The following is a 135,994-nucleotide window of genomic DNA, read 5'->3' on the forward strand; positions in this document are numbered from 1 at the left end:
AGTTGGGTCAAATGGCCTGCATCTGTGGCTCTAATTTCGATGTAGGTAGGCAGTCTTGGTGATGGAGTGGATATATGGTCGGAAGCTCATAACAGGTTCAAATAGGACACCACAGTTGTGATCGGTCTCGTTAAGCCTCAGGCATTGGCCAAAGGAGTTTCTTTGAAAGCTACGGATAACTGGCTCATATAAATAATCTCCCAATCAACAACAACTTTCATTTATATAGCACCTTTAACATAGTAAAAATACACCTAGGCGCTTCACAGGAGTGATATCAGACAAAATTTGAGACAGGCGGCCAAACACTTGATCAAAGAGGTAGGTTTTAAAGAGGACAGAGAAGTGGGGAGATTTAGGAATTCCAGAGCTCAAGACCCTGGCAGCTGAAGGCACGGCCGCCAATGGTGGAGCAATTAAAATCGGGATGAGCAATAGGCCAGAATTGGAAGAGCGCAGGGGGTGGGAGGGGTAGGGCTTGGGATAAGAAGGGGCGAGGCCATGGAGGGGTTTGAACACAAGGATGAGAATTTTAAAAATCGAGGCGTTCCCAGACCGGTAGTCAATGCAGGTCAGTGAGCACAGGGGCAATGGGCGAACGGGACCTGGTGCGAGTTAGGATACGGACAGCAGAATTTTGGATGAGCTCAACTTTACGGACGGTAAAAGGTGGGAGGCCGGACGGCCAGGAGGAACAGTCGAGCCTAGAGGTAACAAAGGCATTCAGCAGCAGATGAGCTGAGGCAGAGGCGGTCTATATTAGAGGTGAAAGCAGGCGGTCTTGGTGATGGAGAGGAAATCCTGCCAAAGCTCTATTCCACCGCCCCACGTCAGCCGACGCGAGAGCCTATTGCATTGGACAGCAGACCACACGTCACCTAGAAACTGGATCAGGTTACGGCTCAGCAGGAACAGCCCAACTGCAGTCTGCTCAACCTGCCCATGTGCAAAGCAACAACCAGGAAAGGCCAGGATCAACCTCTCACCAACCAATATTTTCACTATAATTGCAGTTTTGGATTGATGGTAGAAATCGATATTGCAATTCTGCCAATTTAAGCACTACACTCTTTCTTTAAGAACTCTACAGCATGGAACTGTAGAAAGCTAGAAATATATAAATGAGGTGAATTGTTGTAAAATAAAAATCATCCATGCCTAATTTCAATTGAATAGAATAATAAGCAATTAGTACTCTCGACCAAAGTGCAGATTTTGTTGGAATATTACAACACCCAGTGTCCAAGTTTGACCTCATTATGGGTTGTGAATTTATTCACCCTCAATTTAGAGTTTGAATCTGAAAAGATTCTTTCAGGATCTCTTCTGGTGATGTGATTAAGTTCCCCAATGCCAACAGAGAATGTACAGAACAGAAGCAGGCCATTCAGCCCAACTAGTCCATGCCGGTGTTTATGCTCCACACGAGCCTCCCGCTTCAACTAATCCTATCAGCATAAACTTCTATTGCTATATCCCCCATGTTTATCTAGCTTCCCCTTAAATGCAGCAATGTATTCATCTCAACTACTCCTTGTGGTAGCGAGATCCACATTCTAACCGCTCTCTGGGTAAAGAGGTTTCTCCTGAATTCCCTGGCATCGCACGTTCTTCACATGTCAGATAAAAACATTCTTAGACAAAATTGCTCCAGGTTCAGTCAACAGGACATTGGAGGTTAACTAGATTCAGAAGATTCTTGAGGATTAGAAGATGCCAAACATAATTCCATTATTTTTTTTAAAATGACCCGATGGCTCAGCACTTTCTCCCCCCACCCCCCCCCCCCCCCCCCCCAAGTAACTGATCCAAACAGACCAAGAACTAGATTCAATCCCAGTATGGGCGAGTAAGCTGATCTATCACAGAAGCAACATGTGCGCCACAGTTCACCCCAGCTCCGTGGATTTGCATGAAACAAAATGCTCCTGATTATCATCAAGTGAAGTCTTCTGGTAGTGCACATGTATAGATTTTGGAGTGACGACAGGACGAGGATCCTTGCATTTAAACAGCCCGCCAACATTCACCATCAAGGCTCAGAATGAATAATGGCCATTTGGATGGGGTACCCGTTGGCAAATGTACCCCCACAAGGAAACAACAATTTCAGGAGGCAAGAGAAAATCGATTAAAAAAAGTCAAAGCTAACTTCTTCTGGAAAATATATATCCATCACCTTAATATCAATTTGTAGCAAAAATTTTCCAAAATGTCTTTGATGTATTCTCTCACTAAATTCGCCAAAGATCGTGGTCAACACTTAAACAGGAGGTACTGGATATTTTTTTTAAAAAAGATATTACTACCTTTGCGGTTGTACAAGGAATATGCAGTGGACATTTTTATTTAGTTTTTAAAAAAAGGATTCAACAAGGATCCACATTAAAGATGTGATGGCACAGTTTTAAAAAATGGGAGGGGGGGAGCAAAATACTGTATAGAAAACAGGGTAGTCATAAATAAGTATTCAAAGTGGAAACTGACGAGTGAGGTACAGCAGAGGACAGTCCTGGGACCCCTTATTTGTTTATTTTGAACGAAGGTATCAAAAACAAGATCTCCTAGTCTGCAGATGATACTAAAATTGGAAGCAAAGCAGCTAATGAGAAATGAACCAAATTCAGGAGGATTTGCCTCCTTTATGAAATTCGGCCAGTAAATAATGAGGTGATATTATTGCTACATAGGGCACTGGCGAGATCCCATTTGGAGTACACTGTGCATTACTGGTCACAAGGGATGTTATGATCCTTGAAAAGGTACAGTGTAAGTTTTGAGGAAAGGGTTAAAGAAGTTGGACTTGTTCTTGCTGGGGGAAAAAAAAGATAGGAGGTGACCCAATTGAAGTTATGAAAGCGACTGATAAAGCTGATCCAGATAAATTGTGCACACGGACAAAAAAGTTTAAACGCTGGGAAAGTAGCAGTAAATAGGAGATTGCGGCGAAGCTATTTCACAAAAACATAATTGATTAAGTTACTAGGGAAGATGATTGTAGTAAATAATTCAAAAGCTGGCCAGATTCTGTTTCTTCAGAAAACACACAAACTTGAAGCTTTGGTTCTACCCCAGTGTGTTCAGAAACAAATTACAGGTATTGAGATTATCAACAAAACCGCTTTGTTTTTTTTTAAATCAATTTTTTTTATATAATATATTTAACAACCAATCCAACTTTCTAACATCATTATTTCTGGAACTTAGTCATCCTAAAAAGAAAAAAGTAAGACGTTCCGTATCCAAAAAATGTTTTTAAAAAAGAAAAATATATACTTGCAACTAAAAACACAAGCAAGTATTGTACAAAGAAAATTTTTTAAAAAACACATTCCAGCAAGACATCACTTCTTGCGCATCTAACAACTCAGAACACTGGTCCAGCGAGTAATTCAACTTCAATCCACAATCATCTAAAATATCTTCCAGGCCTAGTTGGCATAAATGCCAGTCTTAAAATACTGTATTTCAAAGCAGTCTTCAAAAGGGTTAATTTGTCACTAAGTCCTTTCTAGCTCTGGAGTTTCATATCTTCAGGTGCCAAAAGAAGTTCCCGAAGAGAAATGGAGGTTTGCTTATGGCAGCTTTTCAAATGCAAAAACTAAGTATATGCCTGGGAAGAAAATATACAAAAAGGATGGTTACTGTGGTTCCAATGTCAATGCACATTTTCAGATACAATGAAATGCCATACATAGCGATTGATTTCCATATTTTCACAAATCACTTACTTTATTATTGTTATTCAAACTTTAGTGGCAGTTCATGACAAAATATCTGAACCACGGTAAAGGTGGGGGGGGGTTTAAGAGTGTGAGATCAACAAGAAAGGAGAGCATGATGTGCAGATCTGGTCAGCAGCAGCTTAAAACATTTTACTCGATTAGTAACTTATTGATCTTCCACAAGTGGCCATTGAGGCACAGCCAATCGAAGCTTTTAAGACAGAGCTAGGTAAAACAGTGACTTTTTTCCCCTCCCATAAAGTACGAGGAAAGAGCAAGAAAGTGGGATTAGAGCTTGCTACTGATTAGCTTCACAATGAAGCTATTCAGTTAGCCAAATGTGTATTTCTGTCTAACCTCTTTCCCCACACCTCGACTCGAGGGTCGGTGTGTGGAGAAAGAGGAAGAAGAGACACACAACGACTGCATTTTGGAAACAAAGCCATAAAAATATTGTAAACAATTTTACAACACCAAGTTATAGTCCAGCAATTTTATTTTAAATTCACAAGCTTTCGGAGATTTTCTCCTTCCTCAGGCAAATGTTTCAAGATCTCCTTGAAGCCTACGCATTTATACATATTGAACAATACATGGTGTTTACAGACTGCCCCTGCAACTGCCCGTTGCCAAGGCAATCACCGTGTTCAGACAGAGAGGTGTTACCTGCAGAACCCCCGAATACACATTCAACAAAAAAACAAACAGGGAAAAAAAAGAGAAAAAAAACACAGAGAGAGGCAGAAACATCCGGAAGGCAGAGTACCCTTTGTCGTCCAAACATCCAACAGAGTACCCTTTGTCGTCCAGTACTTCCCCGGAGCGGAGAAACTACGCCATGTTCTCCGCAGCCTTCAACGTGTCATCAATGAGGACAAACACCTCGCTATGGCCATCCCCACACCTCCACTACTCGCCTTTAAACAGCCACCCAACCTCAAACAGACCATCGTTCGCAGCAAACTACCTAGCTTTCAAGAGAACAGCGTCCACGACGCCACACAACCCTGCCACGGTAACCTCTGCAAGACATGCCAGATCATCGACACAGATACCACCATCACACGAGATGACACCACCCACCAGGTGCATGGTTCATACTCCTGTGACTCAGCCAACGTTGTCTACCTCATACGTTGCAGGAAAGGATGCCCCAGAGCATGGTACATTGGCGAGACCATGCAGACGCTGCGACAACGGATGAACGGACACCGCGCAACAATCGCCAAACAGGAGGGTTCCCTCCCAGTCGGGGAACACTTCAGCAGTCATGGACATTCATCCACCGACCTTCGGGTAAGCGTACTCCAAGGCGGCCTTCGAGACACACGACAACGCAAAATCGTCGAGCAGAAATTGATAGCCAAGTTCCGCACCCATGAGGACGGCCTCAACCGGGATCTTGGGTTCATGTCACGCTACACGTTACCCCACCAGCGAACAAATGTTATCTGTTTTTAATATAATGGGTCATTTGCTGGCTCTCTCTGCCTTCCGGATGTTTCTGCCTCTCTCTGTGTTTTTTTTCTCTGTTTTTTTTCCCTGTTTGTTTTTTTGTTGAATGTGTATTCGGGGGTTCTGCAGGTAACACCTCTCTGTCTGAACACGGTGATTGCCTTGGCAACGGGCAGTTGCAGGGGCAGTCTGTAAACACCATGTATTGTTCAATATGTATAAATGCGTAGGCTTCAAGGAGATCTTGAAACATTTGCCTGAGGAAGGAGAAAATCTCCGAAAGCTTGTGAATTTAAAATAAAATTGCTGGACTATAACTTGGTGTTGTAAAATTGTTTACAATTGTCAACCCCAGTCCATCACCGGCATCTCCACATCATAAAAATATTGAAAAGCTCTGAAAGCACTGCACAGAATATATCGAAGTGCAAAAATACACTCCTTGTGTGAGGCAGAGCAGCTTTCTGTTCTTGCATGTGCATTGTACCGTCACCATCTATTGGCAGCAGTAGCAAACTACAAGGGTTTTACTGTAATTTTATTCACACAAACAGATTAAAAAACAGAATTACTAATCACAAGTCCATTATAGTGATTTCCTAAATTTAAGGATCAACAAAATGTTCAGTCTATAATTTATCTATTTTGGTTAAACATAAACTCAGTTAGATGATGACAAATCAACAATTTCCTTTTATAACAAAAATTATAAAAAAGGTTTTAATATACAGAAGGTCAACAGTGTTACATAGAATCATACAGCACAGAAGGAGGCTATTCAGCCCATCGTGCTTGTGCCAGCTTAATGGTAGAGCTATCCTATTAGTCCTACTCCCCTGCTCTTTCCCCATAGCCCTGTAATTTTTTTCCCTTTCAAGTATTTATCCAATTCCCCTTTGAAAGTCACTGCTGAACTGCCTCTACCACCCTTTCAGGCAGTGCATTCCAAATCATAACTCTGCATAATTTTTTTTCCCTCATGTCGCCTCTGGTCCTTTTGCCAATCACCTTAAATCTGTGTCCTCTGGTTGTCGACCCTCCTGCCACTCTCCTTAGTTACTCTATCAAAACCATTCACGATTCTGAACACCTGTTACAAGATCATTCTCTTTACTGCCAAGTATTTGTGGAGGAGGAATATAATATCAACACTGATCAGGCCTCATTTACCTCCATATGTTGAAGAAAAGGTCATTTACAATTTGATAAGAGTTCTGTTTTAAATAGTTATACTTACTTGTAGCCTCCCATTCAGATTTGCTTAATGTTCCCTGTAAAAGAAATGTCACAAGAAGACTATTTTTTGTAGTAACTTATAAACTGTCAAATTAAAAATTCATAAATGCAAAGTCCAGTAATTGTTGAATACCATCCCTCAACATTTCAAAAAAAAAAGGTAAATTTTCTGCTTCCCACAGGTTTAAATATAAATGCATTTCTTTGCAGGTAATTTCAACAACTTTTTAAAAAAAATATAAAATGGCTATTAACTCTAAAGTAATGCAACACTTTCACAGGACTCATTTTGACTGTTACTGCACAACATAACTAAATTTCAAGATGCTGGTGTCACTCTGATCTAGAGTCAAATTTCAGTGAGAAGGGGAGGCAGAAGTTAAACTAACTATCCCAGCATTTAAACACATTCAGCATGTGGAATGACCTTAAGAAGTCTGAATGGCAAAAGCACCTTGTCCCAAACTATTAGTACACAAAACAAGTCACCACACACAACTGTGGCAATTCTCCATGGCACTTTACATAATTGGTTAGGTTGCCATTCATACAATGGATCTGAAATCTTAGCTAATGTCTTACATTAAATAAGCTTGCAGACCCAATAGATCATTCATCACTTGTGTATGATGTCAGTTCCAGTTACGTTAGTGTCTTGCCACGCTAGGCTCTTGGTACCTTCAAAAAGTTACTACGCTATGCTACAAAAATCACCAGGCAATTTCATTTAGTCAAAACTATGGCAGATGGATTTCAATGCAGGTAAGTGTGAGGTCATCCATTTTGGACCAAAAAAGGATAGATCAGAGTATTTTTTCTTAAAATGGTGAAAAGCTAGGAATAGTGGAGGTCCAAAGAGATTTATGGGTCCATGTACACAGATCAATAAAATGTAGTGGTCAGGTACAAAAAACAATCAAAAGGGCTAACGGTCTGCTAGCTTTTATATCCAGAAGGCTAGAATATAAAGGGGAGGAAGTATATGAAAATATATAGGCAAGGGCTTGACAGGATAGATGCTGAAAGGCTGTTTCCCCTGGCTGGAGAGTCTAGAACTAGAGGTCATAGTCTCAGAATAAGGAATTGGCCATTTAGGACAGAGATAAGGAAAAATTTCTTCACTCAGAGGGCTGTGAATCTTTGGAATTCTCTCCCCAGAGGGCTGTGGATGCTCAGTCGGTGAGTATATTCAAGACTGAGATCGATAGATTTTTGGACACTAAGGGATATGGGGTTAGGGCATGAAAGTGGAGTTGAGGTCGAAGATCAGCCACGATCTTATTGAATGACAGAACAGGCGTGAGGGGCTGAATGGCCTACTCCTGTTCCTATTTGATAGAAGTGCTATATTTGACCCAACACTTTTTTGTTTAATTCTTAGTGTGCCTTTACTCCTCCAGATCTGCTCTACCTCTTGGGATGGCCAACAAGTTAATTTGCCGGCAAACTTTCCTGTTGATATCTTATTACACATTATAGATTGACCTAGTTACATTTAGGATAGCTCTGTCACTCTCCATTACTTGGGCTTTGACTGACAGGAAAAAAAATGGGTCTCTGGAAAAATGCAAGTGACTTTGCAGCACAAAGGAAAGACTGGGTCAATTAACTAGAACTCATTAAAGTAGCAACATGTTCATTTAATTGCTCAAGATAAAAATAAGAAAATTCAAATTTACAAGTGGCGCTCTTGCTTGTGGATTCTTCAGGTAATCTTCCGCATGTTCATAATCGTCTTTATTAGAACCAAGAGTATCGCTATTCTCTGGAATGGGATATTGCTGCAAAATACACAAAAAAATATTACAAGGTTGCTTAAATAATAATGAAAAAGTTTTAACATATAATATTACAATTTAAACACACAGGATCCAGGAGAATTGGACTACCAGGTTGAAAATCTACTCTAATGGCCATTGCATTCAGGCTTCCTCCTGACAAGATTTTTTTTTAAAATAAACAATTTAAAAGCTGGGTTCAGAAAACAAACATTAGTGAACCCAGTGTGACTTTTTAAACTGCTCAGCACTGATAGAAAGTTTCCTCACTTTCTAATCGGTGCACATCTCATATCACTAACCTTTTAAACATTGCTTCAAACACAACATGCAGCTTACAAGCAAGACCTAGCAACTGATTTAATTTCCATCAAGAAGAGAAAAGTTGAGTGCTTTTTCTTAATCTTCAACATTACAAATGAGCAACAAGACCATACTACTGACTGGACATATAATTGAAGTAAAAACAGAAAATGCTGAGGCAGCATCTGTGGAGAAAGAAACAAGAGTTAACATTTCAGGTCGAAGACCTTTCGTCAGAACTGGAAGATGTTAAAAGAGTTAAAGTTTTTGAGCAAGTACAGAGCCAGGGAAGGGGGGAGGGGGGAGGAAAGAACAAAAGGGATGATCTGTGATAGGGTAGAGGGCATGAGTGATTAAATGACAAAAGGGATGATGGTGTACAGCAAGGAAGGTGGTAATGGGACAGGTTAAGAAACAAAAGATTGATCAGAAGTAGCTGTAAATGGCAGCAGCAGAACCATTACCAGCACTAGCTGACCGAAAAAAACGGAAGCAGTGGTTATGATCTGAAGTTATTGAAATCAATGTTGAGTCCAGAAGGTTGTAAAGTTTACAACCACTTTAAACACTTCCCTTTTGTTCTTTCCTCCCCTCCCTCCCCCCAGCTCTGTACTTGCTTAAAAATTGTTAACTAACATCTTCCAGTTCTGACGAGAGGTCTTCGACTTGAAACGTTAACTCTGTCTCTTTCTCCACAGATGCTGCCTGACTTGCTAAGCTTCTCCAGCATTTTCTGTTTTTATTTCAGATTTCCAGCATCCGCAGTATTTTGTTTTTGATATAATTGAGGAGTCTATACCAACCTACATAAACTGTTACATACGAATTAAGAGCAGGAGTAGGCCATTCGGCCCCTCGAGCCTGCTCTGCCATTTGATAAGATCATGGCTGATCTGATTGTGACCTCAACCCTACTTTTCCGTCTACCTACTATAACCTTTGACTCCCTTGTTAATCAGGAATCTATTAACTCAGCCTTAAAAATATTCAATGACCCTGCCTCCACCACTCTCTGGGGAAGGGAGTTCCACAGACTCACGACCCTCTGAGAAAAAAATCCTCCTCATCTCCTTCTTAAATGGGAGACCCCTTATTTTTAAACTGTGGCCCCCTAGTTCTAGTCTCTCCCACAAGAGGAAACATCCTGTCAGCATCTACCCCTTCTGGTCCCCTCAGGTTCTTATATGTTTCTTATTACAGAGTAAAACATCACATACACCATACTTGGGAGAGGTGCAAAAGTACAGGACTACAATGGATAGTGTGGTGGGAGAAAATAAAAAAGGGGAAAAATACTAGAAACCATCTAAAGAGGACAGTCCATCTAGTTCAGTCATCAAAAATTAAGTATATTTTACATGCACCAACTGTTTGTATTCCTCTACAAACTGGGCTTTGCAGCCCTCAAAACTGTGTTACATAGGAACTGGAGTGGGCCATTCAGCCCCTCAAGCCTGTTGAAGATGCTGCTACATCAAAACTGTAACATCCCACAAGGGGAGTTATGAAACTCAGCCACGCATTTATAAAGAGGTTCCAGAACACTCACATTTCCCCACTGGGAGTGGTGGTGGGAAAGGAAAAAAAGAGATAAGAAATTACCCTCGACCTCTCACTCCTAGAATCACTGGCAGATGCCTGGAAACAGGTTGTCCACTTGGATTCTACCAGGGATGGATAGAGGAAAGGGGAGATCCCGAAGAAAAGAAAAAGCTGAAAATTAAACATAAGCAGTCTCGCCCTCAAAAATTAGTACTCAATTTATAGCATTCATAAAGTGAATGTTCACAAATGGAACTCCAGCCCTATATCCACAGAAAAGCAAAAGCTGGAGAAGATTTTTGAACTTTGCAGTAGATACACAAACTGTTTTCAATGAAAATCTAAAAAGGTCTACAAGGCATAAGAAACCCCATCAAAAAACTTAATCAACTGAAATAAATTCACTTCTTTATACAACAAATGAACAGAGGTTCACAAACTAAAATACCTAATGACTTTTACAGCTAAACATCAAAATATGAAGTGCAAATATCAGTACTAAAATATAACACACGCAACACACGTTTGATAAAGTTCTGGTTTCTGCCAAATTGAGACTGTTTTGTCATTTAAAGCTTTCTGTATTAACTCATCGTATCCCCCAAACAAGCAGTGAAAATTAAACCTTTAATTCACCACAGATGCTGGAAAAAATTCTCCAATTTCAACCACTCCCAAACACTTATGCTGAATGCTTTGATGCGCCACAAACTTAATATTGGATATATTTACCGTTAATAATAGAACTAAGAGTTCTATATACAAATGCATGGAGTATAAGGAATAAATTAAATGAACTACAGGTTCAAATTCAAATTGGAGGGTATGACATGATAGCTATTACTGAGACTTGGCTGCAGGATGGTCAGGATTGGGAACTAATTATACCAGGTTATAAGGTCAACAGGAGAGATAGGGAAAATGGAAGAGGGGGAGGAGTAGCCTTAATGATTAGAGATGAAATCACTTCAATGATAAAGGGGGATATAACGAGAGGTAAGCAGCCAACAGAGACCTTATGGGTTGAATTGAGAAATAGGAAAGGATCCAAGACTATAGTGGGAGTTGTATATAGGAGCCCTGGCAGCAGCTCTGAAGTGCTAGACTGTATAAAAGCAGAGATTAGACAAGCGTGTAAGAAAGGCATAGTGGTCTTAATGGGGGACTTTAACCTTCACATAGATTGGGAAAAGCAGACTAGCAACTGTCAGAAAGGTAGTGAATTTCTTGTGTCCGGGATAGTTTTCTACAGCAGTATGTCCTAGAGGCAACAAGGGGGCAAGCCATACTATATTTAGTAATGAGTAATGAACCAGATTTAGTTAACGGCTTAACTGTGCGTGAACATCTATCCAATAGTGATCATAACATGATCGAGTTCAATGTAGTGTTTGAAAGGGAAAAAAGTGAATCAGCTGATCAGATTCTAGACTTGGGCAAGGCCGACTTCAATGGGATGATGTGGAGATGCCGGTGATGGACTGGGGTTGACAAATCAATGGGATGAGACAGAGACTGTCCACAGTAAACTGGGCAAATCTGTTAATGGGTAAAACGACTGATGATCAGTGGGAAATGTTTAAAGAAACATTTAACGTGATACAGAATCGGTGTATACCCCTGAAGGACAAGAACTCTACTTGCCAAAAAAAGCAGCCATGGACAACTAAAGAGGTAAGGGACAGTAAAGGGCATAAGGAAAGGGCATACAAAAAGGCAAAAAATGGCACAGATCATGGCGAATGGGAAAGATACAAAGAGCAACAAAGGGTCACAAAACAGATAGTAAGGGCTACAAAAAGAGAGCATGAAAAGAAATTCGCAAGGGATATCAAAACCAATACGAAGAACTTTTATAGTTATATTAGGATAAAGAGGGTGGTCAGGAGCAGTGTTGGCCCCTTAAAAACTGAAAGTGGGGATATTGTCATTGACAATGGGGAAATGGCGGACATGTTGAACAATTACTTTGCATCAGTATTTACAGTCGAAAAAGAGGACAGCATGCCGGAAATCCCAAGAAAACTTATATTGGATCGGGGACAGGGACTCGATAAAATTAACATAAGTAAAGCAACAGTAATGAAGAAAATAATAGCACTAAAGAGTGACAAATCCCCAGGACCAGATGATTTCCATCCCAGGGTTTTAAAGGAAGTGGGTGAGCACATTGCAGATGCCCTAACTATAATCTTTCAAAGTTCTATAGATTCAGGAACTGTCCCTCTAGATTGGAAAATTGCACATATCACTCCGCTTTTTAAGAAAGGAGAGAGAGGGAAACCGGGGAATTATAGACCAGTTAGCCTAAAATCTGTTGTGGGGAAATTGCTGGAGTCTATAATTACGGATTGGGTGACTGAACACCTCGAGAATTTTCAGTTAATCAGAGAGAGCCGGCATGGATTTGTGAATGGTAGGTCGTGCCTGACAAACCTGATTGAATTTTTTGAAGAGGTGACTAAAGTAGTGGGCAGGGGAATGTCAATGGATGTTATTTATATCGACTTCCAGAAGGCATTTGATAAGGTCCCACATAAGAGACTGTTTGCTAAGATAGAAGCCCATGGAATCGAGGAAAAAAATACAGACTTGGTTAGGAAGTTGGCTGAGCGAAAGGCGACAGAGAGTAGGGATAATGGGAAGGTACTCATATTGGCAGGATGTGACGCGTGGAGTCCCGCAGGGATCTGTCTTGGGGCCTCAATTATTCACAATATTTATTAACGACTTAGATGAAGGCATAGAAAGTCTCATATCTAAGTTTGCCGATGACACAAAGATTGGTGGCATTGTAAGCAGTGTGGATGAAAACATAAAATTACAAAGCGATATTGATAGATTAGGTGAATGGGCAAAACTGTGGCAAATGGAATTCAATGTAGACAAATATGAGGTCATCCACTTTGGATCAAAAAAGGATAGAACAGGGTACTTTCTAAATGGTTAGAAGTTAAAAACAGTGGATGTCCAAAGGGACTTAGGGGTTCAGGTACATAGATCATTGAAGTGTCATGAACAGGTGCAGAAAATAATCAAGAAGGCTAATGGAATGCTGGCCTTTATATCCAGAGGACTAGAGTACAAGGGGGCAGAAGTTAAGCTGCAGCTATACAAAACCCTGGTTAGACCGCACCTGGAGTACTGAGAGCAGTTCTGGGCACCGCACCTTCGGAAGGACATATTGGCCTTGGAGGGAGTGCAGCGTAGGTTTACTAAAATGATACCTGGACTTCAAGGGTTAAGTTACAAGGAGAGATTACACAAATTGGGGTTGTGTTCTCTAGAGTTTAGAAGGTTAAGGGGTGATCTGATCGAAGTTTATAAGATATTAAGGGGAACGGATAGGGTGGATAGAGAGAAACTACTTCTGCTAGTTGGGGATTTTAGGAGTAGGGGGCACAGTCTAAAAATTAGAGCCAAACCTTTCAGGAGCGAGATTAGAAAACATTTCTACACACAAAGGGTGGTAGAAGTTTGGAACTCTCTTCCGCAAACGGCAATTGATACTAGCTCAATTGCTAAATTTAAATCTGAGATAGATAGCTTTTTGACAACCAAAGGTATTAAGGGATATGGGCCAAAGGCAGGTTTATGGAGCTAGATCACAGATCAGCCATGATCTTATCAAATGGCGGAGCAGGCACGAGGGGCTGAATGGCCTACTCCTGTTCCTATGTCAGTGTCACAAAGGCAACAATGCTCATCCAGGGCGATATGGCCAATTCACATGTGCACAAGAAACAGGAGTAAGCCATTCAGCCCCTCGAGCCTGTTCCGCCGTTCAATTAGATTATGGCTGATCTGTATCGTAACTCCATCTCCCCGCCTTGGTTCCGTAACCCTTAATACCCTTGCCTAACAAAAAATCTATCAATCTTGATTTTGTGTAATTAATTTCAAAACTAAGTACAATGGAACAAAACCTCCTCCAGATCAAAAGGAACAACGCTGCTTATTAAAGATCAAGGAAACTATTTGTTGTGACTTATCTTTGAAGCAAATGAAATAGGCAATTTAAACTTTTGCCACATAGACTTATCTGGACAACTTTACTAAAATAGTTCCAGCACTGTACTAATCACTGTAGCCATTATCTTCGTTAGTGACCGTTTCACATTACCTCTAATGACCTCATCTTTTTCAACAGCAGTTTATGTTCCAAATTCTGGACTTTGTCTTTGAAAAATTCTGCAAAAGTCTTTTTCAAGACTAGCTTCATCTTGTACTTTTTAGCCATCCTAGAAGGACAAAGAATAGTTATATAGACTCTTACAGCATTACACTGAACGCCATACTAGGAGAAATTATCTTAAAAAAAGGAGCTGACAAACTGGCTGAGAGAGCAGGCAATAATGCATGGTACAGGCCTAATTCCCACAATGAGCTCAACTGTTACAGCTCAGTTACCTCACCGTTTAATCTGATTTACGAATACATTGAAATGTTCACTTCTGTATGTTTGTTGCTGGAATGGATGACTGTGAGCCACTACAATTCTCTTTTTCACATCTTTAATCCAGCCTGAAACAAGTTGGAACATTATAACCCCATTATAGTTCCTAATGTTCAAACAATTTCTTCAAAAGAACAGCTCTGCTAAATTTTAAAAATTTAAGTCGTTTGCATAAAATGAAAATAATCCACTGTTGGCCCAGCAGAGCAGGAATTTCCTTGGACCTCGTGGTCTAAGGATTAAAGCTTACTATTTGTGATTGTCCACTTTCAAATGAAATGTTTTACTGATATGGCTCACATAATAAAAAAAATTATAATTAAAACACTATGGGTGAAACATCAGCTAGCTTAAGATCAAATTCTACCAATTAAGACAATATAAATGCCTAAAGCTTCTACTTAATTTTTTGGAGATATTAATTTTAGGGTATTTTTGGGCACCAGGTTGTTCTTCGAGCCGGCGCGGACACGATGGTCTAAATGGTCCTCTTTTGTGCTGTATCTTTTCTATGGTTCTATGGTATTGTGGTACCTATACCTCCTTGAACTATTTGTATCTAAATTTCCAAAGCATTAAATCCAGTGAGCTAACATTGGTAGGCTAGGGTTACTAATTTTGAATTGGAATTGCTTTATTAACATTACAATCTAATCAGAGAACTTACTCTTCAAACAGTGGGAAATAAACAAGGAATTCTGGGACATTAACTACTCCTTCCAAGTTAAAGTCATACTGGCAGCCAAACAGTGGGTATTCACCCTTCTTTTGAAAAGTTACGCTGTACAAGTCGTTCCCGAAGAAGTTGTTTTCTGATGCTTCCAGGCGTTTTCTAAGAGGAAAAAAAGAAAATGATGTAATGCTGATGCATGACCACAAACTGTCATTTAAAAAACAGCATGCGAATAATGATTATAAAATGGCCAGATCCTCTTAAACTGGACAACGTACCTGGTCTACACAACTTGCATCTTAAAAGGAGATTGGGACTGATGCAATAACGCTTTGACTGAAATGTTAAATTTGCTAAATTCAGGATTGGTAAGTAGCTAACATAACTCCAAGGATCAAGAATCATAGTTGGAAACTAGAAACAGCTGTTGCCGGAGGGAATTTTGAGCAATCAAATGGGAAAGCAGTTGGAAAAGTATGATGTGTAAGGAAAGGGTGCTCGTGTCTAAGTTGCTGGAGAATCATTTTTATAAATGAGGCAGAAAAAGGAGAATTTTTTTTCTTTAAAAACACTGCGAGTTGTTATGATCTAGAATGCATTGCCCGAAAGGGGGATAGAAGCAGATTCAATAATAACTTTCAAAAAGGAATTGGATAAATACTTGATGGGGAAAAATTAGCAGGACTGTGGGGAAAGGGCGGGGGTGGGTCTAATTGTATAGCTTTTTCAAGGAGCCAGCACACTCACGATGGACCAAATGGCCTCCTTCTGTGCTGTGTTATTCATGATAACATCACCAACATGATGAACAGGACAATTCAGTTCCTATCCACTCAAAGCTAACAACAAGATTCCATGTCAGCAATTAATGGGCAAGGTAGGGAATTCAGGATTAAGAGATAAAATGTGGTGCTTGGCATAAAACTGACTTAAGGTGCACGTAGAAACCAACGACATAGGTAGAACTAAGAACGAGGCTCTGCTGAGACAGTTTGAGGAGCTAGGGTCTAAATTAATAAGCAGAACCTCAAAAGGTAATAATCTCTGGATTACTACCTGAGCGATGTGCAAATTGGCATAGGTTCAAAAAGATCAGAGAGTTAAATGCATGGCTCAAAGAGTGGTGTGGGAGGAAAGGGTTTTGATTCATGGGGCACTGACACCAGTACTGGGGAAAGAGGGAGCTGTTCCGCGGGATGGGCTCCACTTAAACCTGGCTGGGACCAGCGTCCTGGCGAATCAAATAACTAGGGCTGTAGATAGGGCTTTAAAATAAAAAGGGGGAAATTTAGAAATCTAAGGAGAAAAGTTAAGACAATAGAACAGTGCAGTGACTTGGGTAAAGATAAGCAGAGAGTGGCAGGAAGAGACAGAGTTTATCTATAATAGTGCAACAAGTAAAGTCAAAGGAGGAAAAAATGGTAAAAAAAAGTCAAAATGAAAGGCTCTTTATCTGAATGCACACAGCATTCGTAACAAGACAGATGAATTAATTGCACAAATAGAGATAAATGGGTTTGACCTAATAGCCATTACAGAGACATGGTTGCAAAATGACCAATGTTGGGAACTAAATATTCCAGGGTACATGACACTTAGAAAAGACAAGGAGAATGGAAAAGGAGGGGTTATCCTAATAATGAAGGATGACATTAATAAGCAGAATCTCAGAAGGTAATAATAGAAAGGATCTTGGCCCGGAAGATCAGGAAGTAGAATCAGTATGGGTGGAAATTAGAAAAAACAAGGGGCAGAAAACACTGGTGGGAGTAGTTTATAGTAGCAATACCATCAGAGAGAGTATTATCATGAAATAATGGGAGCTTGTAACAAAGGAAATGCAGACATCATGGGGGATTTTAATCTGCATATAGATGGGGCAAATGAAATTGGCAAAGGTAGTTTGGAAGATGAGTTCATGGAATGTATTCGAGATGGTGTCCTAGAGCAATACGTCATAGAACCAACCAGAGAACAGGCTATTTTAGATCCTGTATTATGTAATGAGACAGGGTTAATTAGTAACCTCAACAGTAAAATAACCTCTGGGGAAGAGTGATCATAATATAATGAATTTCACATTGAGTTTGAAAGTAATGTAAAGTCAGAAACTAGAGTCTTAAACTTAAATAAAGCCAATTACATTGGTATGAGGCGCGATTTGTCAGAGGTAGATTGGGAAATTAAATTAAAGGGTTTGACAGTTGAAAAGCAATGGCAACCATTTAAAGAAATATTTCAATATTCTCAACAAATATACATTTCATTGAGAAATAAAAACTCCACGGGAAAAGTGATCCACCCGTGGCTAACTAAAGAAGTTAAGAAGAATATTAGATTGAAAGAGGCCTATAATGTTGCCAAGAAGAGTAATAAGCTTGGAAATTGGGAGAGTTTTAGAAACCAACAAAGGACAACCAAAAAATTGATTAAGGGAGAAAATTGAATATGAAAGTAAACCAGCAAGAAATATAAAAACAGACTAAGAGCTTCTACAAGTATGTAAAAAGGAAGTGAGAGAGTAGCAAAAGTAAACATTGGTCCCTTAGAGACAGAGACAGGAGAAATTATAATGGGGAAATCAGGAAATGGCAGATGAGTTAAACAACTATTTTGTATCTGTCTTCACAGTAGAAGACACAAAAAGCATACCAAAAAGAGTGGGGAACCAAAGGGTAAATGAGTGAGGAATGTAAAACAATTAATATCACTAGAGAAAAAGTACTAGACAAACTAATGGCCGACAAATCCCCTGGATCTGATGGCCTACATCCGAGGGTTCTAAAAGAGGTGGCTGCAGAGATTGTGGATACATTGGTTACGATCTTCCAAAATTGTCTAGATTCTGGAACGGTCCCAGTGGACTGTAAGGTAGTAAATGTTACCCCACTATTCAAGAAGGGAGGGAGGGAGAGAAAACAGGGAACTACAGACCAGTTGGCCTGACATCGGTTGTCGGGAACATGCTGGAATCCATTATTAAGGAAGATGTAACAGGGCACTTAGAAAATCATAATGTGATTAGGCAGAGTCAACATGGTTTTATGAAAAACGAAAGTGTTTAACAAGCCTATTAGAGTTTTCTGAGGATGTTTCTAGCAGGGTAGACGAAGGGGAACCAGTGGATGTAGTATATTTGGAGAAGATGCCACAAAAAGATAGCTACACAAGGTAAGGGCTCATGGGGTTGGGGGTAATATAGTAGAATGGATAGAGGATTGGTTAAAGGACAGAAAACAGAGAGTAGGGATAAAATGGTCATTTTCAAATAAGCAGGCTGTAACTAGCGGAGTGCCGCAAGGATCGGTGCTTGGGCCCCAGCTATTTACAATCTATATTAATGGCTCAGATGAAGGGACCGAATGTAATGTATCCAAGTTTGCTGACAATACAAAAGGTAGGTGGGAAAGTAAGCTGTGAGGAGGAACAAAGAGTCTGCAACGGGATATAGACAGGTTAAGTGAGTGGGCAAGAAGAGTATAATGTGGGGAAATGAGATTATTAGGAAGAATAGAAAAGCAGAATATTTTTTAAATGGTGAGAAACTATTAAATGTTCGTGTTGAGAGAAATTTGGGTGTCCTTGTACACGAAACACAAAGTGAGTATGCAGGTACAGTAGGCAATTAGGAAAGCAAATGGCATGGTGGCCTTTATTGCAAGGGGGTTGGAGTACAAGAGTAAGGAAGTCTTACTACCATTGTACAGGGCTTCAGTGAGACCTCACCAGGAGTACTGCGTACAGTTTTGGTCTCCTTATTTAAGGAAAGGTATACTTGCCTTGGAAGCAGAGCAATGAAAGTTCATTAGATTAATTCCTGGGATGAGAGGGTTGTCCTATGAAGAGAGGTTGAGTAGAATGGGCCGATACTCTCGAGTTTAGAAGAATGAGAGGTAATCTAATTGAAACATAAGATTCTGAGGGGGCTTGACAGGGTAGATGCCAAGAGATTGTTTCTCCTGGCTGGAGAGTCTAGAACTATGGGGCATAGTCGCAGGATAAGGGGTCAGCCATTCAAGACTGAGATGAGGAGGAATTTCTTCACACAGAGGGTTGTGAATCTTTGGAATTCTCGACCCACAGGACTGTGGATGCTGAGTCATTGAATATATTCAAGGCTGAGATAGATAGATTTTGAGACTCTAGGGGAATCAAGGGATATGGGGATCGAGTGAGAAAGTGGAGTTGAGGTCAAAGATCAGCCATGATCTTATTGAATGGTGGAGCAGGCTCAAGGGGCCATACGGCCTATTCCTGCTTCTATTTTTTACGTTCTTAGGAATACGGAGGTAGAACATAAATGGGAACTTTTCAGGCTGGCAACAGTTACAAGTAGGCTCCATTGGGGTCAGTCTTGGGACCACAGCTACTTTTAAAAATACAGCACCAACTTGGAAGGGGTATCATAAGCAAGATCTCAAAATTTGCAGATACATAAATAGGAAGGAAGGCCAATAACGATAAGCCAAATTCAGCAAGATTAAGATTTTGCAAGTAACTTAGCAAATAGGTGGCAGATGCAATTAAATGTGTAAAATACACATTTTTATAATTCATTCACAGGATGTGGACATCACTGGCAAGGCTGGCATTCATTGCCCATTCCCTAGTTGACCTTGAGAAAATGGTGGTCGACCTTCTTCTTGAACGGCAGTGAAGGTGCTCCCACAATGCTGTTAAGTAGGGAATTTCAGGATTTTGACCAACCAACGATGAAGGAACAATAATATGTCCGAGTCAGGATGGTGTGCGACTTGGAGGGGAACTTAGAGGTGATGGTGCTCCCATGCACCTGCTGCCCCAGTCCTTCTAGGTGGTGGAGGTCACTGGTTTGGGAGGTGCTGAAGAAACTTTGGCAAGTTGCTGCAGTGCATCCTGTAGACAGTACACACTGCAGCTAAGGTATGCTGGTGAAGGGAGTGGATGCGTAAGGTGCCAATCAAGCTGACTGCTTTATTCTGGATGTTGCGAGATCCTGGAGTGCTGCTGCAGCTGCATGCATCCAGGCAAGTGGAGTGTGTTCCATCACACACCAGTAGGTGATGGAGAGGCTTTGAGCAGTCAGGTGAGCCACTCGCCGCAGAATACCCAGCCTCTAATATGGGAACTAGGAATCAAAAGGGCGAATTCAGTACGTAGAATCAGGAAGGTATCCGAGGATTACAGTTGGTAAATCAATCAACCCATCAGAACAGTGCTTGGCTGCAGCGTAGAAGACAAACAAGGTACTGAGCGTTATATTAGCAGAGGAATCAAGTACAAGTTAAAAGACATTGCATTATTATTGTACAAGAAACTGGTCACACTCCACCTGGAGTGTTCAGATCACCTAATCTATGGAAAGATATTATGACAGGAGGAGGGTACAGAGGTGTGCAACAAAAGATTCCATGATAGGAAAGGGCAAGGTAGTTGAGCTTGTTGTCTTTGGAAAAGAAGTAACTTCGAGGTGGTATAATTGAAGTTTTTACAGTTGTTAAGGAAACTATTCAAAAAAAAATTGTTCACCACAGTGAAATATTGAAATACCAACAGACACAAGGGGAAGCAAGGCGTAACTTCTTCACCCAAAAAGGTACAGCTGTGGAATAAGTTACCAGGGAAGGCCATTGATGCATGTTGCATAAATAGGTTAGACACACAATTGAATGCATTTCTGGAAGTTTGGGTCTAATGTAGGGCTTCATCATTAATTCTTTTTGCCATCACTGTCCTCCCACACACATGTTACAATATTTGGCAAGGACAAAATGGTTTACACCAAGATAAATTCAGACTCACACAAGTTCAAAAGCATTTGGTGTAGTGCCAATGAAGTACCCTCCAGGGCGCAAGCTATCACAGGCATTCTTCAGCATGGTGTCTGCCTGTTCCAACGTCTCAAAGGAATAGTGGTAGACAAACTGACAGCTGCAGATATCAAAGATAACGTCAGGATCCTTGTATTTCTTAGTCAGTAACTCCTAAAATAAAAAGTACAGCAAAAGCATTTACATTAAACATACATCTAAACTGGTGATTAATTCAGTGTTTCAGCCTGGTGAGCTAGCTCATCCTCCCCACCCAGATGTAGTCTCCCTCAATCTCTAGGTGAGGAAGGTGATGCTGTAACTTAACATCCTTAGGTGAAAGCTAAATGTGTTCAAAAACACAGATTATTCACATTTGAGTTAATGACTGTCAGCTAAGTAAATTTGTATAAAGTAAAATTGAGATTCTGACAAACTTCAGTACTGCAGAGATCTTTTGGAACCATAGGAGACAGAGCTTTATAGCACAGGAGCTTGCCATTCAGCTCATCGTGTTTACACCAGCTCTTTGCAAGAGGAATCCAAAACTACTCCCATTGCCCTGCCTGCTCTGCCTTGCATCTTTCTCCTGTCACTATAAAACAGCACATGATCCAAATTCTCATTTTAATTCAAAGTTGTTTTAATACAAATCATCTGCTAATCCAATTTTTAAAGGACTGAATTCCAAATTTAGCTTAATTCAAGTTATTAGATGAAGCACTAAAAGCAAGTGTGAATCAGATGCAGACTATATAAATTGGAAAAGTATAAAAGTACAAAAAAACAAGAAGAGTTATGGGTCAGCAGTAACCTGATTAAGAAAAACAAAAGGATTATCTAAACTAAACTTTTGATTCTTCTAGATATAATGAACATTATTGAGTCATTACTGTGAAATAAAGAGGACAATTTTTGTAGCAACATTACACTGAAGTGTTTTGAAACATCTACATTTATTAAGATTTCCATTAGATGTAAAAATGTTTTATGGCTGATTATAGAACTGAAACACCTCAAGAGATATTTCTAAACTTTAAGCATTTTACCTTGGTGCCGTCTGCTGTTACGAACTCTGCAGCAAAAAGACGTTCATTAGAAGAACATCTGCTTCTCATGTCATCATATCGCTGAATGCACTGCTCCACAGAAACATCAGCAATATCTGTTGGAGGGGGAATGGTGAAAAAGAATTTAAACGATTATCACCCTCATGAATTGAGCATAAGGATACAATTTTTAATGAATTTTGTACTTCATTATCATATGACACCTCCAAATCCCTTAGTAAATTCCGTGCCAGAGACAGCATCTCTCTGGGACAATAGACCAATGCCCCATCCAGACTGAAATGGCAATGGACAAACCATAAACTTAATTTAGGATAAGAAAGACCAAACACAAAATATTGAGGCAATATTGAACACAAAAAGGATGCCTCCTTTGCAAGACTCTCTGAAAATCTTATTTAACAATTTAAATGCTAAAATAGATACCTCGAGGTTCAGAAAGATAAAGCAAGCTTCACTTCACCAAGAGGTTAATGAATGGAAGAAGAAATGTATTGAATGGAGTGGTCAGAATTGAAGGGGCTAAAAAAAAATTACGAGGGAAATGAATGAAAGTGGAAAGTCATTATTCAGTAATCAAATAAATGGAACTGTATGCTAATTTGACTCCAATGGAAGTCATTTAAAGCTGATAAATATTGATGACTTGGCTTATCACAAATAGCAAAAAAAATAATTTTAGGTCTTTACAACAATTTTTTTTTTTTAAAAAAGGATTAACAATGGTAAATTTAAATTACCAGAGATAGAATTTCCACATTATTCAAGTCTTCAAACTAAGTAATATTTTAATTAAATTTATTAAAAATCTTTAACATCAATTCATGCTCCAACTCAAAGATAAAAGGAAAGCACACGATCCAAATACTTTGCAAACTGCTCGGTTCCGGACCAATTTCCAAAACTGAGTAAGTTTCTTCTTCTTCATGCAATGGGTGGTAGAAGTGTGGAACTCCCACAAAAAGCAGTAGATGTGATGGATTTTTGCTAGCCAAGGAACATAGAAACAGGGAGTAGGCCATTCAGCCCCTCGTGCCTGCTCCGCCATTTGATAAGATCATGGCTGATCTGTGATCTAACTCCATATACCTGCCTTTGGCCCATATCCCTTAATACCTTTGGTTGCCAAAAAGCTATCTATCTCAGATTTAAATTTAGCAATTGAGCTAGTATCAATTGCCGTTTGCAGAAGAGAGTTCCAAACTTCTACCACCCTTTGTGTGTAGAAATATTTTCTAATCTCGCTCCTGAAAGGTCTGGCTCTAATTTTTAGACTGTGCCCCCTACTCCTAAAATCCCCAACCAGTGGAAATAGTTTCTCTCTATCCACCCTATCTGTTCCCCTTAATATCTTATAAACTTCGATCAGATCACCCCTTAACCTTCTAAACTCTAGAGAATACAACCCCAATTTGTGTAATCTCTCCTCGTAACTTAACCCTTGAAGTCCGGGTATCATTCTAGTAAACCTACGCCGCACTCCCTCCAAGGCCAATATGTCCTTCCGAAGGTGCGGTGCCATGCCCAGAACTGCTCACAGTACTCCAGGTGCGGTCTAACCAGGGTTTTGTATAGCTGCAGCATAACTTCTGCCCCCTTGTACTCTAGTCCTCTGGATATAAAGGCCAACATTCCATTTGCCTTCTTGATTATTTTCTGCACCTGTTCATGACACTTCAATGATCTATGTACCTGAACCCCTAAGTCCCTTTGGACATCCACTGTTTTTAAACTTTTTACCATTTAGAAAGTACCCTGTTCTATCCTTTTTTGATCCAAAGTGGATGACCTCACATTTGTCTACATTGAATTCCATTTGCCACAGTTTTGCCCATTCACCTAATCTATCAATATCGCTTTGTAATTTTATGTTTTCATCCACACTGCTTACAATGCCACCAATCTTTGTGTCATCAGCAAACTTAGATATGAGACTTTCTATGCCTTCATCTAAGTCGTTAATAAATATTGTGAATAATTGAGGCCCCAAGACAGATCCCTGCGGGACTCCACTAGTCACATCCTGCCAATGTGAGTACCTTCCCATTATCCCTACTCTCTGTCACCTTTCGCTCAGCCAACTTCCTAACCAAGTCCGTACTTTTCCCTCGATTCCATGGGCTTCTATCTTAGCTTAACAGTCTCTTATGTGGGATCTTATCAAATGCCTTCTGGAAGTCCATAGAAATAACATCCATTGACATTCCCCTGTCCACTACTTTAGTCACCTCTTCAAAAAATTCAATCAGGTTTGTCAGGCACGACCTACCTTTCACAAATCCATGCTGGCTCTCTGATTAACTGAAAATTCTCGAGGTGTTCAGTCACCCAATCCGTAATTATAGACTCCAGCAATTTCCCCACAACAGATGTTAGGCTAACTGGTCTATAATTCCCCGGTTTCCATCTCTCTCCTTTCTTAAAAAGCAGAGTGACATGTGCAATTTTCCAACCTAGAGGGACAGTTCCTGAATCTATAGAACTTTGAAAGATTATAGTTCGAGCATCCGCAATGTGCTCACCCACTTCCTTTAAAACCCTGGGATGGAAATCATCTGGTCCTGGGGATTTGTCACTCTTTAGTGCTATTATTTTCTTCATTACTGTTGCTTTACTTATGTTAATTTTATCGAGTCCCTGTCCCCGATTCAAGATAAGTTTTTTGGGGATTTCTAGCATGCTATCCTCTTTTTCGACTGTAAATACTGACGCAAAGTAATTGTTCAACATGTCCGCCATTTCCCCATTGTCAATGACAATATCCCCACTTTCAGTTTTTAAGGGGCCAACACTGCTCCTGACCACCCTCTTTTTCCTAATATAACTATAAAAGTTCTTCGTATTGGTTTTGATATCCCTTGCGAGTTTCTTTTCATACTCTCTTTTTGTAGCCCTTACTATCTGTTTTGTGACCCTTTGTTGCTCTTTTTATCTTTCCCATTCGCCAGGATCTGTGCCCTTTCCTTATGTCTTATACTGTCCCTTACCTCTTTAGTTGTCCATGGCTGTTTTTTTTGGCAAGTAGAGTTCTTGCCCCTCAGGGGTATTAAGGGATATGGAGCCAAGGCGGATAAATGGAGTTAGGATAGAGATCAGCCACGATCTCATTGAATGGTGGAACAGGCTTGAGGGGCTGAATGGCCAATTCCTATGTTCTCTTGCCTCTCCCCCATAATTACTTACCAACACAAACCAGCTTGTTAATTTGTCCTCTTTTCCACTTCAGCAAATCACCACCTTTCCCACATCCTAGGTCCAAGACAGAGATGGCATGCCTATTCTTCTGCTTCACCTTTTCGAGATACTCTCCTGCAATAAAAAGCAAGATGTTTGCAATTTACTTCAAAATTCCTTGAATTACATTGCCTGCATTTTATTAACCAAGTTTTTACCTGCAGACCGAAGTGGCCTGTAATAGGCTGTGAAATTGTAGCAGAAAATGCTGGGCATGCTCAGCAGGAAGTCAGGTTTACATTTGATCTACAACTTGGAATCTAGTTCTGAGGAATCGTCACATCCAAGTTATAAACCTCCTTCTCTTTCAGATACTCTCCTTCCTATTGCACATATTAATTTCAGATTTCTAAAATTTGCAGTCTTTATATTGTGTAATATGACAATGAATTTTACACATATAATTGTATAGCCTGACTATTTTAGATTAATACAGACCACTCAAACTTGCAGCAATTATACTGCAATCATTAAATCTTCAGTGAAACAATAAATTCCCTTCCAATACTACCCCCATACCCGAGGAACAAAATCGTCCTTATTTCCACAGTGCACGATTGGGGAAGAAATATATGATGGATACACGTAATTGCTTGGAAATCACTATCAGTTGAGGCAAATAGCGTAGATGGATTTAAGGGGAAGCTAGATAAGTACACGAGGGAGGAAAGAATAGAAGGTTATGCTGATAAGGTTACATGAAGAGGGGTGGGAGGAGGCTCGTGTGGAGCATGAACACCGGCATAGACCAGTTAGATCAAATGGCCTGTTTTTGTGCTGTACATTTTATGTAATTTCTGCATTCAGGTGACAGGAATCAACTGGTTGAGCTTTATTCATGATTTAGGGTGTCTTCTGAACTCTGCCTGGTAATCACTGAGGTACACATGTCAATTTGAATATAAATAACCTGGCCAATTTTAGGGTTTCCATTATTGCATGTAAAAATACAAGTACGATTGCCCATCATTTGAACGCATTCTTCTGAATCGCAGATTTGGCAGTCTATTCCAACATTCTCAGCCTATGCTTTTTTAAGCGCCCTGCAGATTATTTACACATCAACAGGAATTTCAAATCCTGTGGTGGACATAAAAGATCCCATGGCACTATTTCGAAGAGCAGGCTAGTTCTCCTCGGTGTACTGGTCAAAATTTATCCCTCAACCAACATAACTAAGAAAAAAAGAGATTATCTGGTCATTATCTCACTGCTGTTTGTGGGACCTTGCTGTGCACAAATTGGCTGTCACATTTCCTGCATCACAACAGTGACTACATTTCAAAAAGTATTTCACTGGTTGTAAAGCGCTTATGAATGTCCCGAGGTCATGAAAAGTGCTGTATAAATGAAAGTTCTTTCTTATTTTTAACCTTGAGGTAGAAATGCAACATTAAGGGGAACTGGTAGGTTAGATAGAGAGAAACTATTTCCGCTGGTTGGGGAGTCTAGGACTAGGGGACATAGCCTAAAAATTAGAGCCAAGACTTTCAGGAGTGAAGTTAGGAAACACTTCTATACGCAAAAGGGTGGCAGAAGTTTGGAACACTCTTCCGCAAACGGCAGCTGATGCTAGCTCAATTGTTAATTTTAAATCTGAGATTGATAGATTTATATTAAGGGATAAAAACATAACATAAGAATTAGGAGCAGGAGTAGGCCATATGGCCCCTCGAGCCTGCCCCGCCAGTCAATCAGATCATGGCCGATCTTCAACCTCAACTCCACTTTCCCGCCCGATCCCCATATCCCATGATTCCGCTAGTGTCCAAAAATCTCTCTCTCTCAGCCTTGAATACACTCAATGACTCAGCATCCACAGCCCTCAGGGTTAGAGAATTCCAAAGATTCACAACCCTCTGAATGAAGCAATTCCTCCTCATCTCAGTCTTAAATGGCCAACCCCTTATCCTATACTCTCCAGCCAGGGAAAACAACTTCTCAGCATCCACCCTTTCAAGCCCCCTCAGAATCCTATATGTTTCAATGAAATCACCTCTCATTCTTCTAAACTCCAGAGTATAGGCCCATTCTACTCAACCTCTCCTCATAGGACAACCCTCTCATCCCAGGAATTTGGGTATATGGGGCTAAGGCGGGTATATGTAGTCAGGTCACAGAGCAGCCATGATCTCATTGAATGGCAGAACGGGCTCGAGGAGCTACATGGCCTACTCCTGTTCCTATAAATCAGAGATATCAAACATACCAATAAGGACACTCTTGATCCAGTTGTTGAAGTTGCGCATGTAAAAGATACGACTCTGACTCCGGACTGCCAGTCCACTTTCCTGGAGCTTGTTATAGTGTGCAGCCACTTTACTGCAGTGCCCTTCATCTAGTTTCTGATTAAAGAAACAAAAATTTTTTTTAAAAGTTAAAAAAAAACACAAAATGATACTTCACATAATTGTTTCCATATCTTAACTGATCGCTTGAAAAGATTCTTGTGGACATGGGTAGAAAAATTAAACAGCGAAAGGAGACGATCAAAGTTTCACCAGGAATCAATTGTTAACTCAGTAGATTTATAGAATACTTTTTCCAACAAGAACAAAAATATCACCAACCATATGGTCAGCATTCCCATCGGTACAAATTTCCACCAGTGACATTTAAGACATAATGACCTAGCAAAAGGCTTAAATTTCAAGTAGTGCTTACTATCAAAATGTAAGATAGACTTCTCGCTCATAGTATTCTCAAGTGCACAAAAATGAGAGAAGCTTGCAAGGGATATCAAAACCAACAAAGAACTTTTATGGTTATATTAGGAAAAAGAGGGTGGTCAGGAGCAATGTTGGCCCCTTAAAAACTGAAAGTGGGGATATTCTCATTGACAATGGGGAAATGGCGGACATGTTGAACAATTACTTTGCGTCGGTATCTACAGTAGAAAAAGATAGCGTGCCAGAAATCCCAAGAAAACTAATGTTGAATCGGGGACAGGGACTCAATAAAATTAACATAAGTAAAGCAACAGTAATGAAGAAAATAATCGCACTAAAAGAGTGACAAATCCCCAGGACCAGATGGTTTCCATCCCAGGGTTTTAAAGGAAGTAGGTGAGCACATTGCAGATGCCCTAACTATAATCTTTCAAAGTTCTATAGATTCAGGAACTGTCCCTCTAGATTGGAAAAAAGCGGAGTGACATGTGCAATTTAAGAAAGGAGACAGAGGGAAACCAGGGAATTATAGACCAGTTAGCCTAACATCTGTTGTGGGGAAATTGCTGGAGTCTATAATTAAGGATAGGATGACTGAGCACCGAGAATTTTCAGTTAATCAGAGAGAGCCAGCATGGATTTGTGAAGGGTAGGTCGTGCCTGACAAACCTGATTGAATTTTTTGAAGAGGTGACTAAAGTAGTGAACAGGAGAATGTCAATGGATGTTATTCATATGGACTTCCAGAAGGCATTTGATAAGGTCCCACATAAGAGACTGTTAGCTAAGATAGAAGCCTATGGAATCGAGGGAAAAGTACGGACTTGGTTAGGAAATTGGCTGAGCGAAAGGCGACAGAGAGTAGGGATAATGGGTAGGTACTCACATTGGCAGGATGTGACTAGTGGAGTCCCGTAGGGATTTGTCTTGGGGCCTCAATTATTCACAATATTTATTAACGACTTAGATGAAGGCATAGAAAGTCTCATATCTAAGTTTGCCGATGACACAAAGATTAGTGGCATTGTAAGCAGTGTAGATGAAAACAAAATTACAAAGCGATATTGATAGATTAGGTGAATGGGCAAAACTGTGGCAAATGGAATTCAATGTAGACAAATGTGAGGTCATCCACTTTGGATCAAAAAAGGATAGAACAGGGTACTTTCTAAATGGTAAAAAGTTAAAAACAGTGGATGTCCAAAGGGACTTAGGGATTCAGGTACATAGATCATTGAAGTGTCATGAACAGGTGCAGAAAATAATCAAGAAGGCTATTGGAATGCTGGTCTTTATATCTAGAGGACTGGAGTACAAGGGGGCAGAAGTTATGCTGCAGCTATACAAAACCCTGGTTAGACCACACCTGGAGTACTGTGAGCAGTTCTGGGCATGGCACCGCACCTTCGGAAGGACATATTGGCCTTGGAGGGAGTGCAGCGTAGGTTTACTAGAATGATACCCGGACTTCAAGCGTTAAGTTATGAGGAGAGATTACACAAATTGGGGTTGTATTCTCTAGAGTTTAGAAGGCTAAGGGGTGATCTGATCGAAGTTTATAAGATATTAAGGGGAACAGATAGGGTGGATAGAGAGAAACTATTTCCACTGGTTGGGGATTTTAGGAGTAGGGGGCACAGTCTAAAAATTAGAGCCAGACCTTTCAGGAGCGAGATTAGAAAACATTTCTACACGCAAAGGGTGGTAGAAGTTTGGAACTCTTCCGCAAATGGCAATTGATACTAGCTCAATTGCTAAATTTAAATCTGAGATAGATAGCTTTTTGGCAACCAAAGGTATTAAGGGATATGGGCCAAAGGCAGGTATATGGAGTTAGATCACAGATCAGCCATGATCTTATCAAATGGCAGAGCAGGCACGAGGGGCTGAATGGCCTACTCCTGTTCCTAAAATGTATGAAGAATGCACTATCGTTGTAGATGTGGTGTCTCAAAAGTTATTAATGTACCATTGACAGATGCTAAAGTGAAGACGTCCCACATCCATTCCTGGCCGTCATCGTTCTATGTTTATTTTCCAGATTAATTTCAAAGTGATGTTGCTGCACTGAACTGCAATCAGTGTTAGCCAATAATTACAGCGCAGAAACAGGCCATTGAACGGAGGGTTGCAAAAGCAAAATCCTGATTTTAATTATCCGTCTTTTATTTTCAGAACAGGGATCTATTAACATCAGGCAGCCATGGAAATACATTTGAAAAAAGAAATGTGAAGTTTTCTGCTACATGATGCTAGCACAGATTTTTAAATCTTTCTACAATTTATTTTAGAGATGTAGTAATTGATATAGATTCTGCATAATAGATTTTTTTTTGGCATGTCTGCAGGTGTATTCAACGACATTACTGTTTTAACATTATACCTCTTATGGCCACCACTCTCCCCACATAACTCAGCCCACGAACAAACAAAATTGCCATTTCCAACCTCTGAAACCCATCACGTCATCTTTTTTTCGGGGGGGGGGGGGGGGGGGGGGGTGAAAAAAAGAGGACGACGACGAGGAGAGAGAGAGAGAGAGAGAGAGAGAGAGAGAGAGAGAGAGAGAGAGATTGATTTCACTGCAGTCACCATGCAGCTGTTGTAGCGTTGCTGCAATATATTTTAATTGCTTTAAAAAGTTCAAAATAGAAAGCTATTTCAAAAGGACCAATAAGCCTAAACCATAAGTAAGGAAAACCAGTATATCCAATCTCATTATGGATAAATACAGCTCCCACAGTGAACACTCCATGCCCAGTATCATCACAGTAAGGCAGGCTATATTTCATTCCAATCAATTTGATCCAATTATAACTTGCATAGGTCCACACTGAAAACAAGCCACGATGACTCAACCTTTTCCTTCTCATAAACCTAAATAAAGGCAAAGATATTCTCTTCATATTCTGCTCACATACAAATATAAAAGAGAGGCTGTCCCAAATAAAATGCATCTATAATCAGTCACACAACATTTGAAATTAAGCTCGCAAAACCTACTTCGTTTTTCACCACAGACTTGTGTTCTAACGACAGTTTTAATTTAAATGTCCAAGGGCTAGAGTGGAGTTAGGTTTAAACTCCAAGACCTGGAATTACATGAATCTACCATCCCAGATAATTGAATTAAAACCTCTCTGCTGACTTGTGAATCCAACATTAAATGAGTACAGGCAGTTTCAAGCCAGTTTCCAGTGATCACAACTTGGAAACAAGTCAGTCAGCAGCCTTACTCAGAGACCACATGAATAACTGGTACAATAGAGTTGCTTTTCTGAAGTTGTTACGGAGACATCATTGAGACAGAACAGAGCACTTTATATCTGGCTGTCCAAGATTCAGACACAAGTTGACAAATATGAAATTTGTAGGAGCACCATCACCAGTAGAGCACTTCTTTACAGTGGAGGTGTTATCTATGTTTGGCCTCAGCATCTCCAGGTTAAGACAGTATCCTACAATTTCTGCTAGCTCAGTTTTGATGGTTCCCAGAGCCTAATAGCTCTCTGACACTCACTGCCCAGACTCGAGAGGAAAAGACAACTGATGCAAAATCACAGTGGGGAGCGTCACCCTTCAGCATGAACAGCTATCTTCAGAAGGAGGGAAGAGAAAGTGGCCAATTCAGCTGTAAACTGTACAATCCAATGTGTGCGTTCAGATTAGAGATGCACAAACACTGTCTGTCAAAACCAGTTAAGAACAGGAATAGGTCATATGGCCCCTCGAGCCTGCTCCGCCATGCAATAAGATCATGGCTGATCTTCTACCTCAACTCCACTTTCCCACCGATCCCCATATCCCTTGATTCCAAAAATCTATCGATCTCAGCCTTGAATATACTCAACAACTAAGCATCCACAGCCCTCTGGGGTAGAGAATTCCAAAGATTCACAATCCCGAGTGTAGAAATTCCTCCTCATCTCAGTCTTAAATGGCCAACCCCTTGTCCTGGGACTCTGCCTCCTAGTTCTAGAATCTCCAGCCAGGGGAAACAACCTCAGTATCTACCCTGTCAAGCCCCCTCAGAATCTCATATGTTTCAATGAGATCACCTCTCATTCTTCTAAACCCCAGAGAGTATAGGCCCATTCTACTCAATCTCTCCTCATAGGACAACACTCTTATCCCAGGATCAATCTTGTGAAACTTTGTTGCACCACCTCTAAGGCAAGTAAATCCTTCCTTAGATATGATGACCAGAACTGTACACAGTACTCCAGGTGTGGACTCACTATGGACTTATACAATTGTAGCATGACTTTCTTACTCTTGTACTCCAATCCTCTTGTAATAAAGGCCAACATACCATTTGCCTTCCTAAATGCTTGCTGTACCTGCGTGTTAACTTTGTGTTTCATGTACGCGGACACCCAAATCTCTCTGAACACCAACATTTAATTCTCACCATTTAAAAAATATTCTGTTTTTCTATTCTTCCTACCAAAGTAAATAAGTGACACGTTATACTATGCATGCATATGTTAGAAAAAATGGTTTCTGAAATTTGAACTCCACTTTTTATATGTATTCATCTAACACTTCACTGAATTTCATGGCAATGCTTCCTTTCCACAGCTGCTGTGCAGGCTTAGCTTTTGAACCTATATTGGATTCAGGTATTTATAGTGCTCACTCTTTACAGGGCAACATTTTATGTTATTTTGCACAAACAGAAACAATGTGGGCATACTGATCTAATAGCACAAATATAGATTATTTAAAACTTATTGGGGGGAAAAGAGGTTTTTTGTTATTTAAGTTACTTTATCCTTTTAACATTTCTGTAGTCTCGACACAATACCCCTTGCCAAGGTGGTCATTACATGTGCCAGACAACACCACATTAAATGCAGCAAGATGTGTAAAAGCAACCCTGGAGGAAATCACATGGGCGTTGCCAAGTAGACAGTGACGTGTATGGTCCTTGCATGTTGTTAACTGAACACAAAATGGGCACCTGTTAGGGTTCAGGGAGGGAAGAGTGGGTGACTGGGGCTTACAGTGAGATCAGGAATTAAAAGTACACGCAGGAACATCAACCCCAGCGCTTTACTTGAACCCTGATACAAATTGGACCACTAGTCTACATCACAGTGTTCCTTATCCTAGAGGAGTTATTTTTCAAGGCCAGTGCCCTGAAGCTCAAATCTGTAGAGTCAGTAGATTTTTCAGTATACTTCAGGTTCACTCTGACCTCAAATAGCAACAAACACATTAGACCATTTATCAGTGACAATGTTGCTTTTCTCACTTGTTCTCATCCAATCAACAGTTCTACAACATGTGCTATAAGTGCAATAAAAGAAAACAAAAACAGCTTTCCCCACCCTAAAGGTCACCAGATGTTGCCAGACATCATCACTGCTTCAAGCCTTCAACACCATCACTCAATTGGGGGGGGGGGGGAGAAAGAGAAAGAAAGAGGGAGTTAATAGGGTTGTTTGTGGATGGACTGATAGACATCTGCAGTTCTTACTGAACTGAGCCACCCTCTCATGTGATAGCTAGCAACAAACTCCAAATACCCTCAATCCTCTTCATCATGCTACCAGTCCTGATGTCCCTGAACCCGAGGCCCAAGAATATCCCCATCTATGGGACTGATGAGAATAGACTGCACGCTACATTATCAACATCCAAAACTGACAGGCAAAAAAAGACCAGCTGGTCCATCATTCCTGCCCCACACACCATGATAGCCACAGCATCGTGACTAAACATCTCTTCCCTTCTCTCAACCATGTAATCTCCGGAGAGGTGCAAAACAGAAAAAAACCCAGGGCTAATAAGAGAAAAAAAAATACTCTGGAAAATTCCTCTCCAATCCCTCAGGCAATCGAAACCAGTCCAAGAAATCACATGAACCAAGTGTTATCTATAAAGGCACCTTCTTCAATGCAGGTTTCCGCAGCCTGGCACTTGCGGCTCTGATCACAGCCTCATATCTGGCCTCGGATCGGGCGAATGAGCTGCACCGAGAGCCATTGGGGGGCTCCCAACGTTTGCACTTGCGACGCACCGCCCGTTTGCAAAAAAAAAACTTGGTGCAAGGTTTAGATAAAAAGGATCCAAACTGCACCGACGGGTGATAACCCGCTGCACACAGGCCCCAGGGGCCATATCTCACCCGGTACTGTCGCTCCCGCTGCTCCTCCTCCTCCTCCTCCTTGTGTTTACGCTTCTCCGGTCTCTTCACTTCGGTCCTCTGCTGCTCGCACCCGGGCTTCCCGGCCCCGCCGTCCTCGGAGGGCTGGCGCCCCTGCTCCGCCGAGCTGCTCATCTTCCCGCTCCTGCCTCCTTCTCTAAATGAGTCCTCGGGGGTTTTTTTTTTCCTCTCCCCTACCCCGGCTGTCGATTTAATCCCGGTTCTCCCCCCGCCGCCGCCGCCGCCGCCGCCGCCTCTTCTTCTTCTTCCTTAATTTAAAAGCTTCAAACGTCCTGACACACGCGCCCAGTCCACCCTCCCGCTACTTCCGGCTCACAGACGCCCTCTGACCCGTCCCGCCGCGACTTCAGAAGGCTGTTTCTTTTCTCCTTCCGGTTCAAACGGGACGCTGCGGTTGTCATGGAGATCGGTTCGCCTCGGGCCGATGGATTCGGACTGCAAGCCAGGAGCCTTGTCTTGTTTAAGAAAAGGAAGGACTTGCATTTATATCGGCGTCCCAAAGCGCCCTTTCGGCCGGTTTTTTTTTTTGAAGTGTTGTCACTGTTGTAGTGCAACGGCCAATTCGCGCACAGCAAGATCCCACAAACAGCTACGTTCGATCAAGGGAGGTACACGAGAACGCAAAGGGCATTCCCACCACTCGCAGGACGACGGCAACTGGGGGAAGGACCATGATCCCCCCCGAAAAGAGATGATCTCTGCCTGGTGGGTCTTCATTCTTCAAGTAGCGAATCCTCCGCACACTCCTGGATCCAGGCTTGGATCAGACACTGAATTAGCCCTTTCCCTTCCCCCCCCCCCCCCGCCCCCCCGCCGTGTCATGATGACCATGTCAAAGTGTAACCCCCCCCCCCCCCCTCATATGGTCTCCTGCCACTACTTTCACCTGTAAAAAATCTGCGAGGCTCAATAGTTTGTTTTTTCTTCAACGAGGAATTCTGTTCCCTTATCCTTATATCACCACAGGGTGGCATTAGTCTACTAGCTAAGTTCTAGGCAATAAGAATGATATAAAATACAATAAGATATAAGTTGGTTATATCAAAATTGCAGAAGTTCAAAGGAATAGGTCAGCAGACAGTGATGTATGGTACTTGCATATTGTTAACTGAACACTAGATGACTCCTGGTTGTAACACTAGTTGGTGTTCTGGGAGGGAAGAGTGGGTGGCCGGGGGGGGGGAGTCAGGAGATTGGGGCTCACAGCAGGGAGAGAAAGATTGACAGCAGACTGGGGAGAGAGGGAATAGAGGGCCTGGGAAGAGCGGAATACTGGGGAGTGGGGTTCGGGAGATTGGGGCTTGAGCTGGGGGGGGGGGGTGGAGAGAGGGACACTGGGGGTAGACGTCACTCCTGTAGCGCTGCTTGCCCAAATAAAATGGACCCCCTCTGGGCTTCCATGATCTGGTCTTAAAGGTTTGGGATAGTGTTGTAAGTTTGCACTTTTAAAAATCTTTTCATACAATTTGTGCACTATCTTGAGGTAACATTAATTAACCCTGTCGTTTGTCGCTGCCTTTTGCATTGCTGACAGCAGCTTCTGACTCAGCAGTAACCACAGTAGTCAGCATGGGCATTCCAATACCATAGGAAGAAGATGATGAAGCAGCGAAGAGGAAAGTAGAGTGATCAAAGTTTATAAGATATTAAGGGGAACAGATAGGGTGGATAGAGAGAAACTATTTCCGCTGGTTGGGGATTTTAGGAGTAGGGGGCACAGTCTAAAAATTAGAGCCAGACCTTTCAGGAGCGAGATTAGAAAACATTTCTACACACAAAGGGTTGTAGAAGTTTGGAACTCTCTTCCGCAAACAGCAATTGATACTAGCTCAATTGCTAAATTTAAATCTGAGATAGATAGCTTTTTGGCAACCAAAGGTATTAAGGGATATGGGCCAAAGGCAGGTATATGGAGTTAGATCACAGATCAGCCATGATCTTATCAAATGGCGGAGCAGGCACGAGGGGCTGAATGGCCTACTCCTGTTCCTATGTTCCTGTGATTGACAGGACTTTCTCTTCAAATCTGTAAATGTGCTTCTGCATGACAGTCTTGTGATCTTCTTCATAATATATTAACTCATAAACAACATGCTCCACCTTGTCACCACTGCTTCTTCTAATATCTTTTCCTGTATCCCACTATATGTAACATTAACATGTCATTCACACCAATAATTCAACCCAGAACTTTTGAAAGTAGGTGTAACATTTATTTTTAACCTCTTGCAGTGACCTGTATATGTGCTTCAATGTTTTCTTCCCCAGTGCTTGCCCTTGGTGAGAGTGTATGGTATGTGTCGTCATCTATCTAATCTTGTACCCTTTCTAAGCATTACATCAGTGGAAGGAGTAAGTGTGGTGGCAACCTGCTGCTCCTAGTTGGGCCTCTTGACACAGCTGCGGTACATAGAATCATACAACAGAGAAAAAGGCCTTTGGCCCATCGTGCCTGTGCCGGTTCTTTGAAAGAGCTATCCATTTATTCCCACTCACCCTGCTCTTTCTCCAAAGCCCTGCAATGTTTTTTCCTTTTCAAGTATTTATCCAGTTCCCCTTTGAAAGTTACTATTGAATCTGCTTCCACCACCCTTTCAGACAGTCCATTTCAGATCATAACTCGCTGAGTAAAAATATTTCTCCTCATCTCCCCACTGGATCTTTTGCCAATTATCTTAAATCTGTGTCCTCTGGTTCCCGACCATCCTGCCAGCGGAAACAGTTTCTCCTTATTTACTCTATCAAAACACTTCATAATTTTGAAAACTTCTATTAAATCTCCCTTTAACCTTCTCTGCTGTAAGGAGAACAATCCCAACTTCTCTAGTCTCTCATGTAACTGAAGTCCCTCATCCCGTACCTCTTTGTGCTGAGTCATGTAACTGTGGCCAGTACTTCTGCACTGGCTGGCTGCTTCTTACCACTATGTGCCATTCTTCAGTATTCTGAAAGGGATGACTCAATAATGCAGATACTGCAGCACCCTGAGGCAATTGCATCGTATGTGCCTCCGCTACACCCCAGCTACTGCGTGTCATGAGTGACCAGGGATCTGTGTGGGAATCGAACTAACAGCCACACTTAGGAATGCAAAGCCTGCCATCCATATTCTCTCAAGCCCATCCCCTATCCTCTCCAGGTCAGAAGTGAAAGCCTTCTGTAAATTGGACTCCAAGTCTTGATAGCCAGTCACAGCGTTAGTGAGCAAAATTGCATTTGGGCTCAGGGGCTTCCCTGGAAATGGCCTTGGAGCTGCCATTCACTCCAAGGTAGACTGCAGATTTTCAAAACCTTCTCACATGCCTGCACAGATATCAGAACTACACTTCTGCAATGTCTCCAACATACAATGTAGGGAACTTGGAAGATTCTCTAAGGACTGCATGAAGCACTTTTCCTTATTAAAAAGTTCCTTCTGTATGCAGCCCCATTAAGTACAAATCTACAACATAGGAATGTTTGGCCCTGCACCTCCTTTCACTTTATGGTTGCACCTCTGCTACCACCTCTTACTCCTCACTAGTGCTGGGTTCCTCATCAGCTGCTCCCTCGGACTCTGATTCCCCAAAATGAAAGTTTCTATGCTGGTACTGGGAGCTGAGGAATATTTTATGGATGCTTGTGATGGATCAGCTTTCCCTTCATCCCTGGTGCCAACTGCATCATCTTGTGAGGCCACTTTATCAAGAGAAAGGAAACATGGGGCATGCTGAAAATGGCTGTGCACACAGTAGCAAGACCAATCTGGTGTGATGCTGCTGATGGATAGATGAGCCTGTGTGTTACTCACCATGCGAAACTGGTCAGACTTGGAGGAGGCAGAGGTGGGGGAGGGTTGTAGAGATTGGAGGAGGTTACAGAGATAGGGAGGGCCGAGGCAATGGAGGGATTTCAATACAAGGATGAGAATTTTAAATTTGAGGAGTTGATGGACCGGGAGCCAGTGTAGGTCAGTGAGCACAGGGGTGATTGGTGAGCAGGACTTGGTACTGGTTAGGATATGGGCAGCAGAGTTTTGGATGAGCTCAGGTTTATGGAGAGTGGAAGATGGGAGGCCTGCCAGGAGAGATTTGGAATCATCGAGTCTGAAGGTAAGGAAAGAGTTGGATGAGGGTTTCAGCAGCAGATGGGCTGAGGCAGGGGCAGGGGTGATATTACACAGGTGGAAGTAGTCTGTCTTTCTGTTGGAGAGGATATGGGGTCGGAAGCTTAGATCGGGGCCAAATATGATGCCGACGTTGCAAATAGTCTAGTTCAGCAGGAGACTCTTGCCAGGGTGGGGAATGGAATTGGTGGCGAGGTAACTGAGTTTGTGACAGAGGCTGAGAACAATGGCTTCGGTCTTCTTAATGTTTAATTGGAGGAAATTGTGGCTCATCCAGGATTGGATATCGGACAAGCAGTCTGACAACACAGAGACAGTGGAAGGGTTGAGAAAAGAGGTGGTGAGGTAGAGCTGGGTGTCATCAGCATACACGTGGAACTGATGTCATGTCTTCTAATGATGTGGTTGAGGGGCAGCATGTAAATGAGAAATAGGAGGAGGGCAAGGATAGATCCTTGGGGGACTCCAGAAGTAAAGTTGTGGGGACAGGAAGAGAAGCCTTTGCAGGAGATTCTCTGGCTAAGACCGAGGTAAGAGTGAGCATACTATTTTAAGTCTTAATTGTGATTATATAATTCTACATAATACAACTGGAATAAATTAATGGATTGTAACAAAATATTGTATTCTAAACAAATAATCCACAAATTTACTATAAATCAAAGAGGGAGATGTCTACCATATATAGAGAAATTGCAGATACATTCATTATAAACCTTTGTTCGCTAATTATAGCGAAATCATAAACGTATTTCTTGGGAAACAAGCATATTTATTCGAATATAAACAAGAACAATCAAAATCTTCTAAATAGTTCTCACAACAGCAAAAGGGAAATTTTCCTTTAGGAGTTAACCATATGAAATAATTTTCATTAAAAACCACACAAAAATGTAAAGATTTTATTTGGAAGATTTTTCATTCAGTAGAATAAATAAATGGAAATGTACATCTCAATATTTGTTGTAGTAACAGATATGATTACACAAATATTTACAGCTTGCATTGGCAAAGTACAACAGTTAATTGCTCACCATGTCATAGTGAGAGTTCGGAAACTACTACGTGTAATGCGATCAAAGAAAATGGGGGAAATGAAGACGAGGAATAGAAATATCTTTTCCAGTAAACCGGAACCTGATGGCATTCATCGCAGAACAATGATAAATCATGCATACGTTTCATTATCACGTCCATGTAAATATTATTACCCAAAGCTACTTTTAAGATGTCATTTTACTGATCTTTAAATACATTTGAACGTTTTCTCATATTGTGCTTAAGTCAACGGTGACATGTTTATATATTTGTGTATTTCCTTTGAAACTCGAACTGAACATGAACTCCCGATTGTCCGTCAACACAAATGTAAACGATCGTGGAGCCTGGATGTTTATTTCTTGGAATTTTACAAATTTGTCTTTCTCGGTTTCCCAGCGGTAGATCTGGGTGAAGGAGTAGTCGCTCCCGAGAATGGCATACTGCCAGTTGTTTATTCGGAGAGGCTGAAACACCATAGCACCACGGGACGGAAAGGTTTGCTTCTGGACAAACCTGGAGGACTCCCATTTCATCACTTTGGAGTCACCTATGAACCTGGTTAGGCAAATGTAGAGATCATCCTTAACTTCAAAATGTTTCACCGCATACACGTCCTCCATGTCAGGGATATCGGTGCGCCACACAAACTCCTTCTGGCTTTTGCTCCACTGGAAGATGACAGGACGTTGGGAGCTACTTGACAAGATTAAGTGTGGCTTGTTAGCTATTTTGAGGTACTCCACATCTGTGTCCCTGAACCAAGCATGCAGACTCTGATGGGAGTAGAATCCATTCCCATTCCATTTATACACAGTAGTTGACCCAGCCTTTGAGGTGTCTGCAATAACAAAGTACCATTCTCCTTCTACTTCAAATGTCTCAATGTCATTCGGTTTTCTGATTTTAACGGTGTCTATGTCTTGCATTTTGATGAACTTGTTGGCAAAATTATCCCTTTTGTAAATGTGGGAGCCGCCAAACAGCTGGGCAACAACCACAAACAGCTGAGCATCGATGATCAGTGGTTTGCAGAACACAGTAGAGCTGCCTAAACCAGGAGAAGGAATGTAAATTATTAATATGCAGAGAAAACAGAATCTAGCGCTGTTATCGTGGGTAGGGTTGTTACTTTTTGCCAAATCCAAAGTTGGACAAAGGACACTGGGGTCGCGGGAGAGGGCTTAAGGGGGGGAAATACTTTAATAATTATATTAACAACAACAACAGCTTGTGTATATATATATATATATATATATAGCACCTTTAACATAGTGAAACGTCCAAAAATGCTTCACAGGAGAGTTATCAAACAAAATTTGCCACCAAGCCACATAAGGAGATATTAGGATAGGTGACCAAAAGCTTGGACAAAAATGTAGGAGAATCTTAAAGGAGGAGAGAGAGGTAGGGAGGCAGAGATTTTCAGAGAGGGAATTCCAGAGCTTAGGGCCTAGGCAGCTGGAGGCACGGCCGCCAATGGAGCGATGGAAATCGGGGATGCGCAAGAGGCCAGAATTGGAGGTGCGCAGAGACATCAGAGGGTTGTAGGGCTTTATTGAGGCAAATAATTTCAAGTATTATGTGTCCTCAGCATTTATCTGGGGAGGGTACAATCCTATCTCTCTCAGTTACTGCTTTTCCTGGCTCCCGCCTGTTGGCCAGCTGTTTGTTCAGATGTTGCATGTTTAGATTTAGGGCCTTTAACACCGAGATCAGGCTGCCCCTCCCTCTGCTGGTGGCGCTAAACTTCCTTTTGATTTTACAGCCTTGGGAATAATTTGAATCAGCATGGTATTGATATTTACTGTAAACACCCGCCCCCCCCCCCACCCCCAAACACTGGACAAAAATAGTCTGGTAAAAAACAACGAAAAAGGGAATGAAATCCAGAAAACTGAACTTTTGCTGCCTGATTTGCATTAAAAATGATAAAAGAAAACAACAACAACTTGCAATTATATAGCGCTGTTAACATAGTAAAACGTCACTAGGCGCTTCACGGGAGCGTAATCAAACAAAATTTGACACCAAACCAAATAAGGAGATATTAGGACAGGTGAAAGGTAGATTTCAAGAAGCTTCTTAAAGAAGGAGAGCGAGGCGGAGAGATTTATGGAGAAAATTTCAGAGCTTAGGCCCTAGGCAGGTGAAGGCATAGCCACCAATGGTGGAGCGATGAAAATCGGGGATGCGCAAGACGCCAGAATTGGAGGAGCGCAGAGATTTTGGACTGTCTGGCTGAAAGCTGGACAGGTGGCAACACTGATCATTGTTTCAGGGAACTGACTATCCATACCAATAATATTGTCATAGTTTCTGAAAACCATCTCCACGTGATCCCATTCAAAAAAGCTGCACTTCCCCATGACAGGTTGAGCGATGACGACTTTGGCATCATTCATGAAAGTGAAGGCTTCGATTGAAAGGGACTGAAACAGTAAGGACTGATCAACGGCAAATTCTGAGAGATTAAAAAACAAAGATTGGGGTTAATGAAGACGCCGATTAAAATGTCACCGTTTTAATCCGGATAAAGAGGTTTGCTGCAATCACCTGTGGTTATGCAGTTGAATTCCTTCAGTGAGAGGTTATTAATTTTACGACCCTGATACTCCACCGGACTGGCACAGTAGATCTGATCAACTGTTGCATTTGTGCTACTTAACCATTCCACCAGCCATTTCAGTTTGCAGCCACAATGAAAAGAATTCCCTCTAAGATCTCTGCAAAGAAATATAATTCCTATTGAGAAATTGTCTTTGGAGATTCGCAGCTGATGGAGCAACATCATTCTTCCTGTTCCTGAAAACAGATACTTTACAAGCTTTGAAAATGTCAGACCTAAAAGCTCAGAGCTGCAGTATCCATGCATTCAAATATTTTAAATAAACTTAAACTACTTTTCAAAATTTTTTGACTACTATAGACTGGAGAAGACCATAAGACCATAAGAGATAGGAGCAGGAGTAGGCCATTCGGCCCCTTGAGCCTGCTCCGCCATTCAATGAGATCATGGCTGATCTGATTTTTACCTCAACTCCACTTTCCCGCCTTTTCCCCATATCCTTTGACTCCCTCGCTGATCAAAAATTTGTCTAACTCAGCCTTGAATGTATTCAATGACTCAGCCTCCACAGCTTTTTGGGGTAAAGAATTCCAAAGAATCACGACCCTCTGGTAGAAGAAATTCCTCCTCATTTCCATCTTAAACGGGCAACCCCTTATTCTGAGACTATGGCCCCTAGTTTTAGATTTCCCCATGAGGGGTAACATCCTCAGCATCTACCCTATTGAGTCCCCTCAGAATCTTGTATGTTTCAATAAGGTCTCCTCTCATTCTTCTAAACTCCAATGAGTATAGACCCAACCTGTTCAATCTTTCCTCATAAGACAACCCTTCCATACCCGGAATCAACCTTATTATTCTCAAGGTTATTCTCCTTAGAGCAGAGAAGGTTAAGAGGAGGTTTGATAGAAGTGTTCAAAATCATGACAGGATTAGATAAAGTAAACAAAGAGAAACTGTTCCCACTGGCGGAAGGGTTGAGAACCAGAGGACACAGATTTAAGGTGATTGGCAAAAGAACCAACGGCGACATGAGGAAAAGCTTTTTCACGTAGCGAGTAGTTATGATCTGGAATGCGCTGCCTGAAAGGGTGGCGGAAGCAGATTCAATCATGGCTTTCAAGAAGGAATTGGATAAATACTTGAAGGGAAAAAATTTGCAGGGCTACGGGGAAACAGCGGGGGAATGGGACTAACTGGATAGCTCCTACAAAGCCAGCACGGGCTTGATGGGCTGAATGGCCTCTTTCTGTATTGTAACCATTCTATGATTCAATAAACATGCTACATCCGTTAAAAATATTGCACCGTTAAAAAAAGCAATTCAAAAGTATCTTCTTCATGTATTGTTTAAACCTTATGCTAGTGAACAAACAGGAACTATTTTCTGCTAGGCAAACATGGCTATGCCAAGAGAATTTGTGAAAGAGAAATAGTGTTTGACTAATTTATTAGAGTTCTTTGAGGAAGTAACAAGCAACATGGATAAAGGGGATCCTGAGAATGTGGTGTACTTGGATTTCCAGAAGGCTTTTGACAAGGTGCCACATCAAAGGCTACTACACAAAATAAGAGCTCATGGTGTAGGGGGTAACATATTAGCACGGATAAAGGATTGGTTAGCCAACAGGAAACGGAGAGTAGGCATAAATGGGTCATTTTCAGATTGGCAAGATGTAACAAGTGGAGTGCCACAGGGATCAGTGCTCGGGCCTCAACTATTTACAATCTATATCAATGACTTGGATGAAGGGACCGAATGTATGGTTGCTAAATTTCCTGATGACACAAAGGTAGGTAGGAAAGTAAGTTGTGAAGGGGACATAAGGGGCCTGATATTACCATGGCGGCGGGTTCGCGGCGGGGGGGTCGATTGGGCGCATGGGTAACGCGCCTGGTGAAATCAGTCTGCTCCGCACGCAATCGCAGGCTAATTGGATCCACTTACCTGTTCTTCCGGGTTCTCCGCTGCTGAGCTGCGCGGCGGGCGGACTGCGCATGCGCAGTAAGGTCTGTTAGCTGGAGGAGCCCTATTTAAAGGGGCAGTCCTCCACTGACTGATGCTGCAGGAAATAGGAAAAATTACAGCATGGAGCAGCCCAGGGGGAAGGCTGCTTCCAGGTTTAATGATGCCTCACTCCAGCTCTTATTGGATGGGGTGAGGAGGAGGGGGAGGACAGAGATCCTCTCCCCGGCAGGCGGGAGGAAGCGGACTGCCTCTGCCACCAAGAAGGCCTGGCTCGAGGTGGCAGAGGAGGTCACCTGCACAACCAACATATTGCCCACCTGCATACAGTGCAGGAGGCGCTGCAATGACCTAAGTAGGTCAGCCAAAGTGAGTACACTTATTCCCCTACACTCCGTCTGCCACATCACCGCCCCCACCCCACATCTCCTTCTGCACTGCCAACACTACTCTGTCATATCACTCCTCACCCACTCAAACCTCATCCTCATCTTACCTGCACTTACCCACCTCGCCAGTACTCATCCCGCCACTACCACTCAACCCAATCCTCATACAATGTCATGGCTGTGTCTCATACTCACCCTCTCATGCATCTCTTTCACGGTCAGCCTCACTCAACCTGCCACTACCTGTGCTGCAGCCACAGGGCATGCATCACATATGTGCAGTAGGAAGCGTAAGGCAAACGTGTCGTGAGCATGAAGGGGATGCACAAGGGTGTTTGAGGGTTTGTCATGGTTGTTACTTCTATTTAATTTCTGATCTGATCAACTCACATTACATATTATATTGGCACCACTACTGCCACGTCTTTGCGAATCTTGTCTGGTTTGTGCAATAATGCCCTTTCCTGAGGATCACAATGAAGGCCCACAACTGATGCCACCCATTGTGTCACTGCAGAGTGGGTGTAGGTGTATTTGCAGGGCTCTTTTGTGCAGACGACTGAGAGACGTCGGCGATGTCCCCGGTGGCACCCTGAAAGGATGCGGAGGAGAAGTTGTTGAGGGCAGTGGTGACTTTGACAGCGACAGGTAAGAAGATGGTGCTCAGGCCAGCCGGGAGCAGCTCGGCATGAAGGAGGCTGCAGATGTCCACGACTACATGTCGAGTGACTCTGAGCCTCCGTGTGCACTACTGCTCAGAGAGGTCCAGGAAGCTGAGCCTCGATCTGTAGACCCTGTGGCGAGGGTAGTGCCCTCTGCGACGCATCTCTCTCTGCGGTTGCCCTCCCTCCTGCTGTGCAGGTGGATGTGTCACAGCACTGTGTTGTGGAGCTCCACGTGTCAGAGGTGGACGGCGTGGCTGGTGATGCTGTTCGCCTTCCGAGGAGGTCATGACTGCAGCTACGGCAGCCCCCATCCGGAAGATGTACATCTGAGGGGGTCCGCAAGGTAGGTAAATGTGTCTGGACACCGGGGTAAGTGTGCAAGTTGGTGAATTTTGTTGTTAGGAGCAGGGTGGTGGAGGCCAAACTTTGTCCAAAGTGACAGAGTGGCCTCCTGCAATGAATGAGGGTCTCACCCCAACCCCCCCCCCCCCCCTGTCAAATGGACCTTTGCAGCTGCCACTGGCTGATGGCTGCAACACGTCCATTTGAACTGGGAGTGTTTCCCCCAGTACGGGAAACAGTTTCAGTCAGTTGCAAAATCCAATTCCTGCTAAAAAAACAGGTCAGTCAGGTCTGTAAACAACCTGAAGTACCTGTTCAAGTACTTTAAGTGGCACCCCGCCGGCTTTAATTGCCGGCGGGAGTCCCACATGCGGGGGCTGCGCACGCATGTCAGCGCATCAGTGGGGTAACCCGGAAGTGGGCGGGTTGGAGCCAGGGTCCAGACCCACCCCCGGGAATCCCTGATTTTCGCAGCCCCCCCCCCCCCCCCGCCACGAATGCACCCGATCGCAGGTGCGAAAATCGAGCCCAAGGAGTCTGCAAAGGGATATAGATAGGTTAAGTGAGTGGGCAAAAATTTGGCAGATGGAGTATAATGTGGGAAAATGTGAACTTGTCCACTTTGGCAGGAGGAATAGAAAAGCAGTATATTTAAGTGGAGAGATTGCAGAACTCTGAAGTACAGATGGATCTGGGTGTCCTAGTACATGAATCACAAAAAGTTAGTATGCAGCTACAGCAAGTGATTAGGAAGGCAAATGGAATATTGTCATTTAATCCAAAGGGAATGGAATATAAAAGTAGAGATGTTTTGCTACAGTTGTACAGGGCATTGGTGAGACCACATCTCAAATACTGTGTGCAGTTTTGGTCGCCTTATTTAAGAAAGGACATAATTGCTTTGGAAGCGGTTCAGAGAAGGTTCGACTGATTCCTGGGATGAGGGGGTTATCTTACGAGGAAAGATTGGAAAAGTTGGGCCTGTGTACACTGGAGTTTAGAAGAATGAGAGGTGATCTTATTGAAACATATAAGATCCTGAGGGGACTAGAAGGGGTAGATGCTGAGGGGATGTTTACCTTGTGGGAGAGACTAGAACTAGGGGCCACAGTTTAAAAATAAGGGGTCTCCCATTTAAGAAGGAGATGAGGAGAATTTTTTTCTCTGAGGGTCGTGAGTCTGTGGAACTCACTTCCCCAGAGAGTGGTGAAGGCAGGATCATTGAATATTTTTAAGGCTGAGTTAGATAGATTCCTGATTAACAAGGGAGTCAAAGGTAGACGGGAAAGTAGGGTTGAGGTCACAATCAGATCAGCCATAATCTTATCAAATGGCAGAGCAGGCTCGAGGGGCCAAATGGCCTGCTGCTGCTCTTAATTTATTTGTATGTATGTATGTATATTAAATATAAAGATGCATTAACACATTCCTAGACCTTGCAGAAATCAACTCTTTTCTTTGGCAATGTCTAAACGCAGGCCTTTGCAACATCAAGAAGACATATTTCTCTTTTTTTGAATTGAAAAGAGCAGGAGTAGTAATTAAGTTTTAGTGAAGCAATTAGCATGGACTTCCACATTATGGTGCCTGCACTCCCTCTGTTGAATGATAGAGAATGTGGTACAATTGCTATTAGTAGGGAATATTCAGTGGGGAAAGCTGAAATAAATGTCATATTCAATTGTCCCAGCTACATCTTCTGTACATATGAGAAGCAATAACATAGTTGCATGAATTATTGTATACATGTATTAAAAATACCTGTTGATGAATTTTTGTGCTTATTGCACAGTCTATTTCCACCCAGTATCAGTATCAAGCATTCCTAATTCAGGTACGTCACAGGTAAATGCAAAGTAATACCGTGCTTCACCAAATGATTTAATCCTAATTTTACTGCACCAATATGATCTTTTCTATCTCCCACTCCAACCATCCATGTGACCTCTCTGAGTGAGATTTCCAATTCAGCACTGTGGACTAACCCCTATAGTAAGTGAGCTGATTTCACTTTGTACACCTACAACCTGTTGACAGAGAAGGCATTTATTCCATTACTCTGACCTGGATTTAAACCCAAGTCCCAAAGGCGACAAGACAGTGAGCTAACTCCCTGCATCATATAGTTCCCCTCCAAAATTACTTTTATTTAGGTGAAACTATAATATAAGAGTTACTCATCTTTATGTCATTATAAATTGTCACAATGTTCCTGACATAGGAACAGCAGTAGGCCATTCAGCCCCTCGAGCCTGTTCCACCATTCATTAGAACGTGGCTTATCTGTATCTTAACTCCATCTACTCGCCTTGGTTGCGTAATCCTTAATACCCTTGCCTAACAAAAATATATCAACCTCAGCTTTGAAATTTTCAATTGACCCCCAGCCTCAACAGCTTTTTGAGGGAGAGAGTTCCAGAATTCCACTACCCTTTATGTGAAGAAGTGCTTCCTGACATCACCCTTGAACTGCCTAGCTCTAATTTTAAGGTTATGACCCCTTGTTCTGATGAATCGGACAAATCAATATCAACCTCCAGCCAGTGGAAGTTGCCTGGAAAAAGCACTCTCAACCAAAGGGTGCATTTATTCAGACTATACCTAATATAAGGAAGTTTGATGCCGACACTGGGTGCCTGAAGTGGAAATTGTTTCATCGATGAGAATTCTAGAGCATGTCTCAATTGAACATATCCTTTCTTCAAAACTGATTATTTTTCCTGATAGACTTTGGCCGTTATTCAAAGCTCTCTCATGCTTGGTATTAAAAAAATGATTTATAAAAGTTGTTAAATACATTTTTTTCAAAACTGTCCTTTACAGAACAATTAATACAAATTTTATAACTGTGATTAAAAGCACTTACCTCTATGTTGTTAGTGCCTCAGGTTATATTCGTCCAGACACTAGAACTACGTGGCTAATGTCCAGCGGTCCTAGACTGTGGGAGGAAATCTCGCTATGGCATTCTCAATGCAAAACTAAGTACTTCTCAACATCATCATAAAAATTATATGAGTACGCTGTATATGGGTAATGAAAAAAGGCTTACTCAACAGATATTAATCGACTGAAATTTAACACTAAAATAGAATGCAATCATTTATATTGTCACACTTGCAGTAGAAGCAAAGGATATGTTATAGTCAGCAGTGAAATGTGAGAAACGCACCAGTGAGGCTGACTCAACTTTGTCAATTCTATTCCAAATCTTCCAAAGGACTGCTGGTGAGGTTAAGCCCCGATAAACAGCATGAGTACAGAGCTCCATCAATTTCTGATTTCAATTCAAAACCATTGGCTGCTCAAGACATCAATTAACCAGTTACTACCTCATGGCCCTAAAAACAGTGCTTGGTCCAGGTCCAGGACCAGGAGATGAAAACTGCAGCTGGGTATGACCGAGCGGGATAATAACAGGAGCCAATAATAATCAGCCAACAGGTTCAGTGCTAAATGCGCCAGGTGACCTGCTGGCTCAACATGAAAGAACGCAGCAGGATCTAAAACAGGCAGCCTATATCCAGCCAGCCATCCACTGATCTCTGCCTCCCTACCTACAGAGACCGAGGAAGAGGAAATCCCAGCAGAGCCAGGTACAATAATATACTGACACTGGTGCAGGCTGGCTCCTACTTCCAACCTATAATAGTCATCATCAACATCCTCCCAATGAATAAACAAGTCAAAAACTACCTGCAACCCTCTCCAAGAAATATCCACACTGTCTCCCATTGAGTAGATAACCCCACAATACTGACCAATAAAATGCAAGCATGGACCAAGTCAAACCCTCTGCAAACAAACATCACCCAAACCATGAGATGGTGTACCCCCAAAGCACACTCAGGGCCAGTTGAAAGAAACCCAAGACACACCAGGTCAACAGCTAACATGAATGCAGCGCTGCCATTCCCAGAATATCTCCCAGTCCCTAGGGGCCCATGCCCTTTGATGCCTACCACAGACCACAACAAAACAACCAAATTCAGGGCAGAATCTCTGCAGGACTTTTTGGAGCTTGCTACCTATCAACCTAGATAACAAGCTCAGCAGTATCTTTTAGAATGCCATCGGCACAACACACACAGAACTCTGCAAACTCCACACCGTAAATACTCAGAACGAGCACTACTTGGATGAGCTAGAGGATTGTTTCACTGAAAATGACAGAAACGTAGTGAAACTAAGAACCCAAGTGTCCTAACCCCGGGCCAGAGACCAGAACTTAGCAGCAAGGAAAGATGACTTTGACAACTGAGGACATCACAATATTATTTGCATTTTCAGAAACCTGGAAAAAGATAAATCAATCTCCTTTATTCAGAACACCCTCTGTACCCTGAGCTTGACAGCAAAATTGAACTAACACTGCACAGGGCACAGAGCTGGCTATCCAGGTGAATTGGCCAATCCATCCTTATCAAGTGGCGAATATCTGGTGAGCTGTTTACAATTTTAAACATTTTTGCTCCGAACACAGACATCCATTCAGCCTCAGAAATGTTTTTCTAATACTTGCCCCCTATGAAGGGCACAGTGCTAAGGGAAGGAGACCTAAATGTGTCTTACCCCCATGCCTAGACACGCTACCAGTTGACACAGGACATCCCAGCCAAATGGTTCATGAGTGACGCAGTGACCTCAACCTCAGAGACCTATAGCGAGCCTTACTTCACCTTCTACTCCAACCGGCACACAAGTCATTCTTGCTGAAACAAGGACAACTTGCACATGTCAAAAGCTGCACCATAAGAGCTATAATTGTGTCTTATCCTGTGCTCGTTTCCTTCCAAGTAATACTGGACAATTTACTTTCGGTTCCTTCGCTTCAATCAATCACTCCAAGGGAAACACGAATTCCTAGCCTCAATACGCTAGCCCAATTCATTGTGAAGGAACAAGGGCCTGACACCTCCACTGCACCACTATGGGAATGGACCAAAGCCTACACCTCAGCAAAATACCACAAGTCATTCCAACCTAGAGGAATCTGGAGTTTTGACAGAGTGAACCAAAATCCCAACAAAAGAGGCACTGGTCAGACAACACTGAAATGATCCTGATCGAGGCCAAGGGAGAGTTAAACACCCTGTTCTCTGCAGGCATGGAAAGGATACTGTGAAATACCAGGACTAAATATTATGAACATGGAGACAAGCCGAGGAAGCTTCTTCGGTACACACTGCAAACAGGAGCGTAGAAACATAGAAAATAGGAGCAAGAGTAGGCCATTCGGCCCTTTGGGCCTCCTCTGCCATTCAAATGATCATGGCTGATCATCTAACTCAGTACCCTGTTCCTGCTTTTTCCCCATATCCCTTGATCCCTTCAGCATTAAGAAATATATCTATCTCCTTCTTGAATACATCTAATGACTTGGCCTCCATTGCCTTCTGTGGTAGAGAATTCCACAGGTTCACCACCCTCTGAGTAAAGAAATTTCTCCATCTCGGTTCTAATTGGCATACCTCGTATCCTGAGACTGTGACCCCTGGTTATGGATTCCCCAGCCATCGGGAACATCCTCCCTAGTCTGTCTAGTCCTGTTAGAATTTTATCTGTTTCGATGAGATCACCTCTCATTCTTCTAAACTCTGGTGAATATAGGCCTAGTCGACCCAATCTCTCCTCATACGTCAGTCCTGCCATCCCAGGAATCAGTCTGGTAAACCTTCGTTGCACTCCCTCCATGGCAAGGACATCCAAAGGAGACCAAAACTGCACACAATACTCCAGATGTGGTCTCACCAAGGCCCTGAGCAGAACAGGGCCATCACATCAGTTCATAAAGCAAATGGTGAGACCACCAGCATCCAATCTAAATCAATAAGGAACTTGCCATCTCAGAGCTTCAAGCTGCACAACAGGAAATGAAGGGTATCCAGCTGCCTTCTCACTCCTTCAACTGCCAGAGGAGAGTGCACACAGGCAGATGTTCCAATCTCAGCCAATGAAATCCAAAAAGCAGTCAAAAGCTGCATTCTGGCAAAGACCCAGGGCCAGATGGATATCCTGCAGAATTTTAAAATCTATTCCCCAAACTGACCCCTGCGGATGAGGCTCTTCCATCACACGTTGGAGATTGTTCTCCTTAGAGCAGAGAAGGTTATGGGGAGATTTAATAGAGGTGTTCAACATCATGAAGGGTTTTGATTGAGTAAATAAGGAGAAACTGTTTCTACTGGCAGGTGGGTCAGTAACCAGAGGACACAGATTTAAAGTAATTGGCAAAAGAACCAGCGAGGAGATGAGAATTTTATTAAGCAACTCTGGAACGCACTGCCTGAAAGGGTGGTGGAAGCAGATTCATTAGTAACTTTCAAAAGGGAATTGGATATATATTTAAAAAGGAAAAAATTGCAGGGCTATGGGAAAAAAGCAGGGGAGTGGGACTATTTGAATAGCACTTTCAAAGAGCCAGCACAGGCACGATGTGCCGATTTTTTTTTTATTCGTTCATGGGATGTGGGCTTCACTGGCAAGGCCAGAATTTATTGCCCATCCCTAATTGCCCTTGAAACGCTGCAGCCCGTGTGGTGAAGGTTCTCCCACAGTGCTGTTAGGAAGGGAGTTCCAGGATTTTGACCCAGCAACGATGAAGGAACGGTGATATATTTCCAAGTCGGGATGGTGTGTGACTTGGAGGGGAACGTGCAGGTGGTGTTGTTCCCATGTGCCTGCTGCCCTTGTCCTTCTAGGTGGCAGAGGTTGCGGGTTTGGAAGGTGCTATCAAAGAAGCCTTGGCGAGTTGCTGCAGTGCATCCTGTAGATGGTATACACTGCAGCCACGTTGCGCCGGTGGTGAAGGGAGTGAATGTTTAGGGTGGTGGATGGGGTGCCAATCAAGCGGGCTGCTTTGTCCTGGATGGTGTCGAGCTTCTTGAGTGTTGTTGGAGCTGCACTCATCCAAGTGGAGAGTATTCCATCGCACTCCTGACTTGTGCCTTGTAGATGGTGGAAAGGCTTTGGGGAGTCAGGAGATGAGTCATTCGCCGCAGAATACCCAGCCTCTGACCTGCTGTTGCAGCCACAGTATGTGGCTGGTCCAGTTAAGTTTCTGGTCAATGGTGATTCCCAGGATGTTGATGGTGGAGGATTCGGCGATGATAATGCTGTTGAATGTCAAGGGCAGTCACCCTCACCTCACCTCTGGAATTCAGCTCTTTTGTCCATGTTTGGACCAAGGCTGTAATGAGGTCTGAAGCCAAGTGGTCCTGGTGGAACCCAAACTGAGCATTGGTAAGCAGGTTATTGGTGAGTAAGTGCCGCTTAATAGCACTGACGACGACACCTTCCATCACTTTGCTGATGATTGAGAGTAGGCTGATGGGGCAGTAATTGGCTGGTTTGGATTTATCCTGCTTTTTGTGGACAGGAAAAACCTGGGCAATTTTCCACATTGTCGGGTAGATGCCAGAGTTGTAGCTGTACTGGAACAGCTTGGCTAGAGACGCGGCTAGTTCTGGAGCTAGCCGCGCCTCCTTCTGTGCAGTATGATTATATGATTCTATAAGCAACCTAGCAGAGTCCATCAATTCTGCCACAAAAATTCACAAAAAGGGTAAGCGTGGCTTACAGGCCAATATCCCTCCTAAACCCCTCTGAACGCCTCTCACCAGACAACACCAAGCAACGATATAATGTTGCATTGGTAGTGCAGCAGTAGAAACACACTCACCCTGGTCCTGTCCCTGAACACAGAAGGCTTTCAATTGAGTAATGTAGAACCTATGCTTGAACAAATGGCCATTTGGAACAGGTTGAGATAATGGGTCAAAATCCTGTACTTTAACCCATCCTCCTCAGTGTGTACAAATGGCTACACTTCCCCCACATTATCCTTCCTTTGAAGGACTAAGGAGAGTTGCTCTCATCTCCCCTCCTGATTTACCCTGTCCATAGAGCCCCTGATTATAGCCATACAAACAAATTCTCATATCCACAGAATACAAGCCAATGGTGTGCAGCACAAAATAATCACCAAACCCACCGCTTCCCTCCGCAGCATTTTCCAGTCCATTAAAAACTTAAGGACTGCTATCTTAATTTCTGATACAATGGGGTGTGGGGGGGCATGAAATTGGTCTTTGACAGTAACACAAAATATGCGATAGCGAATCGGCAGCCCGTTTTACACAATGGAAATAAAAATCGGGATCAGCCATTTTGTGTTACTGTCAAAGACCAATTTCACCCACTCCCCCCATTGTATCAGAAATTAAGATATGTCAGAGAGCCTTTAGTTGTATTAAGTTGTAGTGTTAAGTTGTATTATTTAACATAAATGCTGACAATGGCATCAGATCAGCAACACAAACAATCATAATTACAGATAATTCTTACACATTAGTCAAAGCGTCCAGCCCTTTGAATACATCCTTTGGAAGTGCCTTAAGGTTGTTATTTGCCAAGCTTCTGTCAAAACAAAAATGGTAAAATTCTGTTAATGCTAATTTTTTACAGTACATTGGGTTGTAACTTGTGGCGTACTGTTTGACAAGTTCAAGACGGACCTGCAGTGTGATCAGCTCGGATACCAGTTTTATTCATATTACGGAGGTGTCAACTTCAAAGGAACTTTGATAAGATCTCATCTTGCTTCAGTTGAACACATACCGACCAAATTTTAATCCATGGTCACTGTAAATTTCAACCCTATAGCCCTACTTACCATACCCGAGTAATCTGTTAACCATATCGTTGTATGACTATGAACTTCATGCGTGCAAATCAGAGACTGGTTTTCAAAATACAGATAATATCATAAATTTATTCTATTTATTTGTAAATATTACTTCTGACATATTTATAACTTTAATATAGTGGTAGTCCAAAATTTTTAACAAATGTCTAATTATGGCCTCTTGTGCATCCCTGATTTTAATCGCTCCACCATTGGCAGCCATGCTTTCAGCTGCCTAAGCCTCTCGACCTCTCTCTCCTCCTTTAAGATGCTTCTTAAAACCTACCTCTTTGACCAAGCTTTTGGTCACCTGTCCTAATATCTCATTATGTGGCTTGGTGTCAAATTTTGTTTGATTACGCTCCTGTGAAGCGCCTTGAGACATTTTATTACATTAAAGGAGGTTGTTGTTGCTGTTGTTGAATGTTTCTTCATGGTCCTGTGAATCTTCTCCCCAGTGCTATATCTTAGATAAATCATAAACATAGCATCATAGTATGGTACAGCACAGAAGGAGGCCATTCGGCCCATCGTGCCTGTGCCGACTCTTTGAAAGAGTTATCCAATTAGTCCCACTCCCCTGCTCCTTCCCCATGGCCCTGTAAATTTTTCCCCTCACGTAATTATCCAATTCCCTTTTGAAAATTACTGTTTCCACCACCCTTTCAGGTAGTGCATTGCAGATCATAACAACACGCTGCGTAAAAAAATTCTCCTCATCTCCTCTCTGGTTCATTTGTCAATTATCTTAAATCTGTGTCCACTGGTTACCGACCCTTCTGCCACTGGAAACAGTTTCTCCTTATTTATATTGAGACCATACAATGGCAACATGTTCCCGTAAAGGTCAAGGGTGGTTCCAAGAACTCCAGGGAACCTTGGATGTCAGGGGATATACGAGAATGGATTAGGAAAAAAAGGAGGGCTTTTGGCAGATACAAAAGGCTAAAGACGGAGGAAGCCCTAGAGGAGTACAAAAAGTGCAGGGGGATACTTAAAAAAGAAATTAGGAGATCAAGGAGGGGCCATGAAATAACACTGGCGAGCAAAATAAAGGAAAATCCTAAGATGTTTTATAAGTATATTAAGGGTAAGAGGATGACTAGGGAAAAAATAGGGCCCATTAGGGACAAAAATGGCAATCTGTGTGTGGAGCCGGCAGATGTAGGAGGGGTTCCAAATGAATTTTTTGCATCTGTTTTCACTATGGAGAAGGACGATGTAGACATAGAAATACGGCAGGGGGACTGTGATATACTCGAACATATTAACATCGAGCGGGAGGAGGTATTGGCGGTTTTAGCAGGCCTAAAAATGGATAAATCCCCAGGCCCGGACGAAATGTATCCCAGGCTACTGTGTGAGGCAAAGGAGGAGATTGTGGGGGCTCTAACACATATATTCAGAACCTCTCTGGCCACAGGGGATGTGGTGGAGGACTGGAGAACTGCTAATGTAGTACCATTATTCAAGAAGGGGAGTAGGGAAAAACCGGGGAACTACAGGCCAGTGAGCCTAACATTAGTGGTAGGAAAATTATTGGAAAAAATTCTGAAGGACAAAATTAGTCTCCACTTGGAGAAGCAAGGATTAATCAGGGATAGTCAACATGGCTTTGTCAAGGGAAGATCATGTCTGACTAATTTGATTGAATTTTTTGAGGGGGTGACTAGGCGTGTGGATGAGGGTAACACAGTGGATGTGGTATACATGGATTTCAGTAAGGCCTTCGATAAAGTCCCCCACAGGAGACTGGTCAAGAAGGTACGAGCCCATGGAATCCAGGGTGCCTTGGCACTTTGGATACAAAACTGGCTTAGTGGCAGAAGGCAGAGGGTGATGGTCGAAGGTTGTTTTTGTGACTGGAAGCCTATGGCCAGTGGGGCACCACAGGGATCGGTGCTGGGTCCCTTGCTGTTTGTGGTCTACATTAACGACTTGGATATGAATGTAAAAGGTATGATCAGTAAGTTCGCTGATGATACAAAAATTGGTAGGGTGGTAAATAGCGAGGAGGATAGCCTCAGTCTGCAGGACGATATAGATGGGTTGGTCAGATGGGCGGAACAGTGGCAAATGGAATTTAACCCGGAAAAGTGCGAGGTGATGCACTTTGGAGGGACTAACAAGGCAAGGGAATACACAATGAATGGGAGGACCCTAGGCAAGACAGAGGGTCAGAGGGATCTTGGTGTGCAAGTTCACAGATCCCTGAAGGCGGCGGAACAGGTAGATAAGGTGGTAAAGAAGGCATATGGGATACTTGCCTTTATTAGCCGAGGCATAGAATATAAGAGCAAGGAGGTTATGATGGAGCTGTATAAAACACTGGTTAGGCCACAGCTGGAGTACTGTGTGCAGTTCTGGTCGCCACACTACAGGAAGGATGTGATCGCTTTGGAGAGGGTGCAGAGGAGATTCACCAGGATGTTACCAGGGCTGGAGCGCTTCAGCTATGAAGAGAGACTGGGAAGATTGGGTTTGTTTTCCTTGGAGCAGAGGAGGCTGAGGGGGGACATGATTGAGGTGTACAAAATTATGAGGGGCACAGATAGGATGGATACTAAGGAGCTTTTTCCCTTCGTTGAGGGTTCTATAACAAGGGGACATAGATTCAAGGTAAAAGGCGGGAGGTTTAGAGGGGATTTGAGAAGGAACTTTTTCACCCAGAGGGTGGTTGGAGTCTGGAACTCACTGCCTGAAAGGGTTGTGGAGGCAGGAACCCTCACAACATTCAAGAAGCATTTGGATGAGCACTTGAAATGCCATAGCATACAAGGCTACGGACCAAATGCTGGAATATGGGATTAGAGTAGACAGGGCTTGATGGCCGGCGCGGACACGATGGGCCGAAGGGCCTCTATCCGTGCTGTATAACTCTATGACTCTCTCTATGACTCTATCAAAACCCTTCATGATGTTGAACACCTCTATCAAGTCTCCTCTTAACCTTCTCTGCTCTAAGGAGAACATGCAATACAATAGCTTGAAAATTCTAATACAGTTATAAGATGGTGGAAAATGCAGTTATAAGATGGTGGTAAGTGAGAAACTGTTTGGGATTTTTAATATTTAAACCCGCAGAGATGCTTTGTATTATCGGGATCTGGTAAACTTTCAAATGTTGGTTCCAAACTGAGATATCATACTTCTCAGATAGTATTCCAATTTATCAGAGACTTGAGCACATAATCTAAGCTGACACTCCAGCGCAGTACTGAAGGAGTGCTGCACTGTCGGAGGTGCCGTTTTTCGGATGAGACGTTAAACCGAGGCTCTATCTGTTCACTCAGGTGGACGTAAAAGATCCCATGGCACTATTCGAAGAAGAACAGGGGATTTCTCCCCAGTGTCCTGGCCAACATTTATCCCTCAATCAACATTACTAAAAAAAATGTTTAATTGGTCATTGATATCATTGCTGTTTGTGAGATCTTGCTGTGCGCATGTTGGCTTCCATATTTCCCATTACAACAGTGACTACACTTCAAAAAAAAAGTACTTCATTGGCTGTAAAGGACTTTGTGACATCCTGAAGTTGTGCAAGGCACTGTATAAATACAAGTTATTTATTTTATTAGCATTGAATATTTCCTTCCTGCTAGTAACACTGCTCTATTTAGAGCACAGGGCAGTTTCATCAACTGGGTATCTGACGCTTATGGAAATCAATCACCACGTATAAGAGTCTCCAAACCAAGCTAGAAATAAAGAACTTGGATTTATATAGCACCTTACCTTTCAGTAATGTCCCAAAGTGCTTCACGTACCATGAATTATTTTGAAGTGCAGTCATTGTTGTTATACAGGCAAGTGAGGCAGCCATTTTGTACACAGCAAGGTCCCACAAATAGTACTAAGATGAATGGTCAGTTAATCTGTAGCTGTTTAGGTTGAGTGAGGGGGAATGCTAGCCAGGGCATGCCCTACTCTTCTTCACGTAGTGCCATGGGATCTCTAATGTCCACCTGAACAAGCAGATGGGACCTTGGTTTAATGGTCAATCCAAAGCTATTAAGAAATCCACACAAGTAGATTTTCAGTTTGCCCAATATGGGGATAGAAATTGTTCCTTGTTGAGCCCGTTTTATTGGCATAAAAAAGGTGTAACGAGGGCCAATTTCGGGGACCAATGTCCCGTGCCCCAAGGACGCCTGAAAGATGTCCAACCCGATATTAGGTCAGTCCATTTTACAGGCATGCCCCGCAGCCACCTAAAACAGATACCAGACCCCTTACTTATGTAGAGGGGAGATGGGGAGAATTTTTTTACGCAGCGAATTGTTATGACCTGGAATTCACTGCCTGAAAGGGTGGTGGAAGCAGATTCAATAGTAACTTTCAAAACAAAATTGGATGCATACCTTACAAAGGAAAAAATAGCAGTGCTATGGGAAAAGAGCAGGGGAGTGGGACTAATTGGATACTCTTGCAAAGAGCTGGCACAGACACAGTGGGCCAAATGGCCTCCTTCTGAGCTGTATGATCCTATGAAATGAGGGGCCTAATGCCTGTTTTAGGCCCCCCTTCAGAAATTGGATTGCAATGAGCAGGCGTGGGCTGACTGACCTAACCTACCTTCTATAACTTGAGATGTCTTCCACTCACAGGAACTTATCCAGATCTCTTTTGAAGGCCTATAGTAAATCCATACCCACTGCATGTTCTGTCAATCAGGTTGATGACTCTGTGAAAAGAAGTACTTCCTGGCATCTAACCTATGTTTTCTTATTTTTTACTAATGCCCCCTTTACCTACTCTCCCTATCCAGATCAAATAACCTATCAATCTGAACAGAATCTATTCTCTTTATCAATTTAACAATCTCAATCATATTTCCTTACAGTCTAGGTTTTTCCAATGAAAAAGAACCCAGTTCCTGAATTTCCTGATAACTAAGAGCCTGAAGGCTAGGTGGCTCTCCTCTCGACCTTCTCCAGTGCCTCAATATCCCCCATGAGGAGACCAAAACTGGGCACAGCAGTTTCCTAGTTTTTTATTATTTAGCGTATGCAGATGGCGTATAATTCCAGCCACCTTAGAGCACTGTGATCTCCAGCATGCAAAACGCATGGATCACCAGATGGTTTAGTTAGTGGACGAGGCTTTCAACTGAAAAGTGCAGCTTGCTTGTGTGTCCTGCTGAGTCTGGATCTGCATGTATGGTACTCTTATTGCGCCAGCGTCATTAAAGTATGCCACATTCTTCCGCATCAGTTCCTAGATCCCTTTTTGTGAGTCCTGAAATGCCAAAGAGGGCGATCCCTCCCCACATATTCACATCTCCAGCCATAAAACAGGGTTGTGTGACTCCGCCACTTACCCACAGACTCTATTTTGTTCCTTGGCATTGGTGTGCCTTTACTTGCTTTTGGCCTGCCACTTTTTTGATTCCACCTTGCAATCTTTGGAAAGGCTGACAGATAGAGCCCCCCCTCCCCCAATGTAGCCACTTGCCTTTAAATTTTCCAAGCAATCCTTCAAGGATGTTGGGTTGCACCAGACACCAGTGTGCTGTTACTGGGCTAATCTGTGCAGGTAGCACATTCTGATCATTTAAGTAGACTGACCTCACAAACTGAGATGTGATCTGGTTAATTCACTTGTGGCATACGTTGCACTTGAGGAACAGCAATGCTGCTGCCAGAAATGGCTCCATAATTCCTACATTTATGGTGTCAGTTGGCAGCACTCTCACCTCTGAGTCAGAAAGTTGTGGGTTCAAGCCCCCCTCCAGAGACGTGAGCACAAAATCTAGGCTGACACCCCAGTGCAGTACTGAGGGAGTGCTGCACTGTCGGACGTGCCATCTTTTGGATGAGTCGCTAAACCAAGCGTCTGCCCTGTCAGGTGGACGTAAAAAATCCCACGGCATAATTTCGAAGAAGAGCAGGGGAGTTCTTGGCCAATATTTATCCCTCCAGCAACATCACTAAAAAACAGATTACCTGGTCATTGGGCTCGATTTTCCGACCCCCAGTCGGGTGCGTTCGTGGCAGGGGGGGGCTGCAAAAATCGGGGATTCCCGGGGCGGGACTGGAGCCCAGCTCCAACTCGCCCACTTCCGGGTTCCCTAGTGACGCGCTGACATGCGCACGCAGCCCCCGCATGTGGGACTCCCGCCGGCAATTAAAGTACTTAAACAGGTACTTCAGGTCGTTTACAGACCTGATTGACCTGATATTTTAGGAGGGGTGGGATTTTGAAATGAACTGAGACTGTTTCCCGTACTGGGGGAAACACTCCCAGTTCAAATGGACGTGTTGCAGCCATCAGCCTGTGGCAGCTGCAAAGGTCCATTTGACAGGTGGGGGGAGGGGGGAGACCCTCACTCGTTGCAGGAGGCCACTCTGTCACTTTGGACAAAGTTTGGCCTCCACCACCCTCCTCCTAACAATTAAATTCACAAACTTGCACACTTACCCCGGGGTCCAGACACATGTACCTACCTTGCGGACCCGCTCAGATGTACATCTTCCGCATGGGGGCCGCCGTAGCTGCAGTCATGACCTCCTCGGAGGGCGAACAGCATCACCAGCCTCACCGTCCACGCCGTCCACCTCTGACACGTGGAGCTCCACAACACAGTGCTGTGACACATCCACCTGCACAGCACGAGGGAGGGCAACCGCAGAGAGAGATGCATCGCAGAGGGCACTACCCTCGCCACAGGGTCTCTACAGACCAAGGCTCAGCTTCCTGGACCTCTCTGAGCAGCAGTGCACATGGAGGCTCAGAGTCACTCGACATGTAGTCGTGGACATCTGCAGCCTCCTTCATGCCGAGCTGCTCCCGGCTGGCCCGAGCACCATCTTCTTACCTGTCGCTGTCAAAGTCACCACTGCCCTCAACAACTTCTCCTCCGCATCCTTTCAGGGTGCCACCGGGGACATCGCCGACGTCTCTCAGTCGTCTGCACAAAAGAGAGCTGCAAATACACTAACACCCACTCTGCAGTGACACAATGAGTGGCATCAAGTGTGCATGTTCATGGTGAACCCCATGAAAGGGACCTATTCCCAAGCCAGTCAAGAATGGGCAAGACGTGGCTGTAGTGGTGATAATAATAATATTTATTGTGCATGTGGCAGAAAAGCAATATAAATAAAAAACATGACAAATCGTCAGACACCCATGTGCATTCCCTTTGTGCTCACAAAACCTTCGCCTTGCGTTTCCGGGAACCTCTACGTGGTGCTACCCCTGTGGCTTCAGTAGAGGTAGTGGCAGGTTGCTCTTGTTCATGCCCTGACCAATTAGATGCTTTGGGCCAACATCCTCTGGGTTTCGGTGCCCGTGAGGGCCCCTCCAAAGACTGCTCCACCTGCACCTGTGCAGGGGCAGACTCGGCCACCTGGAGAGGAGGCAGCATTGCGGGTACTGGTTGAGAGGGGGGCAACGGGTGAGACGTGGGAGTGCCTTGAGTTGCATCCCCGCTTCCATGTCCCCTTTCACCATCATCCCTCTCCTGGCCCAGGCCCACATCACTCCTTCCACCCTGCTGGACGGCAGTTTGGAGGGCTTGTGTGAGGCCTTGGAAGGCCACTTGTAAAGTATCTGTCAGCCTGTTTAAGGGGGCAGAATGTTGCTCACTCTGAATCCGAACAGCCGTTGTCAGGGCCTGAATGGACTCATTGTTGAGCCGTGCTTGACGCTTGAGGGAGGCTAGCCTTTCCTCCATCGCAGACATTCCCGCACCTACCCGCGACACTATCTCAGAGATGCCTTCACATCCCTGCGATACTATCTCGGAGATACCCTCCTGTGCCTGTGCCACCATTCCCCTCATGCAGGAGTTGGACTCCTCCATCCTCTGCGCGATTGTGGAGAGTGCGCGTGGCACCTGTTCCAGCGCCTCGGCAATGTGCTGCTGCCCCTCGATGACTCTCCTTTTCACGGCTGGCCCCCAGGGTTCAGCATCTGGGTCCAGCTGAGCAGAGCCTGGAGAAGAGTGCTCCCATCGACGCGGACTCTCCACGGCTGCCCCTGCCACCAGGGTCTGCTCGTGACTCACCATGTACAAGCCCAACTAAGTGAGGACGGGGACCCACCGAGGTGTATGTATCTGCGCTGGTGGATGCATGGCTCAGATGTGACGATGGACCCTCAGAGGCCGGCAGGTCCTCTGAGGAATCGCCCTCCACGGTTACGGCGCTCGCAGATGGCCCTGCAAGAGAACAGAAAGCAATATGAGGCATATGGACAGATATTGAGGTGCTGCAGATGCCAAGTGATGCTAAGATCATTCGCCATCATGAGTGCTGAGTGTTAGCTTTCTGTCACTGGCCGCTTGTGCAATCCCAGCCTCGGCATCCGCCACGGACAGGCACTCCAGCGTGCGGCTGATCTCCAATGCCTGCTGCTCTGCGTCTGTTAGTGCCACCTGATGCGGCGTGCCCCCTCCGGTCTGTGCCCTCTTCCAGGCGTTCTGGCATCTCTTCTCCTATCAAGGCAAAACACAGAGGCGTGATTGAGTGATGGTTTCATGGTGACCCGCTGCATGCATTGGTGTGGGTGGGGTTGAGCGTGAGGGAGATGCATGGGAGGGTGCGTGTGTAACATAGCCATGATATTGTATGAGGATTGGGTTGCGTGATAGTGTTCGAATGGGGACAGGGGCGGTGAGTACGTGCAGGCAAGGTGAGGATGATAGTTGAGTGGATGTGAGGAGTGATGCGAGAGCGTTGTGATGGCAGTGCAGAAGGGGTTGTGTGGTAGTGGAGATGATGTGGAAGACGGAGTGTGGGAGAATGCGTAAGTATACTCACTTTGGCTGACCTGGTTAGGTCATTAAATCTCTTCCTGCACTGGACCCAGGTTCGTGGCACATTGCCACTGCTGGTGACCTCCTCGGCCACCTCCAGCCAGGCCTTCTTCATGGTGGAGGGAGGGCACTTCCTCCCATCGGATGGGAAAAGGATTTCTCTCCTCCTCCTCACCCCATCCAGCAGCACCTGGAGTGAGGAGTCCGAAAATCTTGGGGCAGCCTTCCCTCTGGCCTACTCCATGGTTCAGAATTGGTTGTGTGCTGCAGGAGGAGCATTGATGGACTGCCCCTTTAAATAGGGCTCCTCCAGCTGACAGACTATGCTGCGCATGCGCAGTCCGCCCGCCGCGCAGCTTTCCAGCGCGAAACCCGGAAGCACAGGTAAGTGGCTCCAATTAGCCTGCGATTCCATGCGAAGCACACTGATTTCACCGGGTGCGTTACCCATGCGCCCAGTTGACCCCCCGCTGAGAACCCACCGCCCTCCTAATATCGGGCCCATTATCTCAGTGCTTTTTGTGGGACCTTGCTGTGCGCAAATTGACTGCCGCGTTTCCCTGCAATACAACAGTGACTACACTTCAAAAGTACTTCATTGGCTGTAAAGCGCTTTGGGACGTCCTGAGGTCATGAAAGGTACCATATAAATGCAAGTCTTTCTTTCTTTACTTGTTCTTCCTCCGCCCTACATCCTCACTGCATTGAAATCAAAACTCGAGTCCTTTTGTAATTCATTTTTTCCAGTGCCTCATTATTACACAGCTCTTTATTTCCCTGAGTCTTCCCTTTCCCCTACAATTAAAAACTTGGCATCACCCACTACAACTTCTTGATTCACCTTGCTTTCTGTCCTATTTTTTTCAAGCTTGGCAGTGCCTTGTACTTTGGGCCTTGGTCCTACATCAAGATTTCCCGATTAAAAAATAGTAGACACCTCAATGAGGGAATTTAAGGCAGTAATCCAATCTCTAGCCATAAAAGGCTGGTGGAAACAGATTCAATAATAACTTTCAAAAGGGAATTGAATAAATACTTGAAGGCGGAATAATTTGCAAGGCTATGGGGAAAGAGCAGGGGAGTGGGACTAATTGGATAGCTCTTTCAAAGAGCCGGCACAGACATGATAGGCCGAATGGCCTCCTTCTGTGCTGTATCATTCTATGATTCTATGATAATTATAATCTACTTGCACATAGCCCTTGTAGTTTGCAATGCCATTTAAAGCTCTTGATTGGATTAGTGGCTTATTATTGCTAAGAGTATCCATTACATAATATAATACCAGCCAACATACTGGTAAGAGGGCAAAAGCTACGCTGGCTTGTGACTGTCCCAGAGAGAGTTCTAGAAAGCTGAACTGCATCAGATCACTGTGATTTATTTCCTTTGACTGAGACAGCGCTATGCTCTCTCCCTTGAGAAACGTCAAGATTGACGTTGTAAAATAACCTTGGCCCTGATTCCTGCTATTACACAATTTCTTTTTCTGCCTAGTTCAGAAACCATACTAAAAATAGGAGAGGAAGCTCTAGTAGTAGAGCACTGGCCTCCTGTGCTAGGCATCTGGGGTTGAAATTCCAAACCTGACTCTGAACTTCACTGATTCTTAACAAGGCTACCAGATAGAATGACTTGTGTTAGTGGAGCATCTTTGTCACAAAATGATCAAAAATCATCAGACAGGACCTATTTCAACCCTCTAGTGATTATTTTCATCCACAGTAAAGTTTCACAATAGTGACTTGTAATTTAGAATTTTTATACTTTACACCCTGCCAATTTGAATTTATTTCTCAAATGTGACTATTAGAGTTGTTATGATCTGGAATGCATTGCCTGAAAGGGTGGTGGAAGCAAACTCAATAGTAACTTTCAAATTGGATATATACTTGAAGGGGAAAAATTTGTAGAGCTATGCAGAAAGAGCGGGGGAGTGGGACTAATTGGATAGCTCTTTCAAAGAGCCGGCACAGGCATGATGGGCCGAATGGCCCATTTCTGTGCTGTATGATTCCATGATTGACTCAATGTTTGTTCTTTAATTTTTCAAACACAGAAAAAACAGAGTTCATGATGTAAATGAACAAAAATATTAATAAGTATCCCACTGCAGGAACCACTACTGGTTTAGCTGCCTCTGAAATCAGTGCAAGTAAGCGTGTCAACTATTTCTCCATGCACCTACCTATTTATCCAAATGTCTCTTCCATCTATCCAAATGTTTAGGAACACTAGTCAGCACAGAGTGTTTAGATCTATTTTGGGACAGTGCTAGGTTCATGCAAATGAGAATTTGACCTTGTGCAGGTTTACATTCACAACAGATAAGATCACCATGCTAACAGCATGGTAAGGGCTCTACACTTTAATACTTCATGAAATACGGCATATATTTTTAAAAATTGACCATGAATGGACTTGTGCTTATGAAGGATTGGGAGTCCAGAGTCATTGTTGTGGATTTCATTCCCCCAACAACAAAATGATTTCCCTCATTTTCCGCCTTCCACTCCTAACTCATACTGGGTAATGTAGGTTGAAATTTCCTTACCAGCATGGTAATTCTTCATGTATGAACCAAGACCAAGTATCAGCACGTACTTGACCCTGAGGGGTGCTCAAACCTGAGCTTCATCGTCTCTTCTTCTGATGTCCCCACACACACACGCACTGGCATATTCCAACTGAGGGAACCCCAAATGATTCAATTCTCCCTAGCCAGGCGACATAGAAGCCAACTGTGTGTCCCACCACCATCTTAGCTGAGATCAGCTCACTTAGCACAAATCAGAGACAAACCTGGGCCTTCCTGGTCCACGTAGCTCAGCACCACAACACATTGTGACCCACGAGGCCACTTAGACCCAACTAAAGCCTTTTTTTAAATGCAAAAAGCAAAACTGTGAGGGTGTGTGATGGATGTAAAAGGGTAAATGTCGCAATTTGCTGTTCCCAGTGCAAAGTGTCATGTGATAGAAATTCGGATGCATGGATCATTTACACAATTCACAGCCGCTAATTTTCCGTCAATTAAATTCAACGTACAGAAAATCATGTGGGCCGCAAATTGAGCATGTTAACCTCCATGTTGAAATTCTTGATATGCTAAAAGCTCTGTACCAGGCGGTAAAATTGTAAAATTTGCTCTGTAGTTCCAAGCATGGCAATTCTGCCACCAGGACCACAACTAAATTTGAATTGACATTTCAAGTCAGGGGTTACCAAAATAACACACTCTGGGGGTGATTTTAACTTGGGGGGGATAGTATAAAATGGGTGGTATCGAATTGGCCGCCCATTATACACTCCATCAGATTTTCCCTTCTATTGACTAGAATGGAAAGGACAATTGGCCATGGTGTATAATGGCCAGCTAATTTGATATGCCCCACTTTACACCATCGGCCAAAGTTAAAATGACCCCCTTCTGCATGCTATATATAGAATAATGAATGACAGTAATTAAAAGGCAAAAACATTATTGCAAGGTTCACAGTAAGTGAGGTAATATAAACCGTGAAAGGAAATGCAAGTGGTTTATCATCCGGATCCGGAGGTGAGATTCCAGCCTTAAAGCCATTCCAGTCTGCATTTACTTTCAATAAATAATGTATGCATAATAACTTTTAAAAGGGAAGTGATTACATAAATGTAAAAGAAAAATTTTAAAGAATACGGGGAAAGGGTATGAATTGACTAGCTCTTTCAGAGATCCGGCATCAATGCAATGGGCTGAATGGTCTCCCTCCGTACTGTGAAATTCTGTGATCCTGCATACAGCATTGGGAACTTAAGGCACTGCCTTTGATTTTGACAATTCATCACCTGCCAAGAACAAATGCACATACATTCCTGGATGAGGGGAGAGGAAGGGCAATGTTTTAGATGGAACATGGTGGTGTAGGATTTGTACTCTGTCACCATAGAGACGGCAATGTTAACACAGTTAGGCCAAAGTCTATATAATATAAAGTCTGTTGATGGGACTTGGTAGGCAACTAGGGTTGCCAACCCTCCAGGATTGTCCTGGAGTCTCCAGGAATTAAAGAATAATTTCCAGGACACTGTTGCAAGCAACCCAGGAAAAAAATCAAAGGGGCATTAAAAAAAATTGTGTTTTTTTTTTAATTTTCTCTGAACACTTTTGCTTATTAGTTATAAAAGTATTGGGGAAAAGGGCTGTTTGACTGGGTGGGGCAGTTGGAGGTGGGAGGTCATGTCATGAAACCTCCAGGAATACATCCAACCAGAGTTGGCAACCCTTTACACAACCTGACCATGTATCTCCCACTTCCCACACCTATTCTACATAAATGTGATGTGGAGATGCCGGTGATGGACTGGGGTGGACAAATGTAAGGAATCTTACAACACCAGGTTATAGTCCAACAAATTTATTTTAAAATCACAAGCTTTCGGAGATTATCTCCTTCGTCAGATTCATTCATCTGACGAAGGAGATAATCTCCGAAAGCTTGTGATTTTAAAATAAATTTGTTGGACTATAACCTGGTGTTGTAAGATTCCTTACATTTATTCTACATAAAGAGCATGAAGGTCCAGCTCCACTACAAATGGCAGACAAAAGAACTGGTGTCTATTTGTAGCAAAACTGAAACGAATTTGCACCACACACAGTACCACAATTATTCCATATTTTAGGTGTGGGATTTTACCCGTGTCTGCTGGATCTACCCAGGCTACAATGCCTTATAAACTATTCATTTCAAAGTACAAGACTGCAACTAGAATCTATTATTAAGGATGTAGTAACGGAATCTATTATTAAGGACATGGTAGCAGGGCACTTAGAAAATCATAATATGATTAGGCAGAGTCAACAAGGTTTTATGAAAAGGAAATCGTGTTTGACAAATCTATTAGAGTTTTTTAAGGGTGTAACTAGCAGGGTAGATAAAGGGGAACCAGTATATTTTAATTTTCAAAAGGCATTCGATAAGATGCCACACAAGAGGTTGTTACACAAGGTTAGGGCGCATGGATTGAGGATTGGTTAACGGACAGAAAACAGAGAGTAGTAATAAACGGGTCATTTTCAGGTTGGCAGGTTGTAACTAGTGGAGTGCCACAAGGATCAGTGCTTGGGTCTCAGCTGCTTACAATATATATCAATGATTTAGATGAGGGGGCCAAGTGTAATGTATCCAAGTTTGCTGACGATACAGAGCTAGATGGGAAAGTATGCTGTGGGGAGGACGCAAAGAGACTGCACAGGGATATAGACAGGTTAAGTGAGTGGGTGAGAAGGTGGCGGATGGAGTATAATGTGGGGAAATGTGAAATTATCCACTTTGGTAGGAAGAATAGAAAAGCAGAATATTTTTTAAAAGATGAAAGACTAAGAAATTGAATCACAGTAAGTTAACATGCTGGTACAGCAAGCAATTAAGAAGGCAAATGGCATGTTAGCCTTTATTGCAAGTAGGTTGAAGTATAAGAGTAAGGAAGTCTTACTGCAATTGTACAGGGCTCTGGTGAGACCACACCCCTGGAGTGCTGCGTACAGTTTTGGTCTTCGTACCGAAGGAAGGATATACTTGCCTTAGAGGTGGTGCAACGAAGGTTCACTAGATTAATTCCTGGAATGAGAGGGTTGTCCTATGAGGAGCGATTGAGTAGGATGGCCTATACTCCCTGGAGTTTAGAAGAATGAGAGGTGATCTCATTGAAATGTATAAAATTCTTAGAGGGCTCGACAGGGTAGATGCTGAGAGACTGTTTCCCCTGGCTGGAGAGACTAGAACTAGGGGTCATAGTCTCAAGATAAGGGGTTGGCCATTTAAGACCGAGATGAGGAAAAATTTCTTCACTCAGAGGGCTGTGATTCTTTGGAATTCTCTACTGCAGAGGCCTGTGGATGTTCCGTTGTTGAGTATATTCAAGACTGAGATCGATGGATGTCGGGACACTAAGGGAATCAAGGGGATGGGGATCAGGCGGGAAAGTGGAGTTGAGGTAGAAGATCAGCCATGGAATGGCGGAGCAGGCTCGAGGGGCTGAATGGCCTATTCCTGCTCCTATTTCTTATGTCCTTAATACATTTCAAAAGTAATAACTGAGAAACAGATAAGCACTTTTCTCAATGTACACAAAACATCAAACTGATGAAAACGGCATGACAAAGAAAAGCAAAGCTTCGAAAGAAAATAAAGAGGAGTAATGCTGATATTTGTAAGAACGTATAAGCATAGATCTCGATAACAAAGAACAGTATAGTATCATATATGACTGTTCACCTATCAAGCAAAGCCAAATTAGCTTAAGTAAACGATAATAAAGTACCGATGATTATCAATGAAAGTACAAGACAGTAAAAATACACATAAAAGATCCATATTTTCTGAATTTAATTGTGAGCTGTGCAAAAAAGTAGGTTTTGATGTAATGTTTGTTTGACTCAGGAGTACATTTGGAGATGTTCACTCATTCTTATCAATTCTTTTAACCATCTTAAATACCTCAATTAGATCACCCCTTAATCTTCTATACTCAAGGGAATACAAGCCTAGTATATTGCAACCTCTTTACCCCAACTTCTTTACCCAGAGAGTGGTTAGAATGTGGAACTCGCTACCACAAGGAGTAGTTGGGGTGAATAGATTAGTTGCATTTAAGGGGAAGCTAGATAAACACATGAGGGAGAAAGGAATAGAAAGATATGCTGATAGGGTTAAATGAAGAGGGGAGGGAGGAGGCTCGTGTGGAGCATAAACCGGCATGGAACTGTTGGGCCGAATGGTGTTTGTGTGCTGTAAATTCCATGTAATTCCCTCCCCAACCCTCATGCTAAATTGCTATGACAACAGTGGTGCAGGATACTACTTCTACTGGTCAAACCGATACAGCTTACGGGTACGGTAGCATAGTGGTTATGTTACTGGGCTAGTAATCCAGAGGCCTGGACTAAAATCCAGAGTCATGAGTTCAAATCCCGCCACGGCAGCTGGCGAATTTAAATTCAATTAATTAATTAAATTCAATTAATTAAATAAAAATCTGGAATTAAAATACTAGTATCAGTGATGATGGCCATGAAACTACCGGATTGTCGTAAAAACCCATCTGGTTCACTAATGTCCTTTAGGGAAGGAAACCTGCTGTCGTTACCTGGTCTGGCCTATATGTGACTCCAGACCCACAGCAATGTGGTTGATTTCTTAATTGCCCTCTGAAATGGCCTAGCAAGCCACTCAGTTGTAAAATCTCGCTGCAAAAAGTCATAATAAGAATAAAACCGGACGGACCACCCGGCATCGGAACACAAGGCACCGGACACGACAACGGCAAAACACCAAGCCCAGTCGACCCTGCAAGGTCCTCCTTACTATCATCTGGGGACTTGTGCCAAAATTGGGAGAGCTGTCCCACAGACGAGTCAAGCAACAGCCTGACATAGCCATACTCACAGAATCATATCTTTCAGCCAACGTCCCAGACTCTTCCATCACCATCCCTGGGTATGTCCTGTCCCACCGGCAGGACAGACCCACCAGAGGTGGCGGTACAGTGATATACAGTCAGGAGGGAGTGGCCCTGGGAGTCCTCAACATTGACTCTGGACCCCATGAAATCTCATGGCATCAGGTCAAATATGGGCAAGGAAACCTCCTGCTGATTACCACCTACCGTCCTCCCTCAGCTGATGAATCAGTCCTCCTCCATGTTGAGCACCACTTGGAGGAAGCAAGGGCACAAAATGTACTCTGGGTGGGGGACTTCAATGTCCATCACCAAGAGTGGCTCGGTAGCACCACTACTGACCGAGCTGGCCGAGTCCTGAAGGACATAGCTGCTAGACTGGGCCTGCGGCAGGTGGTGAGCGAACCAACACGAGGGAAAAACTTACTTGACCTTGTCCTCACCAATCTCCCTGTCGCAAATGCATCTGTCCATGACGGTATTGGTAGGAGTGACCACCGCACAGTCCTTGTGGAGATGAAGTCCCGTCTTCGCAATGAGGACACCATCCAACGTGTTGTGTGGCACTACCACCGTGCTAAATGGGATAGATTCAGAACGGATCTAGCAGCTCAAAATTGGGCATCCATGAGGCACTGTGGGCCATCAGCAGCAGCAGAATTGTATTCCACCACAATCTGTAACCTCATGGCCCAACATATTCCTCACTCTACCATTATCAACAAGCCAGGGGATCAACCCTGGTTCAATGAGGAGTGTAGAAGAGCATGCCAGGAGCAGCACCAGGCGTACCTAAAAATGAGGTGCCAACCTGGTGAAGCTACAACTCAGGACTACATGCATGCTAAACAGCGGAAGCAACATGCTATAGACAGAGCTAAGCGATTCCACAACCAACGGATCAGATCAAAGCTCTGCAGTCCTGCCACATCCAGTCGTGAATGGTGGTGGACAATTAAACAACTAACGGGAGGAGGAGGCTATGCAAATATCCCCATCCTCAATGATGGCGGAGTCCAGCACGTGAGTGCAAAAGACAAGGCTGAAGCGTTTGCAACCATCTTCAGCCAGAAGTGCCGAGTGGATGATCCATCTCAGCCTCCTCCAGATATCCCCACCATCACGGAAGCCAGTCTTTGGCCAATTCGATTCACTCCACGTGATATCAAGAAACGGCTGAGTGCACTGGATACAGCAAAGGCTATGGGCCCCGACAACATCCCAGCTGTAGTGCTGAAGACTTGTGCTCCAGAACTAGCTGCGCCTCTAGCCAAGCTGTTCCAGTACAGCTACAACACTGGCATCCACCCGACAATGTGGAAAATTGCCCAGGTATGTCCTGTCCACAAAAAGCAGGACAAATCCAATCCGGCCAATTACCGCCCCATCAGTCTACTCTCAATCATCAGCAAAGTAATGGAAGGTGTCGTCGACAGTGCTATCAAGTGGCACTTACTCACCAATAACCTGCTCACCGATGCTCAGTTTGGGTTCCGCCAGGACCACTCGGCTCCAGACCTCATTACAGCCTTGGTCCAAACATGGACAAAAGAGCTGAATTCCAGAGGTGAGGTGAGAGTGACTGCCCTTGACATCAAGGCAGCATTTGACCGAGTGTGGCACCAAGGAGCCCTAGTAAAATTGAAGTCCATGGGAATCAGGGGGAAAACTCTCCAGTGGCTGGAGTCATACCTAGCACAAAGGAAGATGGTAGTGGTTGTTGGAGGCCAATCATCTCAGCCCCAGGGCATTGCTGCAGGAGTTCCTCAGGGCAGTGTCCTAGGCCCAACCATCTTCAGCTGCTTCATCAATGACCTTCCCTCCATCATAAGGTCAGAAATGGGGATGTTCGCTGATGACTGCACAGTGTTCAGTTCCATTCGCAACCCCTCAGATAATGAAGCAGTCCAAGCCCGCATGCAGCAAGACCTGGACAACATCCAGGCTTGGGCTCATAAGTGGCAAGTAACATTCGCGCCAGATAAGTGCCAGGCAATGACCATCTCCAACAAGAGAAAGTCTAACCACCTCCCCTTGACATTCAACGGCATTACCATCGCCGAATCCCCCACCATCAACATCCTGGGGGTCACCATTGACCAGAAACTGAACTGGACCAGCCATATAAATACTGTGGCTACGAGAGCAGGTCAGAGGCTGGGTGATCTGTGGCGAGTGACTCACCTCCTGACTCCCCAAAGCCTTTCCACCATCTACAAGGCACAAGTCAGGAGTGTGATGGAATACTCTCCACTTGCCTGGATGAGTGCAGCTCCAACAACACTCAAGAAGCTCGACACCATCCAAGATAAAGCAGCCCGCTTGATTGGCACCCCATCCATCACCCTAAACATTCACTCCCTTCACCACCGGCGCACTGTGGCTGCAGTGTGTACCATCCACAGGATGCACTGCAGCAACTCGCCAAGGCTTCTTCGACAGCACCTCCCGAACCCGCGACCTCTACCACCTACAAGGACAAGAGCAGCAGGCACATGGGAACAACACCACCTGCACGTTCCCCTCCAAGTCACACACCATCCCGACTTGGAAATATATCGCCGTTCCTTCATCGTCGCTGGGTCAAAATCCTGGAACTCCCTTCCTAACAGCACTGTGGGAGAACCGTCACCACACGGACTGCAGCGGTTCAAGAAGGCGGCTCACCACCACCTTCTCGAGGGCAATTAGGGATGGGCAATAAATGCTGGCCTCGCCAGCGACGCCCACATCCCGTGAACGAATAAAAAAAAAGAAAAAAGTAAAATGTAGTGGCGACATTTCTCCAATGCAATGGTTGAAATGGTCCACTTTGCACTTGGTTGCATTTCTTGAAAATGAGAAGGTATCCTGATATCAAGCACAGAATAGCCAACTGCGCAAAATCATGTTCATTTAATACCTACACATTGAATTGCAAAAGTAATAATTAGAGAGAGAAAATATGATCCTTATAGCTCATCCCTCCTATACTGTACCATCATGATGGAACATGGGTTTTGTGCCTTCGGTTCCCCATAAGTGGATTTCTCGATCACGGCAAGACCATCAGGGAGGTAGAGTACTAATCAAGGGAGACAGATGTGGAGATTGCTGACCTGGGCCACTCTTACACTGTTCCTAGTGGCTGCTTACACAGTATTACATAGAATGTACAGCTCAGCAACAGGCCATTCGGCCCAACTGGTCAATGCCGGTGTTTATGCTCCACACGAGCCTCCTCCCACCCCACTTCATCTCACCCTATCAGCACACCCTTCTATTGCTTTCTCCCTCATGTGTTTATCTAGCTTCCCCTTAAATGTATCCATGCTATTCGCCTCAACTACTCCATGTGGTAGCAAGTTCCACATTCAATCCACTTTCTGCGTCAAGAAACGTCTCCTGAATTCCTTATTGTATTTATGAGGGACTATCATATTGTACCATATTGTATTTATGAGGGACCTAGTTTTGGATTCCCCCACAAGTGGAAACATCTACTCTCCGTCTACACTATGAAACCCCTTTATAATCTTAAGGACCTCTATCAGGTCACCCTTCAGCCTTCTCTTTTCTAGAGAAAACAGCCCCAGCCTGTTCAGTCTTTCCTGCTAGTTATAATCTATCAATACTGGTATCATCCTTGTAAATCTTTTTTGCACCTTCTTCAGTGCCTCAGCATCCTTTTTAAGTAGCTCTGGTGAAAGTCTGGGAGGTAATTTGTTGTTCAAATAACCAAAAGCAACAATTTAAAAAGAAAGCAAAATAAGGACAGTCCTGAAAACACTGAGAAGTTTAGACAGTTGGCTCATTATCAACCCCAATGCAGGATATCGAACTCGGAAAAACACCATCTCATAGCTGCTTTCTGTCAATCACCTGTTGACTTTATCAGGGCTGTTTTTTATGACTAACAAATGAAACATAACAAAATCCTCGAGAGTCAATATTCCATCACCACTGGGTAACTAAGTGCTCCTAAATTACTATCACATAAGGTGAGCATGGCAAGAAGGAATTATATAGTATTTACAGCACAGAAACAGGCCATTCGGCCCAACAGGTCCATACTGGTGTTTATGCTCCAAAAGAGCTTCCTCCTACCTTACTTCATCTCACCCTATCAGCAAATCCTTCTATTCCTTTCTCCCTCATGTACTTATCTAGCTTCCCCTTCATGATGTTTTTAAAATAACTAATTAGATAATGAGGTTTTATAAGCAGTAAACAGATAAAACTTATGAAGTCTACCCCTAACACTTAAACAGACTTCAATGTAGCTCAAGTGGCAGAAACAACTTGTGACATCATTTAAGATTGGAAACGTGAGGCAGCCATTTTTGGACTAGGCAGAAACTAGTAGAAGCCTACAATACCACTGATTTGATAATTTCACCTTTTTTGTTCCTGTGTGCAACTCTGACATGTTTTTCCTGTAAAACACAACTATTTAATTGACGATAGAAACATTTCCATCGTCTGAGATTATGCCTGCGTATTGCAATCTTCCAGCTGCATCATGTGCTTCTGGCCAGTGCTTATTTCACGTCATGGCAAAATGTATGACTCATTGAGTAACACAGCTATTTACATTACTTTGCTAAATCTTGATCTTTTCTCTTTGCCAAAGTTTTCGCTAAAGTATTAGTGAAGTTTGTTTCAAGTACCTGTGATTTTTTTTTAAATCTTTGGAGATAAAGGAGCTAATTTTAACCTAACTTGCTGGGCGGGAAATCCATCAGATCTGGTTGAACACTGGTTTTACACCCCGTCCAATATTACTGTCCATTGATTGGAAATATATCGCCGTTCCTTCATCGTCGCTGGGTCAAAATCCTGGAACTCCCTTCCTAACAGCACTGTGGGAGAACCTTCACCACACGGACTGCAGCGGTTCAAGGAGGCGGCTCACCACCACCTTCTCAAGGGCAATTAGGTATGGGCAATAAATGCTGGCCTTGCCAGCGACGCCCACATCCCACGAACAAATAAAAAAAAAATTAGGCGGGATGTAAAACTAGCAATGTACCCGAATTCATCAGTTTCCCGATGGGCGAGTTAGGTTAAAATTGCCTGCCAAGGAGTCTGCTATAGCTTTGAAATTCTTTGCCAATTCTTTGACACACATCCCACTAATATTGAAATCAGAATTTTAACTGAAAGGAAACAAAATGTGTTGATTGATGATATATGCTGGTGGAGTTAGGGTAGAATTTTCCCAAGGGAACAAGAATATGTTTTTGAAAGCCAAAATCAAGAATCAATGAAAAATAGAAAAAAGCCTGGTAGAAAAATGTTTCTCAAGAAAACAACCAATGTATGTAAGCCACAAAAAGATAATACTAAATTGTCTACCTTATAAACATATTTTAAAATATTCTGTGTTCCTATAGAGAATATTTCCTGTGCAGAATACCAGCACCTCCCCCCACGCCCCGAATTACATGATAATTAAATTCTTCTATTTCCCACACCAGCCATCTTTGTAGTTTCCTGATTATGGGTAGTTTTGCGCTTGGAACTGGGCTGAGGCTGTCCAAACTAATTTTACATAGGACTTTTAAAATATTGGCCCAGAATATCGTGGGACTGCCACCGATTTCTCGCTGTAACTCCAGAGGGACACTGGGGGAAACCCCAGGGAAATAGCGTAAGCAGCGTTGCGAGTCATTTTTTTCATGAGGTTTCCACCAGTCTCCACACGAAGTTACAACAGGAGACCCAGTGGTAGCCCTGCAGAATTCCGGGGCCAGAGTTTCATTCCATCAGTCCGGGCTGGATTCCAAACCAAAGACCAGAGTTGAATCGGACAAACAACAACAACAACTTGCATTTATGTAGCACCTTTCACATAGTAAAACGTCCCAATTTGCTTCACAGGAGCATTACCAAGCCACATAAGGACATGTGACCAAAAGCTTGGTCAAAGAGGTAGGTTTTAAGGAACATCTTAAAGGAGGAGAGAGAGGCAGAGGTTTAGGGAGGGAATTCCGAAGCTTAGGGTTCAAAATCAGGATGTGTAAGAGGCCAGAATTGGAGCAGTGCAAAGATCTCAGATTGATGTAGGGCTGGAGGAGGTTACAGAGATAGGGAGGGGCGAGGCCATGGAGGGATTTGAAAACAAGGATGAGAATTTTAAAATCGAGGCATCACCGGTCCGGGAGCCAATGTAGATCAGTGAGCACAGGGGTGATGGGTGAACGGGACTTGGAGCAAGTTAGGATACGGGCAGCAGAGTTTTGGATGAACTTAAGTTTATGGAGGGTGGATGATGGGAGGCCAGCCAGGAAAGCATTGGAATAGTCAAGTCTAGAGGTAACAAGGGCATGGATGTGGGTTTCAGCAGCAGATGAGCTGAGGCAGAGGCGGAGACGGGAGATATTACGGAGGTGGAAGTAGGCGGTCTTGGTGATGGAGCGGATATGTGGTCAGACGCTCATCTCAGGGTCAAATAGGACACCAAGGTTGCGAACGGTCTGGTTCAGCCTCAGACAATGGCCAGGGAGAGGGGTAGAGTCAGTGGCTAGGGAACAGAGTTTGTGGTAGGGACCAAAGACAATGGCTTCAGTCTTCCCAATATTCAATTGGAGGACATTTTTGCTCATCGGACAAGCAGTATGACAAATCAGAGACAGTGGAGAGGTCAAGAGAGGTGGTGGTGAGGTAGAGCTGGGTGTTGTCAGCGTACAAGTGGAACCCGACGTGTTTTCGGATGATGTCACAGAGGGGTAGCATGTAGATGAGAAATAGGAGGGGGTCAAGGATAGATCCTTGGGGGACTCCAGAGGTAACGATGCGGGAGCGGGATGAGAAGCCATTGCAGGTGATTTCTCTGGAGGTTCCATCGATCTTCTCCCAGAGGACCACCATGGAAATTCCAGGCGAACAATTCTAACAATCCATAGGTGCATTTAAGGAGAAGCTAGGTAATTACACGAGGGAGAAAGGAATAGAAGGATATGCTTATAGGGTGAGATGAAGAGGGGTGGAAGGTGGCTCGTGTGGCGCATAAACACCTGCATAGACCAGTTGGGCCAAATGGCCTGTTTCTGTGCTGTAAATTCTATGTAATTCTATGCAACTACACTTAGATAACATGTTACATTATAATGGGTATTGCATCAAGTTTTTATATTGTACCCTATCTACATTACAGCTACTAACATAACCCACAGATCAAACATCAGTGAAAGAAATACATTGATTTCAGCACAATAGAACAGGACGTTATTGGTGGCCATTACTATTTTAGGATTGTTTACTTCTTTTTCTCAAGAACATTTGTAGTTAAGGTACTGGGTCGTATGTTATGTTAAATGTATAGGTTATGCTGAATGAGAAAAGAGATACTTACAAGTGAATTAGAGACTTAAGTCCTCGAAAAGCATACCTTGAGATGGACTGGATTTTGTTGTTTTCTACAAACCTGGCAGAAAAATCAGCATTTCAGTATTCTTATATTAGTGATACTCGATTACTACACAGTGTGAACATGTCCAGATTTGTCATCTACTTACAGGTACTCGAGTTTAGAAAGTCCAAGGAAACCATCATCCCCAACAGTGTCAAATGAGTTTGAAGTGAACAAGCTGTTAAGAAAGTAATAATCGAAACAACAATAATTTTTCTTTTTAGAAAATATCTGACATTATTATTGACACTGACAATATTTACGCATTTCTCAATCACATTGTTGAAGGTGGAGTTTTCTTTTGCTGGTCAATCTTGCCTGAAAGGCTGGTGGAAACAGATTCAATTAGTAACTTTCAAAAGGGAATTGGATAAATATGTGAAAAGGAAAAACTTTGACTATGGGGAAAGAGCAGGGGGAGTGGGACTAATTGGATAGCTCTTTCAAAGGGTAAGCACAAGCACGATGGGTGGAATGGCCTCTTTCTGTGCTGTAAGATTCTATGATTCGATCTTTATGCCCAACGAGGTGAGTCAGGTCAGTGCGGGGAATAGAATACTTTTCCACAATTTGAAACAAAGGGTTAATATGAAAGACTTCACGGTCAGATGCAGCAAGGGCAAAGGTGCAGCAAGGGCAAAGGTGCAGCGAAAGGGCTCTGTATCTTTTCACATCAGTTTACTTCAAATGTAACTATAGCTGAGCACCCTTACTGCATCGATATGACATTACCATTTTCTGTGTCAGTGTGACCTTTCTGTTTGAGCTGCCAATTAAGTGCAAAATAATGCCAAGTTCATGGACAGCGAGTTTTCCCTCTCCCCTTCTTTCTGAAGAAGGAATGCCTCATCTAATGGTATTGCCAAGAACTGAGCAACTCACCCATCATAGGCAGACAAAGTCAAATGATAAGCAGCTCTGAACCCCAAACCTAGTTACCACAATTGTAAACAATTTTACAACACCAAGTTATAGTCCAGCAATTTTATTTTAAATTCACAAGCTTTCGGAGGCTTCCTCCTTCCTCAGGTGAACGATGTGAAAATCGTTACCACAGGCAGTAACACCACTTACTATCATTTTTCCCTCCTGCCCTGTCCCCACCCCTATTAAGAATGTTAGGATAAATTTAGTGATTCCATGCTGCCAGCAGGGAACAGCATTTGAAGGGAGTACAAGTCAGAGAATCATCACAATAATAGTGTTGTAGCTCTATCTCTGACCTACGAGTGGCTACTCTACTGTGTCCACTCTTTAAGACTTAAAAAAAATCTTTCATGTTTTCACAGGTGTTACATTTCCTCCATGGCATAACAATAGGACTCAGTCATAGGCAATTGTAACAAGGAAAGATATCTTGCAAATTTGACCCTGTTGGAAGCACAGGAAGACTCGGAGAAATTGGAGCATCGACAGGTACCTCATATATTTTTCGCAGCCTACCGCACATTCTGAGCAACAAACTTGCTTCAGAAATGTGGCTAACTGCACTTGAACTTTTAAGTGATGAAATTGTCTGGAATTCTGTGCTGGTTACCTCCCCCCCCCACCCCCCTCAACCCCCCAATTGCACGATACTTAATTTTTCGATTTCCTACACTAGCCACCTTTGTAATTTCCTGAATGAGACTGCCAGATTATGGGTAGTTTTGCACTGTGTATGGACTCACACCCACTTGCAACTAGGTTGAGGCTGTCCAAACTAATTTTACATAGGATCTCTACGGTACAAAGAAACAGTGGCCCTGAAATTTCGCAGGTCTGCCACCGATTTCCCGCCATAACTCCAGCGGGACACTGGTAGAAACCCCAGAGAAATAGTGTAAACGGCGTTATCAGTAATCGTTCGTGAGGCTTCTCCCGCCAGAATTCGACAGGCAGGATAACCGATCTGTGAAGTTTTTTTCTGTTGGACCAGGTGCAACAAGTCCAGGTGGATATGGAAATACATATCTGGATGAAGCACTAGTAACCCTTGTGGGGCTACTCTGGTCATAACCTTGCAGACAACTCGGGAATTATCTTCATTCACCTCAGTTGCTAAAGAGGGAAACTTTGCCCTATAGCTAGCCTCCTTCATCATTGCTTCGGATTGTATTGAACCCAGCAATAAAAGATGAGTCCCTCTACTGCCCAACAAGCGGGGCTATAATATTCTAATGCGGGGCAAATACTAACATTGCCAAGGGTGATTTAATTGAAATAAAATACTACTGTCATATACAGATTTCCTTTACCATATAGAAACATATACCTCCCTAAAATTACAATTTAGCGAAGTCAGGAAGCACTTCTTCACACAAAGGATAGTGGAAATCTGGAACTCTCTCCCCCAAAAAGCTGTTGAGGCTGGGGGTCAATTGAAAATTTCAAAACTGAGATTGATGGATTTATCTAAAGCCCTAGTTATTCGATTCGCCAGGACACTGGTCCCAGCCCGGTTTCAGTGGAGCCAATTCCAATGTACTGGAACAGCTTGGCTAGAGGCGCAGCTAGTTCTGGAGCACAAGTCTTCAGCACTACAGCCGGGATGCTGTTAGGGCCCATAGCCTTTGCTGTATCCAGTGCACTCAGTAGATTGGGAAAATAGATTAAAAGATATGACGGTAGATAAGCAATGGCAAACATTTAAAGAAATATTTCATAATTCTCAACTAATATACATTGTATTAAGAAATAAAAACTCCACGGGAAAAGTGATCCATCCATGGCTAACTATATATTTATATAGCACCTTTAACGTAGTAAAACGACCCAAGGCGCTTCACAGGAGTGTTAGCAAACAAAATTTGACACCGAGCCACATGAAATATTAGGACAGGTGACCAAAAGCTTGGTCAAAGAGGTAGGTTTTAAGGAGTGTCTTAAAGGAGGAGAGAGAGGTAGAGAGCCGGAGAGGTTTAGGGAGGGAATTCCAGAGCTTAGGGCCTAGGCAGCTGAAGGCATGGCTGCCAATGGTGGAGCGATTAAAATCGGGGATGCGCAAGAGGCAAGAATTGGAGGAGCGCAGAGATCTCAGAGGGTTGTAGGGCTGGAGGAGGTTAGAGAGAGAGGGAGGATTGAGGCCATGGAGGGATTTGAAAACAAGGATGTGAATTTTAAAATCGAGGCGTTGCCGGACCAGGAGCCAATGTAGGTCAGCGAGCACAGAGGTGATGGGAGAACGGGACATGGTGCGAGTTAGGATACGGGCAGCAGAGTTTTGGATGAGCTCAAGTTTGTGGATGGTGGAAAATGGGAGGCCAGCCAGGAGAGCATTTGAATAGTCCAGTCTGGAGGTAACAAAGGCATGAATGAGGGTTTCAGCAGCAGATTAGCTGAGGCAGGAGCGGAGACGGGCGATGTTATGGAGGTGGAAGTAGGCGGTTTTGGTGATGGAGCGGATATGTGGTCGGAAGCTCATCTCAGATCATATAGGATGTCAAGGTTGCGAACAGTCTGATTCAGCCTCAGACATTGGTGAGGGAGTGGGATGGAGTCGGTGGCTAGGGAACAGAGTTTGCAGTGGGGACCAAAGACAATGGGCTCAATTTTAAAAGCCAAGTCTGGGTGCGTTGTTGGGGGGGGGTCCAAAATTGGAGAAATCCGGAACGGGAACGAATCCCAGCCCCAACCCGCCGACTTCTGCGTTTGACCCAGAGTCATCTGGGTGCGCGCACCGGTACCGAACCTGGAAGTCCCGCCGGCAATTAAAGCCGGCGGGACGATATTTAAAGCAGCAAATGTACCTCATTGAGGCAATTAAGGTAGTTTATTTTTTGCCTTTTGGGCAGTTAAAACAATTTTGAACTTACCTTGGTGGCTTTCCCACGGCTTCCGATTGAAGGACTGGATCATTGAAAAATGGACTAAATAAATTAAATAAAATTACATTTCACGTAAAAAAATAAATAAACATACCTTCCAAAGTTGTCACCTGCACTCACCCCCCCCCCCCCACCGATATCCAATGTCCGATGTCACTTGCACCCACCTCTGATATCTGCTATCACTTGCACCCCCCTCCGATGTCTGATGTCACTTGCACCCCCCTCTGATGTCCGATGTATCCCCCTCCTCCGATCTTTGTTTCCCCCCCAATCTCTCTCCCAATGGCCGTGAGGTCTCTCTCTCTCTTTTCTCCCCCCCACCTCGGATGTGCAACTCCTGTCAATCAGGCTGGCTGCCAGCCGCCAAACCCGGAAGAGGCTTTAAATGGCCTCGGCAACCCGCCTACTTTCCTTCCAAGTTTGGCACCCCCCAAATCACTCCCCCCACCCTGTACTCTTCCCACCGGCCTTTTAAAATTGAGCCCAAAAGCTTTGGTCTTCCCAATATTTAGTTGGGGGAAATTTTTGCTCATCCACTACTGGATGGCAGACAAGCAATGTGACAAATGAGAGACAGTGGAGGGGTGGAGGGAGGTGATTGTGAGGTAGAGCTGGGAGTTGTCAGCGTACATGTAGAATCTATCGTTGTGTTCAGAAGTTAAGGATAGTATTAGATTAAAGGAAGAGGCTTATAATGTTGCCAAGAAGAGTAGTAAGCCTGAGGATTGGGAGAATTTTAGAAACCAGCAAAGGGTGACCAAAAAGATGATGAAGAGGGAGAAAATAGAATATGACAGTAAACTAGCATGAAATATAAAAATAGATTATAAGAGCTTCTACAAGTATGTAAAAAGGAAGAGATTAGCAAAAGTAAACGTGGGTCTCTTAGAGGCTCAGACAGGAGAAATTATAATTGGGAATAAGGAAATGGCAGAGATGTTAAAACAAATATTTTATATCTGTCTTCACAGTAGAAGGCACAAAAATCATACCAGAAATTAGAGGCCTTAGAGAGGGTGCAGAAGAAATTTACTGGAATGATTTCAGGGATGAGGGACTTTAGTTACGTGGATAGACTGGAGAAGCTGGCATTGTTCTCCTTGGAACAGAGAAGGTTGAGAGGAGATTTGATAGAGGTATTCAAAATCATGAAGGGTCTAGACAGAGTAGATAGAGAGAAACTGTTCCCATTGGCGGAGGGGTCAAGGACCAGAGGACATAGATTTAAGGTGATTGGCAAAAGAACCAAAGGTGACATGAGGAAAAAGTTTTTTACACAGTGAGTGGTTAGGATCTGGAATGCACTGCCAGAGGGGGTGGTGGAGGCAGATTCAATCATGGCCTTCAAAAGGGAACTGGAGAAGTACTTGAAAATAATACATTTGCAGGGCTACGGGAAAGGGCATGGGAGTAGGACTAGCTGGATTGCCCTTGCAGAGAGCCAGTATGGGCTATATGGGCCGAATGGCCTCCTTCCATGCTGCAACCTTTCAATGATTCTATGATTCTAATAATGGGGAACCAAGGGTCAAATGAGAGTGAGGGACTTAAAGTAATTAATATTAGTAAAGGAAAAGTACTGGAAAAATTAATGGGACTAAGAGCCGACAAATCCCTAGGACCTTATGGCCTACATCCGAGGGTTCTAAAAGAGGTGGCTGCAGAGATAGTGGATGCATTGGTTGTGATCTTCCAAAATTCCCTAGATTCTTGAACGGCCCCAGTGGATTGGCAGGTTGCAAATGTAGCACTAATATTCAAGAAAGGAGGGAGAGAGAAAACAGGGAACTACAGGCCAGTTAGCCTGACATCAGTCGTCAGGGTAACGTTGGAATCCATTATTAAGGAAGTGATAACAGGGTACTTAGAAAATCATAATATGATTAGGCAGAGTCAACATAGTTTTATGAAAGGGAAATCGTGTTTGACAAATCTATTAGAGTTTTTTGAGGATGTAACTAGCAGGGTAGATAAAGGGGAAACAGCGGATAGGTATATTTGGATTTTCAAAAGGCATTCAATAAGGTGCCACACTAAAGGATGATACGCAAGATAAGGGTTCATGGGGTTGGGAGTAATATATTAGCATGGATAGAGGATTGGTTAAAGGACAAAAAATAGAGAGTAGGAATAAACAGGTCATTTTCGGGTTGGCAGGTTGTAACTAGTGGAGCGCCGCAAGGATCAGTGCTTAGGCCTCAGCTATTCACAATCTATAGTAATGACTGAGATGAAGGGACCGAGTGTAATATATCGAAGTTTCATAGAATCAGAGAAAGGTTACAGCACGGCAAGAGGCCATTCGGCCCATCGACTCTGCGCCGGGCCTACGCAAAAGCAATCCAGCTAGTCCCACTCCCCCGCCCTATCCCCGTAGCCCTGCAAATTTTTTCCTTTGCTGATGATACAAAGCTAGGTGGGAAAGTAAGCTGTGAGGAGGACACAAAGGCCTAAATTTTATCCTGGAAGAACATGTGGGTTGGGGGCGGGAGGCAGTAAAAATTTTTTAACATCTAAAACCCCACCCCAACCCACCCACTTCCGGTTTTAACGGAGGCGGGACCAAGGGACGGGCGACCAAACAGCTCTTAGGAGGCAGGTCGGTCACTGAAAGCTTTCAAGGATACTGCGGGCCTCCATTTTGATAGCTTTTTTATTTTTAACCCCTGGGGGCCGGGATGCCCGGGCCTTCTGCTTCACGCCACGTGCGAGGAGGCGAGAGGGCCTGAAGCAGCAAGTAAGTGCCTTCATTGCACTGCTTGTGGGCCCGGAGGAGCAGGAGTGCTTCCCCCAGCCCAACAAGCTTACCTGCAGCGACCCCTCCCACGATCTCACCCCTGACCTTTCCGATCTACCCCCGTCCTCTCCGATCTGCCCCCCCCTGGCCTCCACGATTTCTTCCCTCCCTCTTCTCCACTCCCCAGCTGTGGCCTACCAGTACAGGCCTTCCCGCATGGCAGGCTGCCGGCCGGGAATCGGAGAAAAAATTTTAACGGCAGGACCTTGGGTTCCCCCCATTTTCAGATTTCTAGGCCGCTATGACCCCTAACGCCGCTCCCCCCACCCTGGCTCCCTGTAAATACCGGGGCCTATGGTTCTGTCTTTTAGGACCATAAAAACATCACCAAATCTTCAAATGATTGGCATAAGGCTAATACCCAGAGTATTACTTCAAAGTAAACCAGGCTAGAAGAGCCAAAGGATATAACTTTAAATTAATGAAAAGTAAGTTTAAAACACTTATTAGGAAAAATTTCTTTACTCAAAATGAAATTATTGTTTGGAAAGCTAGGGTAACAGACACAACGACATCGAGGCCATTCAAACTGAGTTAGATGCTAGGCTGAGAATGTAAAGATACTAGTTGGCCTGAATGGCCGTTTCTCATTCCTCCAGCCCCAGCGCTGGACAGGTGCAGTGCACCCAAAGTACGCTATCCCTTTACACCCTGGCATTTTCTATCCCGAGCCATTTACCTGGCTGGGGGGCACCTACAGACCTACCACCCCTCACCCCCCACACCCCCACATGGCTTAAAATCGACAGAAGGGCAGGAAACTGAGGCTCAGTTGCAGGCCTCTCAAGCCTGCAGAGACATTTTGGATCCTGGAGGTTCGACTGCATGTCAGTATTTGCCCCCCCCCCCCCCCTCCCGATGCAGGGGAGCAGCAAAGAAGGTCCTCAGGGTGAGGGCGGAGAAGGGGAATCCTCCAACCAAAAAAAAAGCCTGGCTGCAAGTCTCCTGCCTGCCCCCAGGAGCTGTCATGCACCGTCCCGTCAGCAGGGACTCAGGGGGCAGGCGATGGGGGCCATGTTTTCAGGGTCCTGAAAATGAAGTGAGAGGCCAGGTGTGCACCTCCCACCTCATCCATATAACTCCGATGGATCTGTGTCTAGTGCAGGCCAAGGCCACAATTCACTGCTCCCCCCCTGCCACCCCGCCAACCCCAGGAAAACTCTAGTGCCATGTAATGCCATGTTTCTGCTCCTTTTCCATGACCATTGCGTGTGGGGAAATGGGTGCTCCCTGGGAGTAAGGGTCAGGAAATTGCCTCTCATATATTCACTACTTTCTTTGGAATTCTCCACAAATGTCTTAATTGTGTTTTTAAATTGTTCTTGGGATGTGGGCAAGACTAGCAAGGCCAGTATTTATTGCTTGACCTGACGACATTAAGAATCAACCGACCCGTTATCCTGAGACTATGCCCCCTGGTTCTAGATTCTCCAGCCAGGGGAAACAGCCTCTCAGCATCTACCCTGTCAAGTCCTCTAAGAATTTATATACGTTTCAATGAGATCACCTCTCATTCTTCTAAACTCCAGAGAATATAGGCCCATCCTACTCAATCTCTCCTCCTCGGACAACCCTCTCATCCCAGTCAATCAGTGTGGGACTGGAGTCACGCGTAGGCCAGACTGATTAGGCGTGGCAGGTCCTTTCCCCCCCATGACATTAGTGCATGTGTTGGATTTTTACAACAAGTTGGCATTACTCTAGTGCCAGTCCATAAATTATCAGATTTATTGAATACAATTCACAAATTGCCACAGTAGGATTCGATCGCACGACCTCTGGGTTGCTAGACTTCCATAACATTGGGTCAGTTGGGTTAGAATTGTGCGTGTCAAATATTGCAGTTCAGGCTTTCACATTAAGTTTCTTTCTATTGTTAACCATGCTGAACCCCACCCTCTCCTCACCCATTGCAAAACTCCATGGACTAGAATCTCAAGACCTTTACCCCTCGTCCATTAGACCTGAACCAACCGTGATATTTTTCTGGAAAATCCTAAATTTGCTGATTTTTATTTTCATTCTCATCCAGAAGAATTTGTCCATCAATTAAGACTAATTTGTAATAGAGTGTCCTTATAGCTTAATAGGTAGCGACACTGAGTGGTGTGGCAGTGACCTATTCAGATCAGGAAGCTCCCTAGATTTGCTTCCTGGTCTGTGCCAAGTTAGCCAAACACACAGAAACAGGAGCACTATCATGTGGTCTTAGTGTCCTTGAGTAAGGAGGTAAAAAATTAGTGAGGATTCCTGCTGCTAATTGTTATACGGTAATTTACGTTGAAAGTGCATAGAAATAAATGCTTGATGGGGACATGGTCATACTCAGGTGCGATAGTCCCCATGATCAATAGCACACCAGGATTCATTGTACATACACAAAGAATGCCTAGTTGGAAAGCTGCCAGAAAACCTTGAAAGAAAAAATCATAAAGAAAAAGAAAGCTTTTTTTTTAAAGAAATGGAGCAAGCAGAAGCATTATATAACTGGACCTCCCCTTGCAGGGAGAGACCCAGCTTTCCCTGGCACCTCCTCACGCAGCAAAGCTGACACCAGGGAGTCAGTGGAGTGGGAATATGAATTGGTGCATAGACATCATAAAGAAGATAGGGGACAGCCCTGCCCCATTCCGGCGGGAAGGGCTGAGGATTGCTGCCTGTAGTGTTTTATACATGATTCAAATCCAATATACAAAATTCTGGCACATGAAACAGTTAACACCACTATATCAGATTACTGCCTTCTGTGTCTGTGATCGCCACATCCCTCGTTACCATCTGCTGCATAATGTGATTCACTTGCAGAACATTATCAGCAGAGCAAGATGCTTCGATTTATCAAAAATTTCAAAAACTGCTACACATTTGGAAAATGTTATTATTTTAAAAAACAAAAATATCCGTTTACACCGTTAAAGCACAAACATTGTCTATGCCAGTGAAATGGGGAAAAACAGGTCAAAATAGATAAATGAAAAGACTCATTGAATAACTGTTACGATCATAATGACTCTTCCAGCATGCTTTAGTGTGGAAATGGAGAGGGGGCAGAGAACCAATTAAAGCATGACAAATAGCTAAGTACTTTAATTAGATGAAGGAGTACCCTTCCCTGGGGTGGATTTGCAGCTGTTTCGATAAAAAGTCCTTATTTTTCCTGCGTCTCGCGGGATTTTCACTGACTTTAAGAATTCTAACATTTACCATGCGCACTGCAGTACAGTTGTGTTCAGACAGCAACTGGACAACATCTGGCAGCAGTGCATGAGGCAAATGGTTCTTTGCGTTTGTGATTGCAAATTTGATGTCTTGCTTCATTATAGCCATGTCCCACTGAAGAAAGGATTTAATCGTGACCACGGAGAGTTAGGGAGAACATCTTATTCGTGGCAGGAGAAACAATAACAGCTTCCATACCTACAAACATACGAAATTGGCGGGCAGGTAACGACCAGCTGGTCCATCAAGCCTGCCTCACACCTCATGATGACTAAACACTTTCCACCCCCCGCAGCCATGTAATCTCCTGGGAAAGGCAAAAATAAACAGAGAAAAAACCCAGGGACAATAAGGGAAAAATTACTCTGGGAAATTCCTCTCCATCGCCCTCAGGCAATCGAAACCAGTCCAACAGTTCAAATGGATCAAGTGTTATCTGTAAAGACACTTACCTTCTGTATGATAAGATCTCTGCCCCAGTCAGGATCCGGTCCAGCTCCCTCTCGAAGGCATGCAGAGAGTCAGCACCCACCACACATACGGCAATGTATTCCAGAGGCGTAATCATCCACCATAATACCAGAGAACTTAAAAGTTGTGTGACAGGCTGGGACCATAATTGACCTGCCTCTTATCAAGCAATCTGTCTCCTTCCTGAAATCTCACAAAAGCTCCAATTCTTGAAGACTGAGGAAAATTAGAAATCTGGATAAGGTGTCGGCTGTGGCTCGGTTGGTAGCACTCTCACCTCTGAGTCAGAAGGCTTTAGATTCAAGTCCCACTCCAGAGACTTGAGCACATAATCTAGGCTGACACTTCAGTGCAGTACTGAGGGAGCGCTGCACTGTTGGAGGTGCCGTCTTTCAGATGAGACGTTAAACCGAGGCTCCGTCTGCCCTCTCAGGCGGATGTAAAAAAATCCCATGACATTATTTCGAACAAGAGTAGGGGAGTTATCCCTGATGTCCTGGCCAATATTTATCCTTCAACCAATGTCACTAAAAAACCAGATTTTCTGATCATTATCTCATTAGCTGTTTGTGGGAGTTTGCTGTGTGCAAATTGGCAACCAAGTTTCCTAAATTATAACAGTGACTTACCTAATTAACTGTAAAGCACTTTGGAACGCCCTGAGGGCCTGAAAGGTGCTATATAAATGCAAGTTTTTCTCTTTTTTTTCTTCCTATCGTAGTAAAAATGGGCTACCTCTAAGTGGAGTATCTAGTTACCATAAGCAATAGCGCCACCTCTGACTACTGACAAGGGGTATGTCACACCCAAGGCTCCAAGTCCAGTATAAGACACACTAGGAGGTTTGCTATAGCCATAATTATGCAGGATAATTTTCAAATTATTTATCAGAATGCTGCGATGTACAAGTCTATTTAAAATGCTGCTTGAGCAGTACTGCCTTGGATCTGAAACACTTTTTTAAAGAAATTTTAGTTTTTACAATGCGTTCCCCGACCTGCCTCCTAAGAATTCATAGCATTCTTGGAATAAACTAAAAAAAACTGCAATACTGCCCTGTTATAAATTTTGCTGCAGTAATACTACTGCAGTCCTTGTAGGATTAAGAAGCTAAAGATATATGATTCCTTTGTTGAGTTTGGATGCGGTACCTCGGATATTTAAATGTACTTTTCACTCCAAATATTACAAAATTATTAGGATGAATGTCTTTTCTCCAATGTATGCATATTTTGTACATCTCATCACCAAGAATCAAGTCAACACTGACATTATTTTAATTCCCTGTTTGAAGATTAATTAATATGTAAAACAATTCATCACTCCTGAATAAATAGGACCTACTTACGCAATGTAACAACACTGATAATTACACCTATTGCTTTTAAGTTTACCAATACAGTTGTTTGTAAATAAATATCATAGATTATTTTTCCTCATTATTATTCTTTGTAATTACACTACATTTTAAGACAGCCTTGTGGATTATTTTACCATCTCCAACAAAAATCTAGTATTACTCTCTTCTTGCCTGTGACAGTGTTAAATTATTCCGGGGGTAACAACTGCTGCAACACCCTGGAATGCCCTCTGATGAATACAGTCGCTGCTTCCAGGCATCAAGATATAAAGGGAAATGAAATGGAAAAACAGAGACTTCATTGCCTACTGAATAAACATAGAAAACAAGATTGAATCTTACAGGAGCTGCAGGGATGGCATGTGTGAGAAGCTGCCTTCTGGGATTTCACTGAAACCAGACTTCACAAATGATCTGTGAACAAAATGCATCAATTAAAATGCCAGAATTCTGAGCCCTTTCAATCAATCGAATCACATACATTGTTGATGGACATATAAACTATCATTTGACTACAATATCTAAATTTCTCATAACAAAATTTGTAATTTGCTTCACAATAGTCTATTTATAGATGATGCATGACAAGGGTGTAACATAGGTGAGATCCTTGCATTTATTCCTGTTCTGCCATACAGTAGTCATGCACCATTATACAATAAACACAGCTAAGCTTCTCGGCTTCCATTAGTGTCAAATAACAATAAAATTATATATCACAGATATAGTACTTACAAGGAGACTACACCGGGAGGAAAATTGGGAGGAATGGATTTTCTATTTTCACACAAAGCATTATCTTTAGAGCAATTGCATCCTACAGGACATTTCATCTGTTTAGACGTTTTCTTTGCTTCAATTAAGAGCAACAGATAAATAATCCACAAGACCAAGGAAAATCTTTTTGTGGTTTTATTGGCATTTCCCATTCTTCAACACACACTTGGTGCAATCACGGCAAAGAATATTCCCAGATCATGAACTGGTTCTCGCAGTTATCCTGTTCCCTGCTTCTGAAGCCAAGCTGTTTCTATTATGCCTACTCTACATTTGAACAGCAACTGATTTATATTCCACTGGTGCAGCAAAGCTCCTCATAGACTGGTCTGCTTCCGTTTCAGCAGTATGAAGGTGAGCTCAAGAAATCTTTTATTACCAGTTGTAACACAGAACCTCTAACCCTTTTTATTTTTTTTTAAATCTCACAATCTTGCTCTGCCTGTATCAAATCGGGTTATTCTACTGGTTTATTTGCTTTTTACATTTTTGCAAAATGTCATGCAATCCATTGTGGACCCTTTGGAATAAAATGGAACATGCTGAAGTCCTCTGGGGAATTATAAAAGAAAATATTATGGATGGATGGATCTTCCGTCCCAATACACTGCTCATCCACTGTATGTGCTGAGGTGCAGTGAAAAAAAATTAAATAGAGCATCTTGTAAAACAATGTAATTGGGGGTAGCCATGTACTGCACAATTAATACAATTAGTGTAGAACCCCTTTCAATAAAATAGATTATGTTTACAGAGCTTTCTGAGAAATTATGTCCTTATATAAGCTAACAAATAAATTCACGTGCAATATTTCACTCTATCATATTAAAATATATACATTCATTCCTGGAAATAACATTTAAAGTATTTACAACAAAACTAAAGTCAAAGATTACAATTGCAGTACCAGTAAAAATTCAAATCTGTATTTTAGTTCTTAATTATTCTAGTTAATTTTAGTTAACAATTTTAGTTCTTAACAATTTTAGTTCTGAACAATTCTGGATTTTAGTTCTTATCACCTTCAAAGCTATATTTAGGTTTGAATAGAAAGCGTTCGGACTAATTTTAATCTGTATTCCTGAATTTAATGCAGCATTTTGTGAGTTGCATGCACATGACATATATGCAAAGTAATTTCTAATTTTAGCAAAAATGTTAATACTGTGACACAGAGGATGCTGTGCTGACAAGCGGAACAAATGAGGATTCATGTCTATGATTTCCCACACGAGTCCTTGAGCAGAAGGCACAGGAGAGAGGCGAGCAAAAACTCAGAGCCGATTGACTGTAGAAGAGTCTCACACACTTCTTATTGGGCAGCTCAAGATGAGCATTGGATAAGGTCTATACACTAAGTCAATGCATTCCAAAAGTAATTAATTGTGTGAAGCGCTTTGAAACATTTTGATATGATAAGATGCTTTATTAAAACCTATATAAGAAAACAAAGACTTGCATTTTGATATGATAAGATGCTAGATTAAAACCTATATAAAAAAAAATTGCTGGGCTACAGGACTAACCGGATTGCTCTTACAAAGAGCCGGCACAGGCTTGAATGGGCCGAATGGCTTCCCCTTTTGCTGTAACCATTGTATGATTTATGTAGCACCTTTCACTACCTGAAGATGTCCCAAAGCACTTTACAGCAAATGAAGTACTTTTTGAAGTGTAGTCACTGTTGTAATGTAGTAAACATGGCAGCTAATTTGCACACAGCCAGCTCCCACAGCAATGTTATAATGACTAGATAATCTGTTTCAGTAATGTTGGTTAAGGGATAAATGTTGGCCAGGACACCAGGCATAACTCCCCTGTCCTTCGAAATAGTGCCATGGGATCTTTTATGTCCACCTGAAAGGGCAGACAGGGCCTCGGTTTAACATCTCATCTGGAAGACAGCACCTCCAACTATGCAGCACTCCCTCAGTATCTGCACTGGAGCATTGGCCTAGATTTTGTGCTCAAGTCTCCAGAGTGGGACTTGAACCCACTACCTCTGACTCAGAGGTGAGAGTGCTACCCACTAGGCCACAGTCAACACAAACAAGAACAACTTGCATTTGTATAGAACCTTTAATGTTAAAAAATGTCCCAAAGTGCTTCACAGAAGAATAATCAAAAAAATGGACACCGAACCAAAAAAGGAGAAATGGGGATGAGTGGTCAAAAGCTTGAGCAAAATGGTGATCTTAAAGGAGTAGATGGAGATGGAAAGGCGGCGGCTTTTATTTTCACCCTCCCAGCTCGGGAATGTTGTGCAGCACAGAGAAACCAGCAGAAGGAGTAAATAAAACGCACAAAAAAGAGAGAGCATATAAATGGAAAGAAGTCAAGGGACAGGGTGTTCCTGAGCGTTGCAGTGCTAAACATTTCTTGCCACGGAGCTGGGATGGACACAGGTTAGACTTTCACCGTCACTCTGCCCAATCCCTGACCTGCGTCAAGTCAGAAGGTGCGAAGCAAAGGCAATGGGTAGGATATTAAGTTAGAGCCGGGAAGAGAGCTGAGAGGGTGGGGGAGGCAGTTTGCGGGCGATAAACCCAGATGTAAGGGTTCTCCGCAGATCCTACCAGGTTTAGCGGTGGGATCTGTTTTAAAATATTTTCTAAAGGTTTCCCGCCTGCTAATAGCCAGCTTGATTGCCAGGCTGGCTGCCTGTCAGGCGGGAAAGCAGCCTGGAAGTGGATGGATGGTGAGTCGGAGTTTGTGGGAGTGGGGGGGTTGTAAACTGATCGTGGGGCCAGTCGGACATCACCCCGGGTTTGGGGGGGTGTCAGAGATTGTGGGGGTTGAGCAGTCAGAGATCGCGGGAGAGTGGGAGAGTGGGAGATCAAGGGAGGGTGAGGGAGTCGGAGATCGCAGGGGGGGGGTTTGGGGGAGTCGTGGATCGCAGGAGGGTGGGGGAGTTGGAGATCGCGGGGGGGTGAGGGAGTCGGTCATCGCGGGGGGGGGTTGGGGGAGTCGTAGATCGCAGGAGGGTGGGGGAGTCGGAGATTGCAGGAGGGTGAAGGAGTCGGTCATCGCGGGGGGGGGGGTTGGGGGAGTCATAGATCGCAGGAGGGTGGGGGAGTTGGAGATCGCGGGGGGGTGAGGGAGTCGGAGATCGCGGGGGGGGTGAGGGAGTCAGAGATCGCGGGGGGTGGGGGAGTTGGAGATCGCGGGGGTGGGGGAGTCGGAGATCGTAGAGGGGTGGGGGAGTCGGAGATCATAGAGGAGTGGGGGAGTCGGAGATCGCGGGGGGGTGAACAGTCAGGGATCACGGGAGGGTGAGGGCGTCAGAGATCGCAAGGGGATGAACAGTCTGAGATCACGGGAGGGTGAGGGAGTCGGAGATCGCGGGGGGGTGAGGGAGTCGGAGATCGCGGGGGGGTGAGGGAGTCGGAGATCGCGGGAGGGTGAACAGTCAGAGATCACGGGAGGGTGAGGGAGTCGGAGATCGCGGGGGGGGTGAGGGAGTCGGAGATCGCGGGATGGTGAGGGAGTCGGAGATCGCGGGAGGGTGAGGGAGTCAGAGATCGCGGGAGGGTGAGGGAGTCGGAGATCACGGGATGGTGAGGGAATCGGAGATCGCGGGGGGGGTGAGGGAGTCGGAGATCGCGGGATGGTGAGGGAGTCGGAGATCGCGGGAGGGTGAGGGAGTCGGAGATCGCGGGAGGGTGAGGGAGTCGGAGATCGCGGGGGGGGGTGAGGGAGTCGGAGATCGCGGGATGGTGAGGGAGTCGGAGATCGCGGGAGGGTGAGGGAGTCAGAGATCGCGGGAGGGTGAACAGTCAGAGATCACGGGAGGGTGAGGGAGTCGGAGATCGCCGAGGGGTGAACAGTCAGAGATCACGGGAGGGTGAAGGAGTCGGAGATCACGGGAGGGTGGGTGAGTCGGAGATCGTAGGGGGTGGGGGAGTCGGAGATCACGGGGGGTGGGGGAATCGGAGATCGCGTGGGGAGTGGGGGAATCAGAGATCGCGGGGGTGGGGGAGTCGGAGATCGCGGGGGGGGTGAGGGAGTCGGAGATCGCAGGGGGTGGGGGAGTCGGAGATTGCGGGGGGGTTGAGGGAGTCGGAGATCACGGGAGGATGTGGGAGTTGGACATCATGGGGTCCAATCGCGGGCCATATCATAGTAGGTACAGCACAGAAGGAGGCCATCATGCCTGTGCCTGCTCTTTGAAAGTGCGATCCAATTAGTTCCACTCCCCTGCTCTTTCCCCATAGCCCTGTAAATTTTTTCCCTTCAAGTATTTTTCCAATTCCCTTTTGAAAGTTATTATTGAATCTGGTTCCACCACCCTTTCAGGCAGTGCATTCCAAATCATTACAGCTCGCTGCATAAAAAATGTTTCCTCATTTTTGCCAATCACCTTAAATTTATGTGCTCTGGTTACCGACCCTTCTGCCACTGGAAACAGTTTCTCCTTATTTACTCTATCAAAACCGTACATAATTTTGAACACCTCTATTAAATCTCCCCTTGGCCTTCATTGCTCTAAGGAGAACAATCCCAGCTTCTCTAATTTCTCCACATAACTGAAGTCCCTCATCCCTGGTACCATTCTAGTAAATCTCTTCTGCACACACTCTAGGGCTATGACATCCTTCTGAAAGTGTGGTGCCCAGAATTGAGCACAATACTCCAGCTGAGGCCTAACCAGTGTTTTATAAAGGTTTCGCATAACATCCTTGCTTTTATATTCTATGCCTCTATTAATAAAGCCCAGGATCCTATATGCTTTATTAACAGCCTTCTCAACTTGTCCTGGCATCTTCAAAGATTTATGTATGTGTACCCCCAGATCTCTCTGTTACTGCACCCCCTTTAAAATTATACCATTTTGTTTATATTGCTTCTCCTCATTCTTCCTACCAAAAAGTATCACTTCACATTTCTCTGCGTTAAATTTCATCTGCCATGTATCTGTCCATTTCACCAGTCTGTCTATGCCCTCCTGAAGTCTTATTATCCTCCACATTGTTTACTGCATTTCCAAATTTCGTGTTATCTGCACACTTTGAAAGTATACCCTCTATACCCAAGTCCAGGTCATTAATATAAATCAAAAAGAGCAGTGGTCCTAATACTGACCCCTGGGGAACACCACTGTATACTTCCCTCCAGTCTGAAAAACAACCGTTCACCATTACACTCTGCTTTCTGTCCCTTAGCCAATTTTATATCCACGCTGCCACTGTCCCGTTAATCCCATGGGCTTTAATTTTGCTAACAAGTCTATTATGTGGTACTTTATCAAAGGTCTTTTAAAAGTCCATATACCCAACATCAACCGTACTACCCTCATCGACCCTCTCTGTTACTCCATCAAAGAATTCAATCAAGTTAGTCAAACACGATTTTCCTTTCAACAAATCCATGCTGACTTTCATTTATTAGCCTATACTTTTCCAAATGCCAATTCATTTTGTCCCGGATTATTGTCTCCAGCAGTTTCCCTGTGTAGAGAGGTTAGCTTAGGGGGGCTTCTGTAAAATAGAGGCACGCAGCCTCCTTAAAAGATTTTACTGACCAACCCACCTCCTGAGAGTGGGTTGGTCGCCCACCCTCCGACGCACCTGCGTTAAAACCGGAAATGAGTGCATTGCAGCCGGATTGCGGTCACCTGTCAAATTTCTATTATTTTAACATCCCACCCGCCCCCCCAACCCACCTATCCTTGGGGGTTAAAATTCCCCTCAATGCGCCTTCCAGCAGGAAAGAGGGAAAAATCATAAAGAAGAGCGATGGCCAGCTACTGGGGGTATTGGCAGTGTCCCACTGAGAGGTAGGCGATCACTCTCTTGGCTTAACAAGTGTCAGGTCAGGCAGACCAAGAAGGGGATAAAATTGCAGAAGTGAAACTTGCTCAAATGACGTGCATTAAAAATCATTCAAAAAACTATGCGTGAATAACACACAATTACAATATTCAAGGACAACATTAGAGAGAATCTAGTGCCGTTTTCAGCATAACAGCTGCCAAGTTAAAAGATTAAAATTAGTCACACCACTTATCGGACTAAACATATGCAGAGTTATCATTTATTAAGCATGGTAAAGTTAAAAATAGCTAATGGCTTTGTAAGAGATAAAAATACCATACCACTACAAGCAACCTATTCCGTACAGTAATTCACTTCAAATGTAAGCCATTGGCTGTGAAGCTCTTGGGAAGTCCTGAAGTCGTGAAAGATGCTCCATAAATGCAAATTCTTTCTTTCTAATTAATATTAACTCTTTCCAGTCATCACTGAACACAACAACAACAACAACAACAACAACAACAACAACAACAACTCGCATTTATACAGCACCTTCAACATAGTAAAACATCCCAAGGCGCTTCACAGGAGCGTTATCAAACAAAATTTGACACTGAGCCACATAAGGAGATATTAGGACAAGTTGGTCAAAGAGGTAGGTTTTAAGAAGCGTCTTAATGGAGGAGAGAGAGGCAGAGAGGTTTGGGGAGGGAATTCCAGAGCTTACAGCCTAGGCAGCAGCTGGCACGACCGCCAATGGAGGCGATTTTCAACTGCCAGGCAACCCATTTACGAGGCTACCGGCAGTTGGACATGGCAGAGAAGCAGCAGCTGCCCCTTGCACGGCCAAGGTCCGCCTGATGCAATTTTCCGGCAGCCCAGCAATCCCACCCGAAACAGGTGGCCGGCTGCTTGCATATGCAAATCGGAGGTCCTTCGCTGGTCGTAGGACCCCCGTCTACAATTTTTAAGTAGAAATAGGCAGAGGGTGCACCGTGCACACGTTCCACCCATTTGTACTAGGCAGTCAATGGCCTAACCAACGGAAGGAATCACTGAAGACCACTCCAAAAATAGCCTGGGACATTTTTTGGTGGGGAGGGGGGAAATACTGCCTTCGGCCGTTTGGTGGGTCTTCCCCCAGTGCACCTCCCCCCACCCACCCCCCCTTCTACTGTGACTTCTGGCTTGCGCTCCTCCAATTCTGGCCTCTTGCGCATCCCTGATTTCCTTTGCTCCGCCGTTGGCCGCCGTGCCTTCAGCTGCCGAGGCCCTGAGCTCTGGAATTCCTTCCCTAAACCTCTCCAACTCTCTCTCCTCCTTTAAAAATTCGCTCCTTAAAACCTACCTCTTTGACCAAGTTTTTGGTCACCTGTCCTAACATTTCCTTATGCGGCTCGGTGTCAGATTTTGTTTGATGACGCTCCTGTGAAGCACCTTGGGACATTTAACTACGTTAAAGGCGCCATACATGTTGTTGTTGTTGCCTCATCCACGGAGCCGATGGATTTGTTCTGCTCCCCCCCCTGGTTCGGCAATCTGCCTGCCAGTGCTGGGCAGCTCACCATCTGCAATCTAATGAGGCCCAAACCTTGAAAATGGTTCAAGCCTCCTACTGGATTCATCAAGCGGGCACCACAGACACACCTCCAACTTCATGCCCATTTTGAGAAAAAGTTTTGGATCACCCCAAATACATCTACAAATGTACTTCACTTGAACTATTGCAGAGCAAACTGCACACAGTATGGGCTCTATTTTAGCACCCGCTACCGGGTGCGTTCCTGGCGGGGGGGGGGACTCCGAAAATCGGAGAATCCCGGCGCGGTACCGGAGCCCGCCTCGAACCCGCGCACTTCCGGGTTCCCCGCTGGCGTGCGCGCGCAGCCCCCGCTGGTGGGAATCCCGCAGGCAATTAAAGCCAGCGGGATGCCACTTGACAGTATGTATTTTGCTTGTTCAGGTCATTAACTGACCTGATTAAGGGATTATGTGGGATTTTAGAACAAAGTGGGACTGTTTCCCACACTGGGGGAAACACTCCCAGGTCAAATGGACATGTTGCAGCTGTCAGCCTGTGGCAGCTGCAAAGGTCCATTTGACAGGTGGCGGGGGGAGACCCTCACCCATTGCAGGAGTCCACTCTGTCACTTGGGACAAAGTTTGGCCTCCACCACCCTCCTCCTGACAGTCAAAGTCACCCACCTGCACACTTACCCCGGGGTCCGGAGACATGTACCTACCTTGTGGACCCCCTCAGATGTACATCTTGCGGATGGGGGCCGCCGTAGCTGCAGTCATGACCTCCTCAGAGGGCGGACAGCATCACCAGCCTCACCAGCCTCGCCATCCACGCCGTCCACCTCTGACACGTGGAGCTCCACAACAGAGTGCTGTGACACATCCACCTGCACAGCAGGAGGGAGGGCTACCTCAGAGAGAGATGCGTCGCAGAGGGCACTACCCTCGCCACAGGGTCCACAGACCGAGGCTCAGCCTCCTGGACCTCTCCGAGCAGCAGTGCACACGGAGGCTCAGAGTCACTCAACATGTAGTCGTGGACATCTGCAGCCTCTTTCATGCCGAGCTGCTCTTGGCTGGCCCGAGCTCCATCTTCTTACCTGTCGCTGTCAAAGTCACCACTGCCCTCAACAACTTCTCCTCCGCATCCTTCCAGGGTGCAACCGGGCACATCGCCGATGTCTCCCAGTCGTCTGCGCAGAAGAGCCCTGCAAATACACCTACACCCACTCTGCAGTGACACAATGGGTGGCATCAGTTGTGGGTCCTCATAGTGATCCTCAGGAGCGGGCATTATTGCACAAACCAGACAGGATTCGCGAAGACATGGCAGTAGTGGCCAATATAATATGTAATGTGAGTTGGTCAGAAATTCAATATAAGTAACACCCATGACAAACCCTCAGACACCCTTGTGCATCCCCTTCATGCTCACGACATGTTTGCCTTACGCTGCCTACTGCACATATGTGATGCATGCCCTGTGGCTGCAGCACAGGTAATGGCAGGTTGAGTGAGGCTGGCCGTGAAAGAGATGCATGAGAGGGTAAGTATGAGATAGAGCCATGAGATTGTATGAGGACTGGGTTGAGTGGTAGTGGCGGGATGAGTACTGGCGAGGTGCGTAGTTGCAGGTAAGATGAGGATGAAGTTTGAGTGGGTATGAGGGGTGATGTGACAAAGTTCTGTTGGCAGTGCTGAAGGAGATGTAGGGTGGGGGCAGTGATGTGGCAGACGGAGTGTAGGGGAAAGACTACGTGTACTCACTTTGGCTGACCTACTGAGGTCATTGGAGCGCCTCCTGCACTGTATGCAGGTGGGCGATATGTTGGTTGCGCTGGTGACCTCCTCTGACACCTCGAGCCAGGCCTTCCTGGTGGCAGAGGCAGGCCGCTTCCTCCCGCCCGCCGGGAGGAGGATCTCTGTCCTCCCCCTCCTCCTCACCCCATGTATTGATACCTGGAGTGAGGCATCATTAAACTGGGAGCAGCCTTCCCCCTGGGCTGCTCCATGCTGTAATTTTTGCTATTTGTTGCAGCATCTGTCAGTGGAGGACTGCCCCTTTAAATAGAGCGCCTCCAGCTGACAGATCTTACTGCGCATGCGCAGCCCGCCCAACGCGCAGATCAGCAGTGGGGAACCCGGAGGAGCAGGTAAGTGCATCCAATTAGTGGATTGGATGCTACAATCGCGCGGGAAACTCACTAATTTCACCGGGCGCGTTACCCACGCGCCCGATAGCCCCCCCGGCGAGAACCCGCAGCCCTGCTAACATCGGGCCCTATAACTCTGTGCGGCAAGACATGGGCTAATACACTAAGTAGGTTTCTGACACCCAGCGACCACCAGGGTGAGCTGAACCCCAGCAGATGAACCAGAACTGGCGCATCCTGCAGCGAGCTAGCCATGCAGACCCAGGTACAAAGAAAGGGACTGAACACTAGCCAGTCCGATACCACTGTGCAGCCCATAATAAGGGATTCACCCCATCCGGCACAAACATGTCAATTGAAAACAGGATTGGGCAGGTCAGATTTTCTCATTTTACTAAAAAATAAAGAGAAAAAGTAAAAATAAAGGATAATTTTACATGGAATTAGATAGCAGTGGGGAACAGGCCATTCGGCCCTACAGATCAATGCTCCACACGAGCCTCCTCCTACTCCTCTACATCTCACCCTATCAGCACATCCTTCTATTTCTTTCTCCCTCATGTGTTTGTCTAGCTTCCCCTTAAATGCATCTATACTATTCGCCTCAACTACTCCTTGTGGTAACAAGTTCCACATTCTTACCACTCTTTGGGTAAGGAAGTTTCTCCTGAATTTTCTATTGGATTTATTGGTGACTCCCTTATATTTATGGCTCCTGGTTTGGGACTCCCTCACAAATGGAAACATTTTCCCTACGTCTACCCTATCAATTCCCTCCATAATTTAAAAGACCTCTGTCTGGTCACCCCTCAGCCTTCTCTTTTCTAGAGAAAAGAGCCCCAGCCTGTTCAGTCTTCCCTGATAGGTAAAACCTCTCAGTTCTGGTATGCGTTAAATTCTGCTTATTGTGAATTTAGCTGAGAAGAATATAATCCTTATGATCATACGTGCTTCTTCGGTGAGTGAGATGTGTTTTTTTTCTCACTGATGTTTCGCTCCATCTGGGTCAGGCCCCTTGAGGTCTGGGAGTTGCTGAAAGGAACTTTATAATCCATCAAATGCACAATTTGCCAGGCTTCAACGCAGCAGAGTTAATCAAAAATATAAGCCAGTCAGAGCCATTAAAAATGCTTGTTCTGAAACTCAGTTCATGGGTGGCTAATGGAATCTGCGCCACATTAACGATACATTTTATTGTATCCATCTCAAGAGTCCTACTCTCGATATAGGCTGAGTGCTTTACTGAAAGCATCACAGATCGAGTTCATGTCCTGGTGATGTAACAGATAACACATCAGCTGCACTCAACACATACCCCTCTGCATTTCAGAAATAAACATAGAAAACATAGAAAATAGGAGCAGGAGTAGGCCATTCGGCCCTTCGAGCCTGCTCCGCCATTCAACATGATCATGGCTGATTCTCTATCTCAATACCAATAAAAAACTATGAATGTTGGAAATAAGAAGTAAAATGCCCCCTCCTCAACCTAGAGTCTTCTTACTGAGGCATGCTAACATTATTCACATTCATAGAATCATACAGTACAGCAGGAGTAGGCCATTCGGCCCATCATGCCCCTGCCGGCTCTTTGAAAGAGCTATCCAACTGCTCTTTCTCCATAGCCCTGCATTTTTCTCTCCTTTTCAAGTCTATATCAAATTCCCTTTTGAAAGTTACCATAGAATCTGCTTCCACCACCCTTTCAGGTAGTGCATTCCAGATCATAACAACACGCTGCGTAAAAAAAATTCTCCTCATCTCCCCACTGGTTCATTTGTCAACTACCTTAAATCTGTGTCCTCTGGTTACTGACCCTCCTGCCAATGGAAGCAGTTTCTCCTTATTTACTCTATCAAAGCCCTATCCTCTATATAGCCCCAGCAGATCGTTCCTTGATATATCCATGAAGTCATGTGTCCGGAGGCCTCGGTGTGCTGTGACATGTGTGCAGAAGTTCCTGGAGCTGAAACTTGCCCCAGGATGCTCTGCATTGTAGAGAAGCTTCACAAATTGGAATCTGCTGATACGCCTGCCATCTGCCGCACATCTCCTGAGAGTCTTTCATATAATTCTGAGGTTCTGCAAGCATTTGCCTTTTCATAGAAGGACCCCTGAGATCATCATCTAAATGCTCACTCTGGCAAAGTCTAACATTTCCCAAACCTCCACTCAGGAACATTAGACTCCAACTCCAGTACCTCATCTTCTGGCTTCCTTGTGAGTTGCGAATCACCCTATGTCAATTACCCATCCAGACTACCTTTAACGCCCTGAGTTAACCAATCTAGGCTGGTGAGTACAAGCGATAGGGTTCATAATGAAGTGGGCCAATTTCTGCTGGCAATGCCAGATGTTGAAGGTTCCTTCTCTCTCTCTCTCTCTCTCTCTCTGTCTGCAGCATCTTTCTTGCTTCTGGATACTGTGCAGATAAAAAAAGTAAGAAATGTAGTGAGTTTCCTGCTGTCCATTGTTAGGCTGAAGTAAAGGTCTCCTCGAAGTATAAGCCTAAAAATAGAGAAACCATGTCTGATCTTTGACCATCAGCACTTAGCACAAATCATCTGTGGGTGCAGGCCCCTCCCACCTCTCCATCCCCTACTGCATTAGCTGAGTGATTCCCAGGATTTGCTTTGTCTCCTCCTCCCACTGTCCCTCCTCCTACACTGTCCGTCCTTCTCGGGAATTGTGTGCAATCTTTTCCTGGATGACAAAAGAATGCTTGTTATTGTCAGTCACAAACTGTTTCATTTGACAACTATTTGAGAATTATCACTGCTTCACTTATGGAATTCCCACAGAAATAGGAAGGCTTCAGTGGACATGCACGCATTGTGGGATGCTGTATCCGTATAATTGAAATCTTCCCTGTGCCGGTGTCTACAGATTGTTTAATGTACAGGGTTTTAGATTTGGGAGTGCACTTTTAGGGTAAGTATAGGTCTATTGTCAGAAACACGAAACTATACAGAGCTTGCAGCCATCAAACTTACCTTTGTGCTCCTTGTGAGGCCATTAAATCTCATCCTGCATTAGAGAGGGGTCCTGGTGACTAGGGATTTGCCACTCACTAGCTATACCACTGTCTTCCACGTGCTCTGGCATTTCTCTTGCCACCTATTCCCACTATTCCATTTGCCTCCCCCCCCCCTCCCCCCAGTGCCTACTCTCAGTTAGAGTAATATTAACATCACTCTCCGAGAATTTTGAGGCTCTCCTTTTCTTGGTTCCTTTTTGATCCGTGGTTTCAGATTTCTGCCTGCTCCTTGTGCTTTAAGGGCACTTGAGCTTAAAATCCTGCATGCTGTGCCTTTAAGTGCTTCCTCCCCCACCTCCTCTCTTCCCCTGCCCCTAGTATTTTCCAGGCCGCCCGGTGTAAGTAGTCAATTGCCGGTGGGAATTGCGCCTATATCCTGCCCAGCAATAATGAAATTAACTGACCCCAGAATTTTCGACAGGGTTCAACGTTGGGACTATTGAGCAAGTGGATGGATTGTACCACCACACTTACAGCAGCAGATCAGAATTCCAGGGTCAAATATATGTCAACAACATCTCAGGATCCTGGGCTTTATAAGTTGAGGCATGGGCCCCGATATTTGCAGGGAGGCGGGGAGGGAGCAGGGGTGGGGGGCAGGGTGTCGTGGCTGGGAAACCCGGAAATATGGGTTTAACGGCAGGAGCTGATTTAAATTTTTGGACTCCATTTCCTGGCCGCAGCCTGATTGAGAGGCTGGCCGGCTGTCGGGTGGGAAGGCCTGCGACACCAGGCCGCAGCCAGGGAACGGAGAGATCGTGGGTCGGGGGGCATCGGGGGGGGGGGCTGGAGTGATCAGTCGGGAGAAATTGTGGGAGGCCCGGAGAGATCGGTCAGGGGCCGGAGAAGTGGATCAGGGCCCGGAGAGAACATGGGGGACTCGGCCGATGGTGGGGAGGAAGTGATTGCGGTGGGGGGGGAGGGGGGGGGGTCGGATCGTTTGTGGGGGGGGGCGATCACAGGGGTCTGATCGCGGGGGCGAGGTGCCGATCACTGGGGTCCGATCGTGGGGGCCGGGGGATCGCGGGGAGGTTAACAGGTTTGCTTGGGGGGCTGGGAGGAAGCACTCCTGCTCCTCCTGGCCCACAAGCAGTGCAGGAAAGTCACTTACCTGTTGGATCCGGCCATCCTCGCCTCCCTTCTGGTGTTCCCCAGGGGTCAGTACTGGGACCACTGCCTTTTTTGATATATATTAATGGCTTAGCTTTGGGTGTACAGGGCACAATTTCAAAATTTGCAGATGACACAAAACTTGGAACTGTACTAAACAGTGAGGAGGATAGTGATAGACTTCAAGAGGACACTGGTTCGGCCACAACTGGAATAGTGCGTCCAATTCTAGGCATCCCACTTTAGGGAGGATCTGAAGGCCTTAGAATGGGTGCAGAAAAGATTTACTAGAATGGTTCTAGGGATCAGGGACTTCAGTTACTTGGATAGACTGGAGAAGCTGGGGTTGTTCTCCTTAGTGCAGAGAAGGTTAAGAGGAGATTTGATCGAAGTGTTCAAAATCATGAAGGGTTTAGATAACGTAAATAAAGAGAAACTGTTCCCATTGGCGGAAGGGTCGAGAACCAGAGGACACAAATTTAAGGTGACTGGCAAAAGAACCAACGGCGACACGAGGAAAAACTATTTTTGCGCAGCAAGTGGTTTTAATCTGGAATGCGCTGCCTGAAAGGGTGGTGGAAGCAGAATCAATCGTAGCTTTCAAAAAGAATTGGATGAATACTTGAAGGGAAAAAAATTGCAGGGCTACGGGGTAAGACCGGGGAAATGGTACTAACTGGATGGTTCTTACAAAGAGCCGGCACGAGCTTGATGAGCCAAATGGCCTCCTTCTGTGCTGTAACCATTCTATGATTCTAATGGTACCAAGGATGGGTGACTTCAGTTATGTGGAGAGACTGGAGAAGCTGGGTTGTTCTCCTTTGAGCATAGATAGTTAAGAGGAGATTTAATAGAGGTGTTCAAAATTATGAAGGATTTTGATAGAGTAAATAAGGAGAAACTGTTTCCACTGGCAGGAGGGTCGGTAACCAGAGGACACAGATTTAATTGGCGAACGAGCCAGAGGGGAGGTGAGGAGAATTTTTTTTATGCAGCGAGTTGTTATGATCTGGAATGCACTGCCTGAAAGGGTGATGGAAGCAGATTCAATAGTAACTTTCGAAAGGGAATTGGACATAAAGTTGAAAAGGAAAAATCTGAAAAGGCTATGGGGAAGAGCAGGGGAGTGGGACTAATTGGTTAGCTCTTTCAAAGAGCCGACATAGGCATGATGGGCTTTGATTTCTTTGTCCAGTGCTTTGTAATAATCGGTCCAATGTCTGGTACATTAACTACCAAATCAACACTGCTGAAAATGCAGCCATGCCAATCTATGGAATGGTGCCAGAGAAAATTTATTCCAGCTTATCTTTTTGTTAGGATCTTAAAAGTTCCAAGTATGTAGAAGGGAACAATATCTCGCCCTCTCATAAAACACCCTGCCAAAAGCCAATTTTAGTGATCTGGTGCACTGGCCCACTCATCTCATCCCTATGGTAAGTAAGTATTAAAATGGCTTCAATTCTCAGATTAGAAGCATTTATTTTAAATGTTCCCTGTTACTGTTCCTCTTGCAAGAACAATTCAGTTGAACCTTCACCAAATGTATTTGGATGGTAAGAAAGCTTGGATCTAACTCAAAATAATCTCTTTAGTGCATATATCTGGAACCTTCCCTTTCATGAGAAATAGCAGGAGTAGGCCATACGACCCCTCGAGTCTGCTCCGCCATTCAATAAGATCATGGCTGATCTTCGACCTCAACTCCACTTTCCCGCCCGATCCCCATATCTCTTGATTCCCCCAGAGTCCAAAAATCTATCGACCTCAGTCTTGAATATAGTCAACGACTGAGCATCCACAGCCCTCTGGGGTACAGAATTCCAAAGATTCACAACCCTCTGAGTGACCCTTTCAATGTAAAATTCCTATCACTGGGCAGCTCAGCCATGTCTAGAAAAATTTAAACCAACAGCCAGGAAGCTTGTAGAAATACACTAGTCAAGTTTTTAACCTTGCCTCGATCATAAAAGGGCAGCTTCCTGCAATCTGTTCATGTGATATACAATCACAGGGTGGTTAATGTTGGTTAGACATTTCAAGATATCTTTTAGGAACAAACCAAATGTGCTTTTTGCAGGAGAGGCTGGAGTTTAGGTTTAAAATCTAAGCAGATAAAAACATTGTTCAGTTCAATTAGCTTATCTCAAATAATTCAATTAAGCCTACTTAACAGATAGCCATAGAATGTAAGCTGGATAAATCTTCTTTTAAATCCCTACATGTACGGCAGCTCCTTGTACAAAACTGTACGGGGATATTCTATCTATGCCAAGCTCATTGTTCACAAATAACAGGGATCAAACCACATAAAACTGTTGACAGATTACAATGCAACAAAGATCCAGGAGGCCTGGGAGTGAGATCTGGGACAGGCCGCTTGAAGATTAGGAGATTTTGCACTTCTATTACCACAGTCTCTGGCTTCGAAATTCATTGGCACCACACCCATTTTTCAAGCTCAAAAAAGGGCGCCAAGACGTCCACTATGACAGGCGACACGCGCTCACACATTCCATGCTGGAAGTCCGCCGCCCGCCATATCGGTAAAGGCAGAGAAAGAGGTGTCATGGGGATCGCGCCTGAAACTGACGTTAGACCCTTTGTATATGCAAATAAGGGGCTTAACGCCTGTTTGAGGCCCACTTGGCAAAACTGGTCTGCCCTGATCCCCAGCCGGTGCTGGGCCGAAAGACAAATTGATCACATCTTTTGGCCATGCTGGGAGCCATAAACCATTTGGAAGTGGGTAAGACAATATGCAAAACATAGAATATGCCCATTTCCCATCTGATACCCTCCCCCCGACCCAGGATTTCCTTTTAAAAACATCCCAATTCTTGTAAACGACTAAAATAGGAAAGAAAGAACTTGCATTTATATAGCACCTTTCATGGCCTCGGGATGACCCAAAGCGCTTTACAGCCAATAAAGTACTTTTGAAGTGTAGTCACTGTTGTAATGTAGGAACCATCACCAATAATCATGTAATTGTTAAGGGAAATCATAGCTCTGAAAAAAATTGCAAGGGTAAATGGAGTAATCTTGTGCTTCAAGTGGTTCAGAGATCAGTCTACACACTAAAGCATTGAGTGTCAGTCACCATTGAAGCACAGGATTGCTGAATTTACTCTAATATACGAACGTACAAAAATGTCGGACCAGTTGTTCCGTCTAGCCTGTCCGATACATATGTGCTAATATGTCCCCTGCCTCCTCCACTCCTTACTTCCAACAACATGCAAAGAGCTCATGGACTCGTTCCTCACTAAGGTTGAGACCAGTTGCCTCTGCTGCTTTTCCCCCTTGCCCTTGCCCACCAAGCCAACCTCCCCCGGCCCTAACCCTGAACCCACGTCCCTCCCTAGTTTTTCCGCCATCTCCCCCGCCTCCATACCCACGAGGCCCACCTCCTATTCCTTTGACCCCGTTCCCACTAAACTGCTGACTAACCAACTCCCCTTCCTGGCCCCCATCTCCAATCAGGTGAGTGGTTCCCTCTCCTCCTGTACTGTTTCCCCTCCCTTTCAACACTGCTCTCTTCACCCCCCCTTCTTAAAAAAAAATCCTCTGTCTTTGCAAACTACAGCCCCATCTCCATCCACCCTTTCCTCTCCAAAGTCCTTGGACGCTTTCGAAATCCATGCCCATCTTTCCCACAACTCCCTGTTTGAATCTCTCCAATCAGATTTCGGCATTTGCCACAGCTCCAAAACGGCCCTAACCAAAGTCACAAATGACATTCTCTGTGACTGTGACCATAGTTCATTATCCTTCCCTGTCCCCCTACAACCTTTGCCATGGTTGACCACACCATCCCCTAACAACACCTGCCAGTCTATCACTTAGGTGTCAGCAGTGGCTCAGTGGTAGCACTCTCCCTTCTAAATCAGAGGGTTGTGGGTTCAAGTCCCACTCCAAAGACTTGATAACAAAATCTAGGCTGACACTCCCGTGCAGTACTGAGGGAGTGCTGCACTGTGGGAGGTGCTGTCTTTCGGATAAAACGAGGCCCTGTCTGTCCTCTCAGGTGGACTTAAAAGATCCCACAGCACTATTTTAAAGAAGAGCAAGGGAGACCTCCCCAGTATCTTGGCCAATATTTATCCCTCAACCAACATCACTAAAAAACAGATGATCTGGTCATTATCACATTGCTGTTTGTGGGACCTTGCTGTGTGTAAATTGGCTGCTGTGTTTCCTACATTATAACTGTGACTACACTTCAAATGTACTTTATTGGTTGTAAAGCGCTTCGGGATGTCATGTGGTCATGAAAGGTGTTATATAAATGAAAATCTTTCTTTCTTAGTTCCAGAGCAATGCTGCAGCTGGATTGAGCAGGAAGCATTGGCAGTTATATGGGTTGTGAATTCTATCTATATATCTATGATCAAAACTTTATTGTGTTTACTAATCATAGAATCATAGAATGGTTACAGCACAGAAGGAGGCCATTCGGCCCGTCTAGCAAGCTATACAGAAGTATCAAACCAGCCATACAATGGCACAAGTTAAAGGCCGACTACCAGCAACTATAGCTGGTTGCTGTTCACTACCTATCACTGAGGATAGTATTCTATTTAGCAAGCATATCATCATCCCATTGGATCTAGAAGATTGAATAATATCTCTGATGACCACTGAAAGTAATATGTGCCATTTCAGAACTATCTAATTATCCACGGCTGAAGCTTATAGATGGTGGAGTTTGGGGGGTCAGCCAGGAAAGCAGTGAAGTAATCCGGTTTGGAGGTGACAGAGGCATGGATCAGGGTTTCAGCAGCAGATGGGCTGAAGTAGGGGCCAAGGTGCGCAATGCTGTAGAGGTGGTCTTTGTGATGGAGAGGATATGGGGTCAGAAGCTCAGCTCAAGATCAATCAAGATGCCAATATTATAAACAATCTGGTTCCGCTCGAGACAGTGGCCAGGAAGGAGGATGGATTCAGTGGCAAGGGTTATGATGGAGTTCAAAGACGATAGCTTCAGTTTTCTCAATGTTTAGCTGGAGGAAATTGTGGCTGGATATCTGACAAGCAGTCCAATAGCACAGAGGCAGTTGAGGGATTGAGAGAGGTGGAGTTGGGTAACATCAGCATACATGTAGAAGTTGACCCTGTGACTACATGTGATGTCGCCAAGAATCAATTCTTGGAGCAATCCCGAGATGACATTGTAGGGAGTGGGAAGAAAAGCCATTGCTGGAGATGCTCCAGCTACAATAGGACAGGTAGGAGTGGAACCAAATGGGGACAGTCTCATTGAGCTTGATGACGGAGGAGGCGTTGGTAGAGGATGGTGTGGTCGACCATGTCAAATGCTGCAGTAAAGGCGAAGAGTTCGTGGAGGGATACGGTTACAGTCACAGTCATGCATGACTTTGGCTAGGGGCGTTTGAATCATAGAATCATAGAAAGTTACAGGACACAAGGAGGCCATTCGGTCCATCGTGTCCATGCTGGCCGAAAAAGAGCTATCCAGTTTAATCCTACTTTCCAGCACTTGGTGTGTAGCCCTGTAGGTTGCGGCACTTCAAATGCACATCCAAGTACATTTTAAATGAGTTGAGGGTTTCTGCCTCTACCACCCTTTCAGGCAGTGAGTTCCAGACCCCCACCACCCACTGGGTGAAAAAATTTCTCCTCAGCTCCCCTCTACCAATTACTTTAAATCTATGCCCCCTGGTCACTGACCCCTCTGCTAAGGGAAATAGGCCCTCCCTATCCACTCTATCAAGTGCCGTTATAATTTTATATACCTCAATTAAATCTCCCCTTCAGCCTCCTTTGTTCCAAAGAAGAAAACCTCAGCCTATCCAATCTTTCCTCATAGCTAAAATTCTCCAGCCTTCCAACATCCTCGAACATTTCGTCTGTACCCTCTCTAGTGCAATTACATCTTTCCTGTAATGTGGTGACGAGAACTGTACGCAGTACTCAAGTTGTGGCCTAACCAATGTTTTATACAGTTCTAGCATAACCTCCCTGCTCTTATATTCTATGCCTCGACTAATAAAGTAAAGTATCCCGTATGCCTTTTTAACCACCTTATCTACCTGTCCTGCTACCTTCAGGGATCTGTGGACATGCACTCCGAGGTCCCTCTCTTCCTCTACACCTCTCAGTATCCTCCCATTTATTGTGTATTCCCTTGCCTTGTTTGCCCTCCCCAAATGCATTACCTCACATTTCTCTGGATTGAATTCCATTTGCCACTTTTCTGCTCAAGTGACCAGTCCAATGATATCTTCCTGCAGTCTACAGCTTTTCTCCTCACTATCAACCACATGGCCAATTTTTGAATCATCTGCAAACTTCTTGATCAAGCCCCCCACATTCAAGTCCAAGTCATTAATATATACCACAAAAAGCAAGGGACCTAGTACTGAGCATTGTGGGACCCCACTGGAAACAGCCTTCCAGTCACAAAAACACCCGTCGACCATTACCCTTTGCTTCTTGCCACTGAGCCAATTCTGGATCCAACTAGCCACTTTCCCTTGGATCCATGGGCTTTTACTTTTTTGACTAGTCTGCCATGTGGCACCTTGTCAAAAACCTTGCTAAAATCCATACACTACATCAAACGCATTACCCTTATCAACCTTCCTTGCTCAAAAAATTAAATCAAGTTAGTCAGACACGACCTTCCCTTAACAAATCCATACTGATTGTCATAGAAACATAGACATAGAAAATAGCAGCAGGAGTAAGCCATTCGGCCCTTCGAGCCTGCTCTACCATTCAATATGATCCTCTATCTCAGTACTATATTCCTGCTCCCTCCCCATAACCCTCACCAAGGCCCTCTATAACTGCAGTAAGACAGCCTTGCTCCTGTACTCCAATCCCCATGCAATGAAGGCCAACATACCATTTGCCTTCCTAACAGCTTGCTGCACCTGCATGTTTGCTTTCAGTGACTGGTGTAAAAGGACACGCAGGTCCCTTTGTACATCAACATTTCCCAATCTATCACCATTTAAATAATATTCTGCCTTACTGTTTTTCCTTCCAAAGTGGATAACTTCACATTTATCCACGTTATACTGCATCTACCATGTATTTGCCCACTCACTCAACTTGTCTAAATCACCTTGAAGCCTCTTTTTTTTCCTTTACGGACTCTGCCTCAGGCTGATTGGCACAGATTTTTTTTCTCTTTTTTTTTCTTTTTCTTTTTTTTTCCAAATTAGGCCCCCCTTTTATAAGGGGGGGTGTGGGGTGTGCTTAACAACTAAAAACCCAAAGAAACCAAAAACAAGTGTTCAAATTAAAACTTTATTATCCTCGTCCAGGATGCATTCCAGCCCCTGCGGTGCCCACCGGTCGCAGAAAGCTTGAAGCCTCTTTGCATCCTCCTCACAACTCACAATCCCACCTAGTTTTGTGTCATCAGCAAACTTGGAAATATTACATTTGGTTCCCTCATCCAAATCATTGATATATATTGTGAATAGCTGGGGCCCAACTGATCCCTGTGGTACCCCAGTAGTCACCGCCTGCCACCCCGAAAAAGACCCATTTATTCCTACTATATGTTTCCTGTCTGTTATCCAATTTTCAATCCATGCCAGTATATTACCCCCAATCCCATGTGATTTAATTTTGCACACTAACCTATTCTACCAGTCACATCTATCAGGTCACCTCTCAGTCTAGAGTCCCAGCCTGTTCAGGCTTTCCTGTTGGCTGTTCCCTCTCAGTTCTGGTATCATCCTTGTAAATTTTTTTTGCATTTTCTCCAGCGCCTCTATATCCTTTTTTGTAACGAGACCAGAACTGTGCACAGTACTACAAGGGTGGAAGATAACAGATAGGAGCAGAAGTAGGCCACATGCCCTTTGAGCCTGCTCCGCCATTCAATCAGATCATGGCTGATCTTCTACCTCAACTCCACTTTCCCGCCCGATCCCCATATCCCTTGATTCCCCTAGAGACCAGAAATCTGTCTATCTCAGCCTTGAATATATTCAACAGCATCCACAGCCCTCTGGGGTACAGAATTCCAAAGATTCACAAGCCTGAGTGAAGAAATTCCTCCTCATCTCAATCTTGAATGGCCGACCCCTTATCCTGCGACTATGCCCCCTAGTTCTAGACTCTCCAGCCATGGGAAACAACCTCCCAGCATCTACCCTGTCAAGTCCCCTCATAATCTTATATGTTTCAATTAGATCACCTCTCATTCTTCTAAATTCCAGAGAGTATAGGCCCCTTCTACTCAATCTATCCTCATAGGACAACCCTCTCATCCCAGGAATTAATCTAGTAAACCTTCGCTGCACTGCCTCTAAGGCAAGTATATCCTTCCTTAGATAAGGAGACCAAAAATGTACACAGTACTCCAGGTGAGGTCTCACCAAAGCCCTGTTGTAGTAAGACTTCCTTACTTTTGTACTCCAACCCCCTTGCAATAAAGGCCAACATTCCATTTACTTTCCTAATTGCTTGCTGTACCTGCATGCTAACTTTTTATATTTCTTGTACGAGGAGACCTATGTCTCTCTGAACACCAACATTTAATAGTTTCTCACCATTTAACAAATATTCTGTTTTTCTATTCTTCCTACCAAAGTGAATAACCTCACATTTCCCCACATTACACTCCATCTGCCACCTTCTTATCCCTTTGCAGCCTGTTTGTGTTCTCCTCACAGTTTACTTCCCACCTAGCTTTGTATCATCAGCAAACTTGGATACATTACATTCGGTCCCTTCATCTAAGTCATTAATGTAGATTGTAAATAGCTGAGACCCAAGCACCCCACTAGTTACAGCCTGCCAGTTTGAAAATGACCTGTTTATCCCTACTCTCTGTTTTATGTCTGCTAACCAATCCTCTATTCATGCTAATATGTTACTCCCAACCCCATGAGCCCTTATCTTGCATAACAACCTTTTGTGTGGCACCTTACTGAATGCCTTTTGAAAATCCAAATATATGACATCCATTGGTTTCCCTGCTAGTTACATTCTCAAAAAAGTCTAATAGGTTTGTCAAACACGATTTCCCTTTCATAAAACCATGTTGTCTCTGCCCAATCATATTATTTTCTAAGTGCCCCGTTACCCTTCCTTAATAATGGATGCCAGCATTTTCCGATGACTGGTGAAAGGCTAACTGGCCGGTAGTTCCCTGTTTTCTCTCCCCTCCTTTCTTGAATAGCGGGGTCACATTTGCTACCTTCCAATCCGCTGGGACCATTCTAGAATCTAGGGAATTTTGAAAGATCATAATCAATATCTCTGCAGATATTCACTATCTGGATCCACTATCTCTGCAGCCACCTCTTTTAGAACCCTCGGATGTAGGCCATCAGGTCCAGGGGATTTATCGGCTTTTAGTCCCATTAGTTTCAAAAGTACTTTTTCTCTACTGATATTAATTACTTTAAGTTGCTCACTCTCATTAGACCCTTGGTTCCCCACTATTTCTGGTATTTTTTTTGTCTTCCACTGTGGAGACAGATACAAAATATTTGTTTAATGCATCTGCCATTTCCTGATTCCCCATTATAAATTCTCCTGTCTCAGCCTCTAAGGGACCAACGTTTACTATTTCTACTCTCTTCCTTTTACACACTTGTAGAAGCTCTCACAATCTTTTATATTTCTTGCCAGTTTACTTTCATTCTATTTTCTCTCTTTTTATCAATTTTTTGGTTGTTCTTTGCTGGTTTCTAAAAAAAAAACTCTCCCAATCCTCGGGCTTACTACTCTTCCTGGCAAGATTATAGGCCTCTCCTTTCAAACTAATATTATCCTTAACTTCTTTAATTAGTTTAACATGACAGTCTCTGCTTATTAACTAGTTGGGCCTTTTCTTGCTTGCACGTTTTGAGCCCTCCCTCCCTCCCCATCACTCACTGCCTGTGATAACACATGTCCAACTCCAGCAAACACGTGGACCCAGGCAGCGAAAGGAATGACACGCGCACGGGCTCCTGGCGCCGGAGCCTTCTGGGAAGTGTAGTCCAATTGTCCGGGGCGCTCTGGTACCCGGGCCGATGACGTACTACAATACCCAGCGTTCCCGCCCCCCCGCTCTGAGCGCGTGCGCGGTGCGGCTGTTGCTGCTCGCCATCTGTTTAGTGATCGGTGACAGGTTGAGCTGGAAGGGGCTGGTTTGAAGCCGAGCCCGAGGCCTGCAGCGCGGCCGGGTGGAGGAGGAGGAGGAGGAGGGAAAGAAAGTAAAATAAACCCTCCGCTGCTTGCAAGGTAGGTAGGTTTAATTACGGGGCGGGAGGGTGTTTCCCCCCCCCTGGCGCCGTCTGCGGTAGTAGTAGTAGTAGGCGGGCCGCTCCGGGGCGGCGAAGGCCCCGAGTGAGGCGACGCGAACGGGTGCAGAGGCCGAAGCGCTTTTAAAGAGGGACGGGAGGGGACCCTACACCCTTACTCAGAGAGAGGGAGAGGGAGAGGAGGAGGAGGAGGAGGAGGGAGTGCTCACTTAGTGAGCGGTTTCGGCTGGTGCAGCAGGGTCACCCCGACCTAAAACCGGCCGAGCCCCCGCTATTATTTGTCTGTAATGTCCTTTACATTTATAACCCAACGGGTTTGGAACAGATCTCCTGTGGGGGTAAGTCAGTGATCAGATCTAGGATTGAAGGATATTAATTATGCCCAGGAACAAACGTACCTTTTTGGTAAAATAAACACCTGCATTGAACTGCAACTTGGCAATTTGAATGGCAGCACCCAAGAATACTAGCCTCAGTTTTGTATTTTTCCCCTTTCTGATCTCTCCACATAGTCTACTCCTGAGCATTTAAAGTATGTGTGTGTGCTAAAATTGAATTAAGCAACTTTTAAATTAAAAGGCCCCTGCCTCAACTCATCTGCTGAAACCCTGATCCATGCCTTTATTACCTCCAGACTCGACTATTCCAATGCTCTCCAAAGCTTTGCTTCTTGTATCATAACTCCGACCAAGTCCTATTCACCCATCGCCCCTATGCCTGCTGACTTACATTAATAACTCGTGTTGTCTCTTTTAAATTTCTGATCTTTGTATTCCGATCCCTCCATGGCCTTGTCCCTCCCTATTTCCTGTAACCAGCCACCTCCAGCCCTACAAACCCCCTCTTTCCCCCCCCCCCCCCCAGATTTCTGCACTCCCCCAATTCTGGCCTCTTGCGCATTCCCGATTTTCATCGCTCCATCATAGGTGGCTGTGCCTTCAGCTACCTGGGGCCTGAGCTCTGGAACTCCCTCCCTAAACCTCCACCTCTCTTCCTTAAGTCACTCCATAAAACCTACCTCTTTGACCAAACTTTTGGTCACTTGTCCTAATATCTCTTGTGGCTCGGTGTCAAATTTGTCAGAAAGCACTCCTGTGAAGTGCCTTGGGATGTTTTTGCTATGTTAAAGGTGCTATATAAAAGCAAGTTGATATAGTTGGTAATTTTTCTTTAATGTATAGCTTCTGGTCACTCCTCTCAGAACATTCAATTCTCCCAAGGACGTCCTCATCTGGGTTCTGTTCCATACACAATGTTTGAACAATTTCCCTGGGATCATTGGTGGACATCCTTTAACATCTGTGGTAAAACACCACCTCTCCCCAGCAGGCCTAACTTTCAGTAATGTCCTCTATCCTGCAAATATCAACTTAACATCTCAACATAAATATGTAAAAATACATTATATAAACTATAAGACAACATAAATTATAAATGTACAACCTATACAGAAGTAATTTAGTAAATAAAATGGCAATTGCCATTGCAATATAAGCTAACTAAATTTAAACTGTTCTATAATCATAAGTTGTGTATAGATAGTTCACATTACTGTATGTAGTGTCACAAAAGAAATGAAACTAAATACTTATCCTTGTACAGCTTTGACCCATTATATTTATAAGTCTGTTCATCAACTATAAAATGTCTTTTCTGACCAGGCAATGACATTGTAATTTGAGCAAAAATCTTGTGAAAACAAAAGCAGCCCTAATCATTAGCTTAATGACTAGTTGAGTTTAAGTTTAATGAGTTTTTACCTGTTCCTCCTGTTTCCCAAAAACCCTCTTATCAAAGGAGGTAGGTACTGCTTTGCAGCTAAAACCAAATGTAGAGCCAGGGTTAAAAGTTTGGCATGTAGAAAATCGTGGTGAATCAGTGCTCTACCATACTGCACAGAGTGCTAGACAAGGCACTGCACAACTGTGCAGTGAGTGATCATTTTTGATTTTATTTGAAAATCTGTTTTGTTGCGGAATTTTGTAAAATTAGCTGTTGAAATGAAGGAAACCTGCAAATGGACCGCATCTTTTCCAGGGAGTTTGACCTAAGAAAGCTTCTAATCCAGTCCCTGTACTTTAATTGAGCTACTTCTGCATTTTAATGTTCTAGTTCAGGTGTAGTGACTGCACTCTTTCTGATAGTTTATTATTCCTTGAACTTATTTGCGCTATGATTCTGCCTAACCATTTCAAGGTATTTTTCAGTAGAATATAGTATAGAATATAGTTGCTCCTGCTGGGAATTCGAGTTGCACTCCACAGGCCAGTTAGCCTGACATCAGTAGTCGGGAAAATGCTGGAATCTATGCTAATGGGGCACTTAGAAAATCATATTATTGGGCACTTAGAAAAGCATTTATTAAAAATTAGGCAGAGTCAACATGGTTTTATGAAAGGGAAATTGTGTTTGACAAATCTACTGGAGTTTTTTGAGGATGTAACTAGCCTGCTAGATAAAGGGGAACCAGTGGATATAGTAAATTTGGATTTTAAAAAGGCATTCGATAAGGTGCCACACAAAAGGTTGTTATATAAGATAAGGGCTCATGGGGTTGGGAGTAATATTTTAGCAAAGAATGAGGATTGGTTAACGGACAGAAAACAGAGAGTAGGAATAAACAGGTCATTTCCAGGTTGGCAGGCTGTAACTAGTGGGGTGCCGCAAGGATCAGTGCTTGGGCTCAGCTATTTACAATCCATATTCATGACTTAGATGAAGGGACCGAGTGTAATGTATCCAAGTTTGCCAACGATACAAAGCTAGGTGGGAAAGTAAACTGAGGCGGACACAGAGTCTGCAAAGGGATATAGACAGATTAAGTGAGTGGGCAAGAAGATGGCAGATGGTGTATAATGTGGAGAAATGTGAGATTGTTCACTTTGGTAGGAAGAATAGAAAAACAGAATATTTTTTTAAATGGTGAGAAATTAAAGGTTGGTGTCCAGAGGGATTTGGGTGTCCTTATACACAGAACACAAAGCTAACATGCAGGTACAACAAGCAATTAAGAAAGCAAATGGTATGTTGGCCCATATTGCAAGGTTGGAGTACAAGAGTAAGGAAGTCTTGCTGAAATTGCACAGGGCCTTGGTGAGACCAAACCCGGAGTACTGTGCACAGTTTTGGTCTCCTTACCTAAGGAAGGATATACTTGCCTTAGAGGCAGTGCAACGAAGATTCACTGGATTAATTCATGGGATGAGAGGGTTGTCCTACAAGGAGAGATTGAGTAGAAAGGGCCTATACTCTCTGGAGTTTAGAAGAATGAGAGGTGATCTCATTGGAACATATAAGATTCTGAGAGGGCTTGACGGGGTAGATGCTGAGAGGCTGTTTCCCCTGGCTGGAGAGTCTAGAACTAGGGGGCATGGTCTCAGGATAAGGAGCTCCTCACTCAGAGGGTTGTGAATCTTTGAAATTCTCTACCCCAGAGGGCTGTGGATGCTCAGTAATGAGTATATTCAAGACTGAGATCGATAGATTTTTGGACAGTAAGGGAATCAAGGGATATGGGGATCAGGTAGGAAAGTGGAGTTGAGGTTGAAGATCAGCCATGATCTTACTGAATGGCGGAGCAGGCTCGAGGGGCTGTATGACCTACTCCTGCTCCTATTTCAAATGTTATGTTCCAGAGACTTGAGCACATACTCTAGGCTAACATTTCAATGCAGTACTGAGGGATTTCTGCATTTTTGGCAGTTTCATCTTGCAGATGAGCTATTAACCTCCCTGTTCAGATGCAAGCAACAGATCCCATGGCACTACTCGAACAGCCCGGTAGTTCTCCTGGTGCCCTAGCCAACGTTTATCCCTCAACCAACACAAATCAACAGATAAACTGGTTATTTATTGCTGCTGTTTGTGGGACCATGCTGTGCACAAATTGACTGACGTGTTTGCCTACAAAACAGTGATTACACTTCAGAATACTTAATTTGCTGTGAAGCACTTTGGAACATCCTGAGGATGTGAAAGGTGATGTTTGTGTGTGTACATGTGTGATTGATATATGCACATGTGTGTGCACACAATATATATATAACATTTTTTTATCTTTGTTATGTTACTGGCAAGGTTGTTTGTTTCTGGGATTAGCCCTACAGTGTTACTATAGCTTTTGGCATTTTTCCACCATGTGTTTCTAATTTTACTTCTTTAAAACGGCTGTAATTCCTTCGAAGCAGTTAACAAAAAATTAGTCAGATAAGTTGGTCAGGGGAGAAATTTGTATTTATCCAGAGTTGAATAAAGATTTACACTGTCACATACTGCTTTTTTTAAGATTGATTAAAAACTGCAGTTGCTAGAAGTGACTACGACAATCAGATTCTATTATTTAAACAAGCTCATCATTAACTTCTAGTTGTTCACCTGTAGGGATGCAGGGCCTAAGTTCATAGATACAGGGTCTTTTTTATTCATTCATGGGATGTGGGTGTCGCTGACAAGGCCTGCATTTATTGCCCATCCCTAATTGCTCTTGAGAAGGTGGTGGTGAGCCTCCTTCTTGAACCGCTGCAGTCCATGTGGTGAAGGTGCTCCCACAGTGCTAATAGGTAGGGAGTTCCAGGATTTTGACCCAGCAACAATGAAGGAACGGTGATATATTTCCAAGTCGGGATGGTGTGTGACTTGGAGGGAAACGTGCAGGTGGTGGTGTTCCCATGCGCCTGCTGCCCTTGTCCATCTAGGTGGTAGAGGTCGCGGGTTTGGGAGGTGCTGTCGAAGAAGCCTGGGAGAGTTGCTGCAGTGCATCTTGTAGATGGTACACACTGCAGCCATGGTGCGCTGGTGGTAGAGAGAGTGTACGTTTAAGGTGGTGGATGGGGTGTCAGTCAAGCGGGCTGCTTTGTCCTGGATGGTGTTGAGCTGCTTGAGTGTTGTTGGAGCTGCACTCATCCAGGCAAGTGGAGAGTGTTCCATCACACTCCTGCCTTGTGCCTTAAGTATAGTGGAAAGGCTTTGGGGAGTCAGGAGGGGAGTCACTCGCTGCAGAATACCCGGCCTCTGACCTGCTCTGTCGCCACAGTATTTATGTGGCTGGCCCAGTTAAGTTTCTGGTCAGTGGTGACTCCAAGGATGTTGGTGGATTCGACAATGATAATCTGTTGAATTTCAAGAAGTGGTTATACTCTCTTGTTGGAGATGGTCATTGGCTGGCACTTGTCTTAACGGATTTGTTAAGGGGAGGTCGTGTCTGACTAACTTGATTGAATTTTTCGAGGAGGCGATGAGGAAGATCGATGAGGGTAGCGTAATTGATGTAGTCTACATGGATTTTAGCAAGGCTTTTGACAAAGTCACACATGGCAGATTGGTCAAAAAAGTAAAGGTCCATGGGATCCAAGGGAATGTGGCAAATTGGATCCAAGGGAATGTGGCAAATTGGATCCAAAATTGGCTCAGTGGCAGGAAGCAAAGGGTAATGGTTGACGGGTGTTTTTGTGACTGGAAGGCTGTTTCCAGTGGGGTGCCACAGGGCTCAGTACTAGGTCCTTTGCTTTTTGTGGTATACATTAACGATTTGGACTTAAACGTAGGGAGCATGGTTAAGAAATTTGCGGATGACACAAAGATAGGCCGTGTGGTTGATAGTGAGGAGGAAAGCTGTAGACTGCAGGAAGATATCAATGGACTGGTCAGATGGCCGAAAAGCAGCAAATGGAGTTCAATCTGGAGAAGTGTGAGGTAATGCATTTGGGGAGAGCAAATAAGGCAAGGGAATACATAATAAATGGAAGGATACTGAAAAGTGTAGAGGAAGTGAGGTACCTTGGAGTGCATGACCACAGATCCCTGAAGGTAGCAGGGCGGGTGGATTGAGTGGTTAAGAAGGCATATGGAATGCTTTCTTTTGTTAGCCAAGGCATAGAATATAAACAATTTTACAACACCAAATTGATTTTGATTTGAAGCATTTATCTTCGTTTCATTGTAATTTATCCAGTGGTCCTCAAATTTGTTCAGGGATTTGGCACAACACTATTGTTTCTCAAAGCAATATTCACATTGTTCTGTGAATTATAAATGCGATTTCATCTCGAGGATTTCATTTTCACATCGTTCACCTGACGAAGGAGGTAGCCTCCGAAAGCTTGTGAATTTAAAATAAAATTGCTGGACTATAAAAAAAAATGCTGGACTATAACTTGGTGTTGTAAAATTGTTTACAATTGTCAACCCCAGTCCATCACCGGCATCTCCACATCATAGAATATAAAAGCAGGGATGTTATTCTGGAACTGTATAAAACACTAGTTAGGCCACAGCTTGAGTACTGCGTACAGTTCTGGTCACCACATTACAGGAAGGATGTAATTGCACAAGAGAGGGTGCAGAGGAGATTTACAAGGATATTGCCAGGACTGGAGAATTTAGCTATGATAGATTGGATAGGCTGGGGTTGTTTTCCTTGGAACAGAGGAGGCTGAGGGGTGATTTGATTTGAGGTGTATAAAATTATGAGGGGCCTAGATAGAGTGGATAGGAAGGACCTTTTCCCTTAGCGGAGGGGTCAATAACCAGGGGGCATAGATTTAAAGTGATTGGTAGAAGATGGTGCGGGTCTGGAACTCACTGCCTGAGAGGGTGGTAGAGGCAGAAACCCTCAACTCGTTTTTAAAAAAAAAACCTGGATGTGCACCTGAAGCGCCGTGACCTGCAGGGCTACGGACCAAATGCGGGAAAGTGGGATTAGGCTGGGTGGCTCGTTTCTCAGCCGGCGCAGACACAATGAGCCGAATGGCCTCCTTCTGTGCCGTAAATTTTCTATGATTTCTATGGCGCAAATGTTACTTGCCACTAACCAGCCCAAGCCTGGATGTTGTCCAGGCCTTGCTGTTGGTGGGCACGGACTGCTTCATTATCTGAGGGTTTGTGAATGGAACTGTACACTACAATCATTAGCAAATGAGCCAACTTCTGACCTTATGATGGAGGGAAGATTGTTGATGAAGCAGCTGAAGATGGTTGGGCCTAGGACACTGCCCTGAGGAACTCCTGCAGCAATGCCCTGGGGCTGAGATGATTGGCCTCCAACAACCACTACCATCTTCCTTTGTGCTAGGTATGACTCCAGCCACTGGAGAGTTTTCCCCTGATTCCCATTGACTTCAATTTTACTAGGGCTCCTTGATGCCACACTCGGTCAAATGCTGCCTTGATGTCAAGGGCAGTCACTCTCACTTTACCTCTGGAATTCAGCTCTTTTGTCCATGTTTGGACCAAGGCTGTAATGAGGTCTGGAGCCGAGTGGTCCTGGTGGAACCCAAACTGATCATTGGCGAGCAGGTTATTAGTGAGTGCCACTTGATAGCACTGTCAACGACACCTTCCATCACTTTGATGATTGAGCGTAGACTGATGGGGTGGTAATTGGCTGGAGTGGATTTGTCCTGCTTTTTGTGGACAGGACATACCTGGGCAATTTTCCACATTGTCGGGTGGATGCCAGTGTTGTAGCTGTACTGGAACAGCTTGGCTAGAGGCGCGGCTAGTTTTGGAGCACAAGTCTTCAGCACTACAGCTGGGATGTTGTCGGGGCCTGTAGCCTTTGCTGTATCCAGTGCGCTCAGCTGTTTCTCCACATCGTTTCTTGATATCACATGGAATGAATCGAATTGGCTGAAGACTGGCTTCTGTGATGGTGGGGATCTCGGGAGGAGGCTGAGATGGATCATCCACTCGGCACTTCTGGCTGAAGATGGTTGCAAATGCTTCAGCCTTGTCTTTTGCACTCACATGCTGGGCTCTGCCATCATTGAGGATCATGATGTGGAGATGCCGGTGATGGACTGGGGTTGACAATTGTAAACAATTTTACAACACCAAGTTATAGTCCAGCAATTTTATTTTAAATTCACAAGCTTTCGGAGGCTTCCCCCTTCGTCAGGTGAACGATGTGAAAACGATTTTCACATCGTTCACCTGACGAAGGGGGAAGCCTCCGAAAGCTTGTGAATTTAAAATAAAATTGCTGGACTATAACTTGGTGTTGTAAAATTGTTTACAATCATTGAGGATGGGCATGTTCACAGAGCCTCCTCCTCCCATTAGTTGTTTAATTGTCCACCACCATTCGCAACTGGATGTGGCAGGACCGCAGAGCTTTGATCTGATCCGTTGGTTGTGGAATCGCTTAGCTCTGTCCATTAGCATGCTGCTTCTGCTGTTTAGCATGCATGTAGTCCTGTGCATGTAGTAGCTTCACCAGGTTCACTCATTTTTCGGTACACATGGTGCTGCTCCTGGCACACTATTCTACATTCCTCATTGAACCAGGGTTCATTCCATGGCTTGATGATGATGGTAGAGTGAGGGATATGCCTGGGCCATGAGGTTACAGATTGTGGTGGAATACAATTCTGCTGCTGACCCCCAGCGTAATCTAAAAGTGGATGTTTCCTTTTGGAAGAAGTGGAAAAGATAGGGTTTACTAATACAAAATAAAACGCAAGGTCAAACACTTCCTATTTTTCAAGTGAAAAGATAGTCAGGAATGTGTAATGACTGAAATAAGTGTAAAACTAGTATAGTAGTCAATGACTGAGAAATGTTTCTCTAACACATTCCTGTTTTCTTTCCAGTTCTTCATCACTGGACCGGAAATTGTTAGACTGCCAACTTAAAAATGCAGAGATATTTCCTTCAGGCTATCTTCTGGCACTCAAAACGAGCTTGCAGTGCCCGACTATGTGTCACTCACATATTGCCAGCTACATGTGGGAAAGTGCCATTTCTTATCCCATACAAGGGGCAACTCCTGCACACATCACATCCAGTCACTGCCTCTGAACAGAGAAGGCCAAATCTGCAGGAAGAACCGTTATCTACACAGCACAAGGGCATTGACCAAAACAACTTGCAGGAACCAAAGACTTTGCCTGGAAATGACCCAAAGCATGATACCTTACAGGACTCTGTTCAGGAGACGTATTTTTCCGACACTAAACTGAAGCAAGCTGTGGAAACTGATCCCCTCCAGGACCATTCCATTAGCCTCTTTCAGCGATTCAAAAAGACATTCAAACAGTATGGGAAAGTCTTGATCCCAGTGCATCTGTTGACGTCCAGTATATGGTTTGGTACATTTTATTATGCAGCCATGAAGTAAGTAAGTTGCAAGATGATTTTAGGACTGACTATTGTTCTGTTGCGTTGGCAGTTGTAAATCTTTGTTGCCCGAGGTGAGGCAGAGGTTTAATAAGCACAAGTAGTATTATCAAACACGCTGACTTATCGACACTGGGATCTAGGAGCACTGGGAAGCATATCTGAGGTCTAGCGGTACGATCTAGCAGTATTTTGAGGAGTGGGGTCCCAGGGTCTGGGAGCACTCAGAACAAGATCCTGGGATTCCTGAAACACTGAAGGGAGAGGTTCTGTGACTACTAGGGCAGGTCCTGGGGTCTGGGAGCATTGGAGGTCATGGAGCACTAGGATTAGAGGCTGGGGATTTATGAGCATAGAGACGGGTCCAGTCAGATTCGACAAGGAGCTTTGGAGCATTATGGACCTAGTCTTGCATCAAAACTACAGCACAGAAACAAGGCCATTTGGCCCAACAGTCCATGCCAGTGTTTATGGCCCACACAAGCCTCCTCCCTTCCTACTTCATATAACCCTATCAGGATATCCTTCTATTCCTTTCTTGCTTCCTCAGTCTGACAAGAGGTTTGCTGGTATCTGGCAGTATGGGCTGTGTGGGGGAGCAGAAAGAAGAGCAGGGTCTGGCAGCCTTATGGTGGAGTGGGTCCCAGGGAAACGGAACCCAAAGTCTCTCATACTGACATTTGCTACACCCCCCACAGTGTTCCTGCCAGCCACCTCCCCCCTGAACCTGATTTGTGCTCTCGGGTACATCCTCCACCTTTTCACCATCGTCAGCTAGTTTTTTTTTTAAATGTTGCCTTAAAGCATTTAAGGTGAAAGTTGCACCTTCAGTACTCCTGACACGGGCCAGATTAACAGATGGAAAATGTCAGGCTGGGAGATGAGCAGTGAGTTTTTGACATGTCCAGGAGTATACAAGTAGGAAATTTACCCTTTAGAGCACTTAGTGAGTTTGCTGACTTATAGGAGTAGATTCCCAACTTGCTGCCCGGGGTAAAACTGGTATTGTACGGCCCTGCGGTTTCTATAACAGGTAGGTGATCCGCAACTCCAGTTTTACATCTGGGCAGCGAGTTGAAAAACTAGCGCATGTAGTCTTTAATAAACCTGAACAAACAAAAATTACCTCAATAATCAGTAAATTCAGTTTCTCTGGTTTTACTCTAAACAATCCTCAACAAAGAAACTCTTCACCAAAGAAACCACACTTGCTCTAATTACAGTTATCTAGAACATAAGAAATAGGAGCAGGAGTAGGCCAATCGGCCCCTCGAGCCTGCTCCGCCATTCAATAAGATCATGGCTGATCTGATCCTAACCTCAAATCTAAATTCACGTCCAATTTCCTGCCCGCTCCCCATAACCCCTAATTCCCTTTACTTTTAGGAAACTGTCTATTTCTGTTTTAAATTTATTCAATGATGTAGCTTCCACAGCTTCCTGGGGCAGCAAATTCCACAGACCTACTACCCTCTGAATGAAGAAGTTTCTCCTCATCTCAGTTTTGAAAGAGCAGCCCCTTATTCTAAGATTACGCCCCCTAGTTCTAGTTTCACCCATCCTTGGGAACATCCTTACCGCATCCACCCGATCAAGCCCCTTCACAATCTTATATGTTTCAATAAGATCGCCTCTCATTCTTCTGAACTCCAATGAGTAGAGTCCCAATCTACTCAACCTCTCCTCATATGTCCACCCCCTCATCCCTGGGATTAACCGAGTGAACCTTCTTTGTACTGCCTCGAGAGCAAGTATGTCTTTTCTTAAGTACGGACACCAAAACTGTATGCAGTATTCCAGGTGCGGCCTCACCAATTCCTTATATAACTGCAGCAATACCTCCCTGTTTTTATATTCTATCCCCCTAGCAATAAAAGCCAACATTCCGTTGGCCTTCTTGATCACCTGCTGCACCCCATACTAACTTTTTGATTTTCTTGCGCTAGGACCCCCAGATCCCTTTGTACTGCAGTACTTTCCAGTTTCTCGCCATTAAGATAATAACTTGCTCTCTGATTTTCCTGCCAAAGTGTATAACCTCACATTTTCCAATATTGTATTGCATCTGCCAAATCTCCGCCCACTCACCCAGCCTGTCTATATCCCCTTGCAGGTTTTTTATGTCCTCCTCACTCTCTACTTTCCCTCCCATCTTTGTATCATCTGCAAACTTTGATATGTTACACTCGGTCCCCTCCTCCAAATCGTTAATATAGATTGTAAAGAGTTGAGGACCCAGCACCGACCCCTGCGGAACACCACTGGCTACAGGTTGCCAGTCCGAGAATGAACCATTTATCCCAACTCTCTGCTTCCTGTTAGATAACCAATCCTCCACCCATGCCAGAATATTACCCCCAATCCAGTGATTCTTTATCTTGAGCAATAATCTTTTATGTGGCACCTTGTCGAATGCCTTCTGGAAGTCTAAATACACTACATCCACTGGTTCCCCTTTATCCACCTGTATCTATCTGTAAGTAGTTCATGATAGAAAACAGCTTTTGTGAATACTTGCCCCAAAATAAAAGCTGGGAATTTCCTTGGAGCTACTCCCACTCGGCCACTGGAACGTCGATGGAAATACCGGTAAATGGGGTTTCTGCCACAACTTCCGGTGTTGTAGCAGGGAGTAACTCCAAGGTAATTCCTGGCCAAAATTTGCAGAACTCGATCTCCAGTGTGCTTCAAAGTGTTTTTGGAAAAAGCACAAAACTCACATCCTCAGCCGACGAGGAGATTCCCCCCGCCCCCGGCCTTTCAACTTAGGCTGATGCTGATATTGCATGTTGGGAGATTCTGCAAGCTGAAAATGGTTAAAATGTTGTGGTAAAAATATCCAGTCCAAGCCCAGGCTTTTGAGACTTGCTGTGCCATTGGGAGTGAGGAAGGCATAAAAGGCAATTCAAATAACTCATTTTGAAATCTTTATTTTGGGCCTTTTTTTACAAATGTTTAACAAACATTTTGAATGATTCACTTGGTTCATCAGTTGTGATGTTAAAAGCTGACACAACAAAATGGGGAAATAATAACATAATGAATTTGCAATTAGAAAAGTTGACAATTGTGACCACAGCAAGTAAAGTTTTTCTATAGGAAATATATACCCTACACAAGATTTTGAACAAAATATAGATATTTCTAGTCAAACCAAGCTATAAATAATGAAAAGTGATAACTTTACCAGTAACATTTTTAATTTTCTTTCCCCTCCTTCCACTGTACCAAACTGCATTTTATGATCCACGCATTGTACGAAGAACGGTACTGCTGAATGACCAGTATCAATTAAGTGCGGGAATGGCACTGAATTTACCTATATAAAAAAAAATTCTATTCAATTCAACGTGATCTATTCATGTTGGGGTGAGGGGGTGTACTTTCATGTACAATGAGTAAAACAACTTTAAATTTGCCATATATCTCGTGGCAAATTTTGTTGGATAATGCTCCTGTGCAGAGCCTTGGGATATTTTACTATATTAAAGGCGCTATTATAAATGCAAGTAGTTGTTGACATGGCAGGAACATCAGCATTAGACAGAAAGTCGGCCTGGTATTGTGAAGCTGAAGCAGTGACAATGACCAAGAGCCTACCCAATGCAAACAATCCTTATTAGTCCTCTTACATAGATCAATCAAACTGATGGTTTGAAGAAAAACTTACAGATTTGGAATATTAAAAGTTCTTTGTAACTGTCACATTGTGCAGCATTCTTCTCGGGTATGGTAATTGCAGTTACAGTTCTCTTTCCCTTTCTTTTCTCCGCCCCCCCCCCCCCCCCCCCACATTAGGTTTGCAGGCTCTGGAATATGGAAGGTTAACAGGTGATTTGATTGAGGTCATTAGGATTTTGAAAGGAATTGACAGGGTAGAGAGAAATCTTTTTCTGCTGGTGGGAGTCTAGGACAAAAGGACATAATCTTAAAATAAGAGCCAAGCCATTCGGGAGAGGAGTTAGCAAACACTTCTTCACGCAAAGGGTGGATAGGTTTTTTACTAGCCAATGGTATTAAGGGATTATGGAGCCAAGACGGATAAATGGAGTTAGAATACAGATCAGCCATGATCTCATTGAATAGCGGAACAGGCTCGAGGGGCTGAATGGCCTACTCCTGTTCCTGTGTTGCTAGATGATCCAGACGGTCCCACGTTAGGCAGGAAGAGGACGTTTACTTCCAAGATTGGAGCTTGCTGGTGGGAAAGCATGACCAAGTCTACCTTGCTGCCTACCCCAATTAACCTTTTTCGTTTTGTACCCTATCTTGTTTGCATGTTGTCTTCTGGATGCTTTTTTATTTCTATGCAGCATTCCTCTTTAATCAAAGCCTCATTGTTATTCTTGTTTGTGTATTTTTCCAGTTGACTGAGCTGGCCAATGAAAAGTTCATTAACTTTTAACTAATTCAATAAGTTACAAATTTAACTATTTTTCACATTGAATTTCCATTTTTTTTACAAAAGGCATGCAGCATATTGGAATGTCGGCAACACCCCAGAATGTGAGCTTATGCTAAATGTTTAGCGTCTGTTGTCATGCCGTAGGGAAAGTCAGTCACTCCACCGCACAGAAGGGGACCAATTAAAGGGATAGCCATCTCCCATAACTCTTGCACAGTCCTGAGCACCCAGATAGGATATAGCTGACCATCCTTGTAATTTGACATGTATTTCCCAGTAAGACACAGTTAGGAAGAGGAAGAGAATTACTTTTTTAAAAATGGAAATAAATTAATTGCATTTTAAAATAAAAATTGCTCTATGACAAATATGTCCAGTATAGTACTTGCACTGTGAACAGTTTACTGTATTTATTTAGAAAAGGCTTTATTTAAAAGTAAAATAGTTTGCTTAAAAAAACCCCACCAGATTTGATGCTGAAAAAACATTGTTTTTATTTTCAGAGGTATTAATGTGGTTCCGTTTCTCGAGATTGTAGGATTGCCCGATGGTATAATAAATATTTTGAGACATTCTCAGAGTGGAAATGCACTGACTGCTTATGCATTGTATAAGGTGAGTACTGTGTTGAATTGAGCAGGGCTTTGCATTGCTAGTAACTTGTTGATATGCTGCTTTTGTAATTTAAAAAAAAATCAGAGTAATTGGCAAAAGAACCACAGGGAAGATGATTTTTTTTAACGCAGCGAGTTAGGATCTGGAATGCACTGTCAATCTTGCCTGAAAGGGTAGTGGAAGCAAATTCAACAATAACTTCAAAAGGGAATTGGATAAATACTTGAAGGGGAGAAATTTGCAGGGCTATGGGGAAAGGGCACGATGGGCCAAATGGCCTCCTCTTGTGTTGTATCGATCTATGATAGTGTTTGGGTTTTATTTCGTTATTGTGTATGATCAGAAAGGATTTTGATCTACTACGTGACTAGGCAGACAAAAGGCAAGTTAAGTTTAATACTGACAAATGCAAAGTAATGCATTGTGGAAGAATGAATAAGAAACCAATATAGGAAGGAGATAATACAATTTACATAGGAAGCCTTTGACATACCCAAGTGTGACATAAACATGTCACTTTCAATGTCCAGACAATGTGGAGAAGCATAACTAGAACTGGTATGTTGGGGCCAGTAATGTGTTCTTTGGCACTCTTAGCACTACTGTGCATCAGGTGCCTACTCCTGCATTATGGGATGCCAAGGCTTGTTCAGTGACCCGTGCAAGGCACATTAAGAGCCTGCATGCCTGTTGTGCACTAGGCTCATTAAGGTCTTGTAAAAAATGTAAGTAACGCTAAGCACCATAAAGTGTTCACAGCACCTGACCAGTGCTTCATATGTTCAGCAATCATATACAATGAGGAGGCCTCTTCCCTCAATTTGGGTCTTTGTTATTAAAGTATATTACTATTTTGTTGATTTTCTGTTTGCCTGTTGTTGACTCATTGTCCCCTGTGCTACATTGCTGATGTGGGAGAAAGGAAGCTAGTGAAATTTACTGCAGTCTTGCTGATAGCTTCTTAGCGCTGCACCACATCTGTAATCTGTTCCTGGTTTTCCCAGGGAAGAATAATCTTGCGCTGCTTTGTGAGAGGTTATGGGTAAATCTTTGGGCCATCCTTTGTTTTCAGGTTGAAGAGGGGGAGGGTAAAGATAACATTCCAGTCGGGTGCATTTGCACCTTGATAGATCAGTGAGCACCCATCCTTATGCCACCACTCCTGCAGTCACACCTGAAAAAACAAGTTAATAACAGGAGCAGCTCGCAGTTGCAACCACTACTGGAGGAAATATGTCAGATCTCCCAACTTGCAGTACGACTTTTGTATGCAGGGAAGAGATGCCTTGTTTTGCTGGGCCTCACAATTCATAAATGTGCCCATGGAAAACAGGCAGCTACTTGAGAGAGCCTTGCACTTTTATCATCTGGCTGGATTTCCTAAAGTGTTGAGCATTGTTGATGGTGTTCACCTGTGTCTATCCCCAGTGCCACCCCTATCGGTGTGCAGCTGTCTGTGACCTAAGGTAACTGAATTGTGCATGTTAATAGCTGCTACACTGGAGTCACTGCAATTCATTTTATGACAATCCATGGCATCGTTATCAAAGGCCATGAATGAATGGCTGGCTGCTGGTTGGGCTGTAAGCATGGGTGCTTGTTCTATTGGGAAACCCATAAACAACAAATTCAAAGATACACAATGCATACTGTGTTACTAGGATTTTGATTGATCATGCCATCAGCATCCTAAAGCAAATCAGTTCAGATACCTTTACCAATCGGGGAGTGCTGCTGTGCAACCTGGCAAAAGTGTCTCAAATTATTGTAGCCTACTCTGTTTTACACATTTGCCCTGAGGAAAAAAGGCCTTGCTGTAGAGAAAATAGCAGGAAACATACATTATCAGCCAATTATAAAACATAATCCTGACTAAGAACCAAAAGACATGTACACACAAGCAACCAGCCAGTTGGTCAGAGGTATAATTGTATTTCTAATAGACTTTGTTATATGACACAACAAAATAAGTAATTGAAACATTTGCTGAATAAAGCATTGTTGCAATTGCCATGGGTCTTGCCTCAGGACCTCTGCATTCAGTGGCATTTTTCACCAACCATTTTAATTTGCCACCTAGCATTATTAGCTCCCATTATGTCTTCAAAAGTTATAATACTCCTTTAATGCACTGCTCAGCCATCACTTGGTATACAGCAAGATGATCTGATTACCATACTTCAAAAAGGACATGCATGCATTGGAAAGGACGCAGAGACGAGGAACAAGAATGATGCCGAGTTTACCAGGGATAAACAATGAGAAAAGATTAGTGAAGCTCAATTTTTATGGTCTAGAGAGAACAATGTTAAGGAAAGACCTCCTTTTTGAGGTATGTAAAGTACTAAATGGCATAGATGAGGTGAGCCTAGAATACAGCTTTGTTTTGTCCTGCCAGTAGAGCCAGTTTAAATTGGTGAAAGTTCAAATTTAAAACAAATATTAGAAAAATTGTCTTTGATCAAAGGTTGATAAACATTTACAATCACCTACCAGGTCAAGTAGTGGAACCAGACACTGGGGGAATTCAAGTTGCAGTTGGATGTTAGGCTGGGTGAGTTGAAATGAGAGTAGCAAGCTAGTTATGTTTTATCTCTGGCTAAGTGACTTTCAGGCCCCTCATCTTTACAAGATCTGATTTACAAAACTTTAAAACTTCTACTGTAGATTAATTTTTTTTGCTTTACTATTTTAAAGATCGCCACACCAGCCAGGTACACTGTAACTTTGGGAGGAACATCCATTACAGTTAAGTATCTCCGCTCTCGTGGTTACTTGTCAACACCACCTCCAATGAGGGAGTATATACAGGATAGAATGGAAGAAACCAGAGAGCGATTTTCAGAAAAAATGGAAGAAACAAAAGAACTGCTTTCTGAGAAAATACAAGAAACCAAAGACATGGTCTCCTTTAGGAAGAAAAAGGAATAAATCTGTGGAGGACAAGCTAAAAAATTCTAACTGTTTAAAATAGAAAACATCTACAACCTCCAAGTTTTGAAATGGAGATGGTGTATACCTTATGAAGTAACACTGTAAACTTTTGGCATCTAATAATAGCCAACAGTTTGTTGTGGTACAAAATACTGTTGAAACTGTTTCCAACAATTAGATAATTTTGGTTGTAACATTTTAATAACTTGGAAAAAGACAACAAAGTGGAGTTGACTTGCGCCAGTTTTCCTATATTTGGTGGTGTAAGGAGAAAGGGAAATTTTGCACATTCTTGTACTGTATTTACTAAATAGACTGGTTAACATTAGAATATTTCAAAGTAGTTCAACACTCTGGTGGTTGTGTCCTGTAACATCTTTAAAACAACTGCAGTCACACAATGTCTGAAGCGTCTACTGAAGCAATTCTATTGTGTAATGTGACAATTTCAAAATAAATAAAATCCAATCACTCTAATATGAAGCGTATAACAATAAGTGGTCACATTTCAGTGATTTCAGCATGGCTATAGATGTTCATTACTAAATGCTGGGTATTTCTGACTAGCACACACTGCTCTGCAAAGTTCCCTGAACAATTAAACTCTGATTAACCTGTTTACTTAAAGTGGGGTAGTGTCCCTCTTTTTTAAACAGAATATAGATTGTGCATTACATGGTGGAACACTCCTGTCCTTATAAAACAGTTGCCACTTTATTTCAAGGATAATTTTTTTTCTTGTTGAACAGGGAGGTTAAGGATCAATGAGGTGCTGTACCTGATTTGATTATCAATTGCCAAAGTACTCATTCTGGTCAAAAAACTTAATAATTGGAGATTTTATCTTGACTATGTTCACATTGTATAATGGAAATGGTTTGTACAAATAATACTTGAACTGAAATTTGGCCGTACCAAAGTCAGTCTTAAGTGGCTGCAAAAGGTTTGGTCCAAGATGACACTTGGTAGTTCAGTTGTTGAGGATTACTGTCTCTTGTAATAACCATGTATTTGAAGAACAAAATAGTCTGCCTGTTTTGAAATTCAACCTTTGGCTCTGAGGATAAGATCCAGCTGTTCCAAGCTGACTTGCAAATTCCTCTTCAAGGAGAGGGCGGCTCTGTATCAAATTCTTATTAACGTAAAATCAGGTCCACTTCTGCCTAATTAACAAAACTCCCAAATTATTGATTGTATTTCCCCCTCTGTACATAACCTGTTTAAATTATCTTAAATATCAGATGCAACTTGTTGATATTCATTTCATTAATGTTGTAATAATGACTTAAGTTGAACTGAAGTGGTTCATAAAGATCAGTTAATTTTTATAGTTGCTTTACTGTGGTTTATTCATTAATAAATCAGAAAATTCATCAATTATTTGCTTTTTTTTAACTCCACCTTAGGTAGTTTTTGAAAGGTTTTTTGCTCCCTAATGGTGTAGAAAGTTTACGTGTAGTTAGAAACTGAGCCCGACAGTGCAGGAAGGTGCTAGATTTGATCCCTGGTTTTTGCTTGAGTTTGGGTGATCTTTGCCAGGGAAGCAGTTGTTTGTACAATTAACCTTGGTATATCTGGGTTAGGGAGGAAAGATTGTTCAGAGTTCTGGCTGCTGCGTTTCTCTAGAGACTCCTAGTGTGGATTTGGACATTGAGGTTAGGATCAGTGTGATGCACTGTTTCCCTTTCTTCCCCTTTCCCCCCCCCCAACACAACCACAATTATCTCAGCCCCAGGACATTGCTACAAGAGTCTCTCAGGGCAGTGTCCTAGGCCCAAATATCTTCAGCTGCTTCATCAATAACCTTCCCTCCATCATAAAGTCAGAACTGGGGCTATTGGCTGATGATTGCAGAGTGTTCAGCTCCATTCACAATTACTCAGATAATGAAGCAATCCATGCCCGCCTGTAGCAAGACATGAATGCCGTCCAGCCTTGGGCTGATAAGTGGCAAGTTACATTTGTGCCACATGTGCCAGGCAATGACCATCTCCAACAAGAGAGAGCCTAACCACATCCTTATGATAGTCAATAGCATTGCCATCATGGAATCCCCCACCATCAACATCTTGGGGGGGGTGGGGGTGGGGGGCCCCGGGGGTCACCATTGACCAGAAATTCAACGGAACAAAGCACATATATGCCGTGGCTACTAGAGCCGGTCAGAGGCAGGGTTTTCTGAGATGAGTGGCTCTCCACCACCTGCAAGGCACAAGTCAGGAGTGTGAGGGAATACTTTCCACTTGCCTGAACGGGTGCAGCTGCAATAACACTCAAGCTTGACGCCATCCAGGACAAAACAGTCCGCTTGAGCGTATAGTCCAAATGCAACTTTATTACTTAGACACCAATAGTATAATAACTATAATGGTTATACAATGGACTCGTACAACCTGGTTTCCTGCAGACCCAAGGTGATCAGGCTTGGCCTCCGTAGGTTGCACTTCCGACCGTCCCGTCAAGTTTATAAAACCAAAAAGCCTGCTGCTTATCCTTATATCTTCCCCTTTAATGTCCAAAACCTTTTCCCTTTAATGTGAGTCATCTCACCGGAATGTATATTGAAGTTAGGTTCCTCCAGACCGTGACACAGTGGCCATGTTGATAGTTTAATTGCTAATCAGTTTAACTTGATGTCTCCTGCCTGCCAATTCAAAGGGACAGGAGATGCCCTGGGCATCCCAGATAGATAATGTGATGACTGGCCGGCCTCCATTGTTCCAGCTAACCTCTGATATTAATGATGTGGAGATGCCGGTGATGGACTGGGGTTGACAATTGTAAACAATTTTACAACACCAAGTTATAGTCCAGCAATTTTATTTTAAATTCACAAGCTTTCGGAGGCTTCCTCCTTCGTCAGGCTCTGATATTAACACATACCCTTATCCGATAATCATATCAAGATGTGATTAACTTTGATGGGACACAAAGCAAATTCTAACACACATCACCTCCAAATTCCCCTCTAAGTCACACACCATCCTGACTTGGACATATATTGCCGTTCCTTCATCGTCGCTGGGTGAAAATGCTCCTTACCTAACAGCACTGTGAGCACCTTCACCACACAGACTGCGACGGTTCAAGACGAAGGCCCGCCGCCACCTCCACCTCAAGGGCAGCTAGAGATGAGCAATCCAAATTCCCACATAATGGCAGTAGAATCTTTGCAATAACTATTGTTCTACTTCTCAGGTGCTGCCTTCCAGTGCAGGGAGTCCTGATGGTAAACAGACAAAGCCATTTGATGATGCTTACTGGTTTTATGCCTTAATTTGTAATTGTACTATTGGTTAGGAGGGAACGTCCCTGGTTTCAGAATGAACACCGACTAAGCCATAAGTGATAGCAATTAACTTAAATCATTTAACTAATGGATCAACTTTCAATTAAGTATATGTACAGTACCTCCAGTTATCTGCCTAACTCCTAAACTCCTCCACCTTACTATCTAACCCCCTGCCTTCAAAAGCCTCCTCAAAACTGATCTCTCACCATGCCTTTGTCACTTCCACATTTTCTACTTTCTGTTTGGTGATCTCTGGTCTGTTTAAAGCACTACGGGGCATTTATTTACGATAGATGGTAATTGGGACATTTAGTTACAAGAAGATGCTATTTAAGTCCAAGATGTTGACTCAGTCAATATGTAAAAATTTGTGAAAACCAGAATAAAAATAAAGAAATTGTATCTATCTGTTAACTGATTTATCTCTACTTACTTCACCAAGATCTCTAATTTCATTCTGGTTTCATTTTCAATCTTATTGATATCAGTAAATATCAATTCTTTAAATTGATTTTTTAAATAGATCCCATATGCTGCTGATGCTTTATCTCGTGTGATGTTTTAGGCTTGAGTGTTGGACCCTGAAAAAAAAATCAAAGTTTGACCTTGTCAGTCCAACAAAGCAACCAGGTAAATTTTAATGTTCAGTCTCTTGATTGGCTGAAAATCCAAACTTTGAAACCATCCTTTAGGCATTCAGGGATCAAATTTTACTTGTGTAAAACTTTTAAAAATGCAACAGGATAGTGGAGGTACAGAACAGGTTGGATTTCTCAATAGTAAAAAAGAAATTAGATAAAATAAAAGCTGAAGCAGGTAATATAAATGTGCAAACATTGAAGCAAATAGAGAAAAAAGATAAAAGACAGAACAGAGATTTACTTTGAGAACATTTTGGTGATTTTTTTGTGCTTACCAAGCAGCAATGTCATCGGTCCTAGAAATGGTACACATTATCAGCATCAAGCACTCCTAAGTGAGGTATAGCAGAGTCAGTTGCATCATGAAGCTCCCTTTACCCTATCATTAAGAGCACCTCCTGAACATGTGTAAAATTTTCTGTTTTCTACATCCTTCATCTTTATAGACTAAGTGCAGTTGCCAAGGAGGTCTGTTATTCCCACTGCCTGATGATAGAAAAGCAAAAATATTCTGTCATGAAAACTGAATCTGCTGTGATTTATTTTCCCATGCCATTCTTAAGGACGTGGCTGAGAATCCTTTACCAATTTAAGATTGTCCCAAATGTTATTCTGTTGTCTTCAGGCTTCAAGACAAAGGCAGGGATCCAAGTAAGAACAGACCTTGTATGGACTGATAAGCTAACATTTTAAAAAATATCTCACCAATTCTTCTCCCCTCCCTGAAAGACATTGGAGGTGGAATTCATCTTGGACAGTGGTGCAAAACATGCGATAGTGAGTTGGCCTTGTATTCTTTTCTACTGAATATCAGGCAATATCCAAACTCCTCCATCACTCTCCCTTGGTATGTTCTGTCTCATCAGCAGGAAAGACCCACCTGTGCTGGGGGCACAGGGATATATAGTCGGATGGTCATGGCTCTGGAAGTTCTCCACATAGATTCTGGACCTAATGAGGTCTGATGGCTTTATATCAAACAAGACCAAGGAAACCTCCGGCTGATTACTCCCTTCTGCCTCTCCCCCCCGCCCCATCCAAACTAACAAATCAGTGCTGCTCCATGTTGCACATCAAAGAACACCTACTCACCAATACCCTGCTTGCCAAAACTCAGTTTGTGTTCCACTAAAACCACATGGCTCCAGCCTTATTCCAGACATGGATGCAAGTTGAATGTCAGAGAGGTGAGAGTAGCTGCCCTTAACATCAAGGCAGCATTTAACCAAGCATTGCACCAAGGAGCCCAAGCAATACAGAGGTCAATGGGCAAACCCTCCAGT

At 43.8% G+C, this 135,994-nt stretch overlaps 3 protein-coding genes across 3 annotated transcripts; 1 reads left to right on the plus strand and 2 right to left on the minus strand.

The window, feature by feature from the left end:
• Positions 1 to 2,331: 2,331 nt before the first annotated feature.
• On the minus strand, positions 2,332 to 34,413 carry rnmt (RNA (guanine-7-) methyltransferase). The gene is made up of 10 exons (XM_067978142.1): positions 34,064 to 34,413; positions 27,471 to 27,606; positions 25,211 to 25,336; positions 22,007 to 22,122; positions 20,950 to 21,131; positions 15,163 to 15,327; positions 14,163 to 14,280; positions 8,096 to 8,197; positions 6,418 to 6,451; positions 2,332 to 3,613 (listed from the first exon to the last, which is right to left on the minus strand). Exons 1-10 carry the CDS (start codon positions 34,214 to 34,216, stop codon positions 3,576 to 3,578), a joined length of 1,170 nt encoding a protein of 389 aa, XP_067834243.1. The 5' UTR covers positions 34,217 to 34,413; the 3' UTR covers positions 2,332 to 3,575.
• Positions 34,414 to 39,117: 4,704 nt separating this feature from the next.
• On the minus strand, positions 39,118 to 90,137 carry LOC137310253 (leucine-rich glioma-inactivated protein 1-like). The gene is made up of 8 exons (XM_067978153.1): positions 89,854 to 90,137; positions 89,461 to 89,532; positions 77,569 to 77,640; positions 77,406 to 77,477; positions 53,523 to 53,594; positions 41,802 to 41,971; positions 41,545 to 41,709; positions 39,118 to 40,296 (listed from the first exon to the last, which is right to left on the minus strand). Exons 1-8 carry the CDS (start codon positions 90,045 to 90,047, stop codon positions 39,476 to 39,478), a joined length of 1,638 nt encoding a protein of 545 aa, XP_067834254.1. The 5' UTR covers positions 90,048 to 90,137; the 3' UTR covers positions 39,118 to 39,475.
• Positions 90,138 to 113,536: 23,399 nt separating this feature from the next.
• fam210aa (family with sequence similarity 210 member Aa) lies at positions 113,537 to 131,255 on the plus strand. The gene is made up of 4 exons (XM_067978162.1): positions 113,537 to 113,690; positions 122,299 to 122,821; positions 127,733 to 127,844; positions 130,542 to 131,255. The coding sequence occupies exons 2-4, from the start codon at positions 122,343 to 122,345 to the stop codon at positions 130,773 to 130,775; spliced, it is 825 nt and encodes a 274-aa protein (XP_067834263.1). The 5' UTR covers positions 113,537 to 113,690; positions 122,299 to 122,342; the 3' UTR covers positions 130,776 to 131,255.
• The last annotated feature ends 4,739 nt before the right edge of the window (positions 131,256 to 135,994 follow it).

Source organism: Heptranchias perlo, chromosome 3 (genome assembly GCF_035084215.1).
Source record: "Heptranchias perlo isolate sHepPer1 chromosome 3, sHepPer1.hap1, whole genome shotgun sequence".
Classification (NCBI taxonomy): Eukaryota; Metazoa; Chordata; class Chondrichthyes; order Hexanchiformes; family Hexanchidae; genus Heptranchias; species Heptranchias perlo.

Coding starts and splice junctions, on each gene's coding strand:
- rnmt (XM_067978142.1), bottom strand. CDS start 34,216: ATGAGCAGCTCGGCGGAGCAGGGGCGCCAGCCCTCCGAGGACGGCGGG. Junction 6,452..8,095: donor CACAAGCAAGAGCGCCACTT/GTAAATTTGAAT, acceptor TTTCTTTTACAG/GGAACATTAAGCAAATCTGA. Junction 3,614..6,417: donor ATCTGAATGGGAGGCTACAA/GTAAGTATAACT, acceptor TTTTCTTCCCAG/GCATATACTTAGTTTTTGCA.
- LOC137310253 (XM_067978153.1), bottom strand. CDS start 90,047: ATGGGAAATGCCAATAAAACCACAAAAAGATTTTCCTTGGTCTTGTGG. Junction 89,533..89,853: donor CCTCCCGGTGTAGTCTCCTT/GTAAGTACTATA, acceptor TTTTGTTCACAG/ATCATTTGTGAAGTCTGGTT. Junction 41,710..41,801: donor ATTCAACTGCATAACCACAG/GTGATTGCAGCA, acceptor TTAATCTCTCAG/AATTTGCCGTTGATCAGTCC.
- fam210aa (XM_067978162.1), top strand. CDS start 122,343: ATGCAGAGATATTTCCTTCAGGCTATCTTCTGGCACTCAAAACGAGCT. Junction 122,822..127,732: donor TTTTATTATGCAGCCATGAA/GTAAGTAAGTTG, acceptor TTTTATTTTCAG/AGGTATTAATGTGGTTCCGT. Junction 127,845..130,541: donor CTGCTTATGCATTGTATAAG/GTGAGTACTGTG, acceptor ACTATTTTAAAG/ATCGCCACACCAGCCAGGTA.